We start from the raw sequence: 107,342 nt of genomic DNA, 5'->3' as shown, positions 1-107,342 counted from the left end.
CTCTCATTCAACTTTCCCTGCCACACACACACACACATACACACACACACAAACACACACAGCTGGCCGACCTGCCTGCCTGCCTGCCTGCCGCTGGCCACGTCTCAGTCACACGCTCCCTTCCTGCCTGTGCGGAACGTGGGAGCCGCTGTGGTCCCGGGCTTCCCACACTTCAGTGTTAATGACTCTGAGGCCGGCTGCACAAAGGAAGTGTGCCCCATCGAACAAAGATTGAGTGACCAACCTCCAACCACCCCCCCCCCCCCTCCTCCCTCCTCCCTCCTCCCTCCTCCATTGCAACACACACCCAGGAAGAAGGGGATGTCAACAGGGCTTCCAGGCACACCATCTGGATGGATCGTACGCTATTGTCAGCCAATCAAGCATGGGAGACGCTCACCGTGAGAACTGGAGAGGCTGAAATAGAGACAGAAAGTTAAATAAAAAGAAGTGTGTGTGTGTGTGTGTGTGTGTGTGTGTGTGTGTGTGTGTGTGTGTGGAGGGTGGGAAACTTTGAGGAAAGTTGGATGAGTCTGCGAAGAGAAAAAAAAAGGTCTAATAAAGATATGATGTTTGAGATGAAGAGTTTAAAATGTTGAATATATGTTTCAAAAATTATACATTAAACTTTTTTTTACTTTTTTACTTTAAAGGTAGTTTTTCTATTCTGTAAGTGTTATTTAAATGTTCAAGCATTTATGTTGTGCCTTTAAGCCGGAGTCTGTGCAAAATTTCGTTATGTTCTATTTCATAATGACAATAAAGACTCTTTTACTCATCTTTTTTTTTTTTAACAATAGCCAGTTCTCTCATTTTAAAGGGTTGTGAGTGAACGGGCCACTCTCTCCTCCACGTCTCCAGGCAGATGTTCTCCCTCCACGTTCCCACCACATATCACTCCCACGTCGACACAATGGCGAGGGCATCTTCAGCTCATTGTGGTGTGGTGCACTGGCTGAGCCCACGAGAAGGTTTTTGGCAAAGTCCCCCTCCCACCTGTTAGTTTGGACCGGGGTGGGGATGGAGGGGGGTGGGGGTGGGGGCGGCATTGTGGGCCACGAGTTCAAGTAATTCATTCACATCCTATTGTCACAACAGCGCTTTGTGATTGGCCCAAACACTGTGAGAACCGGCGTCGCATTAAATCGATGGGAGAGTTGGCACGAGTATATAAACTGGGGAGGTCTCCTCGGGTGAAATCATAACCCTCCAGACTGACGGCCTTCTCGCTTCTGGACTAGCTGGACGCCGCCTGACCGCGTGTTCACCATGAGGGACCAGCACACAACGTAAGAGCTCGATGCGTAGATCAGATAAAAATGTTTGCTTTGGATGTTTGGTTTACTCTGGTACTCAAGAACGTTTTCAAACCAACGTTCCCTCTTTTTGTTCCTTCGCTGATGCAGGAATCAGACCTTTATGTTCTCATTCACTTTTGGGTTTATTTGCACAGATTTTTGAAGGATCTAATTCCTCCCTCCAACCTCAAACAATATGGCCACCCTGTTTACTTTGTGGACTATTCTTTAGTAGGAAATATGGGTCTTATGTTTACATTCGCCTCCATTGTATTGGCAGAAATCTACAAAAGGAAACTCAAATGTCTGTTCTTTCTGTGGGCTTCTCTGCACAGCCAAATTTAAAACGTTCCTCTTCTCCATCTCTCCCCAGCATGTGCAAGATGATGATTTTGGAGAGGAAGTGCACGGACGGAGCAGAGAGGCTCCGCTCGACGCTGGAGAACCACCTCAGCTCCGGGACGTCCAGCTCGGACATGTGGGACAAGACCGTCTCCTTCTTCGCGGTGAAGAAGGCCCTGATCTTCCACAACGGCTACACCAAATCCTCCAGAGAGGCCATGAGGCTGTTCCCCTCAGCCGCCGAGGACGTGGCGCCGCTGTGCTGCCCGTGACGGAGGAGGAACGGGGAGAAGATGAGGAGATGACATTGCACAACTACATGTGATGTGAAGTTCCACATGGGAAATATTTTTCAGATTGAGAAAGACTTTGTATTTGGGTGTTTTTAGCCCAGAGTAAATGTGGAAAAAAAGTTTTCCCACCATCATCTATAAAGGTGGACATCGTGGTCCACCTTAGGATATGAATTTTAAGCCCCAAGCCTTAGTTCTTCTTAAAACTTTTTTTAACCGAATGCCTTATTCCTTTATATAAAGGGGGACCTGTTTATGCTTATGCATACTTTTAGTAAATGTTCATAACATGTTTTGTTTTCGTTATGTTTTTTGTGTGTAAAATGTGTAAAATGTTTTGCTGGAAGCCATAAATGAAAAGTGCCACATGTGCCTTCATGTGCAATTAAAAAAACAAAACAAAAAAATAATTTTGTAATTTACAGATTGTGTTGAAAATCATTTATTCATTCATTTTTCTTTCCGTTTGTGAAAGAGGTGGAGATGTCATAGGTCTTCAACAGGAGTTTTCAGCAAACCCTAGGGGGACCACGGAGGTACTGCAGGGGGGTCGAAAAATCTTTGGTTGATTAGACATTGTTCATACACATATATATATATATATTTAATTTTCCCACACAAATTTAAATTTCTTAAAATACACATTAACATGAATCCAATATATTTTAGTAAAGGGATAAATGGAGGCAGAAGACGCCATCTTTCAGTCAGTACTTCACTCATTCAGAGATACAGGAGCCGTCACGCTAAGCCTCCTGTACACAGTAGGCCCCGCCCCTATCGCTGCTGAGCCAATCACAAGGCGAATATTACACGCCGACTCTGTCGCGTTGCCCGCAATTTTCCCGAGAGCCTATTCAATCCCCAGGGGAAATCCCAGAGGGATGCTTCAATATTAGCAGAAGCTAACAGAGCAGCTTGATGCCATGAGGCCAAAATGTCTTCACTGTCACTACTGTCATTTACCTATGTTTAAAGTTAAAACTTGACTCTATCAATTATTTTCTTTAACTGTTAATTATTTATACATGCACCAGTTAGGTATGTGTATGTCAGGTATGTTTGCAGCAGGTGCACAGCCACCTTACTGTTTAAAATAAAATAAAAAAGCAATATTTGAACCTGTGTATTATTTGAATAGCTTAACATTGAATGCAACATGATAATAATAATGTAAATTTATAAATAGCACAAGGCCAAGTTTGATATAGGACACACAGTATGTAGGGGTCCATCAGTTTGGAGACTTGGCCTTAATAAATGTCGGCCCCTTGTGGTTATTATTTGTCATGACAACAGGTGTCGGGCCACGTCTTTTGTACTACAGGTCTCAAAATGACACGTTAAAAAAATACGTTTACTGGTTTTTCTTCGGGGGTTAATATTTCTGCATCTGAAAACATTAACCGACATGCAAAGAAGACCAAGAAAAGACAAAACACTCATTAATTTAAACTGATCTGGTCTGAAAAAACTGAACATATGATACTAAAGTTAAATAAGAGCAACCTGAAATTGTCTCAGGACATAAAAGACAACACAGGGAAGTCACCTCAGTTATATCAGAAGCCATGTTGAATCTTTTAAACACAGAGTTTTATGTTGCACTTGTCTGTTTTTTTTTTTTTTTAGTTTCCAGTGTAAACACACACAGTATCTCCAGTTCGAGACAATCACTCTAAAAGCTAAATCTAAAAGCCTTGGACACATATTTCAGCAGCAGCCACATCATCAGTAGGTTTTAATGTAATTAATAATGGGGAGATGACTCCTTCTCAATGATGTGAACAGAAGAGGTAAAAAACCTCAAACCAGATTTGGAATTATTACGGCTTTATTAATCATAGGCTAGATTCAAAAAGCAGACATTCAGCAACAGTTAAACATAGTAGCAGCGGGAATTGACAATAAACTGGGTGAACTCCACACCATGCATTCAGCTCTTGAGCACAAGGACGCGGCATCTTTGGACCGTCTTTTTTTTTAAAAAAAAAAAAAAAAAAAAGCAGATGAGCCGCTTTTCTTTTCAGAAATCGGTTCTGGGGAACTGACACAAGTGTGTTTTCAAATGGTTCTCGGAAAACACCCCAAAAACATCTGAATTAGAGTGTAAAGAGAGGCATTAGTCAGAAAATAAAGTGGTTATGGATATAATGTAGGTCTGTTTTTATTAATAATTTAGACAAGTCTTCATTGCAACAGATGGAATCTTTCACAAGTCCAAAGTTTACTTCATCACCAAGGCATAGGCTTTATAGAAGAAAATAAAACTTGTTCATTTTTCCTTTTTCCATCTTGAGGTTGATGAAAAGAAACCTTACACATACACACTGTATTTTTTTTTCTCTCCTGTCCGTCACTCAAATTCCAGTTAGAACCTACACGTAGACCAAACAGCAAAAGCCCAGAAGAAAAGGAACATGTGACATTTAAACCTTCTGCCATTTTAAAAATCCCTGACCAAAAAAAAACAAACAAAAACAAAAAAACAAACTTAAAGCAAACAAACGAAAAAGAAAACGAGAAAAAAATCAAATCCCCCCCAAAAAAACACTTTAGTTACCTAAATGCAGCCCAATATCAAGATGGGGGGGTTTAAAGCAGAAAATGTTTTCAAACCAAAACAGAATCCATGAGTCACACCCATCAACCTGACAACTTACACTTCTGTAACGTGAATAATTAGCCTGCCCTCCGGAGATAATCTGCGATTTCACCGGTGACGTCTCAGGTTTGTTGACTTGTTAACATAAAACTTCTCTGTGTCTGAAGCGGTTCGAATCAGAGCTGTGTCTCTGTGTTAAATGTTACAGATGTTTCCAGAAGTGGATTTTTTTTAAATTTTTTGTTTATTTTTCTTTTTTTTAAGACTACACGTAGTTTCTGCTTTATGTTAATTTGAAGATGTCACATGGGGGGTGGGAGCTGAGTCGGAAGCATGGTGAATACTTTCTGTGTTTATCAGCGTGTGAGATTGACTATTCTTTATTTTCATTTATTTTTTTTATTTTTTTTCAGTTGGTAGGTGTCCCAGCGTTATTTTGCAGGTTGGCTGTGTGATGATGGAGGGGGTGGGGTGGGGGGTGGGGGGGTTTCTGGTTGGCCATCAGGGCAGAGAGTTCAACAAATCTTGCAGGAAGAGGTCGGGGTCGGGAAGTTCCGAGAGGAGACCTGGAAGAGAAACGTTACGTCAGATTTCATGTCAACTTTCATATTATATGTTTGTATATATATATATATATATATATATATATATATATATATATATATTTATGCCGTTACCAAATCATTATATATGATACATATATATATAGATATTCAAAATTTTATGTTTCAGAAAACTGAACAGTGGTAACATTTTTGGAAACATGAATATTTTTACATAAAGTAGCTTTAATTTTCCACTGAAGATAAAGTAGGTAACCATAGCAACACAACACATGGCAACTGTTGCCGCAGTAGAGTTTTTCCCAGAGTGGACGCACGTCTTCGCCGGGCGAAGCTGCGTACGCACTAAATAATAGTTTCAGATTGCACAGCGGGGTAGAAAGTTTGCATGGATACTGACCTACAACATCAAAGAACTCTGACAAGGACTCAGCTGGCATGAGTTCGTCCTGGAAGGCCCGGAGCACGCGCTCGGAGGCCTCGTAGATGGGCATGTCGTTGTGACGGACATATTCTGCCAGTGAGAAGGACCAGCCCCCCTCTGTGTTGCTGGTGGGAACTTTCTGTACGGCCAAAATAAAGATAAGAAAAAAAAAAAGGGGCTTTGTGGTTAATAACTGTAGGTTTTAATCTTAGTCTTTCATACAGATTAAATGTGTCCCTTCAACAAAATGAATGTAGCAAAGATAGCACATAGGTGGAAACCATTGGTTTGCAGCGTTATTGTAACATACTCACCCTGAACATGTCGTACACAAGATCCACCAGGCTCCAGAAGAGAAGAGATGAGCGATAGACTGCATATTCCTTTGGTGTTTTATCTGTGAGTCTGAAAATGAAAAGATAAACAACTTTAAATATAGACAAGTAAACTTCATTTGATTGTAAGGGATTTAAATGACGTGCAAGACAAAAGGCGCTGTATCACATAAAGGTTGAAATAAAAGAGTCGTACTTGTTTGTGCAGACTGCGGAGACCTTGCGGGCGTGTGCGGTGACCAGGAGTCTCCGTAGGAAGTACAAGCGTGAACCCCTCCACCGCTCTGGTGGCATGATGTGCATGGCCAAGATGGTGAAATAGTGAGGTCCTTCAACATCGTACGAGTTTTCAACCCATTTCTCACACGGATGCTCCTGGAAACTCTGCAGGTTCTTCTCCTCCCGGGACGTCGCCCTTGTACTGCAGAAGTGACAGCGAAGCGACAATTGAGAAACAGATGAGACGCGTTTTGCAGATCTTTCATGCAACGCTTGGTGTCAGACGCGTAAACGTACGTGTTGAGGACGTAGAGCACAGTGTGGATGATGTAGGGAATGAGGTGGATGTTGCTCTCTCGGCCTCCGCCTCCCGTGTCCACGCTGAACGATTGTTCGGTAGCAAAGCGGAGGAAGAGCAGTTTGGTGTCGTGGATGTTGAGCTGGTACGTGGGCTCCCGCTGGCCTGTGCACTCCTGAAGATATGTGTTGTGCCTGTGCGCCACAGAGAGAAAAGCGGTAGAGGATTATTTATTTAGCGTCCCATGAAGAAAGGAAAGCTCTTGCTCTGTGTGCCTGTGCTGATGCGTGTTTTCACCTGGCTAAGCACGTAGCAAAGGCTGATTCTGGCACATGAGGCCCCCACACAGGAAGCAGTCCATTGCACTTGGTGTTGGCGTTCTGGAGCGCGGCGCTGTCCCACTCCTCTCGCCCACGAGCCAGTCTGACACGAGAACAGAATGAAGCATTCACACTCACAGCACAGTAGATGGAAGAGTCAGGGCTAAAGAAAATGAAGTGAGATGAAGGTTGCTACGGTTACCTGACAGCTGCCAGGTGACAGTCATAGTGGACTATGTTAAAGTGCGACACAGTGCTGTAGCCCTGCTGCTTGCGTGGTTTGTTCTCAAAGTCCTCCAAGGACATGCGCTTTGTGAACGTGTAAATACCCAGGACTTTGGTTGGCTGCAGAGACACAGGAGGAATGAAAATGTTAATTAAAAACACCACAGAATAATACTTTTAACCCTCTGGAGTCCAGAGTATAATTGGCCGTTTTTGCCTCCTTTTGGATTTACCGTTATATTTCCTCTTAAAAACTCTTGTTTGGTTTGATTGATTCTTTTCAGCAATTATTTTTTTCATTTCGTCTCCCTGTACTAACACATCAGACCTAAAACCACACTAAAACCATTAAATCCCAGTAGGAAAAGGTTTGATTTTTCACTGTGATAATCACAAACATGTTTAATGAACCATTTTTATAACTTAGAATGCAAATCTAAAGTATAAATTGCAAAAGCTTATGAAAAAATCCAGCAAACAACAAAGGTTATTTATAACTATCTCCACTAAAATGCAGGAAATGACTGAATATAGTCTATAGAGTTTTCCCTCTTCCTTAGTAACCACTCATCATTTCCTGATTGTTTGATGGGATGCATTTTTGTCGTGTTTTTCTCTCTTTTTTTTTTGCATTTGAGCATTTGAAGCTGTCTAGTGATCTCCGCTCGCTAGCGTTTTGCTTTTCACTGTTTCTCCCGTGCACCAACATGACAGCAGTATACAGGAAAAGTGTGGTGTAAATTACTTATAATAAGTCTAGTTTTACTACCCATCAACACAATTTAAAAACTGGTAAATAGGTTGAAATTAGGACTTTCTACAAAAGTTGATACGGAGACTCAGTGTCGCTGCGTCTTGCTGCTACGTCGTCTTAAACTGGTCATGTGATTTGGCCTCCAGAGGGTTAAATGTTATGTGCTCCACTTATAATCCTGGACGTGTTGTGGTACCTGGAACTTGTAACCTTCTCTACAGATGCAGCAGGTCAATCCCGGCTCCTCTATCAGCTCCTCCATTTGCTTCAACAGTGAGGTCTTAGTCACCACCTGCCCCTTCTCATTGGTCTGAGGGGAAAACACATTAAAGGAAATGCACATTTATTGCTGCGGACCAGTGTCTGGAAAAGAGGCTACTGAACCGTGAACAGAACATAAAGCAATGAAAAGCAAAGGGAGTACCGTCATGCCCAGAGTCCCCAGAGCCTTCTGTCTCATGGCCATCGCCATTCGCTTCTTCTCCGCTCTGGTTTCTCTGCGGGCCGCGTCGATCTTCAGGTTGACGTCGCTGTGCTCCCTCAGGGCCTCCAGGAGGTTCTCTGCTAGAGTCCCAATGCCTTCGTCACTGGATACCTGCTCCAGCTTGTGCAAGTTGGTTATTGAATCTGTGCCTATCAGCACCTATATATAAAAAAAAAGACAACATCCAGTAGTTTGTCAGTTTAAGTGATAAAAAGATGGATGAATGTGATAACTGTTCCTCTATATGTGGGAAATGTCCTGATGTGTACCTGTGTGGGGGGATGCTGGGTAGCCAAACCACGGAGCAGTCTGAGAATGAAGGGTAGAGCTGGTCTGGAGAGGAACTTCTTCCAGACGTCTGCATCGAGACTGACGAGAGGAAAAACAAGAACATGTTCTCAAAAATCTACTTAAGCAAACGTGACATTACCAAAGCTCCTGGAGGACTATGTTCAGACACTTAAAGCTGAAAGAGGTTTTTTACTTTTTGGCGTTGGGGATATGTTTCTTCATGTAGTCAAGTGCACTCTGCGTGATTCCTTTTTGGAGAATGAGATCCTTCAGTTGATGGCCGTTGCTGTTATTTTTGATTCCAGCAGCGATTTTGCAGAAGCAATCCAAAAACACTTTGTCATCGGCACTGTGCTCCTCATCGTACCTTAGAGAACAAAGAAGAATTCACAGAATGACCTTCAATCCCCAAATGACATCGGAGGAAATATGATTCGACAAACATATAAGGTTGATGCCCACTTGTCAAAGCTGCAACATGGTTTGAAGCGTTCCACCAAAATCCTCATCTTTTCCAGTTCACCGAAGGACAGGTAGGGAATGATGCGCAGCAGACCCTGCAGCACGCTGGGATTGGAGCGCACGAACGGGGTGTTGATCTGGTCTAACAGCATGACCAGCTGATCCTTGTCTCCTGTGAGCAGAAGGTTACCCTGCAAAAAACACATAACAAAAACAAAACAGTCACGTTTCAATCAAAAATCAGGCTTTGGTAGTTTTATGTCGTCTAAAACCTCAGTCTCCTCGGGATCATACCTTGTCTTCTGAGATTTCAGCGTTGGCTTCGTCCAGAATAATCTCCATGATGCTCAGAACTTGCTCTGCAATGGAGGCTCCGCCGCTGTCCTTACTCTCCTGCTCTGCCACTAAAGCCTGAAGGAGACACGACATGTAAACAGAACTTTCTGAAACACGACTGAGAAGTGTCCAACTAAAGATGGGAGGGTCATTTTAAGGCGAAACGCTACAGGTGAACAGAGTAAAATCTTTAACTAATATATGTCGAATTTAAGAGTAAATTAGAGGCACAACACAAAGTGTATGAAATGAACACCTGAATGTGCATTTTGACCACTTTTTTAAAACAAGTTTGACAGAAGACATGTTAGATACTTTATTCATCTCAATGAGAAATTCACTTTTTTCTTTTTTTAGACAGAATTAAGCAAAATAGCACAAATCTCAAAATTGATAAATGGGTGATAAATCTGTTTTTGCCTATCGTGTCTCACCCTAATTTGATCAAATCTGACTCAAATTCCTCACTACAATATGTTTTATTGGGCTACTCACCAGGTTTAGAGTCCCCAGCATGACGTTGAGTGTGTTCATCTCGGGTTTAACGAGCTGCTGCCTGTTGATCTTCACCTTCACACAATAGCTGAACAACTTCAGCAAAACCTGAAGGACAGAAGCACAACGGTCAACCTGGCTGCAGAACAATCATGTCTTCATCTCTGAACAAAGGCTTCCTAAAGATTAATTATCATTATCCCAGGTGGATGCAAACTAAATCTGCTGATACGAACTTTATTTCTTATCAACTAAACAGTAGCAGAAAGTCTGGGCTTACAGTGAGCAGATGTCTTCCTTGTTTAAAGTCTTTGATTCCAGACAGACGGTTGAGCATACACTCCAGTCCTCCACACTGCGCCATGACTCCTGCCATCTTGTACACTTCCTCATCATCCTCCTCCTCATCTGCAGTTAAGACAACATAAAGCAAATTAGATATGTAGAAGAAAAACAGTTGAACCAACTCTCCCAGTCTCTGAATTACAAATATTGAGTGAAGGAATCAGAAACCAAACCTGTGGTTGAGTCCAGTGACTCTATGAACTCCTCAGTTGCGTCTCCTAGAAGACCTCTCATTCGATAGATGATCCTCATGGGCTCACCCTGGAGGGGAAAGAAGCCAACATAAACCATTAAACAGAGCCTGGTTGCACTATTATTAAGGAGATGTTCCAGCAATTTAAAAAGTTCCAAATGTTCCTAAGAGTTTAATTAATTCAATGACAAAACTGACTCTCACCTCATTTGTAGGGCACCACACTTTTTTGTAGACCTCCGCCACTGACAGATCCAAGCTAATGATTTTGTTGTTTACCAGAAGCTGGAAGAAAAACACAGCGACGTGTCAACTTATGCGGGAAACATACATTTTGACAAAAGCAGCACAAAACAAACTAAGTGACTCAAGTTTTAAGTGATTTTTACCTCCATGCCACTGTCGTCTTCGAGCAGCGCCACCAGGTCGCAGTCCTGGCAGATCTTGTTCTTGATGTCCCTCATCAGGGGGCCGATGCCGGGCTCATTGCTGCTGTACGGGTTTCCGGGCATGCGGCCCTGCAGGAAGTCCTCCTGCTGAGGATCCTTCTCCAGAGTCACAAAGAACTCCGTCACCTCATTCTCCTCCTAAAAAGAATAAAACAAATGCCCCCAATCTTTAGCCAGGTTTACATGGAGACTTTTTTCTCATTCTGATTGAAGGTTTCAGGGTGATGTTTACATGTGAGATGATCTATTCTGATGATATGATCTGATGTTTACATGCACCCCTACTTTTAGCAGCAGTTTTACAGATGTGTGAAGATTGATGGAAACATCACGTGACTGATCAAAGATGGAGGTCTCTCGTCAATCAGCAGTAGTTTCTATTGTTTTTACAATTTATAATTAAAGCAACTACTTGATTAGGAAAGTTTGTGAGGTCATATCCACTTTTGCTATTGCTTTGCTTTTAGCCTTATAGTAGCCAGTCTTCAAGGGCTTCAATTAGTTTTTGATGGACCCTTTGAAACAGTTTGATGTTTCTATTGTTTATTCCGATTGAGGTGTTTATATGGAGCAATTATTATTCGTTTTGCGCTTCTAAACTGATTGTAATTGGAGTATCTGGCTGCATGTAAACCCAGCTTTTGACTGTTCAGTTAATAAAAGAACAAGTAAAGCGACAAACTAGCGTTGAATTAGCGAACGTGTTGCATTCTTGAATATTACTTAAATTATTATATGATTACTGTTGACAGTTTCTGAAGTTTGATTCATTTATTACATCCAGGAAACTCACAGGATAGATGATGCTGCACAGTCTCTCAAAAATGAACACAGGTGTCCTGTAGTCGTCCAGGTTGTACCGCTTTGCCGTCTCGATGCACACTGCCATGAAGGCTTTGGTTTCTGACTCAGTACCTGTAAACAGCACAATAAATTACAGTTACAATTTAAAACAATAATATTTGTGACATGGTTATATTGTTTGAGTGGGAGTCAGCGCAGACCTGTCGTCATGTCTTCTAGCATCTCCAGGAGCATGTCCTGAGTCTCATCAATGAGTTTTGTGCGCTGAACCACCAACTTCCTCAGACACAGGTAACCGTTGAGCACTGTGCCGACCAACCTGCTTTTGAAATGCCGCTTAATGGACTCCACTTCCACGAAGGAAGAGAGCAGTCCTACAGAAAACACAGAGAAGTAATTTCAAGGGTTAGAAAAAGACAGCTGTGGTATCACAAAAAATCAGCCTTAAGTTAACTTGAGGTTAGAGCGGTCAACATGAACACATTAATTAGCATTTTGAAGAATCTCAGAAGAAGACAAAGCAGAAACAAACAAGCAGAAAATGATTACAGCTGCTTTTTCTTCTTTTATTAACTGAGTTTTCTGAACATGGTATGTTTAAAACAGATATTTAAAATGTTGTATTGACATAAGTTGACTGCGACTGAATATTTGAATCTATTGACAGCCCCACATAAAATAAGTTTCACTTAAAGACGGTCGTTTTCTGCTGTGACTGATTTTAAATGTTATGAATTCACGGGTAGAAGAAGTCATACCAGTCAAGCTCTTCAGGGCGTAGCCTTGCTGCAAGTCTGTGCTCAACGTAGCCTCCTCAAGAGCCAGCAGATTGGCTATTTCCTGTTCAGAGAAATAACCAGCGGTCAAATTTAAAACATCTTATAGCTGATAAAAGACACTGACGTTAACATTTTAAATAAGAAGAGAAAAAAAGATGGACTATAATGTATCAATTAAATTTAAGGTCAGGATTTTCATTACTTTTACGTCTAATGCAACTTAATATGAATATATCTTTCAATAAAATTATATATATATATATATTTGTTTTCATTTAACTCTGAGGCATTACCTTGGTGATCAAGTTACCAATGTAGGGCAGGACCCCACGGGCTGCCAGGTAAACCTTCCAGTGTGTTGGTTTGATCAGCTTCTGGTACAGACCCAGGTACTCGACTGCACACTCTCCAGCCACGCTCAGCTCATCCAGGTAACTGACAGAAACATAAACAACGTTAAACAGTTTACTTCCCTCAAAGATATGTATTGATCCTTCAATAAAGATTACTGTGTAAAAGTGGTATATTTGCAATCGGCTCCATTTAATCCAAACTCTTTTTTTAAGGGACTATAATTTATGTAAATTTCAGAAAAACATTGAGATGTTTACAGACTCATACCTGGTGAGTAGGTCCAGGACCTGTTGTTTGCGACTGGGGATTGTTGTAAGAGCTTCCACAATGGTGCAAGCTGCCTGTCTTGCAGCCTGGGTGGCGGGTGTGAAAAGAACCTGCCACGAATAAGAAGTTGAGTCAACAATTGGTTTGTTACCCAAAAATATAATAATTTGAGTCTCTCAGTAACTAAAACATTTTTCTTTTCTTTTTTTTTTTTTACCTGCCGCAACCAGTTGTTGTGGCTGAGCTTCAGAAGCCGAGGGAAAAGACCTTCTCCCTTTCTGGAGCCCACAAACTGCTTCCACTTCCACACATACTTCTCCAGCAGATACTGCTTCCGCAGCTCAGCTTTCCCCTGAGGCTTTGACACCACCTCCTGGCCTGTGCTCAAGAAAATACAGTCAATGGTGAGAAGCTAATGTCTTGTTATATTATCACAGACTAAAATAAGATCTGCTCTGACGTTTTTTTTTTTGTTTTTTTTTTTCAGATCGTACTCACATCTGGCTGGGAGACACTTTTTCCAGGCTTCATAAGACGCTTTGGGGTCTTTCTTGAGCCAGAGTTGGGCCTGTGCATGGATTTCATTACTGTAGGGCCTCACGGTGGTCAGGGACTCGATAGCAGCATCCTTTAAAGACAAAACGTGAATATATAAGAACACACAATCACGTGGTATCCGAAGTATTACAAGTAATGGTGTGTGAATTTAAAACAAGCCACAAATGCCATGCTTATCCATGTCTGCTTGGTTATCAAAAGTTTTACAATCTGCACCACGACCCATAAAACTATTTACTGTTTGTAGAATATTCACCTTGTTCTTCTTGCTAGTTGGAGCTGGGGGCTTAATCAGCTTTTGCAGGATTCTCAGGCACATGAGAGTGATGTTCTCAACCACGACAGGTGTCTTTATATTCACTGACATGAGGAACAGACTGAGGGCTACAGGAGGATTAAAAAAAAAAATACAGCGCTATTAGACAAAGACCTAGTTCCAGGTGTTGAAGGGACGGACAGAAAAGGTAGTAGAGGTTCAAACACAGCTCCTCTCTCGCTTACCACAACGTAACCGTAGCTCCCAGCATCCTCCCTCTTTGGAAATGGAGTCTGTCAACAGCAGCATCTCATACTGCAAATTACTGACCTGATGGACAAAGAGACAGCATGTTTATATTAAAGTTGAAACCTAATGAAGTTATTCAGATTCCTTTAGGATGTGCACAACAACATACCAGGTCGGGATTTGCCCAGTGACCTTTGAGGGCGGCTGAAACCTTAGCGATGATGAGGTCGTTCATCTGCTGAGTGGCTTCTGGATGATCTCTGAACCAGGAAAACGATTATTAAACATCATTATTAATAAACTTTCTCTTAAATACAAGTAAAGTAAAATAAAGGTGAGACATACCTAGTGAGGAGACAGACCAGCTGGCGCACCTCTTCCCTCATGGCGGCCGTGCCTCTACGCAAGTTGTACTCAAACAGCTCGCGGATGAGACCCTGGAGGACCAGGATCTGGCGCAGGGCTGGATTGGTGGCCAGCGCTCGTAGCAGCGTGATGCAGTGACCCGTGACGGCCGAAGCGCAGCCGTAGCACTTGGTCGAGGAGGTGTGGCCGCAGCCCAGCACGGACAGGGCTCGGTACTGACTGGCGGTGAAGGTGGGCTGATGGCTGCTGCTGCTACGGGACGACTTGGTGGCAGCCTCTCTCTGCTGCAGGTCATACTCCAAGAGCTCTTTACGAGATGCAAGCACTTTCTGTAAACAAGGAGAAAGGGGACACAATCATACGTTAGCAAGGGGAAAAAAAAGTTTTATATTTACTTGTGTAATTAACTGTAATGTCACTAACCTGTATAATCTTGGAGAGTTCATCAAACGATGTCTTGCAGTCTCCACTGTACTCTTGAGCCAGCTGTTGGATGTATCTGTTCACATTAGCAGAAGACGTACCCAGTCCTGCGCCTGCTCCCGTGTCATCCTGACAGCAACAAAGGAAGAAACAAAATACTATGAGATGACACAAGAAGAAGAAGAAGCTCTGCATCTCATGAACTTCAGGCGACAGAAAATGTCACCAAAGCCTTTAAACAGGTTCCTGTTTAAACTGACCTGGGGCTTCTCTGGTGCTGCCTCATTCACTTTAGACAAGAGACTCTCCAGCTGGGGTCTGTGGCCCATCAGCTGGTGGTAGACTCTGTCAGCTTTGTCCAGCAGGGTGTTGATGTTCGTCACAGCCTGGATGATAAAAAAAAAAAAAAAAAGGATTTAGAGAAGTCATTATTAATTCCAAGCAATGGCATCACTAATTCCCTAACTAGGACTGAACAGCTTCTTACCTTTTTCCTGTCTTCCTCATTCTCAATGGGATCCACAGCACAGCACGGCTTCGCATAGAGCATGAAGTCAAACCGGGCATATTTGCAAAATCCACAGGCATTGCACAGGAAGGGGTCCTTTTCATCATAGTTGATAGACCTAAAAAAAATTTAAAAATTAAAAATCATATACAAATAAAAATCCAACCAACTTAAATGTCTCCAATAATTTATTATCTTTAGAACTTGCAGAGGAAACCAACCTGCACTTGTGGCACTGGTACACGTTCTCCCCACAGTTGCCACACACCCCAGGGTTGGCCGGCACAGAAGCACTGCAGCGTGGACACTGCAGCGTCTCCGTGGAGGCCTGGTAGTTCTCGTAGAAGTCCGAAAACTCAATCATCAGGTTGGACGCGACGATGGGTAAGGGAAGGTCGATCTTCACTTCCGTTTGTCCTGGAGTCAGCTGAACTTTCTTGGCTTTGTGCCAACGCGCAGGCCTAAAAAAAACACAAAAACAAAAAAAAGACATTAACGTCAAATAATGAATCAATGAGAACGACAGTGAAAAAGAAAAAGGAGCAACATACTTATTCTTCAGCTCCACGATCGCCTGAACAGTCCTGTTGTTGTAGTAGAGGTTGATGGTGCGGACCATTTTGGTGCGTTTGAGGTCACCGATCTTCACCGTGACTTTGCTGATGGTGTGGCTGCCAATGAGCTTGACAACTTGCTGCGTGGTGGTGTAGCGGGTGTCCACTTTGATGGATGACAGTTTTATATTCTGGAGGACAAAAAGAAGGACGAAGTTTAAAAAAAATAAAACAGGCGCTGTTTGTGGCAGCAATATCTGAGCAGGGTTCTTCTTGCTTGTTCAGATAAAATATTTCAATTAAATAATAGCTGCACTTTTATAAAGCTTCCAGTGAGGTTGTGTTGCACTTACTGAGAAGGGGACTTCTGGATTGTTGCACACCAGGCAGGGGTCACTCTCTAGAAAGAAGCCATCGAACTCCACCAAACCAGAGAGAGTGCTGCAGGAGAAACAAGTAATTAATGTGGCTGTTACTTCAAATTTCATCCTCCTTAGCATTACAGCGTGTTACAGTGTATTTTTGTACACATACTTGTAAATGTTGGAGTTTGGGTGATTTGTCAGGATATGATTCTGTGCCCTCAGGATTTCCACAGCTTTCTGGGAATACTCCTTAAGCTAAAAGAGAAAAAAAAGCAACAAAATACTTTTTACCATAATCACTGTGCTTACCTGTGTCAAATTATCCCAATATTTCCATTTAATGGAGAAAAACGACACTGGCAGTATAACCAGGTGATATGCATTTGAAATGAAATCAACAAATCAAACCTTTTTCTCTGTTTGAGGGGTTTTCAGTGAGAAGTATCCAAGCAGGTCGACAAACTGGGCAGCTTTGCGTCCGTATGCAGGGAGCTCCGGCCAGATAGCCCAAGTCAGTTCAAGCAGCAGCTCCTGCTGGGATTTGCTGGAGTTTCTGCAGGAACATTGACCCATATTATTATTTCACTATTTTATCAATTAGTCGTGTTTGTTATAAATTAATTCCACCGTTGGTTTATGAGTGCTGCAGCGTTAAAGTAGATCAGACTGGCCTTTTGAGACTAAACAACATAGACTTTTTCTTGTGACTTTATTATGAGAATCATCACATTATGAGTACCTGTAGATATGCAGCGCCAAGCAGTGGGCTTGCCAGCGCACAGCAGATGAGTTTGACTCCAGCAGGAAGCAGCGCAAGAACTGGATGAGAGTCTCCTTGTCTGCAAACTTGTTGAGCTGACTGACCAGAGCCATGCACAGCTGATCCTCCTGGCTGCCAACTCCGTCTCCTGTGGTCAGAGAAAGATATAATTCAGTCAAGTAGTGACCATCTAAACTCTAATCTTGTTCTGATTATTCAAGGCTTGGAGGGAATGCCAGACTCTCATATGTGCTGTATTTCTTAACAAGCAGAATTGGTAGTAAATATGAGAACGTCTGTTTTGCCATCTTACCCTCTTTGTCTTTTTCTTTGTCCTCTTTTTTGCTCTTTTTACTAGAGGACTTGCTCTGAGAGGACTGAGAGCCTCCTGTCTGTCCGCCGCTACCAGAGCCTCCTCCTGAGAATGACGAAGAGGAGGTGGAGGAGCTGGCCAGCACTTTGCTGCCACACAGAGCACAGGAGAGGAGTTGCAGAAGAACTGGGGAAACGCCCTCATCCACTAGGAAGCTGACCTGAAGCAGGAAGTACAACACAGCTGGACAGCAAAGAGAATGAAGAATAAGAAAAGGAGAAAGATATGAACAACGTTGTTAATATTAGGCTCAATCGCTTGTTCGTTTTTACTGAAAACTGAGTTATCAGAGACAACTTACAGTCGTCCTTCACGCAGAACTTCTGCCAGTTGATCGTCCTCTGGGTGGCGATTTCGGCACAAGCTTTCAGATGCTCCATCTGCAACAAGAGAGGAAATTTTCAGTCAGACACAAGAACAAAACAGACCATGGCTTAAAAAAAAAAAAAGGAAAAATTCTGCACAAACATTAAACCCAGACAACATATAAAAACAGGTTATGTACAGCAAAATATAAGCGGCCTCACTGTCTCATCAAAGACCACTCACCAGATTGATGAGCGTGTCGTACTGCAGAGCTGAGCCAGATGTGGCAGTGACCACTCCAGCCCTGAGGAAGATGCCCTGCTCCTCCAGAAGCTTCTTAATGCTGCGAACGTGGGAATCAAGTGTGTGCAGGTCCCGCAGCTGACGATATTTTTCCTTCGATCCGCAGATGAACAGCAACAGCTTCCTGACCTGCCTCCTGACAAACGGCGTCTGCTGGATCATCAGATACTGAGAGGAAAAGGGAAGAATGAAGGATTAGCGTTCACGTTTATTTCAAAGACTCGCAACTGATAAACAAGAGTCAATGACTTACTTCAGACAGATAGTAGAACCATGAATGATCAAAGACAGGAGGTGGGATGCGCGGGTTGGTGTCAGCAATCTTCTTGATCTGATACGGCAGCCGGAGCACCATCTCAGTCAACAGCTGGGAGTAAGCTTCAAACACATCCGCAGCATGTCCCTGGATCAGAAACAACACAGTGAGTTTAGATTAAAAGAAATAAAATAAAAATCTATTCAAGTTTAAAAACATTTCCCGTTATCCGATACCTTGACATATTGCCGCAGGAAGAAAGGACTCATGTCAGGGGGGGAGGCGGCTGTGTGTGTGCGGAGGAGCTGGCTGGTGGTCACTGGCTCCTCTTCACCCTGTTGGCTCTTCCAGAACTCCAGGAGCGACTTGAGCACGTGGAGACAGTAGTCGATAGCACCCAGGCTGAGCAAGGCAGTCGCTGTGGCGTTGGAAATCAGGGAGGATGACTAGAGGACAGGAAGTCAAAATTCATGATGTTATAAGTAGCATCAACTTACTTCAGCTTGTGCACATTATGTCACATGACATCTAAGAACGTTTTCAGTGGCTGTGTAGAAAATTTACCTTAATAATGAAATGCATGTGCATATTTTTTATTTTTATGGACAGTTACCCAAGACATGACTGTCTCAGCCATGACCTCTTTTATTTTATTATGAAACCAGGTTCCACTGGTACTGGTTTAACGTAATATATTCTATTGGAAATTAAATATTTTTTTATACAGCATTTATAATATAGAGGATGTACCTCTGAGGAAGATTTGGAGCCAGACTTGGTCCGAGACATGAAGACACTAAGCAGCCTCATGATAACCAAGTGAACTTCATTGATGGAGCTCCGCTCATTCTTCTTGGACACGTCCTGAACACAAATAACGAGGAGTCAGTAAAACGTTGTCAATTTACGAGGCCGACTCATCACAGGAGATCGCGGTTACCTTCTTGTGCATGCCAAGCTCGGCAATGAGCTGTGCAAGCAGGTCATCCAAGGCACCTTTGTCCTTTTCATCCTCCCCATCGAGGTCAGAGGTCAGCATGAGGATAACTTGCATGTAAGGGATGGCTTGAACTCCTCCCACATTATGGAGCTGAGAAAGGTGCTGAAGCAACCGCTCGAGCAGCATGAGACGAACCATGTGCAACCTAATGACAGACGCAAAACAACCCCGGGGAATCATTTAACTTCTAAAAACTTAATGGACACTTTACAGGGAAGATGTTGGCAGGAGTCTGACCTGTTGCTTGTGTGGATGTCTCCCTCAGTCTCTCCTTCTCCTTCTGAGCCTTCTCCTTCCTGCTGGGCTGTGGTGGTACTGATGGCTCCAGTGCTTGAACTCACACTGCCTGGACCTGCAGGGTGGCCCTCCACTGTTGTATCTCCATATGCACTGCTGCGTCCTGACACTGCACACATACATGGACAAAAACGATTCAGCGAAGCTAAACATGCTAATGTATAAAATGTATGTATTACGGCTTTATTTTAAAATGGAAAAAGTGCTTTTCTAAAATGACCGTCAACCTCTGGACTTAAATGTGTAACATGATGACATTATCCTAACATTAAACAGAGGTTTGAAGAAAATACTGTGTTCAGAACTTTCAGAGCTGATTAAAAGGTCAAAACAGATTGAATCAGATACGATCTATAAAATGTTTTCAATATTGGCCCGTTTCATTAGAAATCACCCACCACTGTGCTCCCCTGCTACAGAGTCGATGGCAGAACCTCCACTCTCTGAGCCCACACTGCCTCCGTGCTCAGCTGGGGAGGTGCGCAAAGTAGAGCCATCAGTAGCAGCCGTGCTGCCCTCATCATCTGAGGCCGGGGCTGAAATCATAGCAATAGCTGTAACGGTAAATACACCACGGTCATCTGGCCAGGATACACGACCTTAGTTTATACTTGTGCACCAACAATGCAGAAAGCATGCAGTACAAGCAAAACACTTCCATCATTAGTTGTTTCTGCTGAACCTACTGCAGGCAGTGTTATATAAAAATGTATGGTCAACTATCTTAAAGTCACTTAAGAAAATGTGACAAAGTGAAAAAATTCTAAACTATGAAACAGCATTGATAGGGTGATGATATTTTATTTCTATGAACTTGCACTTTTAAAAACATACCATCACATACCCTCATGGAGATGCTCTAATTACCTGAAGCAGTTGTGTCTGAAAGGGTGCCAGCATCCAGGGAAGAGGAGCTCGGGGCCTGGCCAGACAGGCCAAGGCTCTGAAGGCCAAGTGCACTACTACTACTGCCTAAAAATGTCAAAAGGTAAAAGTTTAAGCACTTAAATATTGAGGCCTATAAACACAGGACCAGTATGGAATCTTAGTTTGCACACAGTCATAAGTTCATTTTGCCATTTTGCGACTACTTGCCTTGTTGATCTTGCTGAAGGCTCAGAGCAATTGCCAGCTCCACCATAGTTTCATCATCTGCATCAGGAGGAATGTCGAGCATGGGGGGGAAACCCTCAGCTCCAGCCAGCAGAGCCTCCAGCGGAGATGGATTTCCATTGTTGACATTCTCTGCAGTCTCCAAGACCATTGATTCAGACTGTGAAGACAAAATAAAACAAAAAAAAACAGTGTGCCATCTATTATTCTAACACACAACATGCACAGTAACCAAGATCTCCATTTCTGTTTGTGGTGTGAGGTATGAAGTCTCTGATACTGGAGAATAGAAACATTTTATATCATATGGACGTGGGATTCAAAACTAATTATTTATTCTAGCTTAATGTCAAACATGTATATTTATTTTTCTCATCTCTGACTAACCACCATCTCAAAGTCGTTGTGGTCCACTTCATTCTGCTCTTGGCTCTCCTGTCGGCCTTCTTCTCCCCCGGTGAGCACCGATGACTGCATTTTGTCATCTGCATCATCGTCGTCATCATCATCCTTGTCTCCTATAAAAAAAAAAAAAACAATTGACAAGAAACTATTAGAGAAGTGAATCAATTTGTTTCCACTGGACTTCTAGGGATCTGGGTATGGATTTCCTGAAATGATTCAATTCAACATCTATTAGTTTGGAAATATTTGTGATAATTTTCTAAAACAGTTTACATGTAGTTGTCACATCTTGCATTTGGCTTTGTTTTTGTCTAGTTCTTTTCAGTTTTCATGCTTTTTAACTCCGTGGTCATGATGCTCTCAGAGTAACAGTGAGGGACCACTGTCACATTTTAGATCTCCCTCATATGTGAACAAATCTTGGTGACACTATTCTTGCAAAACACACTTTACGAGAGCGCAGCAAGAACTCTCTACTCTCTACTGAGAGTATTCAGGAAATTACGTATATAAAAACAAATAATCAATCCAAGGACTTTATGAAGCTATACAGGACCTATAGTAGAGCTTAAAGTCTAGACACCACCATTTCTTCTAGGGTAAATAAACATAGTATCTAATATAATATTCATTGATACTTTGTATAAATCTTAAGCAAACTTACCCATGGGTGTGTTGGAGCGTGGAGGAGATGGAAGGGTCACATGACGGCGTTTGTTTCTCGGTCTAAGCACTCTGATCAGAGCCTGCTTACAAGCGAAGCTCACAGCCGTGTCCTGAAATTTATTTGAAATCCACAATTGTGACCTCATGACTGTCTACACTATCTTTAAATACAGTGTTCCAGTTATAGATTATAATTAAATCACATGATTTATATATGTTGTCAAATCACAATCCTGATAATAATTAGCCATGTAAATAATATTTAATGAACAATTATACATTCATATATACATATTATACAATGCTTGTTGTTTGATTACTAATTAAATCAAAAATCTAACGAGCAAAAGACATTTTATACTTACAGGACACAGTAACATCTGCATGTAGATTTTGGAGGCTACATTGATGTAATCCAGTTCACATGTGCAGTATGCATGGATGATGTCGACCAAAGCGTTTACTGTTGCTTCCACGTGAGTTAGACCTTAAACGCAGAAGAAGTAACACACGTTCACACACTCCTCAGATCTTATTTTTCTGATAAGGTATGCAGTACAGTCATCAAATGAAAGCCTCTTAAAAGAGCATAAATTACGTTAATATGATGTACATGACATTTAAGCATGAGTCACATTATTCATCACTCAGCGTAAATGCCAGATGTCGAGGCCCCAGTGTTTGCTCTTACCAGGCAGACAAGCAGGAGCAAGAAAGGCATTCTTTGGTTTCAGGGCATGGAGCTTCCAGAAGTTATTCATCAGTTGTGCAATGAAATTACAGCTTTCACCATCCATGTGTTTTTGCCCTTCCTCTGTCATTTCTGGGTTAAGAGAGAACATGAATTAGCTGCCGAGCCACATCAGAAACGGTACAAATAGAATCCATCATCTTCAATATTACAAAGAGAAAACTGCTTCTCACCAAACTCATGGTGCATTGATTTGGTTTCTGTGAAATGCACCAGGTTGTTGGGTCTCATGATTGCAATGGAGCGGGCAGTGATCACAAGCCTCTGGAAGACGTCAGGGTCGAGCTCTCTGCCCTCGCGGCTGCAGCCATTCAGACACTGCACCGCGTTACTCAGCAAGGACTGGTCCTGAAGAGATGAGGCAGAAAAGAGTTTCATTAATACTAGAGAAGTGGTGAACAATTAGCAAATACAAGAAACTGAGAAAGTAGATTTTGAACTTTTGACAGTGTGGTTCCGCAAAAGAAACATGCGTTCATTTACTTCATTCACTGACAATAAATGTTACATAGTTGTTTATACAATAAAATACTTATTTGGTCCTTTGAAGGTTGTGATCTAAAGATCTCAGTGTCTTTTGAATGAAATTATACCACATATTGTATGTACTCTGCCAAATGTATGGGGGGACAGGTTCTACAGGATAAATATTATAGATAATAAAATGGATGGACACTTTATCTTACAGTCTAAATAATATGAACTAATATGAAGTAATAGTCTTCTTGAATTTGGTGCTTATATTACTCAGACAACGAAAGCATAGAAAACGGCACATTTCTTTGTACCTTGTGGTTGTGGTAAGCTGTGCGGCTGGTGTGCAGACTGGCAAGAAGTCCCTTAGTTTGCTGCTGCACGCCTGAAGGAGTCGGCATGGACAGAAGTAAAGTGGCCAACTCCAGTGCCGCAGCCTTGTTTTTTTCCTGCAGAGTTAAAAGCATAAATTAACAAAGTTCCCTAAAGACAGGCAAGTTAAATCCATTCAACAATGAAGAATTGTTTACCTTTTCACAAGATGAACCTACTGCAAAGCAGCTTTCCAAAGCCTCAAGGGAGCTGACCACCAATCTGAAACGGAAAGGGAAGATCAATCCTGGCTCTCCTGTAGATTTTGCCCCAATAAAAAAAAAAGGCATTCTCAATCTGTTCCAGCCTTCGCTAATCTAAATTGCCAAACAACACTGAATGCAAGAGTATATATGTTGTGAGGAAAAAATGCTTTTGTTGTTGTGCAGGCGTGGAGATGATGCATGGCATGTTCACAGTCTCAGGCATGGACACACAAACTGGCACACATGCACAAAACCACACAAACAAGCAGAGAAAGGGCAGTTACTAACCGGTCCAAGGTTGATAAGGACTCAGTTTCACAACTTTTTATTGTATTTTTGGGAGCAAAAGAAAAAGAACAAAAATAAGTGTGAGGATCACAGAAAGAAACAAGTGAAATTAAATGATTCAGTTGAACAAAAAGAGAGGCATGCAAGAAAAGATGATCACAAGAGCCATGCAGAAACACTAAAGAGGACCCAACTACTACTGTCCACAATTCAAACTCCTACATTATCTGGACTGATGAAGACACTTTAAATAATGATAATATGGCTTGGGAAAAAAAGATCACATCTATGTACTGTATATCACAGCATTGTACATTTTCTTAAAAAGATATGAGTGTAGGTAAAGGATTAAAGGTCTTTATCACATTAATTTGAAAATAATACAAACTCAACAACTGACTAATTTTGCCCACAACAATATTATTTACGTAGGAACTAAAAGGAAAGACGTTGAAGTCTGAATATGAAATGTAGATATTGGTTAGTTGAAAGGAAACTAGATTACTGTCTCATTAGATCACAGGTGCTATTGACACCACTCATTGGGACTGAAATGTGTAAAGACCTTGTGATGGTCACACAGACTGTAAGGTGGGAAGGCCATACCTCTCTAGCACCGTGCCACTGCTCGTGGTTGGGGTGGCTATGTCTCCGTCAGAGGCGCCGTTGCCCTGGTTGAGACTAGGACTGCAGACGTTGTTGACGGAGGCAGAGGAGAAGTCCTCCGGTGGATCCTCAGGCCAGCCAAACTGCTCCTTGGTTTTACCGTAGATCTTGATGGAATCAAGCATGGTGACTCCGGCCGGGTCAACCGATGCTCCAACTTTAAAATGGACAGGAAGATAAAACTGCATCAGAGAAAGTTTCTGAATAGTTCGCAGCTAATTCAGTGAAACCAAATCATAGAAATAGAAAGATTAGCGCACACAGCATTGCTTAGTTCTAACCATTTTTATGACACCATGTAATAACTTCGGAAGGTGGATTACAATACTGTGATTTTTAAAAATCATTAACGAGTAGGTAAAGTAGCAAGGAGGCAAAGAGAAAATTCATTTGAGCTTACTAAATATGGACAGCTTCTTGTCAGCCTGCAGGGCCTCCTCTCTGGTGAAGGGGAAGTCAAACCAGCGGGCCCTCGTCAGGTTTATCTGCATGGTGCGGCCGAAGACCTCCACATAAGAAGGAGCCCTCTCAATGGCCTGGCTGCCCACCTGCACCCGCATACCCGTCATCACCATTGAGCTGTTGTTGTTCACCGCTTCCACAGTGAATCCTCCAGGCTGGGAGGAAACAGAGAAACAGAATACACATGTTTGATGGTCAAGAGAAATGCAAGATCATTATCACCATCAGGGTGGTTAGTTCATGCATGGCTGATTGCGATTTATTACATAACCGAAAAGCACAGCAGTGCCTCCGAGTTAAAAATGCCCCTACCTTTGTGTTGGCCACATACATCCCTGTGGAGTTGAGTCTGTGTTTTATCTGCTGACCATTGTAGACCTGCAGTAAGTCATTGCCACCAAACTCCACCTCTGTCAGTTGCTGGTTGTGTTCAAAGAAATCCACGGGGAATGTCACTTGACTGGAGGTCCGGGTAGCTTAAAGGAATCACAATGAATTAAGAACATTTCATACAAACTGTTCGTCATTCATATTGAGATCTGCTTGCTTACAAACTGTATTTTGGGATTAGAAAAACGACTCACTAGCAGCAGCAGCTTTGCGCTTGCGGACCGGTTTCATGATACTGATGCCACAGCTGGGTTGCAGCGAGGGCTGGAGCCAGTACGAGGTGTTGTCCACATTGGCCATGTAGATTCGCAGGCTTCCGTCCTCGCAGAGAAGAATCATGGTGGTGCGCTGTTGCTCATTACTGGCAGTGTGTCGGATAGCCACCATATCTTGAATCTGGTGAAAGGAAACAATTAAGGATGCACATTTAAGGACGCGCTGGAAGGCTGTTAAAAATCAATACAAATGTGTAATGATTCAAATCAGCTGAGATGCAAAATGAATCACGATGCCCTTTTTAATCAGTAGAGGACGTAATCTAGTTTAAAGTTCACTCGGTCGACTTGTATTGGTCTTCCTTCTAAAAAATAAAAAAAAAAAGTTTGCAAACTAGCAACTAGCAACATATGCGGGCCTTCGTTTTTTTTTTTAATCTCAACAGATTTTGTTCATTTGTATTGTTGTTTGATGTGGGATTTGTTTTAAATACCCAGTTTTTATTTCTTTTTTGTTGTTAAGATAAAATATAATTTCAGTTGCACTCTTTAAGAAGAGGACATATGTGTTGTTTTGCACAGTTTACACTGCCCCAGAGAAGGGGCGGTGTCAACCTCTCAAGGCTTCGACAGCTCGACACCACCCCTCATAACATGAGCTGATTTATCAGCTGAGATATCGGCTGGTGAACAAGCCACTATATAGATGTCACGTAAGAGCGAGTGACATCTCTAAAGAAGATGGAAGAACCTCAGTCGAAACGTGTCAGGTACGTTTCAGACAACCTAAAAAAACGTCTGATTAAAAAAGAAATCAAACAAAAAGCTAATGTGCTATTTTGTCTGAGATATAATTAAAGGAATCTTTTTCAGTAATAATTTGTCTGGGCCCGGACCTTCTCGCTGGGAGGCATCACTGCTATGGACTTTCCTAAATCTATACACAGTAGAGTCCAGTTTGTGTGATTGCGTATGTTTTGGTTCTTGTCTCATTACTACAGTTAACAACCCTTACCTTGGCTTTGGCCGGCAGAGTTTTAATCTCTTGGATGAGGAAGGTGTCAGGTTTGACCATGATGACCAGTGGTATCCCTGTTGTCTGTTGCACACAGCACACCAGGCCTGGGTGGTTCATGACTTCAGACCATTGGCACAAAGCCGGTGACATCTTGCTGCTGCCGCCATTTGAGCTGATTAAAGCAGGACGTTAGCAGAGAACGTTAGATTTTCCAGTTACCCGTGACATTTTCTATATCCATTTCAATGGCGGTTAAGCCAAGAGTGTGTGTTACCCTTTGATGTTGATGTGGAAGAGCCTCTGCACCTCGGTCGTGCTGCGGCTCACTGTGGCAGCGAACGACTTTCCCTGGCTGTAGCTGAAGAAAAGCATCTGGAGGACATGGGAGTAGTACACAGACACGCCACCGCCGGCCACCTGCCCGTTGCTATCCTGGAGTAACAGGAAGAAATTACCTCAATATTTTTAAGAAACCACAAATGTGTGAATAGGTGTGTAAACATCAACCAAAAACTCCAGAGTGTTAGCAAAAATACACTGCTGGCTAAAAAGGCCAGGTATGGTATTTGTAGTCTAATCATAATTCCAAGTTACCTTCAGGTCTTCGTGGGTTATCTCCAGTACGTTTGTGACGTAGAAGGGGCCGTGCTGAGCACTGCTCGACTCGTCCATGACCTGAGTGTACATGTAACCTGCCGAAGACATGATTACAATAATGTTCTTCCCCTCTTCGTTGAAAAGGAAGGTAGCATCACGGATCTTGGAACTAGGGAGCAGGAAGTAGTACATCGGGCTCAGGGCGTCCACTGATAAGTCATAGATCTGTTCGACAAGGGAGACGAATAAAGAGTTAAATCTGAAATATCCGTGTCAACAGATATGTTTCACAGAAATCCACACTCATTGCTAAGTACGTCTGTATTATGTGGATACCTTGACAAAGTCAGCGGTGATGATAGCAAGTTCAGTCTGAGAGCCTGGTAACCAGATAGCTTTGATGATAAAGTTGCCTGTAGCCAGTTGTGGGTGCAGCACCAGATGGTCGGACACAGAGCCCGTGCTGCTGAAAGTTAGCACATGGCAGTCCTGGGAAAAATAAAAAGAACAAAGACGGGATGGTAAAGCCAACCTCATTGCCGCAACCATCCATAGGGACTACAACAAGCTGGATTACACATTATACATTATCACTATTTGAGGCAAAATAGTAGCGTTTCTTTAACTGAACAATACTTATGTGGGCAAAAAAAAAATAATTAAATAGAATAGAATAAGGTGGTATACTGACCTTCAGGCCACACACAGCCAGGTAATCTTCATTACAAGGGTTGCCTGTGAGGCTGAGAACAGTGAAAGGGACCGGGGCAGAGGCCAGACGAGTCAGTGTCAACTTCCTCTTGCTGGAGTCGGCTTGTTTCAGGAGAGTGGACAGCTGCAGAACGGTTATCTGTGAAGATTGAGAGAAAACAGCTGTTATAATGTTCTTTTGATTATGAAATAGACAATACAGTAATGAACAAAGTGTGTGTGTGTGTGTGTGTGTGTGTGAGAGAGAGAGAGAGAACACATGGTGTTACATTTGATAATTACACATTTACCGGCAAATTATGAATATAATAACAATCGGAAGGATAACTGAAGAGGAGGAAGAGGAAGGGATGGGGGAGGCAAATCTCTTATGAGACCGATACATTTTTGTGGGGTGACTCTGGCCCCTGCTAACCCACTGGGGACCGGCTTACAGCTCCCCACACCCCCTAGCCCACGCCACCAGATGTGGAGTACATGTGGCACAACGTTGTTTTTGTTTGTTTGTTTAGTTTTGTTTTCTGTGAATACATGCGACGCATTAAAACAAGATGTGGGTTGCCATGGGTTGTTTTTGTTTGCTTGCTTGATTGTGGTTGCCATTTTTTTTTCTGTTGGTGTAAAATGCAAGAAGAGCAGTGCAGTGATATGCAATGCGTCACACGAGAGACGCTCTAATAATGTTCTGATAGTGAACAAACCTGGTTTCAATGATTAACAGCAAGAAAAAACGCTAACACTTGCAGCCACAAACACAAAAGTGAAGCCTTTGTCTTTGTACGGGTATCAAAAATGCTGCAAATATTTAAAATAATGCTCCAAAAGATCCAAAGGTAACAGATTCAGCGTACCTTTCCCTTTTCGTGGCTGACTGCGAGGTGCTGACGGCGGCCGTGGGGTGAGGACAGGACACACATGGCAACACGGCGCAGGACGTGTGCACTGATGAGCTGGCGGATAGTTTGGCCCTGGTCACCGCTGTAGTTCATCCTCACATTCTCAAAAGCTCCTTCCTGAGAGCCTAGTGTGGGCACCTAAGGAAAAGAACAAATACTAAAGCCAAACTGCTGCACATACTTCTTTTTTTTTTTTTTTTAAATATAATGGAGAGAAGTTTCAACAAGCGATTTAAGTATTAAGTGACTCTTTGATCGTACCATTAACTGGTCCGTCATCTCCACGTTTTTGTCTTGAGTGTGCAGTTCATTGAGGGCTTGCTGAGCCCGGCTGCTACTTCCTACAGCGGATGCCTGCTGGAAGTTGGTCTGGATGGCTTCCATGAGAAACATGAGCATCTCCAGTATGGCTGCGGCAGTGGATGATCCCATCTGAAACAGGAACAGAAAAGCAGACATCACTCAATGTGCATTAAGTGTAAAATAACTCTGTTAAGAAGCAACACGCAAACATAAATCCAAAAATAAGATAAGTGTTGTTTTCTCTCTAACCACTTGTGTTAGCAGCTCCTCCTGGCAGCCCTCAATGCTCTTGCACACGCTGCTCTTCTTAGGTCTGTCTTCATCACCAGGTTTGCCGTCACAGATCGTGACCTTGCCCTTGTCAGAGGGTGAGGCATTCTGGTGGCGGATAGCGCTCTCAGGCATACGCAGTTCACTCTGGAACGCTGAAGACTCTTTGAGAGTAGATCCAATGCCGCTACTGGGGCTGCGCTTGACCAAAGCCTGCAGACGACACAACACAGGAAACCAGTGAGAAAACCACATATAACGTCAATGCTGCCATGCATGTATTCTCCAAAATGGCATGTTAGCTAATGGTTCAAATGAGCACATCATCTTTGTCCTTTACGGTTACAATAATCTGAGTTTGAATTCACTTTCCTAGCTCCTCTACAACATGGAATACACAGTCAAAGAGATGGTTTGATGGAGGCCTACTTCGTCTGGACTGAATAAAAATCACAAATTCACAAGATGTCTCATCACTGGACCGATTAAATATATTAATAGGCAAATACTGCACGACGATGCTATTTATAGGATAGCAAGACTCAATCCAAAGTAAAAGAAAAAACAAAACACCATTTACAAAGGTGAACCACACCATAAAGAGAAACTGTGATTACAACACTGACATCACACTGACGATGACAAGAACAAAGAGCTTTTAAGACTTTATGATAAACTGAAGGTAGAATGTAGTTGGTGGTTTGTTCAAAATCACATGCACATTAAAAAAAAAGATTAACTAGGGAAGCTGGCCTTTTTAGTACACAAATTCTATTATTTTCTGGCCACATCTGTGGACTAGCTATAACCCTGACCAAATGAAATGACGGGATGGAGGTCAATGGGGGAATGACTTGCAAGCCAAAGTTACCGCTGTTGTTCTCTTCCCATGATGACCTGAGGTATTCGGTCTCACCTGGCAGCTGCCATCCTCTTTGGCACCGCAGTCACAGAAGAAAGAGCCATATTTGGCATAGGAGATCTCATGGTCTTTGTGACAGACCTTGGCGCACACTGTGCACACACCTACCCCATCCACCATCTTACAGGTGTGACAGTGGTACCTGAAAAATGGAAAGGGAAGTGTTCATGTGTTTAGTGACGACAACACCTGCAAATTGTATTTTCGTATGATGTCGGTAGACAGAGACGACTTTCGGGACTGAATTCGGGTGTTGGGAGTGATCATCACGACTCAGCTGCATATTAGCAGCAAAGACAGAAAACAAATTCTGCATGTTAGTAACACAACAATTAACTGTTAGTTTTCCTTTTAGCTGCATAAAGCTGAAGCACAAATTAATTTAATACGATCTGGGACTTTTCTAATGTAGTGAATTTAGGGATTTTTATAGCTCAGTAATTTCTACTTTTATATTTTGTGATGAAAACTTTCAAGTGTAATGGCATTCTAGCTCATCTTGTGCACCAGAAGAAAAGTGAACAATAAAAGCTGTTGATAGGGCTAGATTGAAATAAATAAATAAATAAAAAGACCTAGTCTCTCATAATGAGTCAATGCAACAGGTTTAGCCCCCATGTGAGGGAGGGAGATTCAAAATATGACTGAAGGTCCAATTCTGAGCGCACTGTGAACGCTGATATGTGGCCTGCATAGAATCAAATCTCCAACATCTCTAAATAAATCAAATCGGGATCTTTTGAATCGAAATTGTTTCGATTTGATTCAACATGCAAGATTAACCAAAAATCAAAAGAAACAATAAATCTTTACCAGTGTTGGTTCATGAACTCCTTCTGAGTGATGGTGAAAGTGCAAAGTTTGTTGCAAAGGGAGTCTTCATCCTGTCAAAGATAACACGGTTAACATGGATCGTACCGTATTTCGAATGGTGGAGCGAAAACATGACGTGTTGTCTAATTTTTTGCATTATAGTTCATATATGTATCTGGATTAAAGACCGTTGCTTGGTAGAATTAGCAACACAATAAATGTAAACACATGGACAACCTCATAAATAATGACTGTGGTATTGATTGCATTTTACATTTAGGTCTGGAAACAAATGGATAACATCTTACAGAGTCCTCTGCCTGGGAATCATCCTCCTCGACTGCAAGTTCTTCCACCCAGTCTGAGTCTACCTCCATGGCCTTCTCCTCTCCCTCCATTAGCATGGCTGTGGTACCTTGGCCACTGCTTTGTCGCAGGGCGTTCATGACATCAGCCAGGTAGGATATAATGTGACATGAGCATTCGAGCATGCTGGCGTGCTGAAATCAGAGGAGGTGCATGTCAATTGCCTGGCGGCTGATGATTTAATACCTTTATCTAACCTTTTGAAATGTAATAACACCTGAATTAAGTCAAAATAATGCACACAAAAGTTACCTTTCCATGGGACAAGTTTGTGCTCACTTTTTCCACAACATTCTTCTGTGTCAAATACTTTTTGCTGCAAAAAGAAGAGTGACTTTAAATATATATTAACACATTTAACTAAATAAAAGACAACAACTTTTGGAAACTTTTTTCCTGTGAAACCAGTTTCTTACCATCTGGTCAGCCAGTCGATTGCTGCTCTGTGCAGCTGCAGGTGGCCGGCCCCCTGTCCAGCGCTAGCAAGTGTGGCCATGATGACCATGAGCTCAGGAAAACCCGTTCCGTCGCCGTTTGCCAGCATGTCCGTTGCCATGGGAATAAGTGTGCTGAGGAGGACGGTGCACACTCCTTCGCCCACCTGGCTATTATCTCTCACGATGTGAGTGGTGAGCAGCTGCAGCAGCTGCCGGTTTTCTTGCACTATTTCCAGCTGCTCTGAGTCCTTCGGCGGGGTGGCAGTCATACGTGTCAGCCAAGACTGGAGCCGAGGCGGCTCGACACAGGCCAGCTGGGCCAGGGAGCCGCACAGACACAACAGGCTCGGGTTTGGACTCTTCTCAGCTGGGGACGAGAGGAGATGAGTGTTAGGAATGCATTTGGATTAGCACTAAGCATGTTTTGCCCATTTATACGACTGGATGGCATCGCTTATGATTCAGCCCTGTGCACTTACTGAGCTGGAAAAGCTTGGTGAAGAATTTCAGCACCCTGTTACAGAACTTTGCAGACAGGTTCTCATTAGCTGTTGCCATCATGATCTGGACAAGCTCCCCACTGAAGAAGAAGAAACACAAAATGAGTGAAGGTAGACATATAAAAATATACACACGGAATAATACAACTGTGCTGAAAGTTGAGCAGATACCTGAAGGAAAAGAACTCTTCCATTGCCTTTCGGACCTGACTGCTCTCCAGCTGTTTTTCAAGGTACTGAAGACATTCCTCAAGGACAGACTCGTCCAAACCACTAACACAGTGGACAAAATGCATTATGAAGAAGGATGAAAACCAAGCAACAAATACGCAGATTCAGTGTTAATAACAAAATTGGCTTAATGAATGAAAAACAACACACGACATACCTGTTGGGGTCTGAGTGATGAGCAATGATGTTGTAACACCCGGTCACCAAGCGCTCGTAGATGCGAGCGAGGAAGGCGTCTGACTCCGATGGGCCGAGGATGCGCTCCAGGGAGGTGCTGCTGATCTCAGCCACACTCTCCGTGCTGCTCTCCAGGAGGAGCGGCAGCAGGGTGCTCACGACCTGGGAGGGATTCAGCTCCTCTGTACTATAAGGGACAAACAAGCAGCAATGTTAACCAGAGGTAACACATTTATGAGTGAAATCTATCCATCCTGTCCATTTGTTTTTATGATTTGGATTTGAAAACACTCACACAATGAGGTCACCGGTGAGACGGACCAGCGACAGAAGGATGTGTTTAAGAGAAGAGGCCAGAGGCAACGACTGACAACTCAGTGTGCCCAGATGAGCTGCTTGGATGGCGCTGATGTAGCTCTCTGATGGGATTGTATCGTTGGCAAAAGCATTTCGCTGTGGGAAAAAAATAACACATCCAACTATTGGTTGTACATTTGTTGCTAGGTTTTTTTTTTTTACATGACATGCAGAGTGGGGGGCATGTTTTTATCGGCTCTTACATGACAAGAGACAAAACAATAAGTAACTCTTTTATTTGTACTTTTTGAAATTTACATACCCATGAACCAATGTTTGGGAATTCATTGGTGTGAACGCTGTTCCAAGTTTCACACACTGTCTGCACAGCTGATGGTAAGTTCTGCATAATACTGTGACCTGTGAAGATCAATTTAAAAGTTTAGGTTAAAACAGTTCGAGCAGAGAAAAGTTGTTTTGTTTTACGCAGTGTTGCACATACCAAGAAGGTTGGCCTTGCAGCGGGTGGAGCCGATGGACAGAACTGCAGAATAACCTTGGAGCTTTGCATCTGTCAGCTTGTTCTCCCCTTCCTCCGGGATGTTCGTTAGCAGGTAAGATCTAGTCAAGACAAGTTTGATGTAATGATGAGATTAAGATATCTGTGGAAGTCACAGGTGCGTCTACCTAAGAAGATGAACAAAGGCTAGAAAGATTCAGGAGTGCGTTCAGGAAAACTCAAAAACCAAACCGACATGAATCACTGCCATTGGCATTTAACTGTAAATCTAAAAATGTTAATGAACTAAGAACTTCGAACTTGAGTTTTGCCAAATTAAGTTATTAGAGCTCTACAGTGAAGGATGCAAGGAAGTAAAAAATTACAACAAGAAGAAGAAAACCATCATCATAAATTTTTAATGTCTTTGAAACCTTTCAGTCGAGCCTGTTGGTTAAAACACAGCCCTATAAACACGGCTCTTTTCTCACCTTGTGAAGGCCGTGTAAATGTCAGTTAGCTGCAGCGTGGCCGGCAGCAGGTTCTTCGTGATCTCAGAGGACTTGTTGGTGTCGGCCTCGATGGCAACCTTGGACAAATGCTCGTCTAAGGAAACCTGCACTTTAGAGATGACTGCATCCAGTGTGTAGATGGCTTGGAGAGAGGGCAGCTGATGAAGTGGGAGGATGACGTGTGGGTCCACACTTGAGAAAGTAGAAATCTGCAACAGAACCAAGTTGTCAGAGAAAGACTAGCGGGCTCAAACTTTGTTTCGACAACAGCTAGATGATGTGGTAATAGTCACCTGTCTGGCAATGTACTCCTCCGCCAGCTCCACGTCATATTTCACGGTGCTGCACTTAGCAGCTGTCACCTCAACCAGAGATGCTGCTTGGTCTGCTTTCATACCCTGCTTCACCAAGTGTTCCTGTGAGTGATGATATAAGTGTGCATCATTAAAACAAACAAAAACATTCAGCAATTACAAGTCTGCAGTTTAAAATCACACTAAAAACATTCCGCAGTAATCTGGGGTATCAACTGACCTTGATCCAGTTCACGTAGGTAGACACCCGGAGACGGGAGGACCATCGCAGAGTGTGCAGGATGTCGCTTTCACTGGGATCGCTGCAGCCCGTCTTCAGCTGCTCCATGAAGGCTTTGGAAGGTGGTAGAACACCTAGGATTCTCCACAGTACCAGGAAGTAGTACTGAAGGGAGCAGGCCTCCTGCACAGGGCGATAAACCAATTTCATGTTCACCAAACAGTGTTCAAGTTTAAAAGCTGTTAAAATACTATCAATAAGCACATACAGGTAAAGAAGTAGATATTATAGAACAGCAAATACAACCGGAGCACTGAGATTTTCAATGAACACACACTTAAGTCCTCATCAAATTAATGCGTTATACACTTTAAATTTATACGATTTGCAAGAAATATTGTAACAGAACCAATGAATAAAGGTGCAGCCACCTTGGCTTAACACAGTTAAGGCATGGACTGATCGTGTGGAGCGCTCTCACCATAGGAGTGATGGGCTTGTTGTCTTGTCTTCTTGCTGTGTCGAACTGAGAGCCAGCTGCCAGGAGCGAGATGAGCCACGAGTACAGCTCATCGTATTTAACTGCTCCACTGAATAGCTTTGGAAAGACCTAACAGGACAAAAACACAACGGGGTTGCAGTGCAATATTTATTTGGATGATAAAACCAAACACAGAGTGAAATGAAATGCTGCAAGAACACGGACTTCAAGACACAGTGACTGGATGTTTGAAAACTGAAAATAATTCTCACCTTGCTGTCCAGTCTGCTGATATCATCCTCAGATGCCTCAGGCGACAGAACGCAGTAGAATTTGGGCTGGACATTTGAATCTAAATTGACGAGAGGAAAAAATATATAATCTGTACAACCACATGATCTTTGGAGAAAAGGAGTGAGCACACACACGGTGTTTACACACCGACTTATCTGTCAATAAAATAAATTAAGTTGTACTTTACCTGTTGAACAGTGTTTAGCCCAGTTCTCCTCCACCTCTTTGAATCCATAGTAAAGGGGGAGTCCGCTGCGTTTGCCACCATCTTGAACAGAGCTTGACCCGGTGGACGGTGGCGTGAGGAGGTTGTACTGCACCTATGAATAATATTTATGGTTGTGGTGAGTAGTTTAATTTCCTGTCATCAATCGGGTCGAAGCAAAGACTTTTACTTAGTGATTTGATATTAAAATAATCCTGCTTTAGATGAGTGAGAGGAGTGTCTGCTCATTTGGCTGTTACCATTATAGCTATGGGAACTAAAACCAAGATTTCTAAACTGTGGAATTTACAGAATGAAGTAAACAGGAAAAAAAAAGACAATATTAAAATGTGCATTTACCTGTTCAAACAGGTATAAGGGAGCTTTGGAGTAGTGGCGCAGCAGGTAGTCGAAAACCAGCAGCAGACGGGCCAGGTTGAGAGGCACCGCCTTCAGCTGGGAGTCTCTGCTTTGTGCCACTTCAGTGATGGCCTGTGTGACCAGCGTGAGGACTGATCGACGGCCGCGCTCCGACAGGTTGTGGAACAGGAGCAGCAGCAGCTGGAGGTGCTCCACGTTGAGGTCGTCTTCACCGTGAAGAGAGCCTTGGATGGTGTGTTGCTTCAAGGTTCCCAAAAATCTGAGTGAAGGAAAGCGAAAGGTAGTAGAAAGGTAACGTGTGTGGTTTATTGTGCTTGAGTTGAACAGTTTAGCAGAAAAACAAATTACGCAGCCAGATGAGACCGTTTTCATACCTTTCCCAGACTTTCATGCACTCTGGCACATCTGGTTCTCCTTGCACCGTGGCTTTGTGTTGCCATATAAGGAGAAGTCTGGAGAGGACCGATAATGACTGGGGGTGAATGTACAGAGGCCAGGGACCCTCTGAAAAGGGGGCAACACCTAACTGCTGAAGAAGGGTGCTCTGTAAATGACAAAATAAGAATTAGTTATCCAATGTCAGTGTATTACGATACCTCTATTTAGGAAGCAAATCAAAAGTGTCGCCCTCTTTTGGAAAACAATAAAAACAATCCTCTTACCTGCAAGGCTGGAGATGGAAGATCTGAGGTGACGAGGGTGTGGTTGAAGTGATACAGAGCTAGAGAAAACACTTCATCTGAAGAGCCTGAAAAAACACAAACAAAATTAATTATTGGTATGTTTAAAATAGTGAATTAGTCTTCCTCTTTTAATCATTCATACATTTGCATGATAGGTTCTCAATCCCTGTTTCCAGCACATTTTTTTAACACATATCTTTAAATTTTAGGTTTTAACACATAACTACTACTGACATAAATAGTCAACATTGTGCGTCTGTCTTTCTAGCAATAAGACGCTACGTATGTATTAGACAGTTTCTCGATTTCTTTGTCTATAATATTACAGATTGTGTTAATTATTCATTCCAAATACAGTGATACAAGTTACCCCTCTCTGTTCCACATTTTATACAGGTGTCTGGGATATAAGGGTTGAATTTTTCAGGAGTTATAGGTTCTCATTAGCCACTTACACTGAATCAATTTAAATCTAATATTAATGGGTATTGTTTAAGCCTGGGAACAAGCTTCCTCCCATTCCTGTTCTGTAGCATCTGTTTGCAGGTCCTCCATTTCCAGCATACCTTTGACATCTTTGTCCACGTCCTTGATGATGCTGGCGAGCGTAGCCATGTGCTGCTCTGTGAGAGACACGCTCAGGTAGTTGCGGATGAAGTTGTTCCTGGACTTCAGCATCGAGGTGGTGATGAAATTCAGAATGCTGGAGGCTAAACTGAGGAACTAGAGGAAACAAAAATGTCGGCGGGTTAACACGTGATAGAATTAGTAGATTTTCATAAGCTGATAGAAGAGAATAAACAACGGCATTATGAGATACACAAAATAAAAAAAAGAGCCTTCACCAGTTCTGGATCTTTGCGTCCAGCTAAAATGTTGCCGTTCTCGCTCGGGTTTTGCTTGCTCGGGCTCTTCAGCCTGGGAGATGTCTCCAAGGGTGGGGGCGGTGGGGGGGGCGGGGGAGCCACTTTGTCTTTGGTTGGTGAAATTGTCTCTTCGAACCAAAGGCCCAAGATGGGTTCGCTGTCGTCGTCTGCAAAGGAAGGTGAAGCATTTATAAACATTTCGGAGAGGTGAGAAAGTTTCCGAAAAGGCATGAGGTGTTTGCACACTGGTGGTGGTGGTGTCATCAAAAGGGAGAACACAAAAAGCTTCACACTAGTTCTTGACACCCACAACACAGTGCAGGCGGTGGACAAGCTGCAGAAATAGTGAACGGCTGGTGGTGAGTATCTACTCAAGCAAGAATGTGACAGAGTTCATCTTCAGCACATTTATCCCAGAAGACATGTTATTTTCACCGCTGTAGTTAAATAAGGTGAATCCTAAATATGAAGTGCGATGGTGACAGCGATTCTCCTGCTATGGTGCTTCTCTGTCACCACAGTTGCTGGATAAAGGTCTATCCTTCTTCAAAACAATCGTCTGCTATGATAAAATTAATTAGTATTTAAACATGCAATATTGAACTCATAGCTGCCTTTATGTGTGTGAGCGAATGCTGGGATCGGATTCACACTTGATGCACGACACAGATGCTATTTTTCCCAGTCGGCTGAACTGAAGACATATCACTGCTGCGATACTACAGAGCAGAAAGCAATGTGTTACACTCCACATGTCAGGCACTGGCAACATGCGTCAGAAGTTGACGTGAAAATGTGTGTGAGTGAAAACTTTTAAATGAGATTTTGGGGCTGCAAAAACGCGTCGGTGTAAACAGTGACGTAAAAAATGAAATAACATCAACAAACACGATCAGCTGGGTTTTTTTTCCGACCTCAAGACAACAATGCAGCGTGTCCTTGTCTGATTGTTGGTGGTTAGGTGGTTTGTACCTGGGAGTCTTATCTGTTGCGAACCCAATGAAGACTCCTTTCCCTAGAGAAGATGTTAATCCCTACAATAGAAACACTACTTTCCAGTAATTTTCCAAGTTGTAAGCAGTTTACTTCTGAGTATTTAAACCTATAGATCCCTTCGCAGTTTTTTAAACAGTTTGCCTTTTTTTTGAGGGGCAGGGCTTAGCTGACTTAGCACAATAGCATGTAAACGCTGATTTGCATATTTCAATGGAGTGCTTTAATAACAATGGACAAGGAAAACGCATATTTTAAAGAATACGCTAATATACTCACTCCTCGAGACTGTGAGTGTTATTTTAAAAAGTTGACCGATATTCACCGACCCCCACACTCTCACTCACTGGATGGACCATTCTCCAACAAAGATACTACAAGAAATAAGTGGAACCACGGTGGAGGGTAACGTAGCAAATGTAACTTCTGCTTGGACGCCCCTGAAACATACAACTAATGTTGCGTTCCCTAGCGGTTAGCATTAGCATTAGCATGTAACAAGAATCCCCATGTAGTGATTAACTTAATGTAATTTCAATCACAATTTAGTCAAAACCAAAACATTACCCAGGCTGAAACTGACGATGCATTACATATTAATCTTATCTGATATGAAGTGTGCACAATGATGTCTCACTCCAATTGTTTCTTTATAAACTCCAAAGCCAAACCAAAGTTGTCTGCAACTTCAAGTTAGCGCTTTTTGATATATCGGTTTTGGCACCTAAAAATAAGAAAGACGACATTTTCACGATTGATGATCACAGTGTTCGCCTCAAGCTTCCCTCTGTTTTGACTCCAGCTAACGTTGTGACGTCACAGTGACTAAGGCCACGAAGGGGTCTATAAAACTAAGTGTTATGCTCCAAGTCAACTTAAACAAGGACACTACACAAATTATAATCAACATCCTGATCCAATAATACGTTACGAGAAAATGTTTAGATAAAAGGTTGAAAAGATTTATTTAGATGAGTTTTATCAAGTGGCAAATTAACCAGAGGATTAATCAACTACTCAGAAAATAATGATTAAAAGAAGTAATTGTTTGTTGCAGCCTAAATGTTGGTGTAATAATATATGGTTGAATCTGTCACAAAACCAACCACGTATATGTACTTATATAAATCGCTTCATTTGCTCTGAAACAATGATAAAGCTAATTCCTCCAGTTGAATAGTCACTGTTCGTATTCAGTAATGAAAACATATTGATGTCATGATGAAACAGCACATATGTAATGAACACAGAGATCAGGTATCATTTCCTAACAGCACTCACAAACAAGACAGAGGAAACTCTTCTTCACAGGAGCATCTGCCAAATGTTATCAATTCTCCTTAACAACAGTCTGTACGACATCCACACCTGACACCTAATCCAACTCAAGTTCTCCTCACTCCATTATAAGGAACATGTCAACGGATTGTAAGACTATAACATCAAAAACATATAGATACTCTGCTTCTACCACTGTTCACTCAAGGACTAACTGACGTCCCCAGGCTCTGCTCAAGAAGACTATTGTTTCTAATTAATCCCTGTAGGTTTGCCAAAAATTACAGACCTGACAACCCTAACTAGAACTCAAAAATGAAACACAATAAGAGGATTATTATTATTCTCCAGTCACTTAGATGTGACCCTCTAGCTCTACTGGAAAAACATCAGTCTGAATGGCTTCCCGCAGCAAGCAGGTAAACACTGGTCAGTGTCCCACACTGGTTCAATGCCTCTAACCCTGAACAACCCAGACTAGGAAAGGAGGTTTTTAACTCCAGAGCCTGTACTGAAGAGGTGGGGCTCTATCATGTCTGTCCTTGTAGGCTGCATCTACAATGATCATTTTCGAAATACAAAAACAGGACACAACTTTTATGTTTAAAAAGAATATCACATGAATTTGATATTCACATCTGCATGCAACATACAAAAAATCAAAACTTCAGGTGACAGCAAGACATAGCATTGCGTGTTTAAGCCCAGTAAGCACAACTTTAATGTATTGTATTCAAGAATGATACCAATGTTTTAACGTGGGTCATACATCACTTCTGCACCAAAATGTTTTATATAATGTTGCATATTTTGTATTCCTCTATTTAAAAATACCATTTGTCCAGGATATCTCAAGTTGTAGTTGTGGATACACAGGAGAAAATTGCCTTCCTGGAAATAAACTGAGGTACAAACTAAATAATATAACCACAAAGTCAGTACTTCAGTTATTTAAAACATTTACCTCAGCAGTGCAAATTTACCTACAATCTCAAAAAGATAGCCAACCAAAGTCGGCATTATATGATTTGGAGGTTTTGCATTTTAATTGCTAACCTATTAAAGCATGGCCAGGTCAGAATCACTGTTCAAAATAGAGGTGAAACAAAATAGGAGCAGAAACTAAATGACAAAAATGTTTGCTCTTAAAAATGAGCATATGAGAACTGATTTTAATGAAAACACAAAAAGGATTCAAGCTGTTTCTGTCTGTTAATGTCAATTAATCTCCAGCCTTAATTGAAGATTTCTGTTCTTCTAGAAATAATAATGACCACCCACAACATCGGTATTATCCTTTGAAACACAATGAGCCACAGATGAATCTTTGACAAAAAGTAAAAATTTAGTTCATATCAATGACAAGACAAAAGCAACTTTGAGACTCAGGTCCAGGCTGTTTTTGTCAAAGCCTCTTCATCTCTGGCTTTATCATTTACTAGGCTATTGGGGGGAGGTCACAGCTCAGAGCCTAAATTGTGAGACATACAATAACAAAAATGAATCTAGGACAGTGAAGGTGACACCAAGTCTTTGACCCGAGGACAGAAAACTGCTGACCTGAGACACAAGCTGCACTTGTCTTCTCCTGTCTTCTCTCTGCTGAAATAGTAGAGACTGTCAACTACGCTGTCATTGTGCGATGAAGGGACAAAAAATTAATTACATCACCGTGTGCATGTGTGTGTGCGTGTTTTGTCCTTCTTCCTCTTTGTCATCACCTGAACCACTGACAGCGCACACACGTTTCACTGCACTAACACTAACTCAGAGTTCAAAAACAAACATGACTCTGCTTTAAGCGCTTGCATCAACAATGGGGAAATTCTGAGGCATATATTCAGGGCTCTACACGCAAGCTTCACGATTCCTGACTTATTCATTCATATCATAATTAAACAACGAGCACACAGTTGTGTCTCCATTACACCAGACCTTCACTAGATCTAAAGACCATTTACTTTTTTTTTTTAATTGTTAATTTACCGAATTAAACAGTGTAGTAGATAAACACGTACATTTCCCTGTCATGTCTATAAAGTCCTCTGATTTGGTTTTATCAACTGTTTTTAGTCCCTTTGAGTTGTTCTACTTAACGATATGTTTCTTGCATCTTCTATGAACCTAAACACAAGATTTAAGTATAAACTGTCCAAGACAACAGACGCCGTATGCTGTCTTCTTGTTTTGCGGATGCACACCCTCGCATAAAGATTAAAGAGGCCTTTTTAAGAGTAGGGTTAATTGCTTGAATCCAGAAACAGAAAATACCTTGGCTGCTGTCCTCCTCTGTACTGCTGAAGTCATCTTCATAGTAGGTGTTAGAATCTGTAGAGGCGCTGGCGTCACTGCTGACTGAGCCCTTCCTCTGGCGCTGGAGAACACAAGCCTGACACAAGGAGCGAGAACAACGATTTTAACAAAACCTCCTCAACCGTGCAACTAAATTGTTCAGTCATTCTGTTCTCCAAATCAAACATCCAAGAATTGCTTTAAAATCTCTTCTTGCGCCCCAATGGTGTGTTTTTATAGCACAGCACAGTGAAACTAATAATAGAATAATCAGAAATTAACCAAAATTACAGAGACATAAATACATGTGACTGCACCTTCTTGTAGGAAGTGGAGAGCAGAGTGAAGAGCAGGTTGGTTAGGGGCACGGAGTCGATGAGTCTTTGGACCCTCTGGATGGAGGTGCTCTGGGCCATGATGTTGAGCTCAGCTGGTGGTCCATCACTGGCCCAACCCTGCAGGTAAAAGGACAGACAGACTGGAATAAGGACACATGAATTTCAAAGAATAAAAGGTTTCCATAATGTTATTTTTTTTCTGCATTCTGAATATGCTTTACTTTTTTTATTTGCTAATTTTATGACAGCAAAGGAATAATAAAATATGGTCTGAAAAACCTGTGTCTGCTTTTTGTTTGTCGCCCAAATAAAGAGAAGTCATGCAGAATGAGACCTATCTGAAGCCCGGGAAGTGTTTTGGTTCCTCAAACAAGAGGATTAAAGCTTGCTCTTCATTAGCTACGCTGACATTAAACATCATGTTTCAAGTAGAGTATTTAAGTCTACAATAAAAACTGCAAAGTCTCACACCAGAGATACTGGCTAGAAAGTTCAGAATCTTTATTTCTAAGGCTTTGCTTACCCTGTGCAGAGCCTCAACTTGCAGATCCTGAAACAGCGAAGTCAAAAGTTTGATGGCGTGGTTGGCCAGGATGACAGACAAAACTCCAAACCCCTGGTGTCTACAAAAGACAAACATAAAAAAATGACCTTGTTACTCAAACGGATGAATACATTTGTCAGAAATTTGCAAAACAAATCATTTACATCAAGTGTTGTACAGACCCCACACTGGCCACAACCCAGTTCATAAAAAAAGAAAAACAAATAACAAAAATAATAATAACTGATGAAGGTTATTAACCGATCTGTGCCACAATGACACAAGGCACTTTGTTATAATTGATAATTACCCTTTGCCAGGACCAAGCTTAGGCGATCCTGCACCATCCTTGGTGCGAGCAGCAATGTCTCGGACACGCAGGGCAGCCAAGGGATCCTTCTCTTTCCCTTTGTCTGCCAGGGCGGTCGGGCTCAGGTTAAGAATCAGGTACAGGCTGTTTAAGAGGCACCAGGCTCCAAGCAGTTGGAAGTTCTGATAATGCTGAAGAGCACAAAGTGGGAAAAAGTCTTAACTTGTTTCAAAAATGCTTTTATTCCTTTATTACTTTTCTAATACACCACTCGAACATAGTACTCACCTCTCCTCCAGCTCTACGAGAGTTGCTGATAGCTTGTCCAATCATTTCATAGATCTCCAGCTGTTGTGAACATAAACACAAACCATTTTTAATGTATTTATCTTGTCAAGATACACAAACTAGTACGACACAAAAACTATTTGATACATCAAAGTGTGACACAATATTATCCAAATAAAGTGTGATAAATAAAACAGCATTAATTCTAAAGGAATTTTCGTACACTCTTTCATACACTGACAACGCTGTGCTCATTATACTCACACATTTCTGGACGATTGTTGCTGCGTCATTTTCATAGTCTTCTTCTTTAGTGCCAGTGGAGGCAGAACGAAGCTGCAAGCCACTACCTACTTGTAGGATGGCCATGCACGTGGCCACACTCACACCTAAACAGGTAAAAATGGAGAGTCATTTCAAATTCAACATGTTACACAAAATAATTATAACTCCGCCTCCATTTGGAAATGATTATGCTCCAGCAAACATCTGCCAGACCAGTCAAATCATTTGTGCTGCTGAATGTTTAGTCTGAATAGCTGGACAGTATGATTTATTTTAGCCACAGGCGGTCACCACCTACCAGCGTAGAGACAGCTCAAAGCCAGCACGGTCATGTCCAGTAGTCTCCCCGGTGTCAGTGGCTCCAGCACAGGCAGAGACAATGTGTCCAGAGCCATGGTCACGTCTATCACCAGTGAATGAAATCTAAATATGGATTTAAATGTTATTTGAAGATTTATGGAGAAACAAAACTGTATCAGATCATGTTAACTGAACAAAATAAATACCCATTGCGAACAGCAGTGGCGTCGGCCACTGTGGCAGGCATGATAAAGAAAGAGTTGGCTGACACAGCGTCCTGGAAGCGGTTGATGTAGCGCAGAAAGTAGGGCAGGTTGAGGCACACACGCAGCAACTTCTCAGACCCACCTGGTTAGACAAATCAGGAAAATACATTGTTGTTATACATGAACTGCACAAAGAACAAAAAGAGGAAATATATATATGTATATATACGATCAAGCAGTATTTTCTTTTTAAATAATTCAGCAAGTGGACCATTCAAAACACTGCCTGTGTTTTATAATTCCAGTGGCGACATAGGCCAAATGATTACACTACAAGACCTTAAAACATATGAAAAAAAAAACAGACAGCTTTGCAATCTCCACTTTGCAATGTCCTGCAAAAAAGCAGAAACCACTCACCAAGTTCCTGTAAGCTTGACACATTCTGAGAGACAAAGGCATATTTCATTTTGGCCTGAAGAGCTTGATCTGAAGTTTGGTCATCGGAATCACTCTCAGCCTACAAGGAAAGGAAAGTTGGGGAAAAAAATATTACAATTATTATGAGTAATTACACGCAACAGCCAGGACAGGTGCATGGAAAGAAGCACATTAAATTACAGGTGAAGAGTGTGCTCCTTTTCAATGGAAACAGTGACGAAAGATATTTGAACTTGTGATGAGAGTAATGTATGAGGCAGCTGGGTCTGTAACACGTACCTGCATGTGCGCTGCAGAAGGGGAGGCCAAGATGGTGGTAAGGTCAGGGTTAAAAACGGAAGTCAGTTGATTAAAGAAGTTCATTTGTACTTCTTTATGTCGAAGCTCTGGGTTCACAGCACTGGGCAACTCTTTCTGATCTTCCACTGTTAAAAGATAGACGACACATGTTTGTCATTTACGTACTAAAGCCTGAAGATTTCCTTGGATTGTGCAATCAATTTTAGGGACCACTAAGGATAAATACATTCTTCCTTTCTCAGTGAAAAATCACAGCAGTTACTAAGGGAAACGAATGGGAAAAAAAATAAAAAATAAAACAATTCCCAATGAGCCTGTAACATTAGGCCAAATACTACCAGCTGTATTGTTTCACAATCAGTGAAAATTTGTTTGACTTTAGTTCATTCATTAAGGGTCACTCACCATCTGAAAGGGTCTTGACGGTTTGAGGCAACTTGGCAGACTTCATCATAGCAGTGAAAGTAATGATTTCTGTGCGATCTAGTCTGCTGCAGCCAGTGCAGAGTCCTTTTATGAGAAGGATCAGGTGTTTCTGAGGAAAAAGCAACAGTGTTACTAAACTTAAATGGTCGATTAATAAAATCCATTTTAGGGTGAACCAGTTGAAAATGTTTACCCCCAGCGGTACGTGTCTCTCACCTGTGATACTGCACATGCCTCATCTGGGTTTTCCAGGCGCAGCAATGAGAATTCAATCAATACTTTGCACGCTGCAGCAACCGACAGCAACTGGTTTCTCGGTACTATTGAGACGGAACAAAAATTATTTGCTGGCTGTAACAAAAAAAAACTATATGCTTAAATGGTTTAGATGAAACTGAGGTGTTAGAATAAAGGGGAATTGAACTATACGTACTTTGTCCACATACTGTGGTGATGTAATGTGCAGAGAGTGCCACGAATGATGAGTAGAAAGGCTCATACTGCTTGTCGTGGTGAAGAATGTCTGATTCACTGCAAAAGACAATTATCAAACACTGTCAAACATCAGATTTCACGCAAAATTTTATTGTATTTTTTGCCTCCAGAGCAGAGGACAGTGCAGTATAGAGCAGACGGTAACACTGAGCCTGCGTGCATTTTATTTAGCTAATGTAGCTCCTCACTTCCGCCTCAATTCAGGCTGCCCAGACAAGCATGGAGAAATAATAACATAGACCCACGACCCATTTTTCACTAACAACGACAGACTATTATTAATGAACTTTAATAAATGTTATCTCACATTAATAACAAGCCAATGAAAATTACCCTGTATGTCAGTACGGTGACATACAGGGTACATACATTTGGGCTGACTACAGGCAATCAATTAATGCTTTGCTATCCACTTAAATTTAGCCGACTCAAGGTCCTAAAAATAAAAAAATAAAAACACCTGAAAAGAGAAAGCCCTGTTGTAATCATTTTTGCCTCAACCGTGCCTTCCAGCATTGCCCAGTCAGGCACTACACTTGTGCCTCTAAGGAAAACATTTAATTAGGTCTCCTTTAAACTGATGTGGATTTAGAAAACTGCTTTCATTATTAAAACTATATGTACAGTACTGACTAAATAACCAAAACGCTGCACTTGCAAGATGGTCCGTGTGCATTACATAAATATTTTTTCATCACTATTAGTAGGCTCAGAGTAGTGAATACCTGAAGACCCAGTCCTCAACAATAAAACAAACAATCTAGTTCAAGTCAAGCTGCGTTGTAGCTTTGATACCGTATAGTAATCTTCTCTGAGCTGCACCGGAATTTTTGCAAATGGGACAATGCAGCAACATGGGGCAATATTGCAATATGTGTGGGGCAAATAGTTTGCAGCATCCTAACAAACCCAGGCTCTTTGACCGTGTTAAATGACTGCCCCGACTTTCCTGATGTACTGTGTGTAAGCACCATTTCTTTTATTGGTGGAAAAGGTGGCACCATGGTGACATTAAGACATGAGGCAACTCAGGGTTGATCCTTTGTCTCCAGGTTTGTGACCAGGACAGGAGCTTTTATTTGAATCGTGAAAAGAATTACATTGTTCCTACTCCACTGCATAGTTTTACTGAAATAGACTGTTTGTGCTGCTCCTATTAGTTCTTCAACTTTGTACAACCTTTGCACTGTAGCACTGTTGTCTGTTTGTGGCTGGATATCACTGAAGTAACATGATTATCTCTTAGGTATTGATGTGTTGTTTTCATCAATTGCTAATGCTGCTATTACTCAAGCTCAGATGTACACGCCTCTAAGTTTAAATTATTTTGATATATCATCTAGGCCAGTAACGGTGCATCTATTTTTTTTTTTTTTTTTTTAAAGCAAAAGAGTCCTATTAGGTGTGTGAAATTAGCTGTTGCACAAGTGATTATCTTGTTTGCATATTGGAGATTAGTTTTTGCAGCTCCCAATACATCAATCTAGACAACTGACAATACAAACAAATTTCAATAGCTCACAACACAATAATAAAGTACAACAATTCACAACAAATACAGAAAACACTATACATTTCCACATATACATGCCTCTACATCTCCTAAAAAGTTACTCATTTAAAACTCAACATTACCCCTTATGATGACATGAGCAGCACTAAAGGCTTTAGGTATGGTTTAACTTTTTCATGAACTCAAAATAAACAGGTTTGTTAAACTACTACTCAAGTAAACAAAGAAAGGCAAACATTTTCTCCAGCATTTCTTTCTACTTTGCAGTGAACCAAGTCATTGAAACTGTCAGAGGATAACACAGCCTCACAACCAGAACAGATGATCAGTCCTAGTAGCAGTAGCACTCATATGAGGCTGCTGCTCGTTTCTTTGGAAAATGAAACTAATTAACGAAGCAGGAAGCTTTTCACTTGAATGCGGAGAGGAATGAGCAATGCCACCACAAAAATAAGTGTCAAGTGTCGACCTGGTTCCTGGCTAATAGACACTACTGACTTGATGGTGAATGCATTTACGGGGACATTAATGACAGGCCACGGTAAACAATCAAGTCTGGTTGTGAAACTTAAAAAGGCTGACGGCGATCAACCATCACCTGATCAAAACTGAGTCGAGGAAGAAGGTCCCCGCCTACTTTCTGTCTAACAACAAGCACACAGCAGATTAAACGAAGTGGCTACCTCTACCAACCAGTTAATGCAGAAACTGTCTGGTGTTTCAGCAAACAAGCCCACTGTAGCTAAATTAAGTCAGCTGACGTAGTTCTATATAACTCTACCAGGCCATCATAACGTTACGTTAGCCAGTCTGGTAGGAAGGCCCATTAGCTACTTTACTAGCTAATGTCTGTGCTAGCTGGCTAATGATGAAGCAAATTTCCTAAACGTTACTGTGCGACGCCGTTAAGTGTTTTCGCAACGATATCGTTAAATAAAGACCAAGGTCAGTTAACCGTTAGTCGTGACCTGTTTAAAATTGGTTACGGTGCTGCATTTACCAGTCAAGAAAGCTAAATAGCATTTTGCCTAAGTTGGCTAGCGTTAGCATATTAGCTAACGTCAGTAACTGCCAGTAACTGCTATCAGCTAGTGGCTAGCTACTAGAGTTAGCCACGGTGCTAACATTTCCCATTGAATTTAACTAAACAAGCTAAGTTAGCATGTTAGCCGGCCAGCTAAATCCTGTGTAGACACGGGCAGTGTTTGGGCCAAAAGAAGGCTGGAATTGATTGACATTTAACACGTTACCTGTTGATTATAGATCCGATAAGCTGAGGTAGCTCCTTCGTTTCAAAAGCGGTATACGAAGCTGATAAAAGCGGCCGCACTGCCGCCGTCCATTCGTGTTCCCCATCACCTCCGCTCGACGCCATCTTGAAATCCCATAGAGAAAAACTAGCTACTGGAAGAAGAAACTGTGAAAGTAAATCATAGGGGGCGCTCACAAACTGATTACAGCAGAGTCGTATATTAGAGATTGTCTAATACCTGCCGTATACTAGAGATTCTCTAATATACGGTCCTGGATTACAGTAATCCTAACATTGTGTGAAGAGTAAACACGCAATGAAACCGTTCAGTTTGACTGAGAAATACGATCTGCAAAGAATGCCCCAGCTTCATGTTATTGTTTTTTTGTCTCCCTTTTTATTTTATTTTCCGTATTAATTTTGTATTCTATTTTCAGATTGCACGTAATATGACTGTGAAGAGCTTCCTTTGGTGATAGATACATATTTTGTTTTACTGTATCATATGCACCTGATCATTACAAGAAGCCATTGTGAAGGCTGTATGCCACAATGTTTTGTAAAATTGATTTGTTAACAATTATTATGATAAAATTGTATCCAGAATTTCACTATTTACTTAATTTTACATGAAAACAATAATGCATCTTTTAAATACTGTCGACAATCTTTCAATCTCCACACAGCAAAACAACAAAAGTTGTTACACAGAATCGAAATATCAATATCCTACTGTAATGACATATATGTATATACGTATAGTAGTTGATTCCTGCCACAGTATTACTATGTTTATTAAAACATGTATTGACCTGTATCTGGGCATTCAAAGCCCATAATCTGAAGAAAGTGTATTTAATCGTAAATTACACAGGACTTTTCCCAAGAGAATAACTAAACAGCTACACGTAATTCTCCTTTACGTGTTTAAATTCTAAAAGTGGCAGCTCTGAGAAGAAGTAGGGAGAGAGAGACGTTTCTGCAGTTTATTTTTATTTTAACAATCTGCCCAAGTCACGATTGTAAAATGTTAAAACGTTAGAGCAGATATGTATTACAACAGGGTCATAATTTCAACATTATGCAGAATTCTAATGTTTTATTTATTTATTTGTTTATTTATTTTAATTTCTACGATAACTGCGGTTACACATATTGGCGCTATGCACCCTGCTAACCTGTAGGGGGCAGCACCTTCCTGCTTCGAGACAAAAAAAGGAAGCCAAACAACTTCCGGCTTCCTCTTTCCGTTGAAGAGCAAGTCAGAGCTACTGCTGCAATGGCAAAGCTAATTTTAAAACTGTGGTTGATGTATACGGTTTTATGCAGTGCTGTCCAGGCTGTGTTTGAAGATCAAGTAGGAAAATTTGACTGGTAAGATAAATCTAGCGAACGATTGAATATGTGTGTAGTTTGAGGCCATATTTTAATGTGGAAAACGCTAATGCTAACACCTGTCACAGCAATTAGCTGCGAGCCGGTGTGTTTGGGGTGGGTTTAGTGTGAGAGAAAAGGCCAAAAATGTCAAGATAAATACATTCAGTCTTACTCGTGGGCCTGTTATGGTGTTCATTTGTTGTAATTTGGTCATTGTACCGCAGAATCAGTTAATGTGACTGAAACACATATCTTAGCATGTAATTATTTTAATTATAAAGCTTTATAACCAATCTAATTAAAACAGTTGCACCATCCACCAATACTTTCAGTTTATTTTTTCAGTGTCAAAACACTTGGTTTTGATCCCTGTAACGATGCAAACAATGGTTCAGTAAAGTAGCTTGATGACCTTTTCGCTGATTGCTCTGTGTCTTGTGTTTCAAAGGAGGCAGCAGTATATAGGAAAGGTCCGCTTTTCTCACTTCGACACACATGTGCAGTCATCCAAAAAAGTGCTTCTAGCAACAGAGAATAATGTGTTTGCCGCTCTCAATACACGGACGGGAGAACTCTGTAAGTATTTTGTTAATCTAAATGTTGACTCATCTGACAGGTCACATACAACATAGTGTTTTACTAAAGACTTATTATTCATGTCTGTTATAGTCTGGCGACATGTGGATAAGACTGGGCCAGAGGGAAATATCGACGCTTTTCTCCATCATGGAACAGGTAATTTTCCTTCTTCTTCTTTTAAGCATTACATTACAAGCGTAGTGAGCTTGTACCTCTTGCACTAAAAGTACATACTTCATGAAATGTTATTACTTTTGTTTCTTCTAGATGCAGTGCTAGTGGTTGGAAATGGCCGCCTGCTGCGCTCCTGGGATGTCAATATTGGTGGTTTGAACTGGGAAGTTGTGCTCGACTCCGGCAGGTGATTACCCCCACAGCTTGCAGTGGTTAGGTTTAAATTAGGCTTAACTTTTGATCCAATCTTAACAGCTTTTTCTTCTGCGTTTTAGTTTCCAGTCTGCGTGCTTAGTCGGTCTGCAGGACTTTGTGAAACATGTGGCAGTTTTGAAAAAAGCTGTCATCTCTCTCCATTACCTTTCTAATGGTCATCAAAAATGGATAGAGAATCTGCCAGAAAGGTAGGCTGCCAGCTCGAGTACTTCTTTAAAACATATTATCCACATCACAATGTTGGACTAACAACGAACAACATTTTCATTTAACGTTTAAATGTTTTACCGTAGCCTGTCTCTTATCTCCACAGTGAAACGGTGGATTACCAGGCTGTATATTCTGGAAATGGTGACGTTTATGCATTAGGAGTCGTTCCACATTCCCACATTGCTATTGTTGTTTATAGTTTGGACGACGGAGAGATAATCAAACAGGTAATCTCACCTTATAGCATAAAAAATGTTACACTAGTGAAAACAAAGGCCTTTAAAATAACAGTCCTGAACTAAATCCTCTTTCATGCGCGCTCAGATGTTGAGTTTATCTTGAAACGGGGCCAGAAAGGTGATTCATGGTGATTCAACTGGATGATGCCTTTGGAGGATGTAGTTTGTGGTGCTTGTGTTTGTGTTTGTTGGTACAACACAATAAAATTCAATACTAGCACAAACCACAATTTACACAATGAAAACAGTTGAATCAACAGCTCTCTCTGTTATTTGGAGCCAACACTGAAAACTAATGGTCATAGAAGCAGCTTTGGGACGGTTAGTTCAGTGGTCCAATTACCACTTTGTTCATGGCTGAGCAAACACTCCCTGTGATGTACATATAATAGATTGTTTTATAAAGCCTTACAGAAAAAGCCACTCAAACATTTTTAATGCACCATTGAAATCAAACCTGAGGTCCATTGTGTTTGTTTTCAGGTCTCGGTCGAAGCTCCGTGGCTTTCCAGCATGCAGGCCAACTGTGTCGTGCTGGGGCAGGGAATTTTGACATGTGTGGACTCAGCAACTATGTCATTATACACACTTGACTTGCACCTGGAGTCACAGATGACCCAGATTTCCCTGCAGGTATCAGTCATGATTGAACCTTTAACACATCATTCATACATCTCTCTGTTTTTTGTGAATGCTTCTTACCCTTTTCTTTTTTTTTTTTTACACTTTTATTTATCTGTCTCCCAGTCGCTTGGACTTGAAGTAGCACCAGGTTTTCATCCAGTTCTGGTGGCACACCAGCCAAACCCAGCCCGTCAGCCTCACTCAGAGTTCCTCCTTCAGCTCGGGCCCGATCACCACCTGCTTCTTCAGCTCAATAATGGACAGATAGTCACACTGAGGGACTTCAACCCCGTACGTAGCTTGTCGACTGTAATATTCGTCACTTATGTCGAAATATTAGTGTATTCTGGTATTTCAAATATTGGTTATGTTCAGTTATATGAATAAATGTTAATGTTAAATTAAATGTCAAAAACAGGCAGTTTGTCTGTTCTTCAAGGTCATTAATGTTCAGATTAAAAAAATTAATTAAAATGTGTCATATTTTTTATAAATTCTTTGTAAGAATTGACCTCTGACCCATTTGTCTTCACTTTTAGGCTTTGCTGGTTTCATTTTCAACCACTGGAGAAAAGACCGTCGCAGCCGTCATGTCACCCAAGAATAAAACCGTGAGTTAATATGAAACTGCACCTTCAGAAATCACAGTATGTGGTTTGTTGTTGGGCTTCCTTGGGAAATTCTAGTGTGGTTTAGCTGCATTAGCACAACATTAAATGTCTCTTTTCTTTTACACTGAAGGTAATGATATAGTTGTTTTTAATCTGCCGGGAAGGATTACCGTTAGTTTCTCCTCTACAGGCTTGCAGCGTCAACCTCTACAGCGCTGAAACCGGACGCAGACTTCTAGACACAACCCTGATCTATAATATGGATCCTAACGGTGGGAAACCAGAGAAGGTGAGCTTGTTTTCCTTTCCTGTGGTTCTGTGGTTTCTTAAACTATTACGCCAGCATCACTTTCCGAGCAGCTCGTGGCAGGTTGTTAATAATAAATTTCAATCGACGTGTTTATATTCTTTCAGCTCTATGTGCAGACATTTCTGAAGAAGGACGACTCTGTGGGCTACAGGGTCATTGTGCAGACGGAAGACCACACGCTCACTTTCATACAGCAGCCAGGTATGAAAGGCAAATAACGAGTCTTTTTTCTTTTTTTCCATGCAGCTGGAGTGTGTTTTAAAAGTTCTGTTTGCAATAAAACCAACAAAATAAACTTATAATTTCAGGAATCTGTGTGAAGGTTCGCAGTGTGAAACCAGTTGGGAATTGCGGTTTTATTAGCAAACTCACGTAACCAGGGTCTGTAACATGTGTGCGGGGAGGATTTTTGGCCAGATCCGAAACCAAAGTCTGGATGTTTTAAGTCATAACGAATGAAAATACGTCATTTTAATATAGCGGAGAATCAGTCGGTGGAATTTTAAGCGTAACCGAGTTTCGCCTCTCGGTGTTTCCCTGTTCATAATTGAGATGCAGTACATCTTTCCAAAGGGCAAAGGGATTGGTGAGCCATGGTTTTCCTCGTGCTAACATTGAGTTGCAGCGTATATCCCTCCTCTTAGTCATCATAAATGCAGCCACGGTCTGACCGCACAAATAGACCCTCGCTTTTCATAATACATAAACACACGCACACGTGATCTTTCCACGGGTGTGAATGGCAGAAAACGTGTCACGCTGTAATTAATGGAAAGCGCGTCGACACAAAGGGCATAATTTCCCAGGGCGTGGAAAGCGGAATCCCGAAGAATAATGAGTCTTGTTTTCCAGGGCGTGTCCTGTGGACCAGAGAGGAGGCCCTGTCGGACGTGGTGACAATGGAAATGGTGGATCTGCCCCTCACAGGAACGCAGGCCGAGCTGGAGGGAGAGTTCGGCAAAAAGGCCGGTAAATGTCGAACCAGAACCCTGTCTTTCCAACGTCGCGCATTAATCCCGTATCTGTCATTTTTTTCACCTTGATGGTTTTAAATTTCCTCCCCGCGTTCCAGGGAGACGTCGGTTCGGGTTGTCTGATATGTAATATTAGGGTTTTTTAGTTAAGCTTCTCTCATTATTCTGCAATTTATGCTCCTCTAGTTTAGGACGGATTAAAGTTTTTTTTGCCTGATTATCTTTTCTAAACAAACTTTTAAGGTGTGTGTCGATGTCACGATTCATTTGCTTTCTGGTAGCTTCACTCTCTTTTTGTTTCTGTCCTGTTTTTATTGCTGCGTGTGGATTCAGCCATTCAAGGTAACAGATTTCTGCTGGTCTTATGTAGTGTTGTAGTCACTCCCTCCCCCCCAATTCACTTTTACAATATTTCCTGCACTGCCGCACGTGAGAGACGTGAGACCCTAAATGGAGTCGACGCTAAGCCGCTCTGTTGTCTTTGTGCAGACGGGCTGCTGTCGATGGTGTTGAAGAGGCTCTCCTCTCAGCTCATCCTGCTGCAGGCCTGGATGTCTCACCTCTGGAAGCTGTTCTACGACGCGCGCAAGCCTCGCAGCCAAGTCAAAAACGACGTCACCATTGAGAACCTGTCCAGGGATGAGTTCAACTTGCAGAAGATGATGGTTATGGTTACGGCATCTGGGAAGGTACGAGACTAAATCTCAGCCTCTACTGTTTGTTGGCGTTGTGGTAAAATTAGATTTATTTTGTCTGTGATCGTGCGAGTCTAAATATACTCCACCGTTGGACTTTTCACTTTTTCCTTTAAAGTTCATTCTTTGTTTTTTTTTCTCCCCCTCTTTAGCTCTTTGGGATTGACAGTAAGACTGGAAGTATTTTGTGGAGGCACTACCTGGAGAACATCCCAGCGAATGCAGCTTTCAAACTAATGGTGCAGCGGACGACTGCGCACTTCCCTCATCCTCCGCAGTGCACCCTGCTAATCAAAGACAAGGTATTTTGTAATTATAAGAGGTTCAGGTCATTGTGTGGAGCCCACAAACCTGAATTAAGCCCAATGTGTGTGAATACAGTAAAGCCATCTCTGCTAATGATGTTTAATATCACTGATTTCCTTTGCGATCTGATACTGATTAAAGTGAAAGTAGATTCATGTATCTTCTTCTAATTTATTCTCCCACCAACTGGCAGAAAAAGTGTTTGTCTAATCTGAGTTGTTTTAAATTAATTTTGCTCTATATCTTTTTTTTGTTTGTTTTTGTCATCAGGACACAGGCCTGGCCACGCTACATGTATTTAACCCCATCTTCGGAAAGAAGAGCCACATCACTCCACCTGCTCTACCTCAGCCAATACTTCAGTCCCTCATGCTGCCACTCATGGACCAGGATTATGCAAAGGTCTTGCTTCTCGTAGACGATCAGTACAAGGTCCGTTTATTTCAACAGCTACGCGCATTCACCCGTCATGCCACCGCTCGGCTTCTCCTTCTAACGTTCAGGCTGTCCGTTTAGATGTTACACGTAATTGTTGTTGTGTCCCACGTCTTCCTGGTGTCTTCCCAGGTCTCTGCTTTTCCTTCTACAAAGAACGTGCTGCAGCAGCTGCAGGAGATGGCCTCCTCCATATTCTTTTATCTCGTCGACTCCAACCAGGGAAGGCTCTCCGGTTACAGACTGAGAACGGCAAGTCAAAGCTTAAGCTGCACCACTTCCAGGCACCACTTCTCAGTGAGCAGCTCTAAAAATAATACTTGCGTCACAGGCAGTAAATGGAATTAATTGTGGCCGATTTTGTGGTTTTAGGACTTGTCCACCGAGCTGATCTGGGAGGTCGTCATTCCATCGGAGATACAGAGGATCGTCTCTGTCAAAGGGAAAAGGCCCAATGAGCATGTGCACTCCCAGGGCAGAGTGATGGGAGATCGTAGCGTCCTCTATAAGGTACAGTAACGTCCAGTGGCATTTAACTGTGGTTAGCAAGCAGTGTTGAGAAACTCGTATAATTTGATTTGCTCTGCTTGTTCTTTCCCACCTTAGTAACTGTCACTGTTTCTTGGAAAGTAACTCAAAACTCATATTTCCAAGAAATGCCGTACATCTGGCCACGGGTTTCCCAGTGAATCATTTCTCAGACACTGTTTTTATGACTTAGCGTCGGGGACAGCTGTAGCCAAATGTATTTCATTGGGAAACATCAAGGCATTTCCCTGATTCTGTGGTCAGGCATCACTGGAAGGTTCACATTATGAGTTCAGTTCTAATATAATAGTCCTGCACTAAATCTTAACTTCATGCTAAGAAGTATTTGAGGTGTTGATTCAACAGTGTTTGTAGTCAGGTACTATATAATTAAATTGTACTATTTTAGTCTAAATAACACAAACAGACTACATCCTCTGAAATGATGATCTAGTTGAATCACCACCTTTCTGACGCAGTTTCAAGATAAACGGAACCTGGGAACCGTTGTGAAGGAGGATTCCGAGCAGCTGTTAGATTCGGATGCATGAATCCCCACTCCAGTCCTTATTTGTCATCTGTGAATCTAGTCCTGAAGCCCGAACAAGGACAGCACAACGAAAACAAACATTAGAAATCATCCCTTAGGGACCAGTAAGTCGATGTGCTCAGCGTCTGCACTAGAGCCAATATCCAGGGGGACAAGTAAGAGTTATTTGGTAGCAATATAAATCGATAGATCTATCGATTAATATTGCCACCAAATAACTATCGGTGCATGCACACAGTCACAGAGTTAATGCTACACAGGCAGGTGGCAGTAGATATGCATTTATGTTTTGCGTAAAAGTTCAGGCCGGGATCAGAGTTGCTGCATTTGCACACAGCTGAGCTATGGTGATGATGGCAGCAGTGCTTTAAGAGCCGTTACTCCCCTTCTTTATCCACTAGTAGATAAGATTGCTCAATACAAGTGTGGCTTTGTCCATATCAGACAGAGACAAGTAGCCTCCTTTTATCATAAATGGTTCCCCACAGGTTGAGATTTATAGCAGTAATAATTCCTCCTACTCAGAAATGAATCCAGACAATTATATGTTCGTTTATTAGTTTGAAGACTCAGAAGCTAAAAATCTACATTTTCTGAGCTGTATTTTATTCCTTTCCAGTACCTGAACCCGAACCTTCTGGCTGTGGTGACCGAGAGCACGGACCTGCATCAGGAGCGCAGCTTCGTTGGGATCCTCCTGATTGATGGCGTGACCGGCCGCATCATCCACGAGGCCGTTCAGAGAAAAGCCAGAGGCCCGGTGCACGTCGTGCACTCTGAAAACTGGGTTGTGGTGAGCAGCACTCTTAATGGATAGAAATACCAGTGATGTGTTTTCAGTCGCTCCCACGTGGAACATCGCGTCCTGGAACGCTTAGCTGAGGAAAACATGTTCGTGTGATTCACCGCTTGTTTGTGTTTGCAGTACGAATACTGGAGCACCAAGTCCCGCAGGAACGAGTTCTCTGTGATTGAACTGTATGAAGGGATGGAGCTCTACAACAGCACAGTGTTCAGCTCCCTGGATCGGCCACATGCTCCACAGGTGCTGCAGCAGTCTTACATTTTCCCCTCGTCCATTTCTACCATGGAGGCCACCCTGACCGAGAAGGGCATCACCAGCCGCCACCTGCTCAGTACGTTTCAGAGAAGAGTAAAACTATTTGTGAATAACACACGTTGTCTCACAAACCAGAGCTTTTGTCCAACGCTGCTTCCTCTAATATGTTTGCATTCTCACAGTTGGTTTGCCATCTGGAGGGATTTTGTCTTTGCCGAAGATGTTCCTCGACCCCCGCAGGCCAGAGATAGTATCTGAGCAAAGCCGGTAAGTCCTCCACTCAGATTCGGTACAGACATTTAGCTTTCCCCTTTCCCCTCTTTGACTTGTTAACTCGATCTCCAGAGAAGAGAACCTGATACCGTATGCACCCGAGCTGATGATCCGCACGGAGTGGTTCATCAACTACAATCAGACTGTATCGAGAGTGCGGGGTATCTACACCGCCCCCTCTGGACTGGAGTCCACCTGCCTGGTGAGTCTGCACATACACAATACATACTATAACTTCTTATCAGAATATGAGTCTGGTAGCAACTTTCAGTGCATACTATATTTATTCAGAATTTAATTTAAGGAGGGATGCTTGAGGCAAAAATAAATAAAAATTCATGCACATACTGGTTCGGTTTTTGAGATTGAGGGCTGCTTTGCTTCCATAAGATGTGGCCTTTTAGAAATAATGCATCCAAAACTTAAGGGGTCATTGATATTTTTTAAAATGAGCAAATGCTTTAGGAGACACTGCCTAATTTTTATTCTCCTCTGTCGGCATCACTCACACCACCCTTCATTGGTTCCACTCCCATCTCTCAGACGACACCCAGTTCATCCACCTCAAATCTTTCAAATCTGACCCCTCCCCAGTCACTACAGGTGTCCCCCAGGGCTCCGTCCTCGGTCCCCTTCACTTTATCATTTAACCCCTCCCCCTGGGCACTATTTTGTAAATTTAACATTCACTACCACTGCTATGCCGATGACACCCAACTCTACCTCTCTAGTGAACTTAACTCCAAAACTACACAACTCTTACCACCTGCTTATTAGAAATCAAATCATGGTTCACTTGCCAACTTCCTGAAATTGAACAGTGACAAACAGACAGTAAAGTGGTGCTTCTTATATAAAATGTATTATTATGTTATATTATTATTATTAAAAACACGTTATGTCTTATTTTCTTTGCAGGTCGTGGCATATGGTCTCGACATCTACCAGACCCGCGTGTATCCCTCGAAGCAGTTCGACGTACTAAAAGACGACTACGACTACATGCTGATCAGCAGCGTACTGTTCGCCCTCTTCTTTGCCACCATGATCAGCAAACGCCTGGCAGAAGTCAAACTGCTCAACCGGGCCTGGCGATAAAGTGATCGTCAAAATCCCACATCTGACAGCCCCGCGGCTGCACGACGGACCTCAGCCCGAGGAGACTGCTGAGGCCGAGCCTGGAGAAGAACACAGGACAAAGTTCAATAAGGCCCATAAGGAACTGCAGGGGTGAGGGGACAGCGGGGAGGGATTAGTAAAGGTTTTACGTGTTTATTTTTTAACTTATTTTGCAAGGAAAAAATGAAATAATTTCATAGTAGAATAATTGTTTTTTTTTTTTTGTGCCACATCATTTTGATTAAATGTTTAACACATAACTAATTACAGACCAATGACTCAGATTTATTAAATTGTGGAGGTTGGAAATTCCTACACATGTGAAAGTTAGGTGCTTACAAAATGTTAGTTTTTCCAAGATTACTTTGCGTCATCAGACAGTGATAATAAATGTGGAGGTCAGAGAAAAACCCAGAAGAAACACGATTTGGTAAAATCCTGAGGTTTGGTGGGTTGTTTTTTTTTTTTCTAGCCTCCTGCATCACCGTGATACTCGAATGCTGTTTGGTTTGATGGCGAATGAACTGTGAACTATGTGAGCGCTGAAGTGTGAGGTGATCTTTTAGGATGGATGTGACATGACTCTCCCAACAGAAGCACCGCCACCATCACACGCTTGAACAAGGAAAACAACCGACAGTAGCGTTACATTTTATTTTGTGCACCACTCGTCCTGCAGCTCATATGTTCGTGAGCAGTTTGATCCACTCTCAGCTACTGTTGACGCTCCATTAAAGTTTCTCTCAGAACTCCAGTTTGAGTCTTTTCTTTCATCTGTTTGTATGGTGTCACCACACGGGGACAATTACTTGATCTCAATTACCTTTTTAGCGATAGTTGAATTGAGAACACACGTCTTTTACTATGAAAGCAAATATCTGGCATTATATGCCAGATATATATAGTCTAGGAAATCCTGTTTATCCCTCTTTTCCATGGGCAAGTAACATTATGGAGGTCATTAAAGATTTGTGAAGGAGAAAAAAAAAGGTTATCTGGAGTTGGAGATGTGTTTTTGTAAACGCTAGTAGGGAGTATGGAAGTCAACTTTGCAAGATACTGTAATTGATTTAGTACTACTATTCTGACACTATGTTGACAAGTATTTATTACATTTAAAATATACACTCACCGGCCACTTTATTAGGTACACCTTGCTAGTAAAAGGTTGGACCGCCTTTTTCCTTCAGAACAGCCTCAGTTCTTCATGGCATACGTTCCACAAGGTGTTGGAAACATTCCTCAGAGATTTTGGCCCACATTGACATGATAACATCACACAGTTGTTGCAGATTTGTCAGCTGCACATCTATGATGCAAATCTCCCGTTCCACCACATCCCAAAGGTGCTCTGTTGGATTGAGAACTGGTGACTGTGGAGGCCGTTGGAGTACAGTGAACTCATTGTCATGTTCCAGAAACCAGTCTGAGATGATGTGAGCTTTGTGACATGGTGAATTATTCTGCTGGAAGTAGCCGTCAGAAGATGGTCCACTGTGGTCATAAAGGGATGGACATGGTCAGCAACAATACTCAGGTAGACTGTTGAGTCTGTGTGAACTGTAGTCTCAGTTTCCTGTTCTTAGCTGACAGGAGTGGCCCCCGGTGTGGTCTTCTGCTGCTGTAGCCCATCTTCTTCAAGGTTGGACGTGTTGTGCGTTCACAGATGGTATTCTGCATTCCTTGGTTGTAACCAGTGGTTATTTGAGTTACTGTTGCTCTTCTATCATCTCCAACCAGTCTGCCCATTCTCCTCTGACCTCTCACATCCACAAGGCATTTTTGTCCACACAACTGCCGCTCACTGGATAATTCCTCTTTTTCAGACCATCCTCTGTAAACCCTAGAGATGGTTGTGTGTGAAAATCCCAGTAGATCAGCAGCTTCTTAAATACTCAGACCAACAACCACACCACGTTCAAAGTCACTTAAATTCCTTTTCTAGTTCATTCTGATGCTCGGTTTGAACTTCAGCAAGTTGTGTTGATCACCTCTACATGCCTAAATGCAGTGAATTGCAGTCATGTGATGCTGATCAGGCTGATTAGCTATTTGTGTTAACAAGCAATTGAACAGGTGTACCTAAAAAAAGTGGCAAATGAGTGTAAACAGAGGGTTAATTACATATTTCAAGTATGTCACTTGTGATTACCAAGACAAGATGATCAACATATAAAAACATCACTCAGATTTTTGATGTGGAAACAGGACAAAGAGGCGGTCGTAGAACAAATAAGTTATTTATTTCTATAAATAGATTAAAAACAATTTTTACAATGACCTTCATGAGAGCGTCCAACAGGTCGGTGTAACAAAGGCTGTAAACGTGGACCCAAAAAAACACAATCTCCACGCCCAGATGAAAAACATGCGAGGGTCCAAACTGGACGAGCTGGACTCACTTACACGACGGAATGAAATTTCCATAATGGCTAATAAGTGAATGAGTTGCGCCAACTAACACAACCGACGTCTATTAAAAGACTCAATTTCAACAGTGACAGCAGGTTTTAAGGCAAATCTAGAGTTTTGATCATTTTCTTGTTTGTCTTCAGATCCCAGAATGTACCTTTAATTAACACATGAATAAATATAAATGAATGCATGAATCAACGAGGAGCTGAAATTGAAAGACGAACACTTGAATACGACTAGAATCCACCGAGGCATTTTTAAGCTAGAAGACTGGAAATCAAAGCACGTTTTCCTTGCGTCGTTGTAATATGTGCTACATGATTCATTGTAAAAATTGAAGGTGAATTTAAATGATTTGGCAAAACATTAAAACTATGAATACATTACACTTTTTTTTCAAGCAGCATTGTCATAACAAAAATAACACACATGGAATGAACAGTTTGGCTCAAGCCCAGCTTGCACCTTTGCAATTATTTGCTCTCTCGTATGAAGTAAGATTTAGTGATTCAGACGTTAACATTAAAAAGGTGATGACACATTTCTCCTGTGAGGAAACTGCGGTGAACCGAAGCTGAAAATGGTTATAGGAGGTAAGTATTTATCCACGATTAGTGACAACACTGTAGTATCATGATGTGTTCTGCGTAGAGCTAGAGGACACGCCTCTAAAAAAAAAAAAAAAAAAAAAAAAAAAAACAAATTTTAAAAAATACTGACCGGTAAAATGTTCAGTCAAAACAGACAAAAACCTCACAGTGCAGATTAAAAACAACAACATAACTTTAGAGGTGTGAGCAGATGTGTATCATGTGGTTATTCATAATGTCAGTCACTACTGTACTCGGTCGGACGAGGCCGACGTTTCTATCTTCTCTGCCAGCTGCTGGTGCTCCCGGTCCGGGCCGGTTCGCTCATGAGTCTGTCTCGCCTCTCGGCGGGCGCCGGTCGGCCCGGAGGCAGGAGGATGTAGTGCGTGGCGCTGGCCTGTCTGCCGTCCTTCAAAATGGGAACGATGCAGGGAGGACACTGAGCTGCGGGCGGCGCTCTTTCACTCTGCTGTCTCTGTAATGCCTTGCTCACATATTTTGGGTTAGCAGCGAAACTCTGTGTCACGGGCATTACTCCGTTGATGTAGATGGGAAGGCTTTTGGGGCTCGGGGTGCGGGGCGGGCAGGGTGGGACCAGAGGGACCCTCGGTGGGACTTTGGGCGGCCTGTCTTCCTCGCTGGTGCTCGCAGTCTTTGATAGATTGGAGGGTTTCGGTGGGATGGGGATGCGGGGAGGGATTTGCGGTCTGTCTGAAGGACCCGAGAAGGGAAACTGAATTCTGGATGATTGATGTTGGTCCGGATGTTTGCTTCCGAAAACATCTCCGACCTCCTGGTCGTCTTCTCTCCGGAGAAAGAGCGACCAGTTGTTGGCTTCGAACCGGCCTCCTCTACCTGCTGCTCTGTCCTCTCTGCTCGGCCAAGAGAAAGCGATGGAGTCGTTCCCAGTGCTGACGGCCCGCAACGTGCTCTCCTGGTACGCATGGTTCACTTGGCCGTAGTCTCTGCTGCTGCTGGTGCTGCTGCTGCCTCGGCACATGGGTTTGGGGCAACTTTTGGGCAAGAGGCGCCGTCGGTCGCTAGTGAAGAACTCAACCTCGCTGTCGGCTGCTTCATCTGACATAAGCTCCTCGGGGTCAGGCAGAGGCGGCAGGGGTTTGGCTTCTTTTTGGTGACCCCCAAAAACTGCCCGTCTCTGGGAAGAAGGGACCACCTGGTCTCCCTCGTGGGGCAGCGGTACGTAAGTATCGGAGTAGAAGGGAGACTGGGAGAAAGAGGCTGTAAAAAAAGAAAAAAAGATGTATTAAAATATTAAATTCACCTTTTCATTATTTACGGTTGGGCCATCAATGTTGTTTCCTTCTGTGGCGAAGCAAATCTCAGCGGAAGAAACGTGGAAAACAACTTGCGACGATAAAATAACAGGGAGAGGGGGGGGAACAGGCTGCCCAATCTCCCCGTAAAAACTCCTTAGAGAGCTGAAGATATTGCGCAGGAAACAAGGGCGAAAACATGTCGAAAACAGCCGCTTAACCTATCACCTTCTTCGTCAAACATCAGCCACAACACCCTGATTAACACAGGAAACGTCATTATCTGCAGGACAGGCCTTAATCTTAACCGAGCTTCCCATAACCTTCTCTGTGGAAACATCCGACATGCCCCAGACTGCAAGGAACAGCTGGTGACCAGGGAGTGATAGCTTCCCTGCCTCCTCCTCCTCCTCCTCCTCCTCCTCCCTCAACCTGACCTCTCTTCTCTGACACACAGCTCAGTTCTGTGATGGCAAACTCACCTACGGTGACGGCTGACTGCTCTGTCCCAAGAATTATTTAAACTAACCACATTTTAAAATCAGTGGTTTAATGGGCCCCTGAAGGTTCTCGGGCATCCAGGTGATGGAATAATCCAAAAAAATAAACTGAACCAAGGACAACTGGCGTCACATCTGTCCACAACGTGTTTTTAGCCCAGTTCACACCTTGAGTCTGGAGTCTCTTGCTAATGATAGAAAACTAGGCAGAAATAAGAAAAGTTCTTCCAATCACAGGTATCTGGTCAGATTTAGGCGTAGACCAGGACCCCCAAACTGAACTGAGAGACTAAGCAGGGACCCCCTACCACGTATGTGTAATATATTAAACTCGGCCTAGTGCTATTTATAAATATACATCATTATTATCATTTTGCAATTCGATATTCTGTATAAAGCTATATAAATCATGCAGAGGTTCAAATATTAACCTTTTTAATTTCACTGAATACTCTCTTTAAATTTATAGGGGAAAATTGAAAAAAAAAAACACTTGTCCTTATTTCAGCTTAATTTTTGGTCTAATATTGCAAAACTTCACATATCTTGCCTTCAAAATAGTCTGCATGCATGTGTATATATATATAAACATTATTTTGAAGAAAGCAAAGTCTAAGCAAGGAAACTCAAATACCTGATAATTATAGTAAAAATGTTTTCTCATAAGTTACTCTTCATATAATAATCATGTTTATTTTGAAAGTATACCAACAAAACTATGATCTTTTATGTACAACTTTGATCTTGCTTCCAAACTTCTGGCCTGTACTGTGTATATATATCTAACTATCTATATCTGTTGCTATATATATATGTATAGATAGATAGACTGACATGTTGCATATATTAACCCTCTGACTCTTTGTAATAGTCAGATGCATCCTCTTATTGACTTCAGCTGGTGCCAAAAGAAAGCAGTGTTCAAACTCTAAAATAATTCAACGAAACAGCATAACGGCCTGTAAAGCCTTAAAACGTTCACTCACAGTTAAACTCCTTGGTCATGTGCTGCTGCTGGAGCTCCCTCAGGTTGTGTTCCGTGTCAGCACTCAGGCCAAAACACATCCTGCAAAGCAAGAGGGGTTGAGAAATGTGCCATACGCCAGCGTGTAAATCATTCCTGCACGTAACCCGCCATAAGTCAGTCATTATACGTGAAAAAACAAGCAGAGCACGCTTTAACGGGATTCGACGTATGTTCCGTTCATTTATTTATTTACACATGTGTAACAGCATTGCTTAATGAACACTACTATTTAAAACATGCTTGATCTAATGTGTTCATTCAACTCTTTATTTATAATAATATCTTATAATAATCTTTGCCTTTTTAGGCATTGGGGCTATTTAAATAAAACGTATATTATCAAAGAAAAAAATGGATTCTGATCACAAGCACATGGCAACATATGAGGATTAACTCTGGTAATAAAGTGAATATGAAACAGCCCCAAAACAAGTGCAGATGTTCTTGTTTTATGACGTCTTTAAACGTTTTATTTGGATGCAGGCGTGAGGTGCCGAGCTTTATTAGGGATTTTTCCGTTTGTCAATTGTTTGTCAAACGGGAATTGTCCCAGAATTACTATCCTCCCACTACTTTATGATGGTAGTAAAAATTGTGTTTGCATTTTAACACCAACTGTTTAGAGTTTTCTGTACCTGTTGAGGTCTTGCTGTCCCCAGTAGTTATTCTGAGTCCCGTTCATGTTGTGGAAGAAATTACGTTCTTAAAAGGTCCTTTTGATATCGATCCAAAGCTCCGACGCGGGTAAGCTCCATCAAAGCCATCGCAGCATCATTCTGGCCACACGCAAGCTGTTGGAGAGACACAGAAGAATGGGCGTTCTGAGATTCACCTGGCTCTGTTTTACATTCACATTCCTGCTAGAGCTGCCTGTTATCATTCAGGCTCAAAGCATAAAACACGCATTTGGTTTTTGCATTACATCACTGCTTTCATTTGTTCTGGTCACACCTTCGCCGGTTTGAAATGCCCATAAACGGAGCATATTAACGGCGAGCATCTGGGACACACACCCAAGCCTGCACACCCAGCTGCACGCACGCATCGCGGCAGGTAGGTCAGAGGATAACGACGCCAGGAGAAAGGAACATGAACAGACTGGAAGGCTGAAAGGAAAATGCAAGGTTCTGGTATTCTGCATTAGCACCAAATAAGGGACTAATGCAGGAGTTGGTTGGGTTCATTGTGGAGGTTGTGGTTTGTGGCACTATTGAATTGTATTGTGTTGTACTGGCACGTGTTTCTATTATTTTGGCTAGCCCCGTTCAATCCAGTTTAACGGCACCACAAACTACATCCTCCGAAATGGACATCCAGTCGAATCACCACCCCTCTGAAGGAGGATTCTGTGCAGGACTGTTGTGGTAGGATAATTTTTGCTAGTGTGCCTAATAAAAATGGCATGTGAGTGGTTGTCACCTGTAGATTAAAACGCCCGTTTCTTATTTAAAATCTTATTTTAAGTGTTTTCTTTTACTTAAGTGTTCACTTTGAATGTTCATGTTCTTGTTTGCACACATTTCAAGATATAAAGATATAAACTTGTGCGAGATATTCTAAGTTTGTCCCGATGTCTTGCCTGGTACAGTAAACTACAAAAACACACATGCTCGTTGTTTTAGGTGAACCTCCAACAGAGTCGCTGAACCGCTTCGGTCTGCTGCGGCAGCTGCCTCAAGTATCTCCTTGTGGTTCCACTTTGAAGCCATTTGTCCGACGAGCCGGCTGTTACACAACCTCTGGGTCAGATGTGGGAGGGCGACAGCACTCCTCACCCTCCTTCTCTCCCTCTCTCTCTCTCTCTCTCTGTGACCATGAAACACTGCAGTATCCACCCTCACAACAGGGGCTAATTGTGCAGCATTCCTGTGATGCTGAATGACAAACTCCTCCACTGACGCTCCACCAAAGCATCGGCATTACACGCACACACACACATACACACAAAAGAAAATTCTGCTTGATCCCGATGAGGCTCTGAGTCCTTAATTTAATAGCTTAATTTAATAGAGTTGAAGATATCACACTGCAACCCAAAGCTGAGAGTCTACTCCATTCGAATACCAAACAAGTGATTCAATTTGGGAGAAGGAAAGAAAAGCATCCTAAGTAACAGCATCCACGTACATGTAAAGCATGGCGGCCGCTTCCTATCTCCTGTGACACCAGCTGGTATCAGCAGAGAGATAAAAACTCCGCATGCTGGGTCAGAGGCAGCCCGGTCATTCCCTATAGGTACACATACGGAGGTAGAAAGAGCCAGGTCAGGTTGAACTTGGAGCCAGGTCAGGTAGAACTGTGTCAGAAGACATAGGTAGTACTCACCCACTTTTAGCCCTCACCAGAGACAATGCATCCGCAGCCCTAACGCTCCCAGTCAAACCCTGCTAACGTCAGTCTAATTTTGACAGTTTGAAGGCGACACTCACAGTGCGAATCCAACAAGGAGCGCACACATTTTACTATCACGCTGCCAAGTCTCGGCTTTGAAAGTCCTGCTTTGTTTCATGTCTCTTGATAAGTCTACTAGCTGAAGTGGGAAGCAAACAATGCAGAGCATGCAAAGAAAACCACACTACAAACAAAACAGTGACTCATGGGCCCATTTGAATATTAATGCCATCCTTAAAACAACCGTCTGTGGCGTCATTTCCACCCGTGAGCCTCGGCGATGGTAGACGCCGAACAATTATGAATTCTACCGGCAATTACTCAGTGTCCATGAATGGAAGCTCTCTCAGGCATGAATGGGCCTTTGTGCCCGTTTGGTGCGCAATGAAGCAGGCCTGAAAATACAAGTGAACTCTCCCATGAGGTTAGGACCAGAGATACGCCATGGAGACAAGCCGACACGGCCAAAGTATGAGCCCGGGCCGCACATCCCCTGCAGGGGGACTGCGTGTGTTGGCACAGATGGAAGGACGAACTAGAGGCTGGAGAAAACAGTTTGTTTAGCTCATGCAGGAGCCTTGATGTGTTGTCCTTGGCAGTCCCAAGCTCGCTTTTTTCAAAAAAAAAAAAAAAGGCCAGTCATTCACTGACCAGACCCTTACAAAAGGTAATTACGCCAGTGGGATTGAGTATCACATTTTACATGCATACAACAACTGTTGGCGACAATACTGAACAGTGAAGAAATGTGTGACTCAGGGACTGTTCTCAGCAGCAGGATCTGCAAACACAGACGTCACACAGACTTCATGCTGACTCAAGACAAGATGCAAGTTGATAAAAATGTACATGCAACACTTGTGCTATGTAAGGGGGAGGAAAAGACCTCAAACGACAAAATAAATGCAGATTAAGTTCTAATGATCATGTCCAAAAGCGCTAAGCGGGCAAAACAAAGTTATACAATGGCAAAATAAGTATTGTGTACATTTTTTGATATCCATCGTGCAGAAATTTAAGCTTTTTGCATTTTACATCATATGCCACACATCAGCCAATACACACCTATATACGGTTATATAACATATAGGCATTTGTATTTTTTCAGCATCCCATTTCCGCTATAAGTGCTTTTATTTAACGCGCACACCCTCAGGACTACGACTTTGGAAACTGCACTGATTAAAATCATTCATGAGCTTTACAATAACCCACTGTGGGGCAAATTAAAGGATTATCTTATCTTCAATTAAGCTTATAACTTCCGTTACAGCATTTAAACTGTACTGATTATCATGTCCCACAATTAGTGAATTGCATATTAACCAGTTGCTTCCAATTTTATTATCTCCAGCACGTTTTATGACAGCGTGTCCAGGAGGCCACAATAAATTTTGGTATACTTTCAACGCTGCAGACCGTTACTCCGATGATTTGACGCAGTAACAGATAGGTTTAGATTATATAATTACTTCATACGTTCGGTCATTTGAATACATCATTCTTTTGGTGATTACATATAGTTTGACATTTCTAGAAAGAGGAGAGAGGGGCCTACAGTCATTAAAAAATGCTTCTTTGAATAAATTCATCAATCTGCTTACACGTGTTTGTACTTATGATGACTTGAAAAAGATTAATTTGAGCTTAACACTTATTTTCAAGTCTGTTAAGTTTTTCTATCTATCTATCTATCTATCTATCTATCTATCTATCTATCTATCTATCTATCTATCTATCTATCTATCTATCTATCTATCTAAATTAAATGCTGCTCTCCAGCGCCCACTAGCGGCAGACCGGGGAAGCGCCGACCCCTCCAACCCATCCGCCTCTACCGGACTTCACTTGGCGGACCGCGGTGAACCCTGCAGCGGCGCAAACAAGCCGTACGCCCCGCTGAGCCCCAGACATGACACCCAGACAGGTGAACCGTCCACATATATATCCAGTTACAGTCAAACTAAAACGGCCTTTCAACATATTTAAAGTATTAAACTAACAATTTCCCAGTCTCTTGCGTAAAAACAACCTTTTTTTTCTCCATACATTTATGAAACAATCTGAAACGTCCGTATCCATATTAAATTACTAAACTGCTCCCGATCGCTCAGTCGAATCAGAGTTTTCAACAAGCCACTTAATGAAAACTTAATTAAGTCTTACCATGAACATGTAGACTACTCGTCCATCCCGTGGAGCCGGCTCGATAGTTCGATCTCTCCGCGTCCGGTACGTGACCAAATAGACGTGAGTGCGTAAAAGTGTGTGTGGTGTGGTGTGTGTATGTGTACGTGTGTGGTAGTGGGAGCCGGTCTCTCGTTTTAAGCCCAAACCATGTGCAACATCCCTCCTCTGTCAACAACGCTGGGAGGTGAAACCGATTCTGTCAGAGTGACGCGGTTTTCCACATCTCCTTATAAATGAGTCCAGCTGCAGCCAGAGCACGGTGCCGCTGGAACTCCACCCAAGGCCGCCTTAAAGGGGAACATCGCGTCACATGATTGGGAAATGTCACCCCTTCATCAGAAATTCCTACATTTTCATTTAGTTCCGATTCGTTTTAGAGCTCGATACTCCTCATACGTCAGTTTCGTTTCATATTAGCCATGTACAAATTCATATTTTAGACAAAAAAACGCACAGTTACATATAATAAAACGATATACAAAGCCTTATTTTTGGACAACATTCAAATTCTGCTTGCACATACATGCAGTTCAATTCAATAACTAATTACTAGTATAATTAGTATAATTACTAATACTAATTTTTGTACATATTGTTTTGTTTGTTTTGTTACTTTGCATGTCATGCTGCTCACATGCAACTTAAATTGCCCCCACCAGGAACAAATAAAGTTTTCTGAATCTGAATCTTGCGTGCACATCTATTACATTTCATACTGTAGTAGCCTAGATTTTGCTCTTACGTCCAGCCGTGATTTTGATTTCTAATTTTAGGAGTCTCAGCTTCCACCAGAGTACATGCTGTCTACCCGAGGGACTTCCTGGTCAAATAAACTTATACAGTCACACAGAAAATCTAGTGTTTTGGGAATCTGAATGAATTAAATGCCGAGATGTGGATTTTTAGGTCAAAATATGGGTCACGCAAAAGCTGACTCCACCTCCATGTACACAAACAGGTCAAATATTATTCACATCTAACATCAGTTGCTGACATATTTTATATTATTTATTAGATCTCGTGACTGTATGTGGTCTGTCTTTTGTCCGTTTTGAATAACTGAATATTTGGCACTTGTCCCAGACGTCAAACCCTTCATCTTGTTCCATATTCCTGTGCCTGGGCAATAAAAGGCTTTTTACAAAATAAGTTCAGATAACAAATTGAAACCGAAAACTTAGGGAACTCCCAATGCCAGTTCATAACGACCTTTGGTTGTCTTTCATTCACAAAGAAATCCCTGCATATTTCCATTTTTCACGTCTCCCCTGCACAAACAAACACAGCAGTTCAAGAGGAGGAAGTCAAAGAGATGTCACGAATCCGAACGTGCGTCGTTCCATTTTTTTTTTCTTTCTGTGTACTGACCGTGTGGGAAATTGCATTTCTTAGAGCAGTAAACAATTTTGATCTGACCCGAGTGGGAGTTGCAGAGCACGTGGGTGGATTCTGGCCCAAGAACAATATAGGACTGATAAAGAGGAACAAGTATCAGACTGGCAGCCCTGTGTCAGTGGACGAGGGCTTGTTTTGAAGCCTGCATGTCACATTGGAGTTGTGTTTGTCTTCACCCACGCATAGCGAGACAGAAGGACAATACAGGAGGCCATTTACCAGAAAATAACAGGGAAGTGAGTGTAAGCCATTCTTGTTTTCAACACGCTACCAGACCACATTACAGACTGCCAAAGGATCTTTTTACTGTGGTAAAAATAAATCAAAAAGGCGCTGAGACATAATAAGTATTGTCAAGTGCTGAATAAAACCACATCATTAAAGTATAACACAGATGCCACATGACCTTTTCGCCCCCTTTTTTCCCTGTTATTCATCCGTTCCACTGTACTATTAAACCCTGTATAGGCTCATATATACGGCTTAAGGAGTGCCTTATACCTATACATCTGCTGTAAATCACAAACCCACAAAATAAATACGCTGCATGTAATGTGCTTTTATTGCTGCAATCGACGACTGTCCCTCTAACGCCAACGTGTTTGCTTAAAGGAATACTCATACATTTTAGCAAATACGACGTTTGACCAACTTCATGTTGTGCAATGAAGTGATTGGTAACACATGTGATTTCAGCGTGACGAGGGACTGAAGCCGCTGTCGCCGTAGGGAACCAATCATGTAGATTTTTAAACTTCTCTCAGGACATTCCCTTTAAAGGACATTTTTTTTTTTTTTTTTCTTCACCAGGAGTTTTGCTGTTGCTCTGCGGGCCCTCTGTGGGAGCTTGTGGTGGTGGCTTGAGGACGCTCAGGGCTGTGGGGGTTGTTGTCAGGGTGGGCCAGTCTCCCACAGGGGGGAGGTCAAGTCATTTCCTGCTCTGAGAGACCTCCGTCCCTCACAGCTGTCAGTGCAGTCAGAAACCCACCTTCCACATCTGTAGCGAACCACCCCCACCCCCCTCGCTTTTAAAATGAAAAAAAGATGTGGGAGATTGCTCTGAACATTAAACATGGGGCCTTCTGGTTGTGAGATGTTCTGACGCAGATAGCAATATCAGATATGGAACTGATACTGCTAAAAATATCGGATTGGGTATCGGTGATGTCAGTTTATGCGCAAAGTATTGGTTAATAATTGTGGTTAACTTTTACATCACCAAAAGTAAATTCTTCTGCACCGCTCTATACACTTGCCTTAACAGGAAGCTGGCATTAGGCCTAAAACACTGGCTTGGAGCATCGGTAATTACCTCAGTCTACACTTGCCACTTTATTAGGTACACCCAAATAGCTAATCACATGGCTGCAGTTCAATGCATTTAGTCATGTAGAGGTGATCAACACAACTTGAAGTTCAAACGGAGCATCAGAATGAGGAAGAAAGAAAGTGACTTTGAACGTGGTATGGTTGTTGGTGCCAGACGGGCTGGTCTGAGAATTTCAGGAACGCACAACCATCTCTAGGGTTTGCAGAGGATGGTGCGAAACAGAGAAAATATCCAGTGAGCGGCAGTTGTGTGGACGAAAATGTCTTGTGGATGTGAGAGGTCAGAGGACAATGAGCAGACTGGTTGGAGATGATACAAAGGCAACAGTAACTCAAACAACCACTGGTTACAACCAAAGAATGTAGAATACCATCTCTGAACACACAACACGTCAAACCTTGAAGAAGATGGGCTACAGCAGCAGAAGACCACGTCAGGGGCCACTCCTGTCAGCTAAGAACAGGAAAGTGAGACTACAGTTCACATAGGCTCACTAACACTGGACAATAGAAGATCGGAAAAATGTTGCCTGGTTTGACGAGTCTTGATTTCAGCTGCGACATTCAGATGTCAGGGTCAGAATTTGGTGTAAACAACATGAAAGCATGGATCCATCCTGCCTTGTATCAGCTGTTTAGGCTGGCTGATGGTGTGGGGGATATTTTCTTGGCACACTTTGGGCCCCTTAGTACAAACTGAGCATGGTTTAAATGCCACAGCCTACCTGAGTATTGTTGCTGACCATGTCCATCCCTTTATGACCACAGTGGACCATCTTCTGACGGCTACTTCCAGCAGGATAATGCACCATGTCACAAAGCTCATATCATCTCAAACTGGTTTCTGGAACATGACAATGAGTTCACTGTACTCCAACAGCTTCCAAAGTCACCAGATCTCAATCCAACAGAGCACCTTTGTGATGTGGAGATTTGCATCATAGATGTGCAGCCGACAAATCTACAGTAACTGTGTGATCATATCATCTGAATATGGGCCAAAATCTGAGGAATGTTTCCAACACCTTGTTGAACGTATGCCATGAAGAACTGAGGCTGTTCTGAAGGAAAAAGCCGGTCCAACGTTTTACTAGCAAGGTGTACCTAATAAAGTGGCCAGTGGGTGTATGCGCAAACTGATACCAGTATTGTAAAGTATTACCAAATTACTGACTAATTTTACATTATCTTCTTTCTGCCGCTCTCTTTGCACACACTTGGAGCGAACAGCAAATTGCTCTTGTGCATTTTGGAGTGGAAAAGAAGAACTGATTTCCATTTGGTGTACATCTGGAAATATTTCACACAGGAAAATCCCACCAGTAAACATTTGGGTTACTACCATGCAGCAGTTTTGAGGTGTGGCTCCAGTGTTGCCCATTTCAACACCAGCTATCGATGACGAACTGGAACAGCAAACGTTGGAAACCATGTTCAACTAGACTGTTGACTGTGGCTGCAGTTAAACCATTTTTTTTTTTTACCATTTTGACCATTTTAAACACACTAGTGTGAGATTTCTACTCGCTATCAAGAAATAGCGATGTTTAGTTCTGCATCGGGAAGGAAAAAGTTGTATATTTACACCGCTTGGTCTTTAATGACATCAGTTTGGTTAATGAAACATACAAGGTTAAATCAGGAAATAATAGTGAGTATAAGCTGATAAGAAACCGCAGCAATGAGGGCACACGTTGTTAAGAAGTTTTACATCTTTCCAGAAAATGTTGCAGAGAACAGAAAACGTCTGAAATCGGGGATTAATCCTGGATGATTAATGTCTCAGGTGATGTGTGTCAGCGCAGCGGTCCTTCAACGACATCCCGAGCTGGAAGAGGAAATGAAGGAAGTAGGTGTTAACATATGTTTTCTGTGGTAGATGCATTTGTGGAGGTCGATGTGCTGACACGGTGACACAGGGAATTCTCTTATAGAGGAACCAGCTGTGTACAAACATGTAATAGTAATTAGAGGCCAGACCTCAGACATACAAGCCTGCTGCTGGTTTCAAAGTCACGGTTGACCTGTCTTATGTTTGAGTTTCACATTCCTGTTAATATCAGTACTGTTGTTCCAGTGAGTCGATGTCAGCAGCTGTATTAGCTAAAATAAACATGCGCGACAGCTGCGTTTATGATACATATACAAGTGTAAAATACAGGTAAAAGTGTTACAATCACTCCAGGTCTAAGCATTTAAACTCCATTCATAAAAACTGCGAGTTCCTCATGTGGGTGAAATTGTCGTCATCCACATCTGCACGTAGTTTTTAGTAAATAAGGAAACAATCCTTACGCAATCTCCCTGATCTGGTTTACTGCATTTCGTTGTTACCACCCACTACTTCCTTCAAACCAACATGGAAAATAAATGATAATTTCGGAGTGGAATGTCTGTGATTAATCTCTGAATCTATAACGTTCATTAAGGCCTCATCACCGCTTTGGGCAACCTAAAGCTGCGTGCGATTCAATGCGTATTTTTTAATTTAACCGTTTTGCGGCGGGGTTTGACAAGTCGGAGGCGTCAGGAAGGAACCAGGGCTCCTCAAATGTCTGAGTGGGCTTCCTACCACGGCCTTTGACCTCGTCTTGCGAGGAGACGGCTCAGTTATCAAAGGGCCAACAGTCATCGGGAGGAAGAGGGGGACGATCTGAAAGAGTGATGTTGTGCTACCTTTGATGGTTCAGGAAGTTCACCAAGAGCCAGGAGAAAATTTCTGTTAAATCTATCGTAATACAAAAATTCTTCTTCTATTTTTTTTTTTGTGTATTGCTTATGTTCCCTGTGAATCAAAATGTAGCTGCTCGATTGTAAAAAAACAAGTTTTTTTTCCCAGGGTAACAGCAGAGAAAAACAAAAGAGAGGCAAGCAAAGTGACGGAGGAAGTGGAAAGGATCATAGTGATTTACACGCTGTGACATCTGATTTCATGGTGATGGCTTCGATGAAAGGCAGAGATCCGAGCATGAAAAGAGCAATTCTTTGCCTAGGATACAGAACTGGAGAGGCCTGGGCGGTTTCCCTGCCCGTGAATTCAGACCTCAGTGTGGGCAGAGGGTGTTCAGGCCCAGTGGGAGGACTTCCGCAGCTCTGTGAAGTTGATCAATAAAAGTTTCAGTTGAAAGGAGAAAGAGTAAGAAAGAAGGCTTCACACAATTCATGGATTAAAAAAAAAACAAACAAAAACAAAAACAGATAGTGACTTATTTTATTTCAGTCTTCAGTTGTAAAAAGTGTTTGTTCGCTCATCAGGACAAACTGTTCGCCACTTTGGTTGAAGACATGATACACTGTCAATATTTTCGCAGCTCCCTTCTGGGGTCAAAGTCTTTTTGAATCACCACACACGACATGAACCTTTAGGAGGGCAGCGGAAATTAGTCACGTTTAGTAATGCCGTTGTTGCACCGCTGATTATTTACTCTGTGAGTGAACGTCACAAGCCTATTGTGAAGATTAATGGGGGGTAAACAAAGAGGCCATCCGAGGGCCACGGGTTTCCTCAGAAAAGCATGGCATGATCCCTCATTAGTCTGGCTTCTTCCCACAAAATAGCTCAGAGTCCTGAGGCATGACAAACTCAGCCTTCCTTTTTTCATTTTACTCACCCAGTCTCTCCTCCCACTCCAGTCCTCCTCCTTTTTTCCTTCCCTCACCTTACTTACTCTCGCTCCATCATTTCCTGTTGAGTCACCGGCAGAGCGCCGCGTTTTATAGTTTACGGCCTCCCTCTTTGCCTTCCTCCTCCACTTCCTAGTCCGCAGATGCCTTGTCTTGTAAGGGAGTAAAGCGCGCGTGACGCCACACAGTAACAGCCTCCCCAGCAGAAATTAAACGCAGAAAAAGCATTTGGCGGAGCGCAAGAAAAGTCAAAGCAGACGTAGGAGTCTCTTCCTGGCAACGTGTGTGAATCACACAGGATCACAGGATTATTAGCTCTGCAGACAAATCTCCACCTCACTCGTTACAACATGCCATCAGCAACTGGAGGAAAATAGAGCTTCGGGCAAAAAAGAGAAGAGAATAAAAAAAAAAAATAAGATGTGATCACTGAGTTTAATTACTTCCCCTGAAAATCCTTTTTTTTTTTTTTTTTTTTATTATTGTTAGCTGGTATTTGCAGACGTAGCCTGGCTAAGTGGGAGGAAGTGATGGTTTAGTGAGGTAAAGGGATTGTGTTAAACATGCCTGTATGTGAGGGAGGATTGAGGGCAGGGCTGTGAGAAACGAAAGGGCTCTGTGGTGGACGAGTTGAGTCATTCAGAAATACAGCTGCTGACTCAGTTTGCAAACTCGTCTCCGGGAGCACGTCGCCGGTCTGTGCGGCATTTTGTACGTTTACGTGTGTGTGTGTATGTGTGTGTGTCTTGCCTGCCCTTGTGTGGATTAAAAAGGCTTCATCAAGAAAGAATAAAGAAAACTCCTCCAGGTTGATTTTATCACTCTGAAAAGGAGAGCGGAGAAAATGATGCACTTGTGGTTTGCTTAGTATTACCAGGCAGATTACATCAAATGGAAAAATTAAGCTTTGCCCGAAGGAGTGTCTGCTCACGCCGCTGCTGTAATCCCATTCTGGCACCGGGTCAAGGTTTTTTCTGTGATTCAATCATTTCGTCAGTATTCTCTACACACCCTCTTGCCACAGTAGTCTTACAACTGCAACGGGCCAATCGCTAAATAGTCCATCTGGGGAGTATGGACTATGGGACACAATCCAGAATTAGTCATCGTGGATGTGTTGCAAGGTCCAGGAATGGTGTGCTGTTGTTGACAGTATTGTTTCAGGGTAGGACGCCTGGCTCCACGATGGAAAGAGATTTACTGATAAAGTTTTATCTCATGTAATGTGAAGCACCTTGCTTTGATTGACTGATTTACACGCCACTTGAATCTGGAGTAAGCGGCAAAACGTGCTCAGTTGCCCCTTGATTATATAACGATAATCATTAAGTTGTTTTGTTTGATTCTCAGAAGACTTAGAGTTATGAATTAAACCTCTCAAGTACAAAGGTGACGTGCACTTTTTTATTTACAAAAAGCGAGGTCTTATTATATTATATTTTTAATACTTAACATTTTAAACTAATAAAGATCGAATTATTATTATTAACAACAACAATAATACATTTAATTTACATAATTTAATTTGATGTAACTGAACACTAGCTGTTAGCTAACGTCTCGCTTGCATTAGCTATTGCGGCTAGCTTAGAATTCAAAATAACGGCTAACGTTTATCAACGTTATCTTAGTTATAAATAATAAACACACGAGTTTTATATATTTCTGTCTTCATCTGCACCTACATAGACCGATATTCTTTAACGTGTCTGTATCTAAAGGTAACAAATTCACTCAATAAACGTTATCTTAGTAGTAGTTAGCTAGTAGCTAACGCCAGGCTAACGCAAGACCAGCTATCAGCTTTTATCACGAGTTCATTTATTTATCCTGTTACGCAATTTCACTACTTCTCAGTACCTCATGACTTGTGTTAGGCTTCAGTCAATAATATGAACAGTTAGAGTGAGACTTGTTATCGTGTTGGTATATTAGAAGTCTTTTTTAATTACGTTCATCAGCGTTGGGACAGCTCACCATGAGTCACCGATCATCTGCGGCCAGAAGTCAATCATTTATGGATTTCTGTAAGTTATAATTCAGTTTATTTATATATATATAGCATCAATAACAATATACTTTTTACAGCAGGTCATTTTATCACTTAGTTTACACACATTTTTAAGTCCCCCCAATCCAAAAAGCTAAGTATCTAGCCATTTATGGAAATGAATTGCACCATAACTAGTCAAACAAGTTTCTGATGGGTTTTACTCAGAGTTCCCTATTTAAACCTCAAACAAGCTTCGATCTTCTCAGATAAGTGGCAAAACTTATCTTTAAAAAAACAAATAAATAACTCAAGTCCAGTTGCTTCTTTTGGATATTACCATGACCTGCATGACCCTTCGCAGACAAATTCCCCAATCCTATTTTTTAGTTTATTTATAGTTCACAGATTGATAATGAAAATAAGCTGTCGTCTGGTAACAAACCCTCTTGACAACATTTCCCACAGCAACATGACATAACATCCTGTATGATTGCTGTGTGACTGACGCATCAACGATGATAGAAAATACCTCTGTTTTAAGTCACCAATTAAAGTAGTAGGTCATGCAGTTGTTATGAAAGAGCACATAACCAGAGCCTATTCTTGGTACAGCTGAAACGGAGCTGAACAAACTGCAGCGCCAGTATCTCAGAGCAGAGGCAGCCAACAGGGCGTACATGAAGAAAACCAAAGTCATCCTCAACAGAGACCAGTGAGTCGACTCTTTGATTTCCTCTCAGTTATTAATTCATTGAATTGCACATTAATCAACACTGGTGTGTTAAGGCATCAGTGTAAATGCGCTGGACCTCGCACAAATATTAAATTTCAGTCGTAGTCCCAAGACACGAAGACTTGAAGAGTTTTGTGATTCAGAGACATTTTACGCAAGTTGGATCATGTTATATGTCCATGGAAAATGTAAATATGACAGCATGTAGATTAGAGGGGGGAGTCATATGCGCTTTATTACTCAACATTAAATCTATACTGTCATCTTTACTTTAGTGTCTTTGTTACCACTGAGTCAAAAAAGAACAATGGTTAGATTGAAGAGAAAAACTAAGATCAGCAAACTATGTCAGTCTATAGCACCTTATAGATATCCAAACTTTGAGTTTGTTCGTGTCCCTTTTGCTTCAGGCGAGAGATCCAGAGGCTTCAGGATGAACATGAGGAGCTTACACGCAGTCTCAGAGGGTCCCATGGTTGTTCCACCCATCAGGCTGATGCTCAAAATGCCTTGTTGGCCTCTGGAGACAGACTAGATGTGGAGCTGGAGGCTGAAAAGGCCAAAGTGGTGTCTCTGAAAAGCCAAGTAATGCGTTTTTCTTGTTCGGTACTGCCGCAGAGTGAATTCCTTCTTGATTTTCTTACTGGACTCCGCTTGGTGATTTTGTTTTCAGATCCTGGAATGGGAAAAGAAGCTGGCCGGACTGAGGGGTGATAGGTCATCCACAAGCGGCAGCTGCAAACCTGATGACAGACGCTTACTAAAACCCACACGCCTAATTGAAAACAAACTTCACAGGGTGTGTGTTCCACATAGAAACTGCTTTATTATGAAGTCACGTTCATTCATTTTCACCTAGCTCTGCTTTACTCCTTTACTTATTTGTTGCTCTCACCCCACTGTGACATCTGTTTATAGTAAACCCAAACATTTTCTACTCTAGGGACGGAAAAACTTGAGTAAGTTGATGACCAGGAATGGAGAGCTTAGAGAGGAGCTGAAGACACTTCAGGTGGAGAAGAAGCATTTCCTACGTGTTAAATCCCTGCTGGAAAAGGTGGATTCACTCGACATCATGAGGGAGGTTTTGCGATGAGAGGAGCCACATTCTGCCGATGATTAGAATTGATTTTGTTGTGTTCAGGGAATAAGTGACAAATAATAAGCCGGTGAAAATTCCCTTAAAAGGGAATATTTTGAGACTAAAAGCTATTAACTTTGTGTTATCTCATCCAGGAGCTGCATGCGATTCACAAGGATGTTTGTAACCTGATGACTAAATACAATGAAGCCTTTAATGTCAGGTAAACGGCACAGCAGAAACCAGAGTCCTATAATGCCCTTTTTTTAAAAAATAAATAAATAAATAAAAAGAGAGAGAAGAACAGCATGATATTAGACTTAATTTTCTAACATCACTTGGTGAAGTCATACTTCAATGTGTCCGTTTACTCTTTCTATATATTTTCCATCGCTGAAAGTGGAAAATACTTCCACAACACAGTGCTATTCATTGTGTATGTTTATGGCTCCCTCTAGTGGGAAGAACAAAGAAAAACTGAAGATAATGAAGGAGCAGAATGACAAAGATGTGACTCAGTTCATCAGACAAAGGATCAGCCTGGAGCGAGAAATCTCCCATTACTGCAACTTTGAGCGCTTCATGCACATGAAGGTGTCTGCAAACATCAACCAAGACATCGACCACAGAGAAGGTCTCTATATGTTTATATATATATATATATATATATATATATATATATATATATATATATATCCCAATCAGAAGTAAACGACATTGATCATCTCGTGTCAATTCAGTGTTCTGCTGGGAAACGTTTGGACCTGACATTTGGATGTGGATGTTACTCAGACTCTGGGTTGTTATAGGTAAAATAAGGACCTCATTGTGTTTGGGTTTCACTTCACATTTTTTGTTGCAGCGGAGAAGTTGAAGCTGCTGGAGTCTAAGGCATGGGGAGTGGGGGATTTTCAGAGGGCTATCACAGAAATGCTAAAAGAAACAGAAGAAAATGACCTGGACAAGCTGGTGCAGGACTTCATACAAAGTAAGTCCTCTTGAGACATGAAACTGGTTCAGTCGAGTTTGTGTGTTTTAGCAGCAGCTGAAATACATTGTGATGTGTTTCCATCAGCGGAGAAGCAGAACTATACGTTACTGAACTTCATCAACAGACAGTGCAGCGAAGCGGAGGCCATTCGAAGCCAGATCTCTCAGGTCAGCGCTCTCCGTGCGTAATGAAGCACGAGGAAGCAGAGGTGAGGAAATCAAAGCGTCATCGTCGACTTGTGTCTTCCATTGTGTGACAGCTTGGCAGTCGGAGAGAGGTCTGTGAGGTCGAAGAGCGGCGGCGGCAGGAACAGCATCGAGCATTTCTCCGGACCGTTTCCACCGAGCAAAAGGCTGTTGAGCAGCAGCTGGCAGCTCATCAGCAGCACACCGAGCGGCTTGAAAAGCTCTTAGATCAGGTCAAAGAAGGTACAGTACAGAAGACTTTCATCATTACACTTTTTAGTGAAGATAACAAAAATGAGAATAGAATAGAAAATGTAGCATATTTACAGTAAATACAGAATACCATTATATCCTGACATTTCTCACCGTTACACTGCTACTCTGTCCTGGACTCTCTCTGGACTCCATTGAGAAAGTGGGTGAGTGGAGGATGTTGGACAAAAACGGACTAAACATCGATGCTGCAAGAAGGAACACTATCGTCCTTCATCCCAGCTGCCGTCAGGCTGTACAACATCAGCCTGAGTTAACAATAACTCATAACTGAGACTGTCTTTTGAACCGTTTTGTTCTTTTTACAGATTTTTTTGCACAATAATCTGCTTTTTTGCACACCCTACTTTGCACTAATTATCAATGTCCATGTTCACTGATTCTAGCAATTATATTCCTTTTTTTTTTTTTAGCATTTTTGAATTTCCTGCGCTGTATATTCTTGTATATTTTGTACATTCTTTCAGAATTGGTACTGTCTTTTTATTGTTTTTTTTTTTGTGTATATATGTCGTACCTAATTCTGCACTACTATGACAAGATAATTTCCCATACGTGGGATAAATAAATGTTGTCTTATGTCTTACACTGACAGCTGAGAGATAAGAGAGGATAATGCACTTAAAAATATATATAGATATATAAATATATGTCTCACTTTCGACAGCCGTCAGCACAATGCTTCAGCTCAGCTTCGACAGCTCAGTGATCTGCGATGAGTTGGGCTCTGCTGATGGAGTCCTGGACGACAACATCGCACAGTGCCTGAGGATGCTGGAGGACAAACTCATTGAGCTTTTCACCCTTCAGTCCTACCTTCACTTCCAGCAGAAACTCAGCCAGTGGGTAAGTGGACATGAGACTCTTTGGTAGTGGAGTGTTGAGATAAAGACACACGTAATGTATTTTTTTTTCTTTTTATTTTTTAAGGCTTTTACAGTGTTGTGAAAACCTAAAATTCTAAACATTATTAAAACAGTTAAAATTAACATTTGAGGATAGAAATTAATAAAAATCATCACATATTAATGCATTTTATCTCCTCCAGGACACTGACAGCCTCTGCACCATCGCTGCCCAGCTCCTGGGAATAACCTCCCAAGGAGTCAAAGTGACCACCGCCGCAGCACCTTGGTAGGTAATCACAGAATACTCAAGGATCTGATATCTAATACGTCTCAGACAGACAGAAATGCTCATATGAATGTACAATCTCTGTGACACGTCAGCCTCGATTCAGATTCGACGGAGTCAGTTCTGCTCGAGGCAAAGAGTCCAATGAGTAGAGAGGAGCTACTAACGCTGATCGACAAGAGGGTGAGTCTGACTTCTGATTAAATAAGATTGATTTCTTAAGATTAAAAGTAAAACAGACCCAATTAACCTGTCAACATGTCAGACTTTATAGCGCCAGACTTAAGTTGTATTGTGTGAACTGTCAAGACCAGACAAAAAGGAGGCTTTTCTGTCATGTATCCTTCAGATTCAGAGCAGAAAGACGACAAACTGAGCTTGAGTTTACAGTTGGAGCATCTTTGTGGAGCCTTCACGAAACCACTAAACAAGCCTGTGATGTGCTTAAAACAAACCCCACTGTTACCTGCTTGGTGTAATAAGTGTAATGTTTTAGATTTAGGCTCGTATGCAGTGTTACGTCGCTTTGTTCTCAGATAGTGGCACTGATAAGTTCAATAAATGATTTTGAGTTAATTAAGCCTCTCCACCTCCAATGATTGTTTCCATAGCGTCGTAGCAGCATTTCAAGAAGCTGATCAGAGTCATAGATCATTTGGCCTGAATATCTGCAAGAAGATTACTCAAATATTATAACAAGATGCTTTCATTCACCTTTCAGTCACAGACCGTACTCAAGACCAGGCTTTTCGTTCGTCACCATGATGTTCTGTAGCCTTCTAGCTGTGTTTGGCATCACCGCAGTACACCACCCTGCCCTCCAGTCGCGAACGCTCGGCTTCAAACACCATTAAGTGGCTCTGTAGCGTCTCCTCAGGACCCGATCGAATCCTGGACGGATCGTTGTTCTTCAGAAACAAACAAGCGCCAAAACATTAAGTATAAGTCATTTATAAAAGGTTGCGTTTAAAATAAAAGCAAAAGTCAAGCAAAAAAATAAATCGCAATAGAGTTATGGTATTCAGTATAAGCTACTATCTCCTCCACATTCCAGTTTAATCACCATCTTTTTGACAAACACTGAACCATCATGAAGGTAGATTTAATGTAGGACTTTTACATTAGAATATATATCATATACATTATATATCAATAACATAAAAACACTCACTGCCACAGCAGAAATAAAGGCCTCTATAAGGTGATAGTCTGCACCACCGTGCCCTCCCATGCCAAAGTGTTTGAGACTGTCACTGCTTGCTGTGTGCTTCGTGGACCTCTGGGTCAGGAAGTCGAACACATGTATCACGTGGCCGTCGTACGACAGCTCCCCCTGTGAAGACACACTTCCATCTCAGAAGCAGCTTCGTTCAACATGCAGCGCATCACAATATGCACGATATGCAAATACAAAAGCGTGATATTTCTGTTTCATTTGTTTGATTGGGTTCTCTTTGACTCAGGACTCGTTTGAAAATCTTCTGATGCCTTCAGTCATTTTTTTTTTTGCACATTTAAGACTGTTTTGGATGCATTAATCAGCAGCTAGGAGAGTGGTTCTATGAATTCACTGTCTCTAGTGTTCAGGAAGGATGAAACAGAACCAAGTTTCTGATTCCCCACATAATAAAAGAGCATTTTAATATTTGTATTTTTCTGCCATCCATGTTCCTTGCAGTCCTACCTTGCTGCCACAGATGGTTGTTTTTCTCTTGCAAATCTCCTCCGTGAACGCCACCATGGTGAAAGATGCTGTCAAGCCGCCTTCAAACTCCATGTTTACAACCTGTGCAAACAGAACAGAGCGTTGTATTCATGCAGCGCTTCTCTGCGGATCCACCCATTCGCTCTCATATTCACACACCAGCGCCGATGGCAGCAACTGGTGGTGGTGTTTTGTGGACAACCTGCTCTACCTACAGAGCCACGGCCGCTCGCTTTTAAGAACTATTTCTGAGAATGCTTTAAAAGAGCAACAGAGTTTAAATGTGTGACAATTCAATGAACCCTGTGGCTTACTAACAATAAATAACATGACATGATGTTGTTGTGGGTCCTTTTGGAAGGAGTGAAACAGTCTTTGATAAATTACTTTGTACAAATTACTTATTCTGACCTGAATAAGTTTCTCATTCAGTTCAACGAGAAGGTGTGACCAAACTTTTGACTGGTATGTTAATTATATGTACTGGTACATGCCTGATAGAAAGAACCAAATGTAACAGAACAGGGCAGCACTTTATATCACGTCACAAGAGATTAATTAGCAGAAAGGGAACATTTTCATTCGTGCCTGCCAACACGAATTGTTGTCTATCGACAGGATTTATCAATACCAACCACGCAAGCCTTCATACTTGTGTTCCTGTTAATACGTGCTCGACAGGTTTGAGTCTGAAGCACAGACGGGAAGTGAACAATGGTCAATTTAGAACTGGAAACCTCAGTGCACTCGATGACTCCTGCAACATGCATTCTGCCCTTCCCCATGTAAAACGGGTGGGGCAAGAACACATACAGGTGCGCTTTGTTGCAGCTCGCATGTGGGCATGTGTGGCATTGTTACGACAAAAAGCTTCAGCAACGTCACAGCGCAAAGCCTTCTCCAGCACGTCCCAAAGTGGTATTTGGTATTTGAACTGTACTTTGAGGACAGTACTTTGAATTGGAATAAAACTTTGGCAGAGGCTGATGACGTTTCATAATAACACTAGATAATAACACATTTGCACACTGAAGTCTCCACTGGGTGACACTACACACTGGTCCTTGTAGAGCCTGTGTGAAAGTGTTGTGAAGCCAGTGTCTTCTAACCTGGTTGCTGCAGACATCATTGTCGCACTCATAGACACAGCGGCCATACGGTCCGGTCCTCAGCGCCTCGGTTACCGATTCGATGTCGGGGAATGAGTCTGGGCATATGACTGACACAGGCCAGCCGGTGTTCCCCTAAAACACAAGTACACATATGAAAATGTGTCGAGGAGGGGAACAGTTACGCTGAGAGTTTGTGTAGTACGTAACCTGTGAACATCTCTCGTACCTGTTTCACTCTGTCCAGGTAGATTTTGCGTGCCGAGTACGGGCAGTCTCTTTCTACTGAGCAGTCGAGGCAGCGATCTGCAGCACCTGTTGGCTGACAAAGAAAGAAACTGTCATTTTTTTTTTAAAACTACAGAGCACCATACAGCCTCAACACATTTCTCCCTGTAGGCGACACTGGATTGGTTTTGTAAAAGACGGCCGAACAGACTCCACATACCTTGTGTTCTTTTCGGAAGTGGCTGACAGAACCAAATGATGACACTTTCACGCACCTGCCGAGAACGAAACACAGAAGATACACAGCGAACGTCTTAATCCGTAGCCCAGTTAAACCAACATCTTGATTCTCTTAATGTCAGAAGCCTCGTTGGAGTGAACATCAGCCGGGAGCTGACTGCTGTCTCCCGTCATACGGCTTTACCTGCGCGCTCCCGCCCAGTGATGTATTAAATCAATGTCATGGCACGACTTGGCCAAAAGAGCAAAAGAGCTCTCTGCTTCATTCCTCCAGTTCCCTCGAACGAACGAGTGAGCAAAGTGATAAAACCCGACCTGGAACAAGATGCGGTGATATGTTTTTAGGAATACACTAAATCTAATCAAATAATGATTATTATAATATCTGAATTATCACTTATAAAAAGCAGTTGGATATTTTTAAGTCCCACTATTTTCTTTAAGACAAAAGGACGTGGTACAAGTTCTTCATATCAAGACTGATAATAGAAATTAAAAGAAATTGCATTGATATTAATATGCAATAATTATCTTCTGCATATGGGCTTATTTATGTTGTCATGTTATATAACCTATAATTACTACCCAACCCATATGTAATAGTTGAACCCTGGTCTATACAAATTAACAATATGTAAATATTGTCAATATAGTCTTTGAATTCTTACCGGCTCCAAGTGCTGAATATGGATCACGTCGCCTACTGCGCCCGCATCTATGAGCTCCTAGGAAAATAACATAATATTAATTTTAAATGCAAAACAAGATGAAGTCCCACTATGGATTTACTTCACCACTTGTCCATCTATGAGGAAACAGGGCTGTAATATTTCACTGTGTTTCTGATTTAAATGAGACACCAACATATCCTTAGGTTTTTAAGTACTGAAAGGGCTGAAACTGTCATATTTGAACCCAAAACCAAGATGAAAGTGTTCACCTTTATCTTACGGATGACCGGATCATATCGTAGAACGTGACCCACAGAAAGCATCACTCCACTCTGAGTGCAAGCCTCCACAATCTCTGTGCAGTCTTCTGCTGTTGTCTGAAGGCGTTTGAACACATTGGTGCAGGAGGAAGGCGTGCGGTCAAACGGAAAGAATAAAAATCATACTATAACCTGATGGAAAATACTGCTGACACATGTTATTTGTTATATAAACTGTTATTTATCTGAAGCAATGTAAATCTATAGCACTCACAGCCATCGGTTTCTCCAGAAGGACATGGTAGCCCTTCTTCGCAAAGGCCACTGCAGGCTCCTGTGGAGCAATCAGACAGAAAATAATGACAGTATATATACAAACACAACTCACTGAGCCATAACATTATGACTATTATATTAGTTATATGACTGATTATGACATTATGAGTATAATTATATGTATATTCATGTTTTACTCATAAAACAGCCCTAAGGCATCAAGGCATGATCTCTACTAGACCTCTAAGGGTGTGTGGTCGTATATGGTTGTAAACTTGGGCCTTGTTCATCCACCACATCTCAGAGATGATGGATTGGATTGAGATCTGGGGCAAGTCAGATGAACTTGTTGTTGTCTTCCTCAAACCATCCTTTCTTCTGTGAAAGAGTGAACTGCCTTCAAGGTTTATACTGTTTACAGGAAAGGTTGTACATAGTCTGGTTGTACATAGGTGGACCCAAGGTCTCCCAGCAGAACATGGTCCAAAGCATCAACACTTGCCTGTCACATGTCGTATCCTGCACCTCCTAACTATCCTGACTCTTAGCAGAAACAGCATTAAATTCTAACTGTTTAATTACACCACACGGGCCAACCTCATGTCTCTACGGTCAGTTCACCTCTTTTCCTTCCTTGCACCACGTCTAACAGATCACCTGACCATAACATTGTTATGGCTGGCCGGTGTATATTATACGTTTACCTTATGAAGGCGGTCTGGAGTGCAAACTAACACCGCATCTGCAAACTTCTCCCGTTCAACCATGCAGTGCCAGTCTATTTAGGAAAAACGGGAAGATTCACTAAGAGGCTTTTATGACCCATGAATCGTGATTTTTTTCTTTAATGCAGACGCTCACCTTCGAATGTGTTTTCATCAGTGATCTTGTGTTGTTTTTGAAGTTTAGTGCGTGCAAATTTCCTTGGATCAGCCACTGCAACAACCTGAGAAAATGAATCAGTGAGATGGAAAAAAGCAAGTGATGTGTTAGACACATGCAATTATTTGGGATGTTACCTCGCAAAGGGGAAAGTATTAAAAAATGATCTTTCAAGATACTTTAAGTTAATTTCAATCGGTATCAACACAATAAACTGACTGCTTTATCTGCTTGTACTGTGACATTAACAGGTCTGTTACACTTCTCTTGTCATTGTTATGTTGACAAATGGACACCAAGGACTCTGTCCATCAATCTGCCTCTTCTCACCTTCATGCGATCAGGGTGAACGGACGCAAACTGGGAGTAGATCTCCCCCCTACAGCCTGCTCCCACCACTATAACACTGACAGGAGAAGTCATTCTGTCCACCTGTGAACTATTGCACAAACAAAAGCTTGTAAACGCACGAGTTAATCATCACTTAGGAATCGGAGGCAATTACGTGTATAGTTCCTGATTGGGATTCCCTCTAAAATTACCACTTCTATATTCTACCACTTCACTTAAAACTGGACTACATCAACAATTTGAACACTAACGACTCTAGCTTATAGTATATGAGAGAAAGCAGCCTGTTTATTTGAGTCACCCTTTCTCTTTATATTTGTTTATGTAGGGATCCTCGTACCTGGTCTGTCCCATACACCTGTCACTGCCTTCTGCCTCCCTCCCGCTTTGTGTAGACACGAACACAAAATCCCAGTTCAATCGAGCTGAGACAGCGACTACAAAAGCGGAGGTTGGCTTCTTCGTACAAGAAAATGAACCAAGAAACAGCCGGACATGAGTTTCCTGACGCCCTCTGTCTGCACGGTGCACGAAATCCTTCTGCTGCATTCACTTCGCCTCGTAAAGTGGGGCCTTATTACCAAAAAAATGTCTTATTACAAAACGAAAGGCAAAATACACCTGTACAAACTCGGCCATCTTCGTATATAAAGGTGTCGGTGAATTATACCGTAACAGGTGGAGTTTTAACGCAAAACTGTAAAACATTTCCGTTTAACCACCGGGAGAAACGTATTGCGTATCACGTCTCATTCAAACTGACTTTTTTTTTTTTTTTTTTCCACTACTGGCTACTACTAAAATAATACATGTGCGTGTGTTGTGCATGTGTACATGTGACAAATAAAACCTAAAATCTTTTTCTTATCTGAAGTTAGCAGTTTTAATATGACCAATCTACGCATCTCCCCCTTCGGGAAGTTCCGGTAAACTTCGACCATCTTCGCCATATCCCAACAGCGAGCGTCACGTGACTCGATTAACCGTAGCATGAGCTCAGCTTTATGCTGCACGATAGCTACAAACAATTCAGACGCGGGCTTCAGTAATGTGGTTTCAGTAACCTTTGAGTTATAAAGTAGCTTCACGGGATAACATTCAATCGTGCTAGAGAGTGTATTCCCCCAGAAATCGCGGTTTTATTGGGGTACATTAGCACATCCTCTCCGAGCTAACTAGCAAAGGTTAGCGCGACAGCTAACATCAACATGAACATGGACAACGCGAACCAGTCCGTCACAACAGGAGTCCCCTCCACGACGTCTTCAACTTCAAGTAATTGTATCGCAAACGATAATGCTGCGACCACCGTGAGCAGCATACCACCGGCAGCGACTAATGGTATGTGACTTGTCCGTGTTTGTGTTGAGATCGTCGGAGGTCGGATGTTTTCAAGTTCCTAACCTTATAATTAAATCACCACGGCTGACTGCAAGTCATGCACCATATACCACATATACATATTTGAATCATCCACAGACCGTTTTATACCTATACGCATTAACTACAAGTTAATAGTATATTTCTGCTAATGTGGACGCGGCCATGTTTACTCTCCTCAGAGTACAATATATTCCTGGTTAAGTTGGGGTGAATGAATTCTGCAGTTTCTCTCGTCCAGCTCCTACAATTAAGTGGGCAACATTAGCCAGCCTAAGTTCCATTCATGATATCGAGAAGGATTTGTTTGCTTCTCTGTATTTAAATCATCTGTGGTCATCCTCTGATGTCAAGTGCATTAATCCGGTGCAATATTGGGATGTAATGTTCCCCTGTGGACCCCTATGGCAACAACTAGGGGGTGTTCCCTGCATCCTTGTACCAGAGACCTTCTTCCATGGCTCCATGGTCCAGTCCTGGTCAGAGCTTTTCACTTACATAGTGGTTATGACCAAAATGTTAAGGCTGATTGGTGTATATGAGTATATATGTTGAAGAAAGGCAACTGGACTTGTCGAGTATTTTTTTTGTTTGTTTGTTTTGAGAAGACGTTACAATACTCATCTGAGTAGCTTCTCCAGTTCTAAGGGGCTGGTGTGAAGTTGAGGTCTAAACAGGAAACTCTTGTGTGTAAAACCCATCATCAACTTGCTTGACTTCTTTTTGTAAATGACCAGAAACTGTCACGACTACTGTACATTAACGGCAAGATACTTGCGTGTGTTGATGGGGGAGGGCCTTTTTGTCCCTGTCCTCTTTCCCAATAAATGGTGACCTAATGATTATAATCAGTCAGAGACTCCAGTCTCAAGGTCTCAAGATGTGAATGGGGCTTTTTGGATATGCCATAATCTGGATGACTGAGAACCTTCACGGAGATATGTAATATCGGCCTCTTTTTGTTTTCCTTTTATCACAGCTTCAGCCTCAGCAGCTGTAGTGACACCGGTAGCAGATACGTCTGTCTCCAACGGTGTTTACCTACCTGCCGGCTTCACCAATGGAGATGTAAAGCCCGCCCTCTCCACTACGCCTCTGGCCGATTTCCTCATGCAGTTGGAGGACTACACTCCCACAGTAAGTCGGAAAATGAAAGTGATGCCTGACAGATTTTCAGAGGGACCAAAAACGCTGAATGGTTGGCATCAGTAACGACGACACACACACACACACAATAAATAAGTTGTTTTATTTTCAGATTCCCGATGCGGTTACAGGCTACTACCTCAACCGTGCTGGTTTTGAGGCGTCAGATCCACGGATGTAAGTTCTCTCACTTTTCTGATAATCCACAAACGACATTTAAAGCAGTAATGACAAGTGTCTTCATTTACCTTTTATTATGAGAGATGCTTCTCTCACCGCTTGGAGTTGTTGTTATAATCTGAGCTTTGTGCAGGTCTATTAACGTCAGTAATAGCGGTTGTGTTTTCAGTGTGTGCGATAGACTCGTTCTGAGGCTTGACACCTTGTTCCAAAATCCCCAAGTCAAACAGCTTTTTGTGGTTCTGAAACAGTGGTGGTGATCCATCGGAACCATCAAATAATGTCAGTCAGTGCGTTTCCATGCACAGCAATCGAATCAAATTATGCAAAAAAAAATCGACTTTCTGAATGCGGTCCTTGTCCCAGTTTACATGCAACAGAGAAAATCGAATAACTGATGGAAACATGCCCTCCTCCTCCGCACTAGGTGGCGATATCTGTCTTTTCAGTGGGTTAATATGGCCCCCTTTCCGGTTGACCTATTATGTCATATAATAAACAACTGGAGACCTTCTTGGACTTTCCAGGGTCATATGCCAGCATATCGGATGTGGAGCATGCACACACGCGGTCTTGTTAAAGTCTGATTAAGCATATACATGCCAGAGAAAATCGATTTCCAATCATATTATCTGGGTGCTTTAACTGGATAAGGAGGACTCAGATTTTTAGTCGGAGTTACATGTTTACATGCACTTAAGGTGTCCAGTTAAAATCGGATTAAGGTAATAATTTTCACGTAAATGTACTGATGTTGTTTATTTGCATGTAGAGCGCAAAACCGAGATCAGATCTAAAATGCTGGTTGAGGACTAGTTCATGTAGAGTCACGTAGAGTCGATTTTTAATGCCAGGTGTAAGCAGGGGGACTTAAAGCTGGTCAGATTTCCCAAGACAGATGTTAATGACAGATGTCTGAACAAGGCCGCGGGTTGACCGCTGTGCCTGACTTTATCAAACAGGGTTTAAGTTCAAACTGATTTATACAGTTTATGCTCTTAGTAAACTATTGATTTTCATCTTTGAGAAGTGAAACATGAAATTCTATATCCAGAGGTCGGAGACACTGTTTGGCCATGACCGGAGAAAAACAACAAAAAAAACTTTATAATGTTTTTTTTTCCTCTTCTTTAGAATCCGTCTGATCTCCCTTGCCTCTCAGAAGTTTATCTCAGACATTGCCAATGATGCGCTGCAGTACTGCAAAATGAAGGGCACTGCCTCAGGTAGCTCAAGAAGTAAGACGAAGGTGAGTGATTACCTAATTTAAACCTACATACAATATATAAAGCCATGCTGAGAGAGGAGCTTTTCTCACTTTATTCCTGATGTAATAATTTATGGTTGTCTTTTTTTTTCTTCTTCTGTACATATAGGATAAGAAGTACACTCTGACTATGGAGGACCTGACTCCTGCCCTTTCAGAATATGGCGTGAATGTCAAGAAACCTTATTACTTTACATAGAACATAGTCGCCCTTCAAAGCTTTTTGCTTCTGCTAGTTATTATCCCCCTGCTGGCCCAGTACAGTCTGTCAACACCTTCACTGCTAAATGTTTTTTGACCATGACTGAGTACAGCTTTGACAAATCTTTGTAGTCACTTTGCCATTTTTTCAAGGCGCTACCTTTGCATTTTGTTAAATTGTGAACATTTTTGTTTTATTGTGAGAATAAAACATTTAAGAAATATCTTGTTTTTTTTTTTTTGTTGCGCTACTTCCTACCTATTATGTTGTCAAGGTATAGTTTTTATCTTGTAAAACGGATGCAGATTGTTTTCCATTATTGTTGCATTATTATTTTTCATTTTTTGCAGATGTGTAGTAGTGGTGAAATGTCTTTTAGAAACTCCGGCCATGTTTTAGACTTGTTTTAGATTTATTTTAAATCTTTTTTAATTTTAATGAGATGCTATATGAATATAATAATTGTTAATTTCGTTGTAGTGATGTAGAGGCCACAAGTAAACTGATTTATGCTGCACATATAAAATTAACATATCCAACTTACTAAAGATGCCTTTTGTAAGATAATCCAGTTTTGGTTTAATTGACATATTAGTACTTGGGCAGGATGTAGCATTTAAACTACACTCAGTTGGTTCTTGTGGGACCAAAAAAATCCCCAAAAGCGTTTCTTCTTATACTCTGATGCTCGGTTCAAACTTTAGCTGATCAACTTGACCATGTCTACATGCCCATTTGCAGTAAGTTAATTATAGCAGCCTTGCAATAAATGTGTAATATAAATATTACAGGGTATCAAGTTATACCCTGTTATACAGATTTAGACAGACTTTATTTGTCATTTGGATATTCATCAAAATGAAATCTCAGTGCAATAGCTCAGGGCACAGCAGGAATACTGGCAGATTACATGGTAATATTTCATGGCACAGAGCAGTCCCGTAGGTGTAGGTGTGTGTGTCTGGGTATTATAATGAGTTCAGCAGTCTTACAGCATGCAGAAAGAAAGGTATGAGATTTTAAACAGACTTTGATTATCAAGTCAAAAATGATCGTTTCAAAGGTTTAATTGCAATTTGGAAGTGACAAATTGAAAGGGAATAATATGAGTACGTGTTGGGCTGGCTTCCTACCAGCAGGGGCGCTGTGACTTTCTTTGAACCTGAGCTGTATATATTAGAGATATCGGGTTGTTGGATTTCAATGCTCAGCAGACATTTTAAATTATTTTCCAGCTTTAAGGACATGGTTTTCACCGGTTTAGATAAATTATTATTGCCACAAATTACATTTACACGTCAACCATGAACGCGGGACCCATGGTTAGTGGACTTCTTATATACGGCTCTGTTTTGAATTATCGCTCTTTTCCGCACTGGAAACCTTTATGTCCAACATAGCCAGCCGTAGTTTGCCACTCGTAGGCCACCGTAGTTCCCCACAGCGCATGCGCCGGACGTTTGAACGAGTCGCATGTAGTTGGTTAAAACTTCTTTATTTTTTTCTTGCTTTTACAAAGTGGTTGCAAATTTTTAAAGATGTCTGTCCAAGCAACGAACCCCAACAACCCGATCGTGTTCTTTGACATTACCATCGGAGGGCAGGTGAGTAGGAGGAAGAGATGAGCTAACGTCAAGTTTACGTCAACGCGTCTTATTTTTGTTACCATACAGTAACAGAAACTACGGTGATGCCGTTTAAATTGTTCAATTTCAATACAGATATCTGATGCAAAATATTAGACAATTACGCTCCACCTTTCTCTTATACCAGGTTGTACAGTTGTGAGCTGCTTGCACTATATTGTAATGAACAGAAAGCAAATTAAGGTGTCTGAATATGCCTGATTTCTGAATCACACTATGGTTTATTTCTCTAGCTTTTAAATCGCGCTTTTTTCCCGAGTATTTTTCCCACTCTTTCTGAATTTAAAAACATTTCAAAGCTGGAGGACATGGCTTTACCGGTTTACCGTAAATTATATTCACAAATGAACCATAAAAGTGAGTCCCAAGCTTCCTCAAGATGTCCTAATATGTTGCATGTATCTTCATTACATACCTATATATGTACATACACTGCCTGGCCAAAATAAAGTCACCATCAAAAAACAAAAGATCATACACTCTAATATTTTGTTGGACCATCTTTAGCTTTGATTACAGCAAACATTCACTGTGGCATTGTTTCAGTAATAAGCTTCTGCAATGTCACAGGATTTATTCCCATCCAGTGTTGCATTCATTTTTTGTATTGATGATGGGAGAGTCTGACCTCCAGCATATACGTAACTCATTGGGGTTCAGGTTTGGACTCTGTGGGGGCCAATCCATGTGTGAAAATTATGTCTCATGCTCCCCCGGACCACTCAACATAATTTGAGCCTGATAAATCCTGGCAATCCTGGAATATGCTGGTGACATGAGGGTAGAAAAAAAATTAACTGATGGAATAACCTGGTCATTCAGTATATTCAGGTAGTCAGCTGACTAGCACTGCCCCCACAGGTTTGTATAGTAGACGCTAGGCATGATGGGTGCATCACTTCATCTTCTTAACCTTCTTACCCCGATGCGACATCACGATGGCTCCTCACTCTCCTCCCAGTTTTTAATATGCAGTGTTGGATAGTCCTTCACCCAATTTTAGTAGTTTCTGCTTCAGTCTCCTTAGATGCTTTCTCTGCCTGATGCAGCCAATGATTTGACCATTCTCACACAGACTAACGTCTTTTCCACAACCACAAGATGTGTCTTTCAGCATGGGAAACTACTCATCGCATCAGTTGGGGTAAAATAACTTGTTGCCAGGCGAAAGATTGGAAACAATTGCCCATGCAGTAATTATCCAATAGGATGTGTGCTCATTTGCATAGTTAAATCCAGGTGGTGACTTTTTTTTTTTGGCCAGGTGGTGTATATACACATATAATATTGTGGGGAAAAACATACAGTAGTATACCCGAATGACTGCAGTCCAGTTGGTTCCCCACAGGGAGGCGTTGTAGAGTCGACAAACTCCTCAATCTGTCCTCAGTGAGTTTCTCTGTCTAGATATGGTGTCATGTGGAGGGTTGTGGACTTTGTTCATGATTGACCGTTTTTTGTTCAAGGTCTTTTCCTCTGCCACTGATGTCAGGGACTTAAGTTCTGCCCCTACCAAAGAGCCCACCCTCTGTATCAGTTTGTCCAGGTGCTGCCTCCTCAGCACACCACAGCGTTGAAGAGGGTTCTGTAGCAACGATAGTCTGGTAGAACGTGTCCAGCAGTTGTTAAACGACCATGGCCTCCTGAGCAAATAGATATTTATAGGTCTGAACCACCTCTACACACTTCCTGTTGGTGGGGCCTGACTGCTCCATGGTCTTCATGATGCACGATATCTTCCACTGCATGGGAACCCTCCTAAGGTGTAGGTACTTGGTAGTAGCGTGTTTCAGCTTTAGTATTTCTGGCTCCTTCTCCCTCTCTGCAGTTTTCGAATTGAAAAAACATTAAGGTTAACTGGGGAGGTTTGGAGTTACAAACATGCCTGTGACTCGTACGACCAAAAAAATTACCCAAAAAGTAGAAGCAAAAATTAACCCGACCAGCAAAAAAGACAGCACCATCTAGCGTTTGGGTTGTGTTGTTGACGAGTGTACAAGTATAAATGTCTCACACCGACTTAGGGTCCATGCTCGGGTCAGTGCAGTACTATAAATAAGGCTTTAGAGGTGCAGTCGGTGATGTTTCTGTATTTCTTCTTCTCCTCTTTCAGTCAGATCTTGAGTTCCTGCGGCGCGCTCATCTTTAAAAACCCTCTTCTCCACAAGGGAAATTGCTTTGTCACAATATCTTAGTTGCACAAAAACGAAACACTATTAAGAACCACAAATAAAAAGAAACATAAAATAATATATAAGTAATATCTAGTAAAATAAAAAAAATAACGTAAGCAAAAAAAAATAAAAATACAGAATTGGCATATGAGCAAATGTATAAGAAATAGAGATGAATGAATATAAAGTATATACATAGGAATAAAAGTCAGATGCCATTAATATGAACCATCTGTTACAGAAAGGTGAGTTGTTGTACAACTGGATTTTAATAAGGGTATGAAAGAAGTAGAGTTCTCTATGGGAGTGACTGAAATCAACCATAAACTTCCACAAACATGTGTAGTGAGACATATCTGATTCTTTTTCTTTCTTTTGTTTTAGAAAAAACAAAACAAAAATGGCACGCTGAACGTCACATTAACCTGAATTAAACATCGGCGTCACATTGATTGAAAACACTTCTGAGCAGACGGACTCTAATTTGGCCGTAAAATAAACTGTAATCCCAGAGGTGTCCAGTCATTTTTCTGAGAAGCCACACAATATATGGCAAATACACGACGTTCACTTCCTCTGTTTGTGTAACGTGACTTCTCCTCCCGTGTGGTGGCAATACTGTTTTTCTGGAGCAGTGTTGTAGAAGAAAACAAGATTTATCAGTTGTAAAATATCCGGATGTATTCATTGGAAATGTTTTTCCCAGCCTTTCTGGCACCACAAATTGTGCTTTATTGTTTTATTTTACGTCTGCATCATGCTTCAGACGTTTAATGCTGCAGTGCAATCAAGGGCGCTGTGGTGTGAGGTGATCGTTACAAAGTGCTCATAAAATTGTTTAATTTTGAAAGTGGCACATGATCCACTGACACATATATCCAGAGCTATCTTGTTTGTTCTGTGGATCATTAGTTTATACCACAGCCATAAAAAAAAGTGTTTCTATCACTCTCATAAATTTGTGGGATAGAAAATGTCTGATAAATCTGGTGCATAGAAGGAGGAAACTAAATGTCTTCAGGCCAATAGCACAAAAACACTAAATCCCATTATTATAACACACATGATATTTCTGTATCTCTTAATTACCTGACAGATTAACTGCAAGGTTGATTTAACCTCTTTGGAACTTTACTAGACATCAACTGGTGGGAGTTTGACAAACTGTCACGTGATTGCAGATGTTCCCATTTCTGATCTCAGTGTAATCACAGGGCTGGGTGGTATCACCAGAAATGTACATCACAGTATTTTTTCAAAATTCTGAATTTATCACGGCATTTTTAATTTCATGCATAACCAAGTGTTAACAACATTTTTTTCTACTGGTTGAGAGAGGAATTATTGCAGTAGATTGACTAATGATGGGCTATTTTATTGTGATGATGAGTAAATAATGTAGACTAATCTCACACTAGTAGTAAAACGGGTTTGCATGACCCCGTGTTGGCACTGCCTGCTGATGTGAAAGAAAAAAAAAAAATGTTATTAAGATGATATGAAGACAATTACACTCTTGTTTATTTTGACATATTTATTTATAATTAGACTGCTATGCCTGAAATGTCAGTATCAGGGCGACCGACTACCGTAATTATTGTAGTCGGCGAGCAATGTTTTTTTTCAGCCTACTTTTACCCTGAAATATAAAAAACAAAAACAACTGACACGTCACCTTTTTATGGGACCTTTCCATCATCACCACTCCTTCGCAGTGACACAGTCTGTGTTCCGAACGCTGTGCAGTCAAATAAAAAAAATCATGTCTTAACAAAGAAAATACCTGTATGAACCGGTATACCGCCAAGCCCCACATCATCACAGTTTATTGAACTTGCCATCAGTATTTGAGGAACAACATCTCATCTAATGTAGCCGTCGTGGAGCTTTTCATCGTACTGTGTGATCTTCTCCGAGGTGAACTTACTTGTTCAATAGTTATGTGAAAGAAACACAAATGAATGTATTTCAGAACATTTTATTAAGAACAGTCATATAAAGCTGTACATCATAAGAACAAACACTCAAAATGGAATTCATGTAAATCACCTACAAAGCATTTCTATTATTTATTATATTGTTATTTATTTTAAGTCTATACCCATTTTCAACACCTTAAGCAAAGTCTCACAAACAAGTCTCCAAAAAAAATGTGCAATTATTGAAGGTTGAGTTGAAAAAAGACAATACAAATAAACTTCAAAATTTGCTGGTGATGGTTAACAGATGCTATTTCCTTGCATTTGTCTGACAACAGAAACGGCACAACATTTAAATGGGAGGGGCTTAATTGGGAATATGTATAACAAAACATAGGCGAAAGGGAGCACAAAGCAGAGGAAAGAATGTGTTAAAAATACAAAGACATGTATGAAAATGAAAAAAAACAGTATCCCACATCCAGATCTTTTTTTTTTTTTTTTTTTTAATTATTGTCTTCCTGACATTTAGAACCTGTGCAGTATCTCGTACCTTCATGTAAATCTTTCCATTGTATAAAAGCTTATGCGATCACAGTTTTTCTGCCCCACTGCCCCTCACGGAGTTACATTTCAAAGTCTTTTTTCTCAACGTTGGCATTTGCTGGAGAGACGTGTCCAAAAAATAAGTCAGTGTGCGCAGGTTTAGTTTTCCGTCAAACCTGCTCAGACGTACGATAAAAGGTTTTTCTTCTCTTTGGACGAGTTGGACGGGTTGGACACGGCCACCGGCAGTGGATGGTTCCTCGTTCCGTTGGTCAGGTGCCAGTAAACCGGCCACAAGCACACGTTTTCCGGCAGGTTGTTGTAAGGCCCCTGCGTCTTGCTCTGTCCCCAGAACAGCCCCCCCACCAGCAAACTGTTGGCGCACTCCAGCCACAGAAGGTTGACGGAGATGTAGGCCGGCACTTCGAAACCAAGGGCCAGGCAGGTTACGGACACGAAAAGGAAGGGCATCCAGAAGGTGGCGAAGCCCAGCGTCAGGCTGAACCACAGCGGCGGCCGGGGCTCCTGATAGTCCTCCTCAAAGCTGGTTGTGACTTTGCAGGAGTCCCCGGTGAAGAATAGGTCGCTCCCCTTGTCCTCTTTCTCCTCCCTCGATTTGCATAACCTGTCGGCCTCTCTTATCCAGCGAGGGACGCTGGCTAAAAACGGAAAGAATGCAAAAACCACCGCAGTGGAAACTATCACAACAAAGTAGGTGATCAGCTTCGACTGCTGCGTTTCACACACCAGAGCCTTCTTCCCCGTCTCGTACTCCAGCTCCCTCAGCTCGGCGGTGACTGAGAGGAGGGAGTACGTCACCGCGACGAACCACATCAGCAAAGTCATGGCCGCGTTCCTCAGCGCTCTGCACCAGGTCCTGCAGGTGCCTTGCAAAGTGTAGTCAAGTAAACCCAAGGCGAGCATGGGCAGCGGCAGCGCTCCGTACGTCACCGAGGCATTGGACAAGAGAAAGCAGGCGGACAGAAACGAGCCTCCGGCGCCCAGAAACCACACCGTCGCCATCAAAACCGTCAGCGCCAGGTCAACCAGTATGATGGAGAAGCTGCACATGCCCAAAAAGTAGGCGTACCACTTGCGGGAGCACAGGCGGAAGACGGCTAGGTCCAGCCCCAGCTTGAAGAGCAGAAGTAAAAAGTACTTGTGCTTGTTGTCCGTGTGACACAGATGCGTTTTCTCCCATACCTCCATAATGGCGAAGATTTTGTAAGAGTAGTCAGATTCCGAAGAAAACATAGACTCTGGCAGCATCTCTGTTAATGTTCAGTGCGCTGATCCTCTGGGTAGCTCTGTGAAAGACACAATAATATTAGTTAAGATGGAAACATTACACCCCTTTGTTAATAGCTGTGTGAGAAATTGCCTTTTTGATAGATTTGGAGTCTAACCCAACAGGTTTCTAATGCACTCTACAAGAATAACAGTTCGTCGGGTACGCTAGAAAAAACAAATGCACTCAGATATGGCCGCCCTTACTAAGTCTTGTCTAACAGCAAAGTAACAGTACAGTCAAATCGAAATGAATTTGAAAGGAGCCAAGACTCTTTCAAGACCAGTAACGCAAAACCACGCTGCGAGATCTAGCACATGACAGAAGCCCGTCAGACCTGAAATTTAACTTCAGAAGCGTGACAGCAGGAAAGAGCTGCACATAAAACAAAAAGCCATGGCTAAAATATTGTGGAGATACCACAAATCATCCAAAGCCGTGACGAATTTCGTGATAATCTCTTTCATAACTAAGCAACAATCGTTTTGAAACACAAATTTCTCTAAATAGAAAAAACTGGGACCTTGTGACTTGGAATTGAAGCCATCCAGATAATCGGTAGCGATACCCGGCCCCAGTTTAACCCGGCTGAATTTCCCCCTTTCCAACGACGTTTAAACCCAAAATAAACATTAGCGTTGCGCTGAAGCCGGGACGGTAGAATGCATTCATTTTCAGCAGGAAGTAAGTATATAAAAAGAAACCGTTTATGTGATAAAGTATGTGAAAGGATTTATGGATGTGTGTGTATATATGTGAATAAATTTACCTGTTCAGCTGCGCGAGGTGATGACCAGCGAGGAGCAGGATCGTTCCACCTAACAGTCAACAGCAAACAAAAAAAACATCATTACTAATTGTCATCTCAGTTTTTAGTACAAGTACTGTATTGTGTTTTGTGTCATTCACCAGCGTGAACAACCTGAATTTCCACATTTCATTCACACATGTTGGAAGCCTGATGACAGGTCAGGCACGTTCCTCCGTTTAAAGTTTGCAGCTCATTAACTCACAAAAAGACTCTACCTCCGTGCCAAGATTCCTCATCCAGCGAGTTACAGTAGAGAATTAGGTGCACAGCTCCTATGTGGTGGTTGAAGCTAGATGCCTCATCTCAGTCATCCGCGACTATGTGGCTGTAGTCAGGTGAAGCGCTTCCTTAAATCTACCCCTTTATAGCTCCACCTAGTCGCTGTGATGGGGCACGCCTTCTCTGCCTACAATTAAACCTTTTAACTCTGTCATCCGCCCTGGAGGTCTGTCACTTTCTAGAATTCAGTGTCCTATAACTGGTAAACATAATAAACACGTATGCCTTCTGCTAACAATAGTTGAGACAACACCCTCAAACTCGTTTTGTTCTCCTTCACTTACCATCTACACTAGAATCCCAGGAACTGGCGTCTGGTTTTCAAAGGTGAAGGTCTAGGGTTGCCTCCGAGAAACACAAGCTTAACCCTATCCCCAGCCAAGAGCATGGCCCCTTATCTGCTCTTTAATGCATCTGCTTAGCAGCCAGTTGATTAACAGGTGATGTGAATGTTGCGTCTCCGGCGTGTTTGCCGTGTGAAACTGTTTGCTCTCGTGGTAAATATTAATGCATGGCTTCAGGAGGGCAAAAAGGGGTGCGGCAGGTGCTGTGTTCCTGGAGTTTGAACCTTCTGGGATGATAAGCGAAACCTTAGCTTGGAGTCAGTCCATAAACTTGATACCCCTTTCTCATCCTCTCCGCAGCGTTTTTTGCGTCAGTGCGCCGCAACCAAATTAGTTCTTGGTACATAATTCTGAAAATTACTTGCGGGGAGCAGCCTTACCTGTTTCGGGCCCCACCCTGGACAGCGGATTCCAACCAGAGGTGGAGGTGGCCACGGCTGTTTGTTCCCTCTCAAACAAATGCTGTGTTTTATATCTGTTCCTAGAAAGCGCGAGCGCACGGCATTGTCTGAAAGATAAAGGGCTGTGAACGCTTTGCATGCAGTGAAGGAAGTGATGTCCAGGAAAGACAAGAGGACAAACCGGTCTTTGTGCAGCGGCGATTCGGCCGCTCGCGTGCCCCTCGGTGCCTTCGAGAGACGCCAACGCTCACAAGTGCACGCACGCGTACGTGCAACGCGCACGGGCAACACAAAGAGCTTTGGTGACTTCATGCGCAAAAACATGCGGCATCAAGATGCTTTGACCTCTGCTAAATGGTACCAGAACTGAGACAAATAGCTGTTTTGCAAAAGGCCGTTGATTGTCATTCAAAGAGGAAGAAGGGAATTTTTCTCTACTGCAACTGATAGATGCTTCTGAGAACTCGGTGTAACTGGTTTATCCAGTGGAAACGGTATCTTCAGGGGATGAGTGTTGGCATTTCACTGGTGGCATTTTGTTTTCTTTTTCCTCGAACCCCTCACTTAAAATGTAAATGTTTGAGTAGGTGTCTTGTGTGTTTTGTGTGATCAGCCTGCAACCAACCAACAAACGTTTTGTCCACTTTCAAACAAGGATGTCGGGCGGATGAAGATTGAGCTGTTTGCCGACGTGGTTCCAAAGACGGCTGAGAACTTCCGGTAAGGAGCTGTAAGTTGTTTGTTCGCGCGTAACGTGACCTCACATGTCTTATAAGCTGACGTAATTTCATTTTCTTTCACAGGCAGTTCTGCACCGGAGAGTTCAGGTAAGGCAGCACTGCCCTTCAATAATAAGGACAGTTCAGATAAGGCAGCACTGCCCTTCAATTATAAGGACAGTTCAGGTAAGGCAGCGCTGCTCTTCGATAATAAAAACCAATGCTCCACAATCAGCCAGCTCCCTCCTCCCACTGAAACATGACAGTGACACCCCCCCCCCCTCATCATGTTTCGACACAGGGGACACAATAGGTTTCTGTTGGCCACAGACCCGCTTAATCAGGCCTCTACGCTCTCGGGCATTTAAGTGTGTGCTTATGCATGTCAAAGAACACAGTGACCAGGGGAAATGTTGTTGTGCTGTGTGGCAGGAGTGAAGCGAGATTAAAAAAAAAAGAAGGAAAAAGTGGCTGCATGTGGTCCATTTCCAAAACAAAGGAAATAAATGCAATCAGAAATACCGTCCTGATGAGGATATCTTGAAGTTCAAACACACGCGGTGATTAAAAGTGATCAAGAACCAAGTCTCGGCCACATCTCTGCCACGAGACCGTGCACATACTGAGCAGTCACACCTAGTCAACGTTGCAGAAACAGTCGTGCCCTTTGATAAATGATTTCATGAAATAGTTGTGATCACATTTCTAAGAAACTGTTTTTTTTTTCCTTTCCAAATTTTGCATCTTTGCATCTTTGCATATGCGTTTGCATAAAGACTGAAAGGACCTGTACGCCGCCATGAACCGCACACGTACTTTCATCTGAAACCTGGCGAAGATGTTGTGTTTTCTAGTATTCCTGTGTCTGAATTATTTAGACGCAAGTCCGTTTAACGCGGCGGATGAGCCCAATCGCAGCTCTTTAGAGCCACACAGCTCGATTAATTATAGCACGAGTCCGTTCAGTTTGTGTAATTCACGCAAACAGGAAGCGCTGCTTAACGCGTCTCTCTGTCTGACTCCTGGTCGACATTGTGCAGTTTTTTGGCATCAACGCAACACTAACATGTTAAGTATGTTGTGTCGTCTTCCCTGCTCTTCGGTGGTAGCACAGCAAGAGCTGTAACCTGAGACCTGGCTGCGCTACTACTAGTGATACAATGGCAACCAGCAACCTTTTCTCCGTCTTCTCACGTGCGTAATGTGAGCAGAAACTGATGCCAATTAATTTCCATTGCTGATTCAAATGATGCCAGTATTTTTTTCATGCGTAATCACGTGTTCACAACAGTTTCCACTGGTTGAGAGAGGAATTAATGTGGTAGACGGGCTGAGGATGGACTGTTTTACTGCGACGATGAGTAAATATTGTAGAATAACCTCACGATAGTCGTAAAACAGGTTTGCATGGCCCCGTGTTGGCAATACTGAGCGGGGGAGAGCAAAGTACTCTTCCACAGGTTTTCAGCTTCGGCGCAACTGCCTCAGAGTTTGAACACGATGCATAAAAGCTTAAACTAATTTTGATCTCTCTCTGGTGTCTGTTTTGCAGGAAGGACGGCGTGCCCATCGGTTACAAAGGTTGCACATTCCACAGGTACGAGAAACTGCACCTTGATTTATGTGGCACGCGGGTCTTTTCTCCTGTTGAGGAACTAAACTAAACTGTTTTTGAAGCCATTTAACAGGGTTGTCCTCTTCCACAGCCTCCTCATAAAAGCGTCAACATTTCCCACATAGTCTGACCTGGATTTCAGGCTATTCCAGCCAAAGTGTAATATAATTAAAACAATATAAAAAGCGGCAAAGGCGGAATGACTGACGCTGAAATGGTGGCACCTGGATGACCTACTGAAGCATTTAGCACTTTATGTTTATTGGGTTCAAGCCATGTTCTTCGGTGATATCCGGGAAGGAGATGGAGAAGTTTTGACTTATGAGAAAGGGAAATGTACGATGCCGTTAAGGAATTAATGCACTTTCACAGCCCAAGTCCAGAGTGACTACATGACATACAGGCTGAGACAAGGGTGACTGGAATGGTAGAATTGTCTTGAAGACGTTTCCTGCTCATCCAAGTAGCCTCTTCAGTTTTTAATAGTCCGATGTGTGCTATTAAATAGAGCTGTGTTATGCACTCTAGTCATTTATATCTGAAGAACCTACTTTTTCTTAGGTCACCAGTCCTATAAAAATTCAATCTCCGGGGGTTTTGTGGTGTTTGTTTTGTGATTTATATGCGATTCACCATCTAAAATACATAAACTACCTTTGGGGCATTGCCAGCAGAATACGTGAGCAATCTGTCTATCTAGGTTTGTTGACAAAAAAAAGATGTCCCTGACCCATATTTCCACTGTTAACTGACAGGGTGATAAAAGACTTCATGATACAAGGAGGAGACTTCGTAAATGTAAGTACTTCCATTTTGTTGTTGATTGTATATGGCGCACGTGAGGACACGGGGCTGAGGTTTAATGGCTCGGGTTAAAGAGTGCTCTTTGACCCGTGCCACGGCAGCAAACGTGCAACAAACTGTAGGGAGTCACCCGTCATGACACTGCAGTTTACGGCGCACCTCTAAAAAACTTTAAAGCAATTAAATCTTGCTGCGGCTGCAGGCATTTGAAGCCAGCAGCAGCAGCAGCAGCAGCAGCAGCAGCAGGAGGAAGCTGCTTCGTTCTTGCACCCTCTGCTGGTTATCTGGTGATTTACCGTGACCGCCTAAACATTTTTTTTAGTGTGTGTGTGTTCCCTCTTTTTACACACAAACACACACAAAAAAAATTAACTGCATGAACAAAAATGTAGCTGCTAAACTCTAAGCACGGTTGCATTGTATCGCATGCAGATATAAATCTAAATTAAAAATGTGCAAATCTTCAAAGGCGCACTCTAGAAAAACTGGCTCGTTAAGTCTCACTAACTGCCTGCGCAATAATGAATACGTGTTATGCAGCTTTTTCTGCAATCTATTTAAAATAAGTTTCATTTCTATTGCATTGTACATTGCACACAAAAGCTTAATAATGCCAAAATGTACACGATGGTAGTGTTGTAAACTCATCACATTAGCGTTACGCTCCGTCAGAAATGAGCATATGACAGCTGTGTGTGTGTCGTTTTGTCATAATGAGTCCATTTTGTGTGCATTGTTTCATTTTGTGAGACGTTTGTGGAGTTTTATCAAAGTTTGTGTTATTTAGTCGTGAGCTCCTCCTCACCACGTGTGTTGTGTGTCCTGCGTTCAGGGGGATGGAACCGGCATCTGCAGCATCTACAGAGGTCCATTCGCAGATGAAAACTTCAGAATGAAGCATTCGGCACCGGGTCTTCTTTCCATGGTGTGTGTGTGTGTGGAGATCGGTGTTCCCCAGATAGACAGAAGGATTTAAGTGGTGTATTTCAAATGAATTAACTCTAATCTGTATGTGTCCTTCTCAATAATGTAGGCAAACAGCGGCCCAGGGACAAACGGTTGCCAGTTTTTCATCACGTGCACTAAATGCGACTGGTTAGATGGGAAGCACGTTGTTTTTGGTGAGTAAATCGACAGTATTAATTGTAGTTGTGTGGTTTAAGGTATCAGGTGTCATCGTTTGTCTTCTTCAATTTTCTTCTTTGTGACTGTTTCAGGAAAAGTGGTGGATGGTTTGCTGATCATGAGGAAAATTGAGGTAAAAACTAGTTCTTAAGTTTATTTATCCATCCATTCATCCATCCATCCATCTCCAGGGATCATTATAACTGGGTTCACATTCTCTCCATCCTTTCAACAGAACGTCCCGACAGGACCCAACAACAAGCCCAAGCTCGCCATCCTCATCGCACAGTGTGGGGAGATGTGATCCGTTCCAGCTTGCTCCGAACAATATGGGAAAATTACACAACCTTCATTTAGCATCTCAGCTGTCGCCTGTATTATTTCCGATAAAGCACATCGAAGGATTTTATACATTTCAGCTGTGCGTCATTTTGGGTGGTTTAGGTAAACCTGATTTCTGTTCAGCTGGTGCATTGAAATCCAAATTATTTACATATTTTACATCCCATTCAAATTTGAGGCCAGACAGGATGTGCTTCACATTTGATTGACAATTAATTTGATGTTCAAAACTGTTTTTCTGTTCTTTATCTGAATCTAAATGGAGAAGGTTTGTGTTCCTTTTTTATTACTGAAATAAGAAAAAAATAAGTTGGTAGTTTCACGCTGTCGTTTATAATCAATAAATTGTACATTTTTTTACATTATTACAGATTTTCCCTCTTTCTGTGTGTGTTTATCATGCTTCATGCAAGTGTATAGATTGTTTAAAGTGTCATCAAAATTACTTTCAATTAATTATTTTCAGTGTAGTTCTAATAATCTAATATATGCACTACAGGCCGAGAGTTTGGAGGCAAGATCAGATTTGTACATAAAAGATTGTGGTTTCATTGGTATACTGCATCAAAATAACTATTATTATATAAAAAGTAACTTATCAGAAGACATTTTTACTATAATTATCAGTTTTTCTTTCTTCAAACTAACCTCCTCTGGCTTTAACAACAGCGTGGCCTATACGAGCCAGTCATTCCACGAGGGATATTTGTATGCAAAAGAGTTAAAGTGAATAATTTGTTTTTTAATTGAAGTTGTGACTCTTGCAAATCTTCTCTGCCCTAAAGCCAAGAATAGAATAGAATAGAATAGAATAGAATAGAATAGAATAGAATAGAAACCCTTTTTCTGTCCACAGTGGGGAAATTGCAGTTTGCAACAGTATACATAGGGGCAGAAAAGCAGCAAGAATAAAGAGTGGACTGTGTAAAAGATAAATAATGAGATTAATAAAAAAGGTAGAATAGAATAAACAATATACAAGTATAAAAGTAATGAATAACAACAAAAAGTAACTGGATTGTAACAGGAAGTATTGCATGACAAACCTAAAGTATTGAATTGCAAGCAGATAGCGACTGCTGAATGTTGCACAGTGTTGTACACAGTACAGATTAAGTGATGAATTCCCTTCCCTTTACTTTTGCTGACATTCATTCAGCAATGCTCTGTTAACGTCAATGTACACTTAAAGGCAAACTGAGGAAAATGGTGCATATCAATAAAAGCAAAGTCTGATCATGCAGTAAAAAATACAT

General features: G+C 42.0%; 8 protein-coding genes across 22 annotated transcripts; 4 read left to right on the top strand and 4 right to left on the bottom strand.

The window, feature by feature from the left end:
• Window positions 1–3,749: 3,749 nt before the first annotated feature.
• On the bottom strand, window positions 3,750–48,925 carry ubr4 (ubiquitin protein ligase E3 component n-recognin 4). Of its 9 annotated transcripts, none has more exons than XM_047578419.1 (106): window positions 48,770–48,925; window positions 45,945–46,042; window positions 45,728–45,831; window positions 45,491–45,620; window positions 45,065–45,210; window positions 44,765–44,864; window positions 44,345–44,486; window positions 44,137–44,261; window positions 43,818–43,942; window positions 43,554–43,613; window positions 43,266–43,456; window positions 42,935–43,034; window positions 42,391–42,528; window positions 42,053–42,170; window positions 41,342–41,383; window positions 37,490–37,677; window positions 37,211–37,367; window positions 36,624–36,709; window positions 36,336–36,505; window positions 35,941–36,220; window positions 35,563–35,695; window positions 35,354–35,433; window positions 35,082–35,210; window positions 34,601–34,783; window positions 34,360–34,482; window positions 34,046–34,275; window positions 33,558–33,676; window positions 33,378–33,475; window positions 33,054–33,211; window positions 32,739–32,945; window positions 32,522–32,623; window positions 32,330–32,430; window positions 31,830–32,217; window positions 31,666–31,729; window positions 31,356–31,547; window positions 31,048–31,118; window positions 30,184–30,376; window positions 29,292–29,525; window positions 29,001–29,171; window positions 28,695–28,877; window positions 27,824–27,982; window positions 27,469–27,621; window positions 27,130–27,357; window positions 26,810–26,967; window positions 26,533–26,707; window positions 25,497–25,698; window positions 25,225–25,388; window positions 24,851–25,067; window positions 24,391–24,607; window positions 23,785–23,817; window positions 23,449–23,512; window positions 23,233–23,367; window positions 22,618–22,792; window positions 22,385–22,516; window positions 22,059–22,180; window positions 21,692–21,803; window positions 21,010–21,140; window positions 20,605–20,782; window positions 20,377–20,481; window positions 19,908–20,063; window positions 19,450–19,618; window positions 19,153–19,357; window positions 18,963–19,076; window positions 18,449–18,658; window positions 18,210–18,359; window positions 17,897–18,124; window positions 17,649–17,727; window positions 17,288–17,530; window positions 16,954–17,122; window positions 16,623–16,767; window positions 16,384–16,469; window positions 16,203–16,290; window positions 15,847–16,040; window positions 15,517–15,756; window positions 15,275–15,413; window positions 15,048–15,173; window positions 14,788–14,916; window positions 14,344–14,693; window positions 14,168–14,258; window positions 13,995–14,079; window positions 13,750–13,877; window positions 13,434–13,563; window positions 13,153–13,313; window positions 12,936–13,045; window positions 12,608–12,749; window positions 12,294–12,375; window positions 11,736–11,909; window positions 11,525–11,646; window positions 10,672–10,869; window positions 10,487–10,567; window positions 10,263–10,350; window positions 10,025–10,152; window positions 9,745–9,852; window positions 9,208–9,324; window positions 8,914–9,104; window positions 8,645–8,818; window positions 8,430–8,529; window positions 8,101–8,319; window positions 7,873–7,986; window positions 6,900–7,042; window positions 6,675–6,800; window positions 6,377–6,571; window positions 6,057–6,281; window positions 5,840–5,930; window positions 5,502–5,664; window positions 3,750–5,104 (listed from the first exon to the last, which is right to left on the bottom strand). In XM_047578419.1, exons 1-106 carry the CDS (start codon window positions 48,892–48,894, stop codon window positions 5,040–5,042), a joined length of 15,615 nt encoding a protein of 5,204 aa, XP_047434375.1. In that variant the 5' UTR covers window positions 48,895–48,925; the 3' UTR covers window positions 3,750–5,039. The 9 variants fall into 9 exon arrangements, with proteins under 9 accessions (XP_047434375.1, XP_047434390.1, XP_047434383.1 ...); XM_047578434.1 differs by having other exon boundaries at window positions 19,908–20,045; XM_047578427.1 differs by having other exon boundaries at window positions 21,013–21,140.
• Window positions 48,926–50,001: 1,076 nt separating this feature from the next.
• Window positions 50,002–59,805, top strand: emc1 (ER membrane protein complex subunit 1). Of its 2 annotated transcripts, XM_047606564.1 has the most exons (23): window positions 50,002–50,145; window positions 50,597–50,724; window positions 50,818–50,883; window positions 50,995–51,088; window positions 51,177–51,305; window positions 51,431–51,554; window positions 52,050–52,199; window positions 52,314–52,481; window positions 52,730–52,801; window positions 52,992–53,090; window positions 53,216–53,312; window positions 53,964–54,080; window positions 54,419–54,427; window positions 54,575–54,774; window positions 54,933–55,082; window positions 55,357–55,518; window positions 55,654–55,773; window positions 55,894–56,031; window positions 57,219–57,392; window positions 57,525–57,735; window positions 57,842–57,926; window positions 58,005–58,134; window positions 58,851–59,805. In XM_047606564.1, exons 1-23 carry the CDS (start codon window positions 50,051–50,053, stop codon window positions 59,028–59,030), a joined length of 2,898 nt encoding a protein of 965 aa, XP_047462520.1. In that variant the 5' UTR covers window positions 50,002–50,050; the 3' UTR covers window positions 59,031–59,805. The 2 variants fall into 2 exon arrangements, with proteins under 2 accessions (XP_047462520.1, XP_047462530.1); XM_047606574.1 differs by lacking the exon at window positions 54,419–54,427.
• Window positions 59,806–61,275: 1,470 nt separating this feature from the next.
• On the bottom strand, window positions 61,276–69,649 carry LOC124996849 (ERBB receptor feedback inhibitor 1). Of its 2 annotated transcripts, XM_047570196.1 has the most exons (4): window positions 69,415–69,649; window positions 65,493–65,648; window positions 64,817–64,896; window positions 61,276–63,295 (listed from the first exon to the last, which is right to left on the bottom strand). In XM_047570196.1, the coding sequence occupies exons 2-4, from the start codon at window positions 65,537–65,539 to the stop codon at window positions 62,334–62,336; spliced, it is 1,089 nt and encodes a 362-aa protein (XP_047426152.1). In that variant the 5' UTR covers window positions 65,540–65,648; window positions 69,415–69,649; the 3' UTR covers window positions 61,276–62,333. The 2 variants fall into 2 exon arrangements, with proteins under 2 accessions (XP_047426152.1, XP_047426161.1); XM_047570205.1 differs by lacking the exon at window positions 69,415–69,649 and having other exon boundaries at window positions 65,493–66,815.
• A 7,918-nt stretch (window positions 69,650–77,567) lies between these two features.
• Window positions 77,568–83,034, top strand: LOC125021951 (outer dynein arm-docking complex subunit 1-like). 2 transcript variants are annotated; one of them, XM_047608161.1, is made up of 14 exons: window positions 77,568–77,813; window positions 78,392–78,491; window positions 78,923–79,097; window positions 79,186–79,311; window positions 79,456–79,569; window positions 79,749–79,816; window positions 80,052–80,227; window positions 80,456–80,581; window positions 80,669–80,751; window positions 80,844–81,012; window positions 81,710–81,888; window positions 82,091–82,176; window positions 82,272–82,359; window positions 82,898–83,034. In XM_047608161.1, exons 1-14 carry the CDS (start codon window positions 77,765–77,767, stop codon window positions 82,949–82,951), a joined length of 1,593 nt encoding a protein of 530 aa, XP_047464117.1. In that variant the 5' UTR covers window positions 77,568–77,764; the 3' UTR covers window positions 82,952–83,034. The 2 variants fall into 2 exon arrangements, with proteins under 2 accessions (XP_047464117.1, XP_047464127.1); XM_047608171.1 differs by lacking the exon at window positions 82,898–83,034 and adding an exon at window positions 82,526–82,752 and having other exon boundaries at window positions 77,569–77,813.
• On the bottom strand, window positions 82,304–88,587 carry zgc:154075 (uncharacterized protein LOC556929 homolog). The gene is made up of 14 exons (XM_047608183.1): window positions 88,239–88,587; window positions 87,878–87,986; window positions 87,527–87,611; window positions 87,370–87,443; window positions 86,664–86,723; window positions 86,399–86,506; window positions 86,127–86,183; window positions 85,643–85,773; window positions 85,439–85,493; window positions 85,220–85,312; window positions 84,991–85,125; window positions 83,861–83,962; window positions 83,348–83,509; window positions 82,304–83,084 (listed from the first exon to the last, which is right to left on the bottom strand). The coding sequence occupies exons 1-14, from the start codon at window positions 88,445–88,447 to the stop codon at window positions 82,956–82,958; spliced, it is 1,509 nt and encodes a 502-aa protein (XP_047464139.1). The 5' UTR covers window positions 88,448–88,587; the 3' UTR covers window positions 82,304–82,955.
• Window positions 88,588–88,840: 253 nt separating this feature from the next.
• taf10 (TAF10 RNA polymerase II, TATA box binding protein (TBP)-associated factor) lies at window positions 88,841–92,296 on the top strand. The gene is made up of 5 exons (XM_047608196.1): window positions 88,841–89,239; window positions 90,258–90,415; window positions 90,537–90,601; window positions 91,739–91,853; window positions 91,981–92,296. Exons 1-5 carry the CDS (start codon window positions 89,107–89,109, stop codon window positions 92,068–92,070), a joined length of 561 nt encoding a protein of 186 aa, XP_047464152.1. The 5' UTR covers window positions 88,841–89,106; the 3' UTR covers window positions 92,071–92,296.
• A 1,176-nt stretch (window positions 92,297–93,472) lies between these two features.
• Window positions 93,473–106,198, top strand: ppih (peptidylprolyl isomerase H (cyclophilin H)). The gene is made up of 9 exons (XM_047609815.1): window positions 93,473–93,677; window positions 102,137–102,201; window positions 102,285–102,308; window positions 103,753–103,797; window positions 104,571–104,613; window positions 105,452–105,544; window positions 105,653–105,740; window positions 105,837–105,877; window positions 105,980–106,198. Exons 1-9 carry the CDS (start codon window positions 93,612–93,614, stop codon window positions 106,046–106,048), a joined length of 534 nt encoding a protein of 177 aa, XP_047465771.1. The 5' UTR covers window positions 93,473–93,611; the 3' UTR covers window positions 106,049–106,198.
• On the bottom strand, window positions 97,856–102,066 carry si:dkeyp-100a1.6 (probable G-protein coupled receptor 160). 4 transcript variants are annotated; one of them, XM_047609803.1, is made up of 3 exons: window positions 101,461–102,066; window positions 100,416–100,464; window positions 97,856–99,665 (listed from the first exon to the last, which is right to left on the bottom strand). In XM_047609803.1, exon 3 carries the CDS (start codon window positions 99,625–99,627, stop codon window positions 98,539–98,541), a length of 1,089 nt encoding a protein of 362 aa, XP_047465759.1. In that variant the 5' UTR covers window positions 99,628–99,665; window positions 100,416–100,464; window positions 101,461–102,066; the 3' UTR covers window positions 97,856–98,538. The 4 variants fall into 4 exon arrangements, with proteins under 4 accessions (XP_047465759.1, XP_047465750.1, XP_047465743.1 ...); XM_047609794.1 differs by lacking the exon at window positions 101,461–102,066 and adding an exon at window positions 101,021–101,236; XM_047609787.1 differs by lacking the exon at window positions 101,461–102,066 and adding an exon at window positions 100,660–100,994.
• Window positions 106,199–107,342: the final 1,144 nt, after the last annotated feature.

This window comes from Mugil cephalus, chromosome 1 (assembly GCF_022458985.1).
Source record: "Mugil cephalus isolate CIBA_MC_2020 chromosome 1, CIBA_Mcephalus_1.1, whole genome shotgun sequence".
Lineage (NCBI taxonomy): Eukaryota > Metazoa > Chordata > Actinopteri > Mugiliformes > Mugilidae > Mugil > Mugil cephalus.
Note: the sequence above shows the minus strand (reverse complement) of the source record. Positions and strands in the feature narration are given on the sequence as shown.

Bases quoted from the DNA above. Each gene is read 5' to 3' on its own strand.
- ubr4 (XM_047578419.1), bottom strand. From the start codon at position 48,894: ATGGCGTCGAGCGGAGGTGATGGGGAACACGAATGGACGGCGGCAGTG. The intron at 35,434-35,562 runs GTAAAGTACAAC...TCGTCAATTTAG, and splicing joins GGCTAAACACTGTTCAACAG to ATTCAAATGTCCAGCCCAAA. The intron at 8,530-8,644 runs GTAAAAAACCTC...TCCTCTCGTCAG, and splicing joins CATATCCCCAACGCCAAAAA to TCTCGATGCAGACGTCTGGA.
- emc1 (XM_047606564.1), top strand. From the start codon at position 50,051: ATGGCAAAGCTAATTTTAAAACTGTGGTTGATGTATACGGTTTTATGC. The intron at 52,200-52,313 runs GTATCAGTCATG...TCTGTCTCCCAG, and splicing joins TGACCCAGATTTCCCTGCAG to TCGCTTGGACTTGAAGTAGC. The intron at 52,802-52,991 runs GTGAGTTAATAT...TCTCCTCTACAG, and splicing joins TGTCACCCAAGAATAAAACC to GCTTGCAGCGTCAACCTCTA.
- LOC124996849 (XM_047570196.1), bottom strand. From the start codon at position 65,539: ATGAACGGGACTCAGAATAACTACTGGGGACAGCAAGACCTCAACAG. The intron at 64,897-65,492 runs GTACAGAAAACT...CTTGCTTTGCAG, and splicing joins GGACAGCAAGACCTCAACAG to GATGTGTTTTGGCCTGAGTG. The intron at 63,296-64,816 runs GTGAGTGAACGT...CTTTTTTTACAG, and splicing joins CATGACCAAGGAGTTTAACT to CCTCTTTCTCCCAGTCTCCC.
- LOC125021951 (XM_047608161.1), top strand. From the start codon at position 77,765: ATGAGTCACCGATCATCTGCGGCCAGAAGTCAATCATTTATGGATTTC. The intron at 80,582-80,668 runs GTAAGTCCTCTT...TGTTTCCATCAG, and splicing joins GGTGCAGGACTTCATACAAA to CGGAGAAGCAGAACTATACG. The intron at 81,013-81,709 runs GTACAGTACAGA...CACTTTCGACAG, and splicing joins CTTAGATCAGGTCAAAGAAG to CCGTCAGCACAATGCTTCAG.
- zgc:154075 (XM_047608183.1), bottom strand. From the start codon at position 88,447: ATGCAGCAGAAGGATTTCGTGCACCGTGCAGACAGAGGGCGTCAGGAA. The intron at 85,313-85,438 runs GTATGTGGAGTC...TTTCTTTGTCAG, and splicing joins ACTTCCGAAAAGAACACAAG to CCAACAGGTGCTGCAGATCG. The intron at 83,085-83,347 runs GTGAGTGTTTTT...TTGTTTCTGAAG, and splicing joins CCTTTATTTCTGCTGTGGCA to AACAACGATCCGTCCAGGAT.
- taf10 (XM_047608196.1), top strand. From the start codon at position 89,107: ATGAACATGGACAACGCGAACCAGTCCGTCACAACAGGAGTCCCCTCC. The intron at 89,240-90,257 runs GTATGTGACTTG...CTTTTATCACAG, and splicing joins ACCACCGGCAGCGACTAATG to CTTCAGCCTCAGCAGCTGTA. The intron at 90,602-91,738 runs GTAAGTTCTCTC...CCTCTTCTTTAG, and splicing joins GAGGCGTCAGATCCACGGAT to AATCCGTCTGATCTCCCTTG.
- ppih (XM_047609815.1), top strand. From the start codon at position 93,612: ATGTCTGTCCAAGCAACGAACCCCAACAACCCGATCGTGTTCTTTGAC. The intron at 102,202-102,284 runs GTAAGGAGCTGT...TTTCTTTCACAG, and splicing joins AAGACGGCTGAGAACTTCCG to GCAGTTCTGCACCGGAGAGT. The intron at 105,545-105,652 runs GTGTGTGTGTGT...TCAATAATGTAG, and splicing joins CACCGGGTCTTCTTTCCATG to GCAAACAGCGGCCCAGGGAC.
- si:dkeyp-100a1.6 (XM_047609803.1), bottom strand. From the start codon at position 99,627: ATGCTGCCAGAGTCTATGTTTTCTTCGGAATCTGACTACTCTTACAAA.